The sequence below is a fragment of the Carcharodon carcharias genome, chromosome 16 (assembly GCF_017639515.1).
Source record: "Carcharodon carcharias isolate sCarCar2 chromosome 16, sCarCar2.pri, whole genome shotgun sequence".
Classification (NCBI taxonomy): Eukaryota; Metazoa; Chordata; class Chondrichthyes; order Lamniformes; family Lamnidae; genus Carcharodon; species Carcharodon carcharias.
The window spans coordinates 43,053,913-43,197,220 of record NC_054482.1 but is presented as its reverse complement, the minus strand read 5'-3'; the positions used below and the strand labels follow the sequence as shown (position 1 = coordinate 43,197,220).

At 47.2% G+C, this 143,308-nt stretch overlaps 1 protein-coding gene across 3 annotated transcripts; it reads left to right on the top strand.

The window, feature by feature from the left end:
- The first annotated feature begins 64,712 nt into the window (after nucleotides 1-64,712).
- On the top strand, nucleotides 64,713-137,176 carry LOC121288893 (P-selectin-like). 3 transcript variants are annotated; one of them, XM_041207723.1, is made up of 20 exons: nucleotides 64,713-64,888; nucleotides 80,690-80,774; nucleotides 87,129-87,515; nucleotides 90,561-90,668; nucleotides 93,163-93,348; nucleotides 94,456-94,641; nucleotides 94,759-94,944; nucleotides 99,329-99,514; nucleotides 100,564-100,749; nucleotides 103,148-103,333; nucleotides 111,328-111,513; nucleotides 111,844-112,029; nucleotides 112,184-112,369; nucleotides 115,961-116,146; nucleotides 118,875-119,060; nucleotides 125,249-125,371; nucleotides 127,602-127,632; nucleotides 129,929-129,978; nucleotides 133,253-133,277; nucleotides 136,509-137,176. In XM_041207723.1, the coding sequence occupies exons 1-19, from the start codon at nucleotides 64,886-64,888 to the stop codon at nucleotides 133,261-133,263; spliced, it is 2,844 nt and encodes a 947-aa protein (XP_041063657.1). In that variant the 5' UTR covers nucleotides 64,713-64,885; the 3' UTR covers nucleotides 133,264-133,277; nucleotides 136,509-137,176. The 3 variants fall into 3 exon arrangements, with proteins under 3 accessions (XP_041063657.1, XP_041063658.1, XP_041063659.1); XM_041207724.1 differs by lacking the exon at nucleotides 133,253-133,277 and having other exon boundaries at nucleotides 129,929-129,945; nucleotides 136,505-137,176; XM_041207725.1 differs by lacking the exons at nucleotides 111,328-111,513; nucleotides 136,509-137,176 and having other exon boundaries at nucleotides 64,714-64,888; nucleotides 133,253-133,850.
- Nucleotides 137,177-143,308: the final 6,132 nt, after the last annotated feature.

Here is a 143,308-nt window from a genome sequence, read left to right as displayed (position 1 = left end):
GAGCACTGTCGAGGTGTGTGAGTGAGGTGAGCACTGTCGAGGTGTGTGAGCGAGGTGAGCACTGTCGAGGTATGTGAGGGAGGTGAGCACTGTCGAGGTGTGTGAGGGGGTTGAGCCTGGTCGAGGTGTGTGAGGTGGTGAGCACTGTCGAGGTGTGTGAGCGGGTGAGCATTGTCGAGGTGTGTGGTGGGTGAGCACTATCGAGGTGTGTTAGGGGGTTGAGCATTGTCGAGGCGTGTGAGGGGGTGAGCATTGTCAAGGTCTGTGAGGGAGTGAGCATTGTCGAGGTGTGTGAGTGGGTGAGCATTGTCGAAGTGTGTGAGGGGGGTGAGCACTGTCGAGGTGTGTGAGGGGGTTGTGCACTGTCGAGGTGTATGAGGGTGTGAGCACTGTCGAGGTTTGTGAGGGGGGTGAGCACCGTCGAGCTATGCGAGGTGTTGAGCAGTGTCGAGGTATTTGAGAGGGTGAGCACTGTCGAGGTGTGTGAGGGTGGTGAGCACGGTCGAGGTGTGTGAGGGTGGTGAGCACGGTCGAGGTCTGTGAGGGCGTGAGCATTGCCGAGGTGTGTGAGGGGGTGACCACTGTCGAATTGTCTGAGGGGGTGAGAATTGTCGAGTTGTGTGGGGTGGTGATCATTCTTGATGTGTGTGAGGGTGTGAGCATTGTTGAAGGGTGTGAGAGGGTGAGCACTGTCGAGTTGTCTGAGGGGGTGAGTTTTGTCGAGGTGCGTGTTGTGGGTGAGGGGGGTGAGCACTGTCAAGGTGTATTGGGTGAGCATTGTCGAGGTGTGTGAGGGGGGTGAGAATTGTCGAGGTGTGTGAGGGGGTGAGCACTGTCGAGATGTGTGATGGGGGTCAGCAGCGTCGAGGTGTGTGAGGGGATGAGCTTTGTCGAGGTGTGTGAGGGGGGTGAGAATTGTCGAGGTGTGTGTGGGTGTGAGCATTGTCGAGGTGTGTGAGGGGCTGAGAATTGTCGAGGTGTGCGAGTGGGTGAGCACTGTCGAGGTGTGTGAGCGAGGTGAGCACTGTCGAGGTGTGTGAGGGGGTGAGCACTGTCGAGGTGTGTGAGGGGTTGAGCATTGTCGAGGTGTGTGAGGGAGGTGAGCACTGTCGAGGTGTGTGAGGGGGGTGAGCACTATCGAGGTGTGTGGGGGGGTGAGCACTGTCGAGGTGGGTGAGGGGGTGAGCACTGTCGAGGTGTGTGAGGGGGGTGAGCACTGTCAAGGTGTGTGCAGGGAGTGAGCACTGTCGAGGTTTGTGAGGGGGGTGAGCACTGTCGAGGTGTGTGAGTGGGGTGAGCACTGTCAAGGTGTGTGCAGGGAGTGAGCACTGTCGAGGTTTGTGAGGGGGGTGAGCACTGTCGAGGTGTGTGAGGGTGTGAGCACAGTCGAGGTCTATGAGGGTGTGTGCACTGTCGAGGTGTGTGAGGAGGCTGAGCATTGTCGAGGTGTGTGAGTGCGGTGAGCACTGTCGAGGTGTGTGAGGAGGGTGAGCATTGTCGAGGTGTGTGAGTGGGGTGAGCACTGTCAAGGTGTGTGCAGGGAGTGAGCACTGTCGAGGTTTGTGAGGGGGGTGAGCACTGTCGAGGTGTATGAGCGGGGTGAGCACTGTTGAGATGTGTAAGGGGATGAGCATTGTCGCTGTGTGTGAGGGAGGTGAGCACTGTTGAGGTGTGTGATGGGGGTGAGCACTATCGAGGTGTGTGAGGCGTTGAGCATTGTCGAGGTGTGTGAGGGAGGTGAGCACTGTTGAGGTGTGTGATGGGGGTGAGCACTGTTGAGGTGTGTGATGGGGGTGAGCATTGTTGAGGTGTGTGATGGGGGGAGCATTATCGAGGTGTGTGAGCGGGGTGAGCATGGTCGAGGTGTGTGAGGGGGTGAGCAATGTCGAGGTCTGTGAGGGTGTGAGCACTGTCGAGTTTTGTGAGGGCTTGAGCACTGTCGAGGTGTGTGAGGGAGGTGAGCATTGTTAAGGTCCGTGAGGGTGTGTGCACTGTCGAGGTGTGTGAAGGGGGTGAGCACTGTCGAGGTGTGTGAGGGGGGTGAGCTCTGTCGAGGGATGTGAGGGGATGAGCATTGTCGAGGTGTGTGAGGGGGATGAGCATTGTCGAGGTGTGTGAGGGAATGAGCATTGTCGAGGGATGTGAGTGGGTGAGCACTGTCGAGGTGTGTGAGCGAGGTGAGCACTGTCGAGGTGTGTGAGCGAGGTGAGCACTGTCGAGGTATGTGAGGGAGGTGAGAACTGTCGAGGTTTGTGAGGGGGGTGAGCCTGGTCGAGGTGTGTGAGGGGGTGAGCACTGTTGAGGTGTGTGAGGTGGGTGAGCACTGTCGAGGCGTGTGAGGTGGGTGAGCACTGTCGATGTGTGTGAGGGGGTGAGAATTGTCGAGGTGTGTGAGCGGGATGAGAATTGACGAGGTGTGTGAGGGGGGTGAGCACTGTCGAGGTGGGTGAGGGGGTGAGCATTGTCGAGGTGTGTGAGGGTGGTGAGCACGGTCGAGGTGTGTGAGGGTGGTGAGCACGGTCGAGGTCTGTGAGGGCGTGAGCATTGCGGAGGTGTGTGAGGGGGTGACCACTGTCGAGTTGTCTGAGGGGGTGAGAATTGTCGAGTTGTGTGGGGTGGTGATCATTGTTGATGTGTGTGAGGGTGTGAGCATTGTTGAGGGGTGTGAGGGGGTGAGCACTGTCGATGTGTGTGAGGGGATGAGAACTGTCGAGGTGTGTGAGGGGGGTGAGCACTGTCGAGGTGGGTGAGGGGGTGAGCACTGTCGAGGTGGGTGAGGGGGTTAGCATTGTCGAGCTGTTTGAGCGGGGTGAGCACTGTCGAGGTGTGTGATGGGGTGAGCATTCTCGAGGTGTGTGAGGGGGATGAGCACTGTCGTGGTGTGTAAGGGGGGTGAGCATTATCGAGGTGTGTGAGGCGTTGAGCATTGTCGAGGTGTGTGAGGGAGGTGAGCACTGTTGAGGTGTGTGATGGGGGTGAGCACTGTTGAGGTGTGTGATGGGGGTGAGCACTGTTGAGGTTTGTGATGGGGGTGAGCATTATCGAGGTGTGTGAGCGGGGTGAGCACCGTCGAGGTGTGTGAGGGTGTGAGCACAGTCGAGGTCTATGAGGGTGTGTGCACTGTCGAGGTGTGTGAGGAGGGTGAGCATTGTCGAGGTGTGTGAGTGCGGTGAGCACTGTCGAGGTGTGTGAGGGAATGAGCATTGTCGAGGGATGTGAGTGGGTGAGCACTGTCGAGGCGTGTGAGGGGGGTGAGCACTGTTGAGGTGTGTGAGGGGGGTGAGCACTGTTGAGGTGTGTGAGGGAATGAGCATTGTCGAGGTGTGTGAGGTGGGTGAGCACTGTCGATGTGTGTGAGGGGGTGAGAATTGTCGAGGTGTGTGAGCGGGGTGAGAATTGACGAGGTGTGTGAGGGGGGTGAGCACTGTCGAGGTGGGTGAGGGGGTGAGCATTCTCGAGGTGTGTGAGGATGGTGAGTACGGTCGAGGTGTGTGAGGCTGGTGAGCACGGTCGAGGTCTGTGAGGGCGTGAGCATTGCGGAGGTGTGTGAGGGGGTGACCACTGTCGAGTTGTCTGAGGGGGTGAGAATTGTGGAGTTCTGTGTGGGGTGGTGATCATTGTTGATGTGTGTGAGGGTGTGAGCATTGTTGAGGGGTGTGAGGGGGTGAGCACTGTCGATGTGTGTGAGGGGATGAGAATTGTCGAGGTGTGTGAGCGGGGTGAGAATTGACGAGGTGTGTGAGGGGGGTGAGCACTGTCGAGGTGGGTGAGGGGGTGAGCGTTGTCGAGGTGTGTGAGGGGGGTGAGCACTGTTGAGGTGTGTGAGGGAATGAGCATAGTCGAGGTGTGTGAGGTGGGTGAGCACTGTCGATGTGTGTGAGGGGGTGAGAATTGTCGAGGTGTGTGAGCGGGGTGAGAATTGACGAGGTGTGTGAGGGGGGTGAGCACTGTCGAGGTGGGTGAGGGGGTTAGCATGGTCGAGCTGTGTGAGGGGGGTGAGCATTCTCGAGGTGTGTGAGGGGGATGAGCACTGTCGAGGTGTGTAAGGGGGGTGAGCACTATCGAGGTGTGTGAGGCGTTGAGCATTGTCGAGGTGTGTAAGGGAGGTGAGCACTGTTGAGGTGTGTGATGGGGGTGAGCGCTGTTGAGGTGTGTGAGGGGGTGAGCACTGTCGAGGTGTGTGAGTGGTTGAGCACTGCTGTTGTGTGTAAGGAGGTGAGCATTGTCGAGGGGTGTGAGGGGGTGAGCACTGTCGAGGTGTGTGAGGGGTTGAGCACTGCTGTTGTGTGTGAGGGGGTGAGCATTGTCGAGGTGTGTGAGGGGGTGAGCAATGTCATGGTCTGTGAGTGTGTGAGCACTGTCGAGGTTTGTGAGGTGGGTGAGCACTGTCGAGGTGTGTGAGGGGGGTGAGCACTGCTGAGGGGTGTCAGAGGGGTGAACACTGTCGAGTTCTGTGAGGGTGTGAGCACTGTCGAGTTTTGTGAGGGCTTGAGCACTGTCGAGGTGTGTGAGGGAGGTGAGCATTGTTAAGGTCTGTGAGGGTGTGTGCACTGTCGAGGTGTGTGAAGCGGGTGAGCAGTGTCGAGGTGTGTGAGGGTGGTGAGCTCTGTCGAGGTATGTGAGGGGATGAGCACTGTCGAGGTGTGTGAGGGAGGTGAGCATTGTCGAGGGGTGTGAATGGTTGAGCACTGTCGAGGTGTGTGAGCGAGGTGAGCACTGTCGAGGTGTGTGAGCGAGGTGAGCACTGTCGAGGTATGTGAGGGGATGAGCATTGTCGAGGTGTGTGAGGGGGATGAGCATTGTCGAGGTGAGTGAGGGAATGAGCATTGTCGAGGTGTGTGAGGGTGGTGAGCACGGTCGAGTTCTGTGAGGGCGTGAGTATTGCTGAGGTGTGTGAGGGGGTGACCACTGTCCAGTTGTCTGAGGGGGTGAGAATTGTCGAGTTGTGTGGGGTGGTGATCATTTTTGATGTGTGTGAGGGTGTGAGCATTGTTGAGGGGTGTGAGGGGGTGAGCACTGTCCAGTTGTCTGAGGGGGTGAGTTTTGTCGAGGTGCGTGTTGTGGGTGAGCACTGTCGAATGTGTGAGGGGGGTGAGCACTGTCAAGGTGTATTGGGTGAGCATTGTCGAGGTGTGTGAGGGGGGTGAGAATTGTCGAGGTGTGTGAGGGGGTGAGCACTGTCGAGGTGTGTGATGGGGGTCAGCACCGTCGAGGTGTGTGAGGGGATGAGCTTTGTCGAGGTGTGTGAGGGGGGTGAGAATTGTCGAGGTGTGTGTGGGTGTGAGCACTGTCGAGGTGTGTGAGGGGGTGAGCACTGTCGAGGTGTGTGAGGGGTTGAGCATTGTCGAGGTGTGTGAGGGAGGTGAGCACTGTCGAGGTGTGTGAGGGGGGTGAGCACTATCGAGGTGTGTGAGGGGGTGAGCATTGTCGAGGTTTGTGAGGGTGTGAACATTGTCGAGGTGTGTGAGGGGGGTGAGCGCTGTTGAGGTGTGTGAGGGAATGAGCATTGTTGAGGTGGGTGAGCACTGTCGAGGTGTGTGAGTGGGGTGAGAATTGTCGAGGTGTGTGAGTGGGGTGAGAATTGTCGATGTGTGTGAGGGGGTGAGAATTGTCGAGGTGTGTGAGCGGGGTGAGATCTGACGAGGTGTGTGAGGGGGGTGAGCATTGTCGAGGTGTGTGTGGGGAGTGAGCACCGTCGAGGTGTGTGAGGGGCTGAGCACGGTCGAGGTCTTTGAGGGTGTGTGCACTGTCGAGGTGTGTGAGGAGGGTGAGCATTGTCGAGGTGTGTGAGTGGGGTGAGCACTGTCGAGGTGTGTGCGGGGAGTGAGCACTGTCGAGGTGTGTGAGGGCGGTGAGAATTGTTGAGGTGTGTGAGGGGGGTGAGCACTGTTGAGGTGTGTGAGGTTGGTTTGCACTGTCGAGGTGTGTGAGGGGTTGACCATTGTCGAGGTGTGTGAGTGGGGTGAGAATTGTCGAGGTGTGTGAGCGGGGTGAGATTTGACGAGGTGTGTGAGGGGGGTGAGCACTGTCGAGGTGGGTGAGGGGGTGAGCATTGTCGAGGTGTGTGAGCGGGGTGAGCACTGTTGAGGTGTGTGAGGGAATGAGCATTGTCGAGGTGTGTGAGGTGGGTGAGCACTGTCGATGTGTGTGAGGGGGTGAGAATTGTCAAGGTGTGTGAGCGGGGTGAGAATTGACGAGGTGTGTGAGGGGGGTGAGTACTGTCGAGGTGGCTGAGGGGGTGAGCATTGTCGAGGTGTGTGAGGGGGGTGAGCATTGTTGAGGTGTGTGAGTGGGGTGAGCACTGTCGAGGTGTGTGAGGGGGTGAGCATTCTCGAGGTGTGTGAGGGGGGTGAGCACTGTCGAGGTGTGTAAGGGGGCTGAGCACTATCGAGGTGTGTGAGGGGTTGAGCATTGTCGAGGTGTGTGAGGGAGGTGAGCACTGTTGAGGTGTGTGATGGGGGTGAGCAGTGTTGAGGTGTGTGATGGGGGTGAGCACTGTCGAGGTGTGTGATGGGGGTGAGCATTATCGAGGTTTGTGTGCGGGGTGAGCATGGTCGAGGTGTGTGAGGGGCTGAGCACTGTCGAGGTGTGTGAGGGGTTGAGCACTGCTGTTGTGTGTGAGGGGGTGAGCATTGTCGAGGTGTGTGAGGGGTTGAGCACTGCTGTTGTGTGTGAGGGGGTGAGCACTGTCGAGGTTTGTGAGGGTTTGAGCACTGCTGTTGCGTGTGAGGGGGTGAGCATTGTCGAGGTGTGTGAGGGAAGTGAGCATTGTTGAGGTGTGTGAGTGGGGTGATTACTGTCAAGGTGTGTGAGGGTGTGAGCACTGTCGAGGTGTGTGAGGGGGGTGAGCACCGTCGAGCTATGCGAGGTGTTGAGCAGTGTCGAGGTATTTGAGAGGGTGAGCACTGTCGAGGTGTGTGAGTGTGGTGAGCATGGTCGAGGTGTGTGAGGGTGGTGACCACTGTCGAGTTGTCTGAGGGGGTGAGAATTGTCGAGTTGTGTGGGGTGGTGATCATTGTTGATGTGTGTGAGGGTGTGAGCATTGTTGAGGGGTGTGAGGGGGTGAGCACTGTCGAGTTGTCTGAGGGGGTGAGTTTTGTCGAGGTGCGTGTTGTGGGTGAGTATTGTCGAGATGTGTGAGGGGGGTGAGCACTGTCAAGGTGTATTGGGTGAGCAATGTCGGGGTGTGTGAGGGGGGTGAGAATTGTCGAGGTGTGTGGGGGGGTGAGCACTGTCGAGGTGTGTGATGGGGGTCAGCACCGTCGAGGTGTGTGAGGGGATGAGCTTTGTCGAGGTGTGTGAGGCGGGTGAGAATTGTCGAGGTGTGTGTGGGTGTGAGCATTGTCGAGGTGTGTGAGGGGCTGAGAATTGTCGAGGTGTGCGAGTGGGTGAGCACTGTCGAGGTGTGTGAGCGAGGTGAGCACTGTAGAGGTGTGTGAGGGGTTGAGCACTGTCGAGGTGTGTCAGGGGTTGAGCATTGTCGAGGTGTGTGAGGGAGGTGAGCACTGTCGAGGTGTGTGAGTGGGGTGAGCACTGTCGAGGTGTGTGCGGGGAGTGAGCACTGTCGAGGTGTGTGAGGGGGGTGAGCACTGTCGAGGTGTGTGAGCGAGGTGAGCACTGTAGAGGTGTGTGAGGGGTTGAGCACTGTCGAGGTGTGTCAGGGGTTGAGCATTGTTGAGGTGTGTGAGGGAGGTGAGCACTGTCGAGGTGTGTGAGTGGGGTGAGCACTGTCGAGGTGTGTGCGGGGAGTGAGCACTGTCGAGGTGTGTGAGGGGGGTGAGCACTGTCGAGGTGTGTGAGCGGGGTGAGCACTGTTGAGGTGTGTGAGGGGATGAGCATTGTCGAGGTGTGTGAGGGAGGTGAGCACTGTCGAGGTGTGTGAGGGAGGTGAGCACTGTCGAGGTGTGTGAGGGGGGTGAGCATTGTCGAGGTGTGTGAGGGGGGTGACCATTGTCGAGGTGTTTGAGGCGTTGAGCACTGTCGAGGTGTGTGAGCAAGGTGAGCACTGTCGAGGTGTGTGAGGGGGGTGAGCATTGTCGAGTTGTGTGCGGGGACTGAGCACTGTCGAGGTGTGTGTGGGAGGTGAGCATTGTCGAGGTGTGTGAGGGGGGTGAGCGCTGTTGAGGTGTGTGAGGGAATGAGCATTGTCGAGGTGTGTGAGGTGGGTGAGCACTGTCGAGGTGTGTGAGTGGGGTGAGAATTGTCGAGGTGCGTGAGTGGGGTGAGAATTGTCGATGTGTGTGAGGGGGTGAGCACTGTCGAGGTGGGTGAGGGGGTGAGCATTGTCGAGGTGTGTGACGGGGGTGTGCATTGTCGAGTTGTGTGTGGGGAGTGAGCACTGTCGAGGTGTGTGAGGGGGTGAGCACAGTCGAGGTCTTTGAGGGTGTGTGCACTGTCGAGGTGTGTGAGGAGGGTGAGCATTGTCGAGGTGTGTGAGTGGGGTGAGCACTGTCGAGGTGTGTGCGGGGAGTGAGCACTGTCGAGGTGTGTGAGGGGGGTGAGCACTGTCGAGGTGTGTGAGCGGGGTGAGCACTGTTGAGGTGTGTGAGGGGATGAGCACTGTCGAGGTCTGTGAGGGAGGTGAGCACTGTCGAGGTGTGTGAGGGGGGTGAGCATTGTCGAGGTGTGTGAGGGGGGTGACCATTGTCTAGGTGTTTGAGGCGTTGAGCACTGTCGAGGTGTGTGAGCGAGGTGAGCACTGTCGAGGTGTGTGAGGGGGCTGAGCATTGTCGAGTTGTGTGCGGGGACTGAGCACTGTCGAGGTGTGTGTGGGAGGTGAGCATTGTCGAGTTATGTGAGGGGGGTGAACACTGTCGAGGTGTGTGAGGGGGGTGAGCACTGTTGAGGTGTGTGATGGGGGTGAGCACTGTTGAGGTGTGTGATGGGGGTGAGCACTGCTGTTGCGTTTGAGGGGGTGAGCATTGTCGAGGTGTGTGAGGGGGTGAGCAATGTCGAGGTCTGTGAGGGTGTGAGCACTGTCGAGGTTTGTGAGGTGGGTGAGCACTGTCGAGGTTTGTGTGGGGGGTGAGCACAGCTGAGGAGTGTCAGAGGGGTGAACACTGTCGAGGTCTGTGAGGGTGTGAGCACTGTCGAGTTTTGTGAGGGCTTGAGCACGGTCGAGGTGTGTGAGGGAGGTGAGCATTGTTAAGGTCTGTGAGGGAATGAGTATTGTCGAGGGGTGTGAGTGGGTGAGCACTGTCGAGGCGCTTGAGGGGGGTGAGCACAGTCGAGGTGTGTGAGCGGGTGAGCATTGTCGAGGTGTGTGGGGGGTGAGCACTATTGAGGTGTGTGAGGGGTTTGAGCATTGTCGAGGCGTGTGAGGGGGTGAGCATTGTCAAGGTCTGTGAGAGAGTGAGCATTGTCGAGGTGTGTGAGCGGGTGAGCATTGTCGAGGTGTGTGAGGGGGGTGTGCACTGTCGAGGTGTATGAGGGTGTGAGCACAGTCGAGGTGTGTGAGGGGGGTGTGCACCGTCGAGGTATGCGAGGTGTTGAGCAGTGTCGAGGTGTGTGAGTGTGGTGAGCACGGTCGAGGTGTGTGAGGGAGGTGAGCACGGTCGAGGTGTGTGAGGGCGTGAGCATTGCCGAGGTATGTGAGGGGATGACCACTGTCGAGTTGTCTGAGGGGGTGATTTTTGTCGAGGTGTGTGTTGTGGGTGAGCACTGTCGAGATGTGTGAGGGGGGTGAGCACTGTCAAGGTGTATTGGGTGAGCATTGTCGAGGTGTGTGAGGGGGTGAGAATTGTCGAGGTGTGTGGGGGGGTGAGCACTGTCGAGGTGTGTGATGGGGGTCAGCACCGTCGAGGTGTGTGAGGGGATGAGCTTTGTCGAGGTGTGTGTGGGTGTGAGCATTGTCGAGGTGTGTGAGGGGCTGAGAATTGTCGAGGTGTGCGAGTGGGTGAGCACTGTCGAGGTGTGTGAGCGAGGTGAGCACTGTCGAGGTGTCTGAGGGGGTGAGCACTGTCGAGGTGTGTGAGGGGTTGAGCATTGTCGAGGTGTGTGAGGGAGGTGAGCACTGTCGAGGTGTGTGAGGGGGTGAGCATTGTCGAGGTGTGTGAGGGGGGTGAGCATTTTCGAGGTGTGTGAGGGTGTGAGCACTGTCGAGGTGTGTGAGGGGGGTGAGCACTGTTGAGGTGTGTGAGGGAATGAGCACTGTCGAGGTGTGTGAGTGGGTGAGAATTGTCGAGGTGTGTGAGTGGGGTGAGAATTGTCGATGTGTGTGAGGGGGTGAGAATTGTCGAGGTGTGTGAGCGGGGTGCGAATTGACGAGGTGTGTGAGGGGGTGAGCATTGTCGAGGCGTTTGAGGGGGGTGAGAATTGTCGAGGTGTGTGTGGGGAGTGAGCACTGTCGAAGTGTGTGAGGGGGTGAGCACAGTCGAGGTCTATGAGGGTGTGTGCACTGTCGAGGTGTGTGAGGAGGGTGAGCATTGTCGAGGTGTGTGAGTGGGGTGAGCACTGTCAAGGTGTGTGCGGGGAGTGAGCACTGTCGAGGTGTGTGAGGGGGGTGAGCACTGTTGAGGTGTGTGAGCGGGTTGAGCACTGTGGAGGTGTGTAAGGGGATGAGCATTGTCGAGATGTGTGAGGGAGGTGAGCACTGTTGAGGTGTGTGAGCGAATTGAGCACTGTCGAGGTGTGTGAGGGGGGTGAGCATTGTCGCGGTTTGTGAGCGGGGTGAGCACTGTCGAGGTGTGTGAGGGGGGTGAGCATTGTCGAGTTGTGTGCGGGGATTGAGCACTTTCGAGGTGTGCGGGGGGGTGAGCATTGTCGAGGTATGTGAGGGGGGCGAACACTGTCGAGGTGTGTGAGGGGGGTGAACACTGTCGAGGTGTGTGAGGGGGGTGAGCACTGTTGAGGTGTGTGATGGGGGTGAGCACTGTTGAGGTGTGTGATGGGGGTGAGCATTATCGAGGTGTGTGAGCGGGGTGAGCATGGTCGACGTGTGTGAGGGGGTGAGCACTGTCGAGGTGTGTGAGGGGGTGAGCACTGTCGAGGTGTGTGAGGGGTTGAGCACTGCTGTTGCGTTTGAGGGGGTGAGCATTGTCGAGGTGTGTGAGGGGGTGAGCAATGTCGAGGTCTGTGAGGGTGTGAGCACTGTCGAGGTTTGTGAGGTGGGTGAGAACTGTCGAGGTTTGTGAGGGGGGTGAGCACAGCTGAGGGGTGTCAGAGGGGTGAACATTGTCGAGGTCTGTGAGGGTGTGAGCACTGTCGAGTTTTGTGAGGGCTTGAGCACTGTCGAGGTGTGTGAGGGAGGTGAGCATTGTTAAGGTCTGTGAGGGTGTGTGCACTGTCGAGGTGTGTGAAGGGGGTGAGCTCTGTCGAGGTGTGTGAAGAGGGTGAGCACTGTCGAGGTGTGTGAGGGGGGTGAGCTCTGTCGAGGTATGTGAGGGGATGAGCATTGTCGAGGTGTGTGAGGGGGATGAGCATTGTCGAGGTGTGTGAGGGAATGAGTATTGTCGAGGGGTGTGAGTGGGTGAGCACTGTCGAGGTGTGTGAACGAGGTGAGCACTGTCGTGGTGTGTGAGCGAGGTGAGCACTGTCGATGTATGTGATGGAGGTGAGCATTGTCGAGGTGTGTGAGTGGGGTGAGCACTGTCGAGGTGTGTGAGAGGGGTGAGCCTGGTCGAGGTATGTGAGGGGGTGAGCACTGTTGAGGTGTGTGAGGGGGGTGAGCACTGTCGAGGCGTTTGAGGGGGGTGAGCACTGTCGAGGTGTGTGAGCGGGTGAGCATTGTCGTGGTGTGTGGGGGGTGAGCACTATTGAGGTGTGTGAGGGGTTTGAGCATTGTCGAGGCGTGTGAGGGGGTGAGCATTGTCAAGGTCTGTGAGGGAGTGAGCATTGTCGAGGTGTGTGAGCGGGTGAGCATTGTCGAGGTGTGTGAGGGGGGTGTGCACTGTCGAGGTGTATGAGGGTGTGAGCACAGTCGAGGTGTGTGAGGGGGGTGTGCACCGTCGAGGTATGCGAGGTGTTGAGCAGTGTCGAGGTGTGTGAGTGTGGTGAGCACGGTCGAGGTGTGTGAGGGAGGTGAGCACGGTCGAGGTGTGTGAGGGCGTGAGCATTGCCGAGGTGTGTGAGGGGATGACCACTGTCGAGTTGTCTGAGGGGGTGAGAATTGTCAAGTTGTGTGGGGTGGTGATCATTGTTGATGTGTGTGAGGGTGCGAGCATTGTTGAGGGGTGTGAGGGGGTGAGCACTGTCGAGTTGTCTGAGGGGGTGATTTTTGTCGAGGTGTGTGTTGTGGGTGAGCACTGTCGAGATGTGTGAGGGGGGTAAGCACTGTCAAGGTGTATTGGGTGAGCATTGTCGAGGTGTGTGAGGGGGTGAGAATTGTCGAGGTGTGTGGGGGGGTGAGCACTGTCGAGGTGTGTGATGGGGGTCAGCACTGTCGAGGTGTGTGAGGGGATGAGCTTTGTCGAGGTGTGTGTGGGTGTGAGCATTGTCGAGGTGTGTGAGGGGCTGAGAATTGTCGAGGTGTGCGAGTGGGTGAGCACTGTCGAGGTGTGTGTGCGAGGTGAGCACTGTCGAGGTGTTTGAGGGGGTGAGCACTGTCGAGGTGTGTGAGGGGTTGAGCATTGTCGAGGTGTGTGAGGGAGGTGAGCACTGTCGAGGTGTGTGAGGGGGTGAGCATTGTCGAGGTGTGTGAGGTGGGTGAGCATTTTCGAGGTGTGTGAGGGTGTGAGCACTGTCGAGGTGTGTGAGGGGGGTGAGCACTGTTGAGGTGTGTGAGGGAATGAGCACTGTCGAGGTGTGTGAGTGGGTGAGAATTGTCGAGGTGTGTGAGTGGGGTGAGAATTGTCGATGTGTGTGAGGGGGTGAGAATTGTCGAGGTGTGTGAGCGGGGTGCGAATTGACGAGGTGTGTGAGGGGGTGAGCATTGTCGAGGCGTGTGAGGGGATGAGAATTGTCGAGTTGTGTGTGGGGAGTGAGCACTGTCGAAGTGTGTGAGGGGGTGAGCACAGTCGAGGTCTATGAGGGTGTGTGCACTGTCGAGGTGTGTAAGTGGGGTGAGAATTGTCGATGTGTGTGAGGGGGTGAGAATTGTCGAGGTGTGTGAGTGGGGTGCGAATTGACGAGGTGTGTGAGGGGGTGAGCATTGTCGAGGCGTTTGAGGGGGGTGAGAATTGTCGAGCTGTGTGTGGGGAGTGAGCACTGTCGAAGTGTGTGAGGGGGTGAGCACAGTCGAGGTCTATGAGGGTGTGTGCACTGTCGAGGTGTGTGAGGAGGGTGAGCATTGTCGAGGTGTGTGAGTGGGGTGAGCACTGTCAAGGTGTGTGCGGGGAGTGAGCACTGTCGAGGTGTGTGAGGGGGGTGAGCATTGTCGCGGTGTGTGAGGGAGGTGAGCACTGTTGAGGTGTGTGAGCGAATTGAGCACTGTCGAGGTGTGTGAGGGGGGTGAGCATTGTCGCGGTGTGTGAGCGGGGTGAGCACTGTCGGGGTGTGTGAGGGGGGTGAGCATTGTCGCGGTGTGTGAGCGGGGTGAGCACTTTCGAGGTGTGCGGGGGCTGAGCATTGTCGAGGTATGTGAGGGGGGTGAACACTGTCGAGGTGTGTGAGGGGGGTGAACACTGTCGAGGTGTGTGAGGGGGGTGAGCACTGTTGAGGTGTGTGATGGGGGTGAGCACTGTTGAGGTGTGTGATGTGGGTGAGCATTATCGAGGTGTGTGAGCGGGGTGAGCATGGTCGAGGTGTGTGAGGGGGTGAGCACTGTCGAGGTGTGTGAGGGGTTGAGCACTGCTGTTGTGTGTGAGGGGGTGAGCATGGTCGAGGTGTGTGAGGGGGTGAGCAGTGCCGAGGTGTATGAGGGGGGTGAGCACTGCTGTTGTGTGTGAGGGGGTGAGCATTGTCGAGGTGTGTGAGGGGGTGAGCAATGACGAGGTCTGTGGGGGTTTGAGCACTGTCGATGTTTGTGAGGTGGGTGAGCACTGTCGAGGTGTGTGAGGGGTGTGAGCACTGCTGAGTGGTGTCAGAGGGGTGATCACTGTCGAGGTCTGTGAGGATGTGAGCACTGTCGAGTTTTGTGAGGGCTTGAGCACTGTCGAGGTGTGTGAGGGAGGTGAGCATTGTTAAGGTCTGTGAGGGTATGTGCACTGTCGAGGTGTGTGAAGGGGGTGAGCACTGTCGAGGTGTGTGAGGGGGGTGAGCTCTGTCGAGGTATGTGAGGGGATGAGCATTGTCGAGGTGTGTGAGGGGGATGAGCATTGTCGAGGTGTGTGAGGGAATGAGCATTGTCGAGGGGTGTGAGTGGGTGAGCACTTTCGAGGTGTGTGAGCGAGGTGAGCATTGTCGAGGTGTGTGAGCGAGTTGAGCACTGTCTAGGTATGTGAGGGACGTGAGCACTGTCGAGGTGTGTAAGGGGGGTGAGCCTGGTCGATGTATGTGAGGGGGTGAGCACTGTTGAGGTGTGTGAGGGGGGTGAGCACTGTCGAGGCGTGTGAGGGGGGTGAGCACTGTCGAGGTGTGTGAGCGGGTGAGCATTGTCGAGGTGTGTGGGGGGTGAGCACTATCGAGGTGTGTGAGGGGGTTGAGCATTGTCGAGGCGTGTGAGGGGGTGGGCACGGTCGAGGACTGTGAGGGCGTGAGCATTGCCGAGGTGTCTGAGGCGGTGACCACTGTCGAGTTGTCTGAGGCGGTGAGAATTGTCGAGTTTTGTGGGGTGGTGATCATTGTTGAGGTGTGTGAGGGGGTGAGCACTGTCGAGTTGTCTGAGGGGGTGAGTTTTGTCTAGGTGCGTGTTGTGGGTGAGCACTGTCGAGATGTGTGAGGGTGTAAGCACTGTGGAGGTTAGTGAGGGGTGTGAGCATTGTTGAGGTGTGTGACGGAGCTGATCATTGTCGAGGTGTGTGAGGGGGTGAGCATTATCGAGGTGTGTGAGTGGGGTGAGAATTGTCGAGGTGTGTGAGCGGGGTGAGAATTGACGAGGTGTGTGAGGGGGGTGAGCACTGTCGAGGGGGGTGAGGGGGTGAGCATTGTCGCGGTGTGTGAGGGGGGTGAGCATTGTCGAGGTGTGTGTGGGGAGTGAGCACTGTCGAGGTGTGTGAGGGTGTGAGCACAGTCGAGGTCTTTGAGGGTGTGTGCACTGTCGAGGTGTGTGAGGAGGGTGAGCACTGTTGAGGTGTGTGAGCGGGGTGAGCACTGTTGAGGTGTGTGAGGGGATGAGCATTGTCGAGGTGTGTGAGGGAGGTGAGCACTGTCGAGGTGTGTGAGGGTGTGAACACTGTCGAGGTGTGTGAGGGGGGTGAGCACTGTTGAGGTGTGTGATGGGGGTGAGCACTGTTGAGGTGTGTGATGGGGGTGAGCATTATCGAGGTGTGTGAGCGGGGTGAGCATGGTCGAGGTGTGTGAGGGGGTGAGCACTGTCGAGGGGTGTGAGGGGTTGAGCACTGCTGTTGTGTGTGAGGGGGTGAGCATTGTCGAGGTGTGTGAGGGGGTGAGCAATGACGAGGTCTGTGGGGGTTTGAGCACTGTCGATGTTTGTGAGGTGGGTGAGCACTGTCGAGGTGTGTGAGGGGGGTGAGCACTGCTGAGTGGTGTCAGAGGGGTGATCACTGTCGAGGTCTGTGAGGGTGTGAGCACTGTCGAGTTTTGTGAGGGCTTGAGCACTGTCGAGGTGTGTGAGGGAGGTGAGCATTGTTAAGGTCTGTGAGGGTGCGTGCACTGTTGAGGTGTGTGAAGGGGGTGAGCACTGTCGAGGTTTGTGAGGGGGGTGAGCTCTGTCGAGTATGTGAGGGGATGAGCATTGTCAAGGTGTGTGAGGGGGATGAGCATTGTCGAGTTGTGTGAGGGAATGAGCATTGTCGAGGGGTGTGAGTGGGTGAGCACTGTCGAGGTGTGTGAGCGAGGTGAGCATTGTCGAGGTGTGTGAGCGAGGTGAGCACTGTCTAGGTATGTGAGGGAGGTGAGCTCTGTCGAGGTGTGTAAGGGGGGTGAGCCTGGTCGATGTATGTGAGGGGGTGAGCACTGTTGAGGTGTGTGAGGGGGGTGAGCACTGTCGTGGTGTGTGAGCGGGTGAGCATTGTTGAGGTGTGTGGGGGGTGAGCACTATCGAGTTGTGTGAGGGGGTTGAGCATTGTCGAGGCGTGTGAGGGGGTGGGCACGGTCGAGGACTGTGATGGCGTGAGCATTGCCGAGGTGTGTGAGGCGGTGACCACTGTCGAGTTGTCTGAGGGGGTGAGAATTGTCGAGTTGTGTGGGGTGGTGATCATTGTTGAGGTGTGTGAGGGGGTGAGCACTGTCGAGTTGTCTGAGGGGGTGAGTTTTGTCGAGGTGCGTGTTGTGGGTGAGCACTGTCGAGATGTGTGAGGGTGTAAGCACTGTGGAGGTTAGTGAGCATTATTGAGGTGTGTGACGGAGTTGATCATTGTCGAGGTGTGTGAGGGGGTGAGCATTATCGAGGTGTGTGAGTGGGGTGAGAATTGTCGAAGTGTGTGAGGGGGGTGAGCACTGTCGAGGTGTGTGAGGGGGTTGTGCACTGTCGAGGTGAATGAGGGTGTGAGCACTGTCGAGGTTTGTGAGGGGGGTGAGCACCGTCGAGCTATGCGAGGTGTGCAGTGTCGAGGTATTTGAGAGGGTGAGCACTGTCGAGGTGTGTGAGGGTGGTGAGCACGGTCGAGGTGTGTGAGGGTGGTGAGCACGGTCGAGGTCTGTGAGGGCGTGAGCATTGCCGAGGTGTGTGAGGGGGTGACCACTGTCGAATTGTCTGAGGGGGTGAGAATTGTCGAGTTGTGTGGGGTGGTGATCATTCTTGATGTGTGTGAGGGTGTGAGCATTGTTGAAGGGTGTGAGAGGGTGAGCACTGTCGAGTTGTCTGAGGGGGTGAGTTTTGTCGAGGTGCGTGTTGTGGGTGAGCACTGTCGAGATGTGTGAGGGGGGTGAGCACTGTCAAGGTGTATTGGGTGAGCATTGTCGAGGTGTGTGAGGGGGGTGAGAATTGTCGAGGTGTGTGGGGGGGTGAGCACTGTCGAGGTGTGTGATGGGGGTCAGCAGCGTCGACCTGTGTGAGGGGATGAGCTTTGTCGAGGTGTGTGAGGGGGGTGAGAATTGTCGAGGTGTGTGTGGGTGTGAGCATTGTCGAGGTGTGTGAGGGTCTGAGAATTGTCGAGGTGTGCGAGTGGGTGAGCACTGTCGAGGTGTGTGAGCGAGGTGAGCACTGTCGAGGTGTGTGAGGGGGTGAGCACTGTCGAGGTGTGTGAGGGGTTGAGCATTGTCGAGGTGTGTGAGGGAGGTGAGCACTGTCGAGGTGTGTGAGGGGGGTGAGCATTGTCGAGGTGTGTGAGGGGGTGAGCATTGTCGAGGCGTGTGAGGGTGTGAGCATTGTCGAGGTGTGTGAGGGGGGTGAGCGCTGTTGAGGTGTGTGAGGGAATGAGCATTGTCGAGGTGTGTGAGGGGGTGAGAATCGTTGAGGTGTGTGAGCGGGGTGAGAATTGACGAGGTGTGTGAGGGGGGTGAGCACTGTCGAGGTGGGTGAGGGGGTGAGCATTGTCGAGGTGTGTGAGTGGGGTGAGCATTGTCGAGGTGTGTGTGGGGAGTGAGCACTGTCGAGGTGTGTGAGGGGGTGAGCACAGTCGAGGTCTTTGAGGGTGTGTGCACTGTCGAGGTGTGTGAGGAGGGTGAGCATTGTCGAGGTGTGTGAGTGGGGTGAGCACTGTCGAGGTGTGTGCGGGGAGTGTGCACTGTCGAGGTGTGTGAGGGGGGTGAGCACTGTCGAGGTGTGTGAGCGGGGTGAGCACTGTTGAGGTGTGTGAGGGGATGAGCACTGTCGCGGTGTGTGAGGGAGGTGAGCACTGTCGAGGTGTGTGAGGGAGGTGAGCACTGTCGAGGTGTGTGAGGGGGGTGAGCATTGTCGAGGTGTGTGAGGGGGGTGACCATTGTCGAGGTGTTTGAGGCGTTGAGCACTGTCAAGGTGTGTGAGCGAGGTGAGCACTGTCGAGGTGTGTCAGGGGGGTGAGCATTGTCGAGTTGTGTGAGGGGACTGAGCACTGCCGAGGTGTGTGTGGGAGGTGAGCATTGTCGAGGTATGTGAGGGGGGTGAACACTGTCGAGGTGTGTGAGGGGGCTGAGCACTGTTGAGGTGTGTGATGGGGGTGAGCACCGTTGAGGTGTGTGATGGGTGTGAGCACTGTTGAGGTGTGTGATGGGGGTGAGCATTATCGAGGTGTGTGAGCGGGGTGAGCATGGTCGACGTGTGTGAGGGGGTGAGCACTGTCGAGGTGTGTGAGGGGGTGAGCAATGTCGAGGTGTGTGAGGGGGTGAGCACTGTCGAGGTGTGTGAGGGTTTCAGCACTGCTGTTGCGTGTGAGGGGGTGAGCATTGTCGAGGTGTGTGAGGGAAGTGAGCATTGTTGAGGTGTGTGAGTGGGGTGATCACTGTCGAGGTGTGTGAGGAAGTGAGCACTGTCGAGGTGTGTGAGGGTGGTGAGCACCGTCGAGCTATGCGAGGTGTTGAGCAGTGTCGAGGTATTTGAGAGGGTGAGCACTGTCGAGGTGTGTGAGGGTGGTGACCACTGTCGAGTTGTCTGAGGGGGTGAGAATTGTCGAGTTGTGTGGGGTGGTGATCATTGTTGATGTGTGTGAGGGTGTGAGCATTGTTGAGGGGTGTGAGGGGGCGAGCACTGTCGAGTTGTCTGAGGGGGTGAGTTTTGTCGAGGTGCGTGTTGTGGGTGAGCACTGTCGAGATGTGTGAGGGGGGTGAGCACTGTCAAGGTGTATTGGGTGAGCATTGTTGAGGTGTGTGAGGGGGGTGAGAATTGTGTGTGAGGGGAGTGAGCACTGTCGAGGTGTGTGAGGGGGGTGAGCACTGTCGTGGTGTATGAGCGGGGTGAGCACTGTTGAGGTGTGTGAGGGGATGAGCATTGTCGAGGTGTGTGAGGGAGGTGAGCACTGTCGAGGTGTGTGAGGGAGGTGAGCACTGTCGAGGTGTGTGAGAGGGGTGAGCATTGTCGAGGTGTGTGAGGGGGGTGACTATTGTCGAGGTGTTTGAGGCGTTGAGCACTGTCGAGGTGTGTGAGCGAGGTGAGCACTGTCGAGGTGTGTGAGGGGGGTGAGCGCTGTTGAGGTGTGTGAGGGAATGAGCATTGTCGAGGTGTGTGAGGTGGGTGAGCACTGTCGAGGTGTGTGAGCAAGGTGAGCACTGTCGAGGTGTGTGAGGGGGTGAGCACTGTTGAGGTGTGTGAGGGGTTGTGCATTGTCGAAGTGTGTGAGGGAGGTGAGCACTGTCGAGGTGTGTGAGTGGGGTGAGCACTATCTAGGTGTGTGAGGGGGTGAGCATTGTCGAGGTGTGTGAGGGTGTGAGCATTGTCGAGGTGTGTGAGGGGGGTGTGCGCTGTTGAGGTGTGTGAGGGAATGAGCATTGTCGAGGTGTGTGAGTGGGGTGAGAATTGTCGATGTGTGTGAGGGGGTGAGAATTATCGAGGTGTGTGAGCGGGGTGAGAATTGACGAGGTGTGTGAGGGGGGTGAGCACTGTCGAGGTGGGTGAGGGGGTGAGCATTGTCGAGGTGTGTGAGGGGGGTGAGCATTGTCGAGGTGTGTGTGGGGAGTGAGCACTGTCGATGTGTGTGAGGGGGTGAGCACAGTCGAGGTCTTTGAGGGTGCGTGCACTGTCGAGGTATGTGAGGAGGGTGAGCATTGTCGAGGTTTGTGAGTGGGGTGAGCACTGTCGAGGTGTGTGCGGGGAGTGAGCACTGTCGAGGTGTGTGAGGGGGGTGAGCACTGTCGAGCTGTGTGAGCAGGGTGAGCACTGTTGAGGTGTGTGAGGGGATGAGCAATGTCGAGGTGTGTGAGGGAGGTGAGCACTGTCGAGGTGTGTGAGGGAGGTGAGCACTGTCGAGGTGTGTGAGGGGGGTGAGCATTGTCGAGGTGTGTGAGGGGGGTGACCATTGTCGAGGTGTTTGAGGCGTTGAGCACTGTCGAGGTGTGTGAGCGAGGTGAGCACTGTCGAGGTGTGTGAGGGGGGTGAGCATTGTCGAGTTGTGTGCGGGGACTGAGCACTGCCAAGGTGTGTGAGCGAGGTGAGCACTGTCGAGGTGTGTGAGCAGGGTGAGCACTGTTGAGGTGTGTGAGGGGATGAGCAATGTCGAGGTGTGTGAGGGAGGTGAGCACTGTCGAGGTGTGTGAGGGAGGTGAGCACTGTCGAGGTGTGTGAGGGGGGTGAGCATTGTCGAGGTGTGTGAGGGGGGTGACCATTGTCGAGGTGTTTGAGGCGTTGAGCACTGTCGAGGTGTGTGAGCGAGGTGAGCACTGTCGAGGTGTGTGAGGGGGGTGAGCATTGTCGAGTTGTGTGCGGGGACTGAGCACTGCCAAGGTGTGTGAGCGAGGTGAGCACTGTCGAGGTGTGTGCGGGGAGTGATCACTGTCGAGGTGTGTGAGGGGGGTGAGCATTGTCGAGGTATGTGAGGGGGGTGAACACTGTCGAGGTGTGTGAGGGGGCTGAGCACTGTTGAGGTGTGTGATGGGGGTGAGCACTGTTGAGGTGTGTGATGGGGGTGAGCACTGTTGAGGTGTGTGATGGGGGTGAGCATTATCGAGGTGTGTGAGCGGGGTGAGCATGGTCGACGTGTGTGAGGGGGTGAGCACTGTCGAGGTGTGTGAGGGGGTGAGCAATGTCGAGGTGTGTGAGGGGGTGAGCACTGTCGAGGTGTGTGAGGGTTTGAGCACTGCTGTTGCGTGTGAGGGGGTGAGCATTGTCGAGGTGCGTGAGGGAAGTGAGCATCATTGAAGTGTGTGAGTGGGGTGATCACTGTCGAGGTGTGTGAGGGTGTGAGCACTGTCGAGGTGTGTGAGGGGGGTGAGCACCGTCGAGCTATGCGAGGTGTTGAGCTGTGTCGAGGTATTTGAGAGGGTGAGCACTGTCGAGGTGTGTGAGGGTGGTGAGCACGGTCGAGGTGTGTGAGGGTGGTGACCACTGTCGAGTTGTCTGAGGGGGTGAGAATTGTCGAGTTGTGTGGGGTGGTGATCATTGTTGATGTGTGTGAGGGTGTGAGCATTGTTGAGGGGTGTGAGGGGGTGAGCACTGTCGAGTTGTCTGAGGGGGTGAGTTTTGTCGAGGTGCGTGTTGTGGGTGAGCACTGTCGAGATGTGTGAGGGGGGTGAGCACTGTCAAGGTGTATTGGGTGAGCATTGTCGGGGTGTGTGAGGGGTTTGAGAATTGTCGAGGTGTGTGGGGGGGTGAGCACTGTCGAGGTGTGTGATGGGGGTCAGCACCGTCGAGGTGTGTGAGGGGATGAGCTTTGTCGAGGTGTGTGAGGGGGGTGAGAATTGTCGAGGTGTGTGTGGGTGTGAGCATTGTCGAGGTGTGTGAGGGGCTGAGAATTGTCGAGGTGTGCGAGTGGGTGAGCACTGTCAAGGTGTGTGAGCGAGGTGAGCACTGTCGAGGTGTGTGAGGGGTTGAGCACTGTCGAGGTGTGTCAGGGGTTGAGCATTGTCAAGGTGAGTGAGGGAGGTGAGCACTGTCGAGGTGTGTGAGTGGGGTGAGCACTGTCGAGGTGTGTGCGGGGAGTGAGCACTGTCGAGGTGTGTGAGGGGGGTGAGCACTGTCGAGGTGTGTGAGCGGGGTGAACACTGTTGAGGTGTGTGAGGGGATGAGCATTGTCGAGGTGTGTGAGGGAGGTGAGCACTGTCGAGGTGTGTGAGGGAGGTGTGCACTGTCGAGGTGTGTGAGGGGGGTGAGCATTATCGAGGTGTGTGAGCGGGGTGAGCATGGTCGACGTGTGTGAGGGGGTGAGCACTGTCGAGGTGTGTGAGGGGGTGAGCACTGTCGAGGTGTGTGAGGGGTTGAGCACTGCTGTTGCTTGTGAGGGGGTGAGCATTGTCGAGGTGTGTGAGGGGGTGAGCAATGTCGAGGTCTGTGAGGGTGTGAGCACTGTCGAGGTTTGTGAGGTGGGTGAGCAATGTCGAGGTGTGTGAGGGGGGTGAGCACAGCTGAGGGGTGTCAGAGGGGTGAACACTGTCGAGGTCTGTGAGGGTGTAGCACTGTCGAGTTTTGTGAGGGCTTGAGCACTGTCGAGGTGTGTGAGGGAGGTGAGCATTGTTAAGGTCTGTGAGGGTGTGTGCACTGTCGAGGTGTGTGAAGGGGGTGAGCTCTGTCGAGGTGTGTGAAGGGGGTGAGCACTGTCGAGGTGTGTGAGGGGGGTGAGCTCTGTCGAGGTATGTGAGGGGATGAGCATTGTCGAGGTGTGTGAGGTGGATGAGCATTGTCGAGGTGTGTGAGGGAATGAGCATTGTCGAGGGGTGTGAGTGGGTGAGCACTGTCGAGGTGTGTGAACGAGGTGAGCACTGTCGTGGTGTGTGAGCGAGGTGAGCACTGTCGATGTATGTGATGGAGGTGAGCACTGTCGAGGTGTGTGAGGGGCGTGAGCCTGGTCGAGGTATGTGAGGGGGTGAGCACTGTTGAGGTGTGTGAGGGGGCTGAGCACTGTCGAGGCGTTTGAGGGGGGTGAGCACTGTCGAGGTGTGTGAGCGGGTGAGCATTGTCGAGGTGTGTGGGGGGTGAGCACTATTGAGGTGTGTGAGGGGTTTGAGCATTGTCGAGGCGTGTGAGGCGGTGAGCATTGTCAAGGTCTGTGAGGGAGTGAGCATTGTCGAGGTGTGTGAGGGGGGTGTGCACTGTCGATGTGTATGAGGGTGTGAGCACAGTCGAGGTGTGTGACGGGGGTGAGCACCGTCGAGGTATGCGAGGTGTTGAGCAGTGTCGAGGTGTGTGAGTGTGGTGAGCACGGTCGAGGTGTGTGAGGGAGGTGAGCACGGTCGAGGTGTGTGAGGGCGTGAGCATTGCCGAGGTGTGTGAGGGGATGACCACTGTCGAGTTGTCTGAGGGGGTGAGAATTGTCAAGTTGTGTGGGGTGGTGATCATTGTTGATGTGTGTGAGGGTGTGAGCATTGTTGAGGGGTGTGAGGGGGTGAGCACTGTCGAGTTGTCTGAGGGGGTGATTTTTGTCGAGGTGTGTGTTGTGGGTGAGCACTGTCGAGATGTGTGAGGGGGGTGAGCACTGTCAAGGTGTATTGGGTGAGCATTGTCGAGGTGTGTGAGGGGGTGAGAATTGTCGAGGTGTGTGGGGGGGTGAGCACTGTCGAGGTGTGTGATGGGGGTCAGCACCGTCGAGGTGTGTGAGGGATGAGCTTTGTCGAGGTGTGTGTGGGTGTGAGCACTGTCGAGGTGTGTGAGGGGCTGAGAATTGTCGAGGTGTGCGAGTGGGTGAGCACTGTCGAGGTGTGTGAGCGAGGTGAGCACTGTCGAGGTGTTTGAGGGGGTGAGCACTGTCGAGGTGTGTGAGGGGTTGAGCATTGTCGAGGTGTGTGAGGGAGGTGAGCACTGTCGAGGTGTGTGAGGGGGTGAGCATTGTCGAGGTGTGTGAGGTGGGTGAGAATTTTCGAGGTGTCTGAGGGTGTGAGCACTGTCGAGGTGTGTGAGGGGTGTGAGCGCAGTTGAGGTGTGTGAGGGAATGAGCACTGTCGAGGTGTGTGAGTGGGGTGAGAATTGTCGAGGTGTGTGAGTGGGGTGAGAATTCTCGATGTGTGTGAGGGGGTGAGAATTGTCGAGGTGTGTGAGCGGGGTGAGAATTGACGAGGTGTGTGAGGGGGGTGAGCACTATCGAGGTGGGTGAGGGGGTGAGCATTGTCGAGGCGTGTGAGGGGGGTGAGCATTGTCAAGGTGTGTGTGGGGAGTGAGCACTGTCGAGGTGTGTGAGGGGGTGAGCACTGTCGAGGTGTATGAGGGTGTGTGCACTGTCGAGGTGTGTGAGGAGGGTGAGCATTGTCGAGGTGTGTGAGTGGGGTGAGCACTGTCGAGGTGTGTGCGGGGAGTGAGCACTGTCGAGGTGTGTGAGGGGGGTGAGCACTGTTGAGGTGTGTGAGCGGGGTGAGCACTGTTGAGGTGTGTGAGCGGGGTGAGCACTGTGGAGGTATGTAAGGGGATGAGCATTGTCGATGTGTGTGAGGGAGGTGAGCACTGTTGAGGTGTGTGAGCGAGTTGAGCACTGTCGAGGTGTGTGAGGGGGGTGAGCATTGTCGCGGTGTGTGAGCGGGGTGAGCACTGTCGAAGTTTGTGAGGGGGGTGAGCATTGTCGAGTTGTGTGCGGGGAGTGAGCACTTTCGAGGTGTGCGGGGGGGTGAACACTGTCGAGGTGTGTGAGGGGGGTGAGCACTGTTGTGGTGTGTGATGGGGGTGAGCACTGTTGAGGTGTGTGATGGGGGTGAGCATTATCGAGGTGTGTGAGCGGGGTGAGCATGGTTGAGGTGTGTGAGGGGGTGAGCACTGTCGAGGTGTGTGAGGGGTTGAGCACTGCTGTTGTGTGTGAGGGGGTGAGCATTGTCGAGGTGTGTGAGGGGGTGAGCAATGACGAGGTCTGTTGGGGTTTGAGCACTGTCGATTTTTGTGAGGTGGTGAGCACTGTCGAGGTGTGTGAGGGGTGTGAGCACTGCTGAGTGGTGTCAGAGGGGTGATCACTGTCGAGGTCTGTGAGGGTGTGAGCACTGTCGAGTTTTGTGAGGGATTGAGCACTGTCGAGGTGTGTGAGGGAGGTGAGCATTGTTAAGGTCTGTGAGGGTGTGTGCACTGTCGAGGTGTGTGAAGGGGGTGAGCACTGTCGAGGTGTGTGAGGGAATGAGCATTGTCGAGGGGTGTGAGTGGGTGAGCACTGTCGAGGTGTGTGAGCGAGGTGAGCATTGTCGAGGTGTGTGGGCGAGGTGAGCACTGTCTAGGTATGTGAGGGAGGTGAGCACTGTCGAGGTGTGTAAGGGGGGTGAGCCTGGTCGATGTATGTGAGGGGGTGAGCACTGTTGAGGTGTGTGAGGGGGGTGAGCTCTGTCGAGGCGTGTGAGGAGGGTGAGCACTGTCGAGGTGTGTGAGCGGGTGAGCATTGTCGAGGTGTGTGGGGGGTGAGCACTATCGAGGTGTGTGAGGGGGTTGAGCATTGTCGAGGCGTGTGAGGGGGTGGGCACGGTCGAGGACTGTGAGGGCGTGAGCATTGTCGAGGTGTGTGAGGCGGTGACCACTGTCGAGTTGTCTGAGGGGGTGAGAATTGTCGAGTTGTGTGGGGTGGTGATCATTGTCGAGGTGTGTGAGGGGGGTGTGCACTGTCGATGTGTATGAGGGTGTGAGCACAGTCGAGGTGTGTGAGGGGGGTGAGCACCGTCGAGGTATGCGAGGTGTTGAGCAGTGTCGAGGTGTGTGAGTGTGGTGAGCACGGTCGAGGTGTGTGAGGGAGGTGAGCACGGTCGAGGTGTGTGAGGGCGTGAGCATTGCCGAGGTGTGTGAGGGGATGACCACTGTCGAGTTGTCTGAGGGGGTGAGAATTGTCAAGTTGTGTGGGGTGGTGATCATTGTTGATGTGTGTGAGGGTGTGAGCATTGTTGAGGGGTGTGAGGGGGTGAGCACTGTCGAGTTGTCTGAGGGGGTGATTTTTGTCGAGGTGTGTGTTGTGGGTGAGCACTGTCGAGATGTGTGAGGGGGGTGAGCACTGTCAAGGTGTATTGGGTGAGCATTGTCGAGGTGTGTGAGGGGGTGAGAATTGTCGAGGTGTGTGGGGGGGTGAGCACTGTCGAGGTGTGTGATGGGGGTCAGCACCGTCGAGGTGTGTGAGGGATGAGCTTTGTCGAGGTGTGTGTGGGTGTGAGCACTGTCGAGGTGTGTGAGGGGCTGAGAATTGTCGAGGTGTGCGAGTGGGTGAGCACTGTCGAGGTGTGTGAGCGAGGTGAGCACTGTCGAGGTGTTTGAGGGGGTGAGCACTGTCGAGGTGTGTGAGGGGGTCAGCATTGTCGAGGTGTGTGAGGTGGGTGAGAATTTTCGAGGTGTCTGAGGGTGTGAGCACTGTCGAGGTGTGTGAGGGGTGTGAGCGCAGTTGAGGTGTGTGAGGGAATGAGCACTGTCGAGGTGTGTGAGTGGGGTGAGAATTGTCGAGGTGTGTGAGTGGGGTGAGAATTCTCGATGTGTGTGAGGGGGTGAGAATTGTCGAGGTGTGTGAGCGGGGTGAGAATTGACGAGGTGTGTGAGGGGGGTGAGCACTATCGAGGTGGGTGAGGGGGTGAGCATTGTCGAGGCGTGTGAGGGGGGTGAGCATTGTCAAGGTGTGTGTGGGGAGTGAGCACTGTCGAGGTGTGTGAGGGGGTGAGCACTGTCGAGGTCTATGAGGGTGTGTGCACTGTCGAGGTGTGTGAGGAGGGTGAGCATTGTCGAGGTGTGTGAGTGGGGTGAGCACTGTCGAGGTGTGTGCGGGGAGTGAGCACTGTCGAGGTGTGTGAGGGGGGTGAGCACTGTTGAGGTGTGTGAGCGGGGTGAGCACTGTTGAGGTGTGTGAGCGGGGTGAGCACTGTGGAGGTATGTAAGGGGATGAGCATTGTCGATGTGTGTGAGGGAGGTGAGCACTGTTGAGGTGTGTGAGCGAGTTGAGCACTGTCGAGGTGTGTGAGGGGGGTGAGCATTGTCGCGGTGTGTGAGCGGGGTGAGCACTGTCGAAGTTTGTGAGGGGGGTGAGCATTGTCGAGTTGTGTGCGGGGAGTGAGCACTTTCGAGGTGTGCGGGGGGGTGAACACTGTCGAGGTGTGTGAGGGGGGTGAGCACTGTTGTGGTGTGTGATGGGGGTGAGCACTGTTGAGGTGTGTGATGGGGGTGAGCATTATCGAGGTGTGTGAGGGGTTGAGCACTGCTGTTGTGTGTGAGGGGGTGAGCATTGTCGAGGTGTGTGAGGGGGTGAGCAATGACGAGGTCTGTTGGGGTTTGAGCACTGTCGATTTTTGTGAGGTGGTGAGCACTGTCGAGGTGTGTGAGGGGTGTGAGCACTGCTGAGTGGTGTCAGAGGGGTGATCACTGTCGAGGTCTGTGAGGGTGTGAGCACTGTCGTGTTTTGTGAGGGATTGAGCACTGTCGAGGTGTGTGAGGGAGGTGAGCATTGTTAAGGTCTGTGAGGGTGTGTGCACTGTCGAGGTGTGTGAAGGGGGTGAGCACTGTCGAGGTGTGTGAGGGAATGAGCATTGTCGAGGGGTGTGAGTGGGTGAGCACTGTCGAGGTGTGTGAGCGAGGTGAGCATTGTCGAGGTGTGTGGGCGAGGTGAGCACTGTCTAGGTATGTGAGGGAGGTGAGCACTGTCGAGGTGTGTAAGGGGGGTGAGCCTGGTCGATGTATGTGAGGGGGTGAGCACTGTTGAGGTGTGTGAGGGGGGTGAGCTCTGTCGAGGCGTGTGAGGAGGGTGAGCACTGTCGAGGTGTGTGAGCGGGTGAGCATTGTCGAGGTGTGTGGGGGGTGAGCACTATCGAGGTGTGTGAGGGGGTTGAGCATTGTCGAGGCGTGTGAGGGGGTGGGCACGGTCGAGGACTGTGAGGGCGTGAGCATTGTCGAGGTGTGTGAGGCGGTGACCACTGTCGAGTTGTCTGAGGGGGTGAGAATTGTCGAGTTGTGTGGGGTGGTGATCATTGTTGAGGTGTGTGAGGGGGTGAGCACTGTCGAGTTGTCTGAGGGGGTGAGTTTTGTCGAGGTGCGTGTTGTGGGTGAGCACTGTCGAGATGTGTGAGGGTGTAAGCACTGTGGAGGTTAGTGAGGGGTGTGAGCATTGTTGAGGTGTGTGACGGAGCTGATCATTGTCGAGGTGTGTGAGAGGGTGAGCATTATCGAGGTGTGTGAGTGGGGTGAGAATTGTCGAGGTGTCTGAGTGGGGTGAGAATTGTCGAGGTGTGTGAGGTAGGTGAGCATTGTTGAGGAGTGTGAGGGGTCTGAGCACTGTCGAGGTGTGTGTGGGGCTGAGAATTGTCGAGGTGTGTGAGGGAGGTGAGCATTGTTGAGGTGTGTGAGGGGGGTTAGCACTGTCGAGGTGTGTGAGGGGGGTGAGCACTGTCGAGGTGTGTGATGGTGGTGAGCACCGTCGAGGTGTGTGAGGGGGTGAGAATTGTCGAGGTGTGTGAGGGTGTGAGCGCAGTCGAGGTGTGTGAGGGGGGTGAGCTTTATTGAGGTATGCGAGGTGTTGAGCACTGTCGAGCTGTTTGAGAGGCTGAGCACTGTCGAGGTGTGGGAGGGGGTGAGCACTGTCGCATTGTCTGAGGGGTTGAGTTTTGTCGAGTTGTGTGTTGTGGGTGAGCACTGTCGAGATGTGTGAGGGTGTGAGCACTGTGGAGGTTAGTGACGGGGGTGTGCACTACCGAGGTGTGTGAGGGTGTGAGCATTGTCGAGGTGTGTGAGGGGGTGAGCATTGTCAAGGTGTGTGAGCGTCCTGAGCACTGTCGAGGTGTTTGAGGTGGGTGAGCACTGTCGAGGTGTCTGAGGGGGTGAGTTTTGTCGAGGTGTGTGTTGTGGGTGAGCACTGTCGAGGTGTGTGATGGTGTGAGCACTGTGGAGGTGTGTGAGGCGGATGAGAATTGTCGAGGTGTGTGAGGGAGGTGAGCATTGTTGAGGTGTGTGAGTGGGGTGAGCACTGTCGAGGTGTGTGCGGGGGGTGAGCACTGTCGAGGCGGGTGAGGGGGTGAGCATTCTCGAGGTGTGTGAGGGGGGTGAGCATTGTCGAGGTGTGTGAGTGGTTGAGCACTGTCGAGGTGTGTGAGGGTGTGTGCACTGTCGAGGTGTGTGAGGGAGGTGAGCATTGTTGAGGTGTGTGATGGTGTGAGCACTGTGGAGGTGTGTGAGAGGGGTGAGCACTGTCGAGGTGTGTGCGGGAAGTGAGGACTGTCGAGCTGTGTGAGGGAGGTGAGCACTGTCAATGTTTGTGGGGAGGTGGGCACTGTCGAGGTGTGAGAGAGGGGTGGGCACTGTCGAGGTGTGTGAGTGGGGTCAGAATTGTCGAGGTGTGTGAGTGGGGTGAGAATTGTCGAGGTGTGTAAGGGAGGTGAGCATTGATGAGGTGTGTGAGGGGGGTGAGCACTGTCGAGGTGTGTGAGTGGGGTGAGCACTGTCGAGGTGTGTGAGTGGGGTGAGAATTGTCGAGGTGTGTGAGTGGGGTGAGAATTGTAGAGGTGTGTGAGGGAGGTGAGCATTGTTGAGGTGTGTGAAGGGGGTGAGCACTGTCGAGGTGTGTGAGGGGGGTTTGCACTGTCGAGGTGTGTGAGGGGTTGACCATTGTCGAGGTGTGTGAGTGGGGTGAGAATTGTCGAGGTGTGTGAGGGGGTGAGCACTGTCGAGGTGTGTGAGTGGGGTGAGAATTGTTGAGGTGTGTGAGGGAGGTGAGCATTGTTGAGGTGTGTGAGTGGGGTGAGCACTGTCGAGGTGTGTGAGGGGGGTGAGCACTGTCGAGGTGTGTGAGGGGGTGAGCATTCTCGAGGTGTGTGAGGGGGGTGAGCACTGTCGAGGTGTGTAAGGGGGGTGAGCACTATCGAGGTGTGTGAGGGGTTGAGCATTGTCGAGGTGTGTGAGGGAGGTGAGCATTGTCGAGGTGTGTGAGGGGGTGAGCATTGTCGAGGTGTGTGAGTGGGGTGAGCATTGTCGAGGTGTGTGAGGGGATGAGAATTGTCGAGGTGTGTGAGCGAGGTGAGAATTGACGAGGTGTGTGAGGGGGGTGAGCACTGTCGAGGTGGGTGAGGGGGTGAGCATTGTCGAGGTGTGTGAGGGGGGTGAGCACTGTTGAGGTGTGTGAGGGAATGAGCATTGTCGAGGTGTGTGAGGTGGGTGAGCACTGTCGATGTTTGTGAGGGGGTGAGAATTGTCGAGGTGTGTGAGCGGGGTGAGAATTGACGAGGTGTGTGAGGGGGGTGAGCACTGTTGAGGTGGGTGAGGGGGTTAGCATTGTCGAGGTGTGTGAGGGGGGTGAGCATTGTTGAGGTGTGTGAGTGGGGTGAGCACTGTTGAGGTGTGTGAGGGGGGTGAGCACTGTCGTGGTGTGTGAGTGGGGTGAGCACTGTCGAGGTGTGTGAGGGGGTGAGCATTTTCGAGGTGTGTGAGGGGGATGAGCACTGTCGAGGTGTGTAAGGGGGGTGAGCACTATCGAGGTGTGTGAGGCGTTGAGCATTGTCGAGGTGTGTGAGGGAGGTGAGCACTGTTGAGGTGTGTGATGGGGGTGAGCACTGTTGAGGTGTGTGATGGGGGTGAGCACTGTTGAGGTGTGTGAGCGGGGTGAGCATGGTCGAGGTGTGTGAGGGGGTGAGCACTGTCGAGGTGTGCGAGGGGTTGAGCACTGCTGTTGTGTGTGAGGGGGTGAGCATTGTCGAGGTGTGTGAGGGGGTGAGCCATGTCATGGTCTGTGAGTGTGTGAGCACTGTCGAGTTTTGTGAGGGCTTGAGCACTGTCGAGGTGTGTGAGGGGGGTGAGCTCTGTCGAGGTATGTGAGGGGATGAGCATTGTCGAGGTGTGTGAGGGGGATGAGCATTGTCGAGGTGTGTGAGGGAATGAGCATTGTCGAGGGGTGTGAGTGGGTGAGCACTGTCGAGGTGTGTGAGTGGGGTGAGAATTGTTGAGGTGTGTGAGGGAGGTGAGCATTGTTGAGGTGTGTGAGTGGGGTGAGCACTGTCGAGGTGTGTGAGGGGGTGAGCACTGTCGAGGTGTGTGGGGTGGTGATCATTATTGAGGTGTGTGAGGGTGTTAGCATTGTTGAGGGGTGTGAGTGGAGTGAGCACTGTCGAGGTGTGTGGGGGGGTGTGCATTGTCGAGGTGTGTGAGCGGGGTGGTCACTGTCGAGCTGTGTGAGGGAGGTGAGCACTGTCCTTGTGTGTGGGGGTTGGGCACTGTCGAGATGTGTGCAGGGAGTGATCACTGTCGAGCTGTGTGAGGGAGGTGAGCACTGTCAATGTTGTTGGGGGGTGGGCACTGTCGAGGTGTGTGAGAGGGGTGAGCACTGTTGAGGTGTGTGAGGGGTATGAGCAGTGTCGAGGTGTGTGATGGATGTGAGCATTGTCGATGTGTGTGAGGGGGGAGCATTGTCGAGGTGTGTCAGGGGATGAGCACTGTCAAAGTATGTGGGGTGGTGATCATTTTTGAGGTGTGTGAGGGGGTGAGCACTGTCGAGGTGTGTGAGTGGTGTGAGCACTGTCGAGGTGTGTGAGGGGGGTGAGAATTGTCGAGTTGTGTGAGGGGGGTGAGCACTGTCGAGGTGTGTGAGGCCGCTTAGTAGTATCGAGGTGTGTGAGGGGGGTGAGCACTGTCAAGGTGTGTGAGGCCGCTTAGTAGTATCGAGGTGTGTGAGGGGGGGTGAGAACTGTCGAGATTTGGGAGGGTGTGAGCACTGTCGAGGTTTGTGAGGGGGGTGAGCACTGCTGAAGTGTGTGATGGAGGTGAGCACTGTCGAGGTCTGTGAGGGTGTGAGCACCGTCAAGGTGTGTGAGGGTTGTGAGCACTGTCGAGGTGTGTGAGTGGGGTGAGCATTGTCGAGGTATGTGAGGGGGTGAGCATTGTCGAGGTGTGTGATGGGAGTGAGAATTATCGAGGTCTGTGAGGGGGTGAGAATTGTCGAGGTGTGTGATGGGAGTGAGAATTGTCGAGGTGCTTGAGGTGGGTGAGGATTGTCGAAGTGTGTGAGGGGGTGAGCATTGTCGAGGTGTGTGAGGGTGTGAGCACTGTCAATATGTGTGGGGGGTGGGCACTGTCGAGGTGTGTGAGAGGGGTGAGCACTGTTGAGGTGTGTGAGGGGTATGAGCACTGTCGAGGTGTGTAATGGATGTGAGCATTGTCGATGTGTGTGAGGGGGGAGCATTGTCGAGGTGTGTCAGGGGATGAGCACTGTCAAAGTGTGTGGGGTGGTGATCATTACTGAGGTGTGTGAGGGGGGTGAGCAATGTTGAGATGTGTGAGGGGGTGAGCATTGTCGAGGTGTGTGATGGGAGTGAGAATTATCAAGGTCTGTGAGGGGGTGAGAATTGTCGAGGTGTGTGATGGGAGTGAGCATTGTCGAGGTGTTTGAGGGTGTGAGCACTGTCGCGGTGTGTGTGTCGGGAGTGAGCACTGTCGAGGTGTCTGAGGTGGGTGAGCATTGTCGAGGTGTGTGAGGGGGGTGAGCATTGTCGAAGTGTGTGAGGGGGGTGAGCACTGTCGAGGTGTGTGAGGCGGGTGAGAACTGTCGAGGTCTGGGAGGGTGTGAGCACTGTCGAGGTTTGTGAGGGGGTTGAGCACTGCTGAGGTGTGTGAGGGGGTGAGCACTGTCGAGGTCTGTGAGGGTGTGAGCACCGTCGAGGTGTGTGAGGGAGGTGAGCACTGTCGAGGTGTGTGAGGGGGGTGAGCATTGTCGAGGTGTGTGAGTGAGGTGAGCATTGTCGAGGTATGTGAGGGGGTGAGCATTGTTGAGGTGTGTAAGGGGATGAGCACCGTCAAAGTGTGTGGGGTGGTGATCATTATTGAGGTGTGTGAGGGTGTGAGCATTATCGAGGTGTGAGTGGGGTGAGAATTGTCGAGGTGTGTGAGGGAGGTGAGCATTGCTGAGGTGTGTGAGGTGGGTGAGCACTGTCGATATGTGTGAGTGGGATGAGAATTGTCGAGGTGTGTGAGGGAAGTGAGCATTGTTGAGGTGTGTGAGTGGGGTGATCACTGTCGAGGTGTGTGAGGGTGTGAGCACAGTCGAGGTGTGTGAGGGGGGTGAGCATCGTCGAGATATGAGAGGTGTTGAGCACTGTCGAGGTGTTTGAGAGGGTGAGCACTGTCGAGGTGTGTGAGGGGGGTGAGCACGGTCGAGGTCTGTGAGGGCGTGAGCATTGCCGATGTGTGTGAGGGGGTGAGCACTGTTGAGTTATCTGAGGGGGTGAGAATTGTCGAGTTGTGTGGGGTGGTGATCATTGTTGAGGTCTGTGAGGGTGTGAGCATTGTAGAGGGGTGTGAGGGGGTGAGCACTGTCGAATTTTCTGAGGGGGTGAGTTTTGTCGAGGTGTGTGTTGTGGGTGAGCACTGTCGAGATGTGTGAGGGGGTGAGCATTGTCGAGGTGTGTGAGGGGGTGAGTTTTGTCGAGGTGTGTGTTGTGGGTGAGCATTGTCGAGGTGTGTGAGGGGGATGAGCATTGTCGAGGTGTGTGAGGGGGTGAGTTTTGTCGAGGTGTGTGGGGGGGAGCATTGTCGAGGTGTGTGAGGGGATGAGCACTGTCGAGGTGTGTGGGGTGGTGATCATTATTGAGGTGTGTGAGGGTGTGAGCATTGTTGAGGGGTGTGAGTGGGGTGAGCACTGTCGAGATGTTTGAGGGGGGTGAGCACTGTCGAGCTGTGTGAGGGGGGTGAGCACTGTCAATGTGTGTGGGGGGTTGGGCACTGTCGAGGTGTGTGAGAGGGGTGGGCACTGTCGAGGTGTGTGCAGGGAGTGAGCACTGTCGAGCTGTGTGAGGGGGGTGAGCACTGTCAATGTGTGTGGGGGATGGGCACTGTCGAGGTGTGTGAGAGGGGTGGGCACTGTCAAGGTGTGTGCGGGGAGTGAGCACTGTCGAGCTGTGTGAGGGGGGTGAGCACTGTCAATGTTGTGGGCGGGTGGGCAATGTCGAGGTGTGTGAGAGGGGTGAGCACTGTTGAGGTGTGTGAGGGGTATGAGCACTGTCGAGGTGTGTGATGGAGGTGAGCATTGTCGAGGTGTGTGAGGGGGGAGCATTGTCGGGGTGTGTCAGGGGATGAGCACTGTCAAAGTGTGTGGGGTGGTGATCATTATTGAGGTGTGTGAGGGGGGTGAGCACTGTTGAGATGTGTGAGGGGGTGAGCATTGTCGAGGTGTGTGAGGGGGGTGAGAATTGTCAAGTTGTGTGAGGGGGTGAGCACTGTCGAGGTGTGTGAGGCGGGTTAGTGGTATCGAGATGTGTGAGGGGGGTGAGAACTGTCGAGGTCTGGGAGGGTGTGAGCACTGTCGAGGTTTGTGAGGGGGGTGAGCACTGCTGAAGTGTGTGAGGGGGTGAGCACTGTCGAGGTCTGTGAGGGTGTGAGGGAGGTGAGCACTGTCGAGGTGTGTGAGGGAGGTGAGCATTGTCGAGGTATGTGAGGGGGTGAGCATTGTCGAGGTGTGTGATGGGAGTGAGAATTGTCGAGGTGTGTGAGGGGGGTGAGCATTGTCGAGGTATGTGAGGGGGTGAGCATTGTCGAGGTGTGTGATGGGAGTGAGAATTGTCGAGGTGTGTGATGGGAGTGAGAATTGTCGAGGTGCTTGAGGTGGGTGATAATTGTCGAGGTGTGTGAGGGGAGTGAGCATTGTCGAGATGTGTGAGGGTGTGAGCATTGTCGCGGTGTGTGTGTCGGGAGTGAGCACTGTCGAGGTGTCTGAGTTGGGTGAGCATTGTCGAGGTGTGTGAGGGGAGTAAGCAATGTCGAGGTGTGTGAGAGGGTGAGCACTGTCGAGGAGTGTGAGGTGGTGAGCACTATCGAGGTGTGTGAGGGGGTGAGCATTGTCGAGTTGTGTGAGGTGGTGAGCATTGTCGAGGTGTGTGAGGGGAGTGAGCACTGTCGAAGTTTGTGAGGGGGTGAGCATTGTTGAGGTGTGTGAGGGGGTGAGCATTATCGAGGTGTGTGAGTGAGGTGAGCATTGTCGAGGTATGTGAGGGGCTGAGCATTGTCGAGGTGTGTGAGGGGGGAGCATTGTCGAGGTGTGTAAGGGGATGAGCACTGTCAAAGTGTGTGGGGTGGTGATCATTATTGAGGTGTGTGAGGGTGTGAGCATTATCGAGGTGTGTGAGTGGGGTGAGAATTGTCGAGGTGTGTGAGGGAGGTGTGCATTGTTGAGGTGTGTGAGGGGGGTTAGCACTGTCGAGGTGTGTGAGGGGGGTGAGCACTGTCGATGTGTGTGAGTGGGGTGTGAATTGTCGAGGTGTGTGAGGGAAGTGAGCATTGTTGAGGTGTGTGAGGGGGGTTAGCACTGTCGAGGTGTGTGAGTGGGGTGATCACTGTCGAGGTGTGTGAGGGTGTGAGCACAGTCGAGATGTGTGAGGGGGGTGAGCATCGTCGAGGTATGCGAGGTGTTGAGCACTGTCGAGGTGTTTGACAGGGTGAGCTCTGTCGAGGTCTGTGAGGGCGTGAGCATTGCCGATGTGTGTGAGGGGGTGAGCACTGTCGAGTTGTCTGAGGGGGTGAGAATTGTCGAGTTGTGTGGGGTGGTGATCATTGTTGAGGTCTGTGAGGGTGTGTGCATTGTAGAGGGGTGTGAGGGGGTGAGCACTGTCAAATTTTCTGAGGGGGTGAGTTTTGTCGAGGTGTGTGTTGTGGGTGAGCACTGTCGAGGTGTGTGTGGGTGTGAGCAAAGTCGAGGTGTGTGAGGGGGTGAGCACTGTCAAGGTGTGTGCGGGGAGTGAGCAAAGTCGAGGTGTGTGAGAGGGGTGAGCACTGTCGAGGTTTGTGAGGGGGGTGAGCACTGTCAATGTGTGTGGGGGGGTGGGCACTGTCGAGGTGTGTGAGGGGGGTGAGCACTGTCAATGTGTGTGGGGGGGTGGGCACTGTCGAGGTGTGTGAGAGGGGTGGGCACTGTCGAGGTGTGTGCGGGGAGTGAGCACTGTCGAGCTGTGTGAGGGGGGTGAGCACTGTTGAGGTGTGTGATGGGGGTGAGCACTGTCGAGGTGTGTGAGAGGGGTGGGCACTGTCGAGGTGTGTGAGTGGGGTGAGCACTGTCGAGGTGTGTGAGGGGTATGAGCCCTGTCGAAGTGTGTGAGGGATGTGAGCATTGTCGACGTGTGTGAGGGGGGAGCATTGTCGAGGTGTGTAAGGGGATGAGCACTGTCAAAGTGTGTGGGGTGGTGATCATTATTGAGGTGTGTGAGGGTGTGAGCATTGTTGAGCTGTGTGAGTGGGGTGAGCACTGTTGAGGTGTGTGAGGGGGGGTGAGCACTGTCGAGCTGTGTGAGGGGTGTGAGCACTGTCAATGTGTGCGGGGGGGTGGGCACTGTCGAGGTGTGTGAGAGGGGTGGGCACTGTCGAGGTGTGTGCGGGGAGTGAGCACTGTCGAGCTGTGTGAGGGGGGTGAGCACTGTCAATATGTGTGGGGGGGTGGGCACTGTCGAGGTGTGTGAGAGGGGTGGGCACTGTCGAGGTGTGTGCAGGGAGTGAGCACTGTCGAGGTGTGTGAGGGGGGTGAGCATTGTCAATGTTGTGGGGGGTGGGCACTGTCGAGATGTGTTAGAGGGGTGAGCACTGTCGAGGTGTGTGAGGGGTATGAGCACTGTCAAGGTGTGTGAGGGAGGTGAGCATTGTCGAGGTGTGTGAGGGGGGAGCATTGTCGAGGTGTGTAAGGGGATGTGCACTGTCAAAGTGTGTGGAGTGGTGTTCGTTATTGAGGTGTGTGATGATGTGAGCATTGTTGAGGGGTGTGAGTGGGGTGAGCACTGTCGAGGTGTGTGAGGGGGGTGAGCATTGTCGAGATGTGTGAGAGGGGTGTGAATTGTCGAGGTGTGTGAGGGGGTGAGAGTTGTCGAGGTGTGTGAGAGGGGTGAGCACTGTCGAGCTGTGTGAGGGGGTGAGCATTGTCGAGTTGTGTGAGGGGGTGAGAGTTGTCGAGGTGTGTGAGGGGGGTGAGAATTGTCGAGGTGTGTGAGGGGGGTGAGCACTGCCAATGTATGTGAGGGGGTGAGCATTGTCGAGGTGTGTGAGGGGTTGAGAATTGTCGAGTTGTTTGAGTGGGGTGAGCACTGTCGAGGTGTGTGGGGCGGGTTAGTAGTATCGAGGTGTGTGAGAGGGGTGAGCACTGTCGAGGTCTGGGAGGGTGTGAGCACTGTCGAGGTTTGTGAGGGGGGTGAGCACTGCTGAGGTGTGTGAGGGGGTGAGCACTGTCGAGGTCTGTGAGGGTGTGAGCACCGTCGAGGTGTGTGAGGGATGTGAGCACTGTCGAGGTGTGTGAGGGGGGTGAGCATTGTCGAGGTGTGTGAGGGAGGTGAGCATTGTCGAGGTATGTGAGGGTGTGAGCATTGTCGAGGTGTGTGATGGGAGTGAGAATTGTCGAGGTATGTGAGGGGGTGAGAATTGTCGAGGTGTGTGATGGGACTGAGAATTGTCGAGGTGCCTGAGGTGGGTGAGAATTGTCGAGGTGTGTGAGGGGGTGAGCATTGTCGAGGTGTGTGAGGGGAGTGAGCACTGTCGAATTTTGTGAGGGGGTGAGCATTGTCGAGGTGTGTGACGGGGTGAGCATTATCGAGGTGTGCGAGGGGGTGAGCACTGTCGAGGTGTGTGAGGGGAGTGAGCACTACTGAGGTGTTTGACGGGGGTGAGCACTTTCGAGGTGTGTGAGGGGGGTGAGCACTACTGAGGTGTGTGAGGCGGGTGAGCACTGTCGAGGTGTGTGAGGGGGTGAGCACTGTCGAGGTATGTGAGGGAGTTGAGCACTGTCGAGATGTGAAATGGGGGTGAGCATTGTTGAGGAGTGTCGGGTGAACATTGTTGAGATGTATGAGGGGGTGAGCACTGACGAGGAGTGTGAGGGGGTGAGCATTGTTGAGGTGTGTGAGGGGCTGAGCATTATCGAGGTGTCTGAGGGGGTGAGCACAGTCGAGGTGTGTGAGGGGGTGAGCACTGTCGAGGTGTGTGAGGGTGGTGAGCACTGTCGATGTGTTTGAGGGGGGTGAGCACTGTCGATGTGTTTGAGGGGGGTGAGCACTGTCGAGGTGTGTGAGGGGGTGAGCATCGTTGAGGTGTGTGAGGGGGTGAGCACTGTCGAGGTGTGTGAGGGGGTGAGCATTATCGAGGTGTGTGAGGCGTTGAGCATTGTCGTGGTGTGTGAGGGGGGTGAGCACTGTCGAGGTGTGTGAGGGGGTGAGCATTATCGAGGTGTCTGAGGGGGTGAGCACAGTCGAGGTGTGTGAGGGGGTGAGCACTGTCGAGGTGTGTGAGGGTGGTGAGCACTGTCGATGTGTTTGAGGGGGGTGAGCACTGTCGAGGTGTGTGAGGGGGTGAGCATCGTTGAGGTGTGTGAGGGGGTGAGCACTGTCGAGGTGTGTGAGGGGGTGAGCATTATCGAGGTGTGTGAGGCGTTGAGCATTGTCGTGGTGTGTGAGGGGGGTGAGCACTGTCGAGGTGTGTGAGGGGGGTGAGCACTACTGAGGTGTGTGAGAGGGGTGAGCACTGTCGAGGTATGTGAGGGGGGTGAGCATTATCGAGGTGTGCGAGGGGGTGAGCACTGTCGAGGTGTGTGAGGGGGGTGAGCACTATTGAGGTGTGTGAGGGGGGTGAGCACTGTCGAGGTGTGTGAGGGGGGTGAGCACTACTGAGGTGTGTGAGGGGGGTGAGCACTGTCGAGGTGTGTGACGGGGTGAGCGCTGTCGAGGTGTGAGATGGGGGTGAGCATTGTTGAGGAGTGTCAGGGGGTGAGCATTGTTGAGATGTGTGAGGGTGCGAGCACAGTCGAGGTGTGTGAGCGTGGTGAGCCCTGTCGAGGAGTGTGAGGTTGTGAGCATTGTTGAGGTGTGTGAGGGGCTGAGCATTATCGAGGTGTCTGAGGGGGTGAGCCCAATCGAGGTGTGTGAGAGTGTGAGCACTGTCGAGGTGTGTGAGGGGGGTGAGCACTGTCGATGTGTTTGAGGGGGGTGAGCACTGTCGAGGTGTGTGAGGGGGTGAGCATCGTCGAGGTGTGTGAGGGGGTGAGCACTGTCGAGGTGTGTGAGGGGGTGAGCATTGTCGAGGTGTGTGAGGGGTGTGAGCAGTGTCGAGGTGTGTGAGGGAGGTGAGCATTGTCGAGTTGTGTGAGGGGTGTGAGCAGTGTCGAGGTGTGTGAGGGGTGTGAGCAGTGTCGAGGTGTGTGAGGGAGGTGAGCATTGTCGAGTTGTGTTAGGGGGGTGAGCATTGTCGAGGTCTGTGAGGGGGGGAGCACTGTCGAGGTGTGTGAGAGGGTGAGCACTGTCGAGGTGTGTGAGGGGGGCGAGCACTGTCGAGTTGTGTGAGGGGGGTGAGCACTGTCGAGGTCTGTGAGTGAGGTGAGCACTGTCGAGGTGTGTGAGGGGGGTGAGCACTGTCGAGGTGGGTGAGGGGGTGAGCATTGTCGAGCTGTGTGAGGGGGTGAGCATTGTTGAATTGTGTGAGCAGGGTGAGCGTTGTCGAGGTGTGTGAGGGAGGTGAGCACTGTCGAGGTGTGTGAGGGGGTGAGCATTTTCGAGGTGTGTGAGGGGGTGAGCACAGTCGAGGTGTGCGAGGGGGGTGAGCATTGTCGAGGTCTGTGAGCAGTGTCGAGATGTGTGAGGGGGGTGAGCATTGTTGAGATGTGTGAGGGGAGTGAGCACTGTCGAGGTGTGTGAGAGGGGTGAGCACTGTCAAAGTGTATGCGGTGAGCATTGTCGAGGTGTGTGAGGGTCTTGAGAATTGTCGAGGTGTGTGAGGGGGTGAGCACTGTCGAGGTGTGTGCGGGTAGTGAGAACCGTCGAGGTGTGTGAGGGGGTTGAGAATTGTCGAGGTGTGTGTGGGTGTGAGCATTGTCGAGGTGTGTGAGGGAGGTGAGCATTGTCGAGGTGTGTGAGGGGGTGAGCACTGTCAAGCTGTGTAGGGGCTGAGCATTGTCAAGGTGTGTGAGGGAGGTGAACATTGTCGAGGTGTGTGAGGGGCGTGAGAACTGCTGAGATGTGTGAGGAAGGTGAGCATTGTCGAGGTGTGTGAGGGGGGTGACCATTGTCGAGGATGTGAGGGGAGTGAGCTCTGTCGACCTGTGTGCGGGCGGTGAGAATTGTCGAGGTGTGTGTGGGGGGTGAGCACTGTTTAGGTGTGTGAGGGGGTGAGCATTGTCGAGGTGTGTGAGGGGGTGAGCATTGTCGAGGTGTGTGAGTGAATGAGCATCGTCGAGGTATGCGAGGGGGTGAGCACTGTCGAGTTGTCTGAGGAGGTGAGAATTGTCGAGGTGTGTGAGGTGGGTGAGCACTGTCGAGGTTTGTGAGCGGGGTGAGCTCTGACGAGCTGTGTGAGGGAAGTGAGCATTGTCGAGGTGTGTGAGGGGATGAGCATTGTCGAGGTGTGTGATGGAGGTGAGCATTGTTGAGGTGTGTGAGCAGGGTGAGAATTGTCGAAGTGTATGAGGGAGGTGAGCACTGTCGAGGTGTATGAGGGGAATGAGCACTGCTGAGGGGTGTGAGGTGGGTGAGCATTATCGAGGTGTGTGAGGGAAGTGAGCACTGTCGAGGTGTGTGAGGGGGTGAGCATTGTCGAGGTGTGTGAGTGGTTGAGCATTTTCGAGGTGTGTGAGCGGGTTGAGCACTGTCGAGGTGTGTGAGCGCTGTTGGGGGTGAAGTGTTGAATTGATGGATGGAGAACATTTGTTGAGAGTGACTATAAGGGAGAGGCATGACGTTACATAAGGAAGAGGCTGAGAGTCAGATGTGGATGGACACATGAGAATGCAATGAAGTGCACAGATAGTGAATGATGGGTGCACCTGCAAGGTAGGTTGATGTGAGGAGTGATGTGCTGGAGCAGGCTTGAGAAGGCAGAGTGAAGGGATTGGGGTGGTACACACATCAGGATGTAGATGAATTCACCACTGTACTCATCCTCTCTGCCCTGCTTAGATCATTAAACCATTTTCAGTATTGAATCCAATGAACTTGGCACCACACTCCTACTGCTGACCTCAAGGGCAAGCACCAGCCACATCTTCTTTGTTTCACAGACAGATTTCCTCTTTCTGTTAGAAGGGAACAGTATCTCCTTGTGGACCCTTACTGCCTCGAGTATCACATCCAGGGAGACATTACTAAAACAAGGTGCAACTTTTGAACATCTGGGTTGTATGCTGCCAATTCCTTCTATTCTGTAATGGCGTAGTGGTATTGTCACTGGACTAATATTCCAGAGACCCAGGGTGATGCTCTGGGGACCTGGGTATGAATCCCACCATGGTAGATGATAGAATTTGAATTCAATGAAAATCTGGAATTAAAAGTGTAATAATGTGTGGGAAATTGGAGTTGAGGCCGAAATGAGATCAGCCATGATCATAATAAATGGCGGAGCAGGCACGAGGAGCTGAATTACCTATTCCTGCTCCTAGTTCTTATGTTCTTATGATGACAATGAAACCATTGTCAATTGTTGTAAAAACTCATCTGGTTCACTTAAGACTTTTAGGGAAGGAAATCTGCCATCCTTACTTTGGCCTACATGTGACTCCAGACCCACAGCAATGTGGCTGACTCTTAAATGCCCTCTGAATAGGGCAATTAGGGATGGACAATAAATGCTGGCCTAGCCAGCGACGCCCAGAACCCATGAATGAATAAAGAAAAACTGCAGAAGCCATCAAATTTCATATTCAGAGTTCTCTTGGAGTTGAAATCGACGCATTGCTCGTCAACATACCTGCTGATTCTAGTAGGTTGGAAAACCCAGAAATAATATGGCGATGCAGTTTTTGGGTTAAAATAACCACTGGCAGATACCCTGCACTTACTTCTAGGTTTTCCATGCATTACCATACTTTCCCATCATCCCTGCTCCCGACTCATCAGAACTTAAACCTAGCCCCTTATCTCTGTATTAAGCTGTGTTGGTGCCAAGTGATCCTGGCAGTGCCCAAACTGACCACCAGTGAACAGGTTATTGGTGAGTAAATGTCACTTGACAGTACCGTTGAGGATACTGTCTGTCACTTTGCTATTGATTGAGAGTCACTGATGTGGAAGTATTTGGCTGGGTTGGATTTGTCTTACTTTTTTGGACAAATCCAACCCAGGGCGTAGCTGGGGAATTTTCCTCATTGTCAGGTTGATGCCATTGGTATCGCTGTACTGGAACAGCTAAGCTAGTTCTGGGGCACAGGTCTTGAGCATCAAAGCTTCACAGCTCAATATCACTATTGTTAGGACCTGGAACCTTTTCTGTAAACATAACACTCGGCCACTTCTTGAAGTCATTGACATATTTGATTATGAAAACCTCAGGAGGAGGCCATGAAGGGTCATTCACTTGGTATGTTTTCCCGAAAGGAAGGTTGCACTGGTACGTGACCTAGGAAACCTGTGTGGCTACCCTTATTGTTATCCTCTCCAAATTGTTATCCTCTCCAAGATAGTAAACAATACTTGGCTTCAAATATTGAGAATTTGCAAAAAACGTTCTGTAGGAAATCGTATGCATCACAAGGATATAATTTTAAAATGACTTCTGACAGTAAATTTTCCAGTTTCTTTTTAGTGTGATCATGGGAGGGGAAATCATTCATAAGGCTACTGTACCATAATGGCTTCTAATTTGTATTTCAGTCAATATATGAAAATTTGAATGCACATTAATATCTTTGCATTAAATAAAATGACAGTAGTGTGGTGCTGATAACTATTCTTTACATTGAAGCCTTGGCCCTAGGAAATAAGTTATTTACCAGCTGTATAGCACAATTAGCAGCCAATATCTCCCTGTGCTTCTGAGATTGGGAAGGAAAATACTGCCTGCGGGTTATTAGGTGTATTCTGAAGTTTTGCTTGATTATATTTGTGGACCAGGGCCAATTGATTGCCGAGTTTACATTGATTGATTGAATAGATGGGATAGCATGCAGTGTAGGATAACTTTATCCATGCTATGTTGAAGAAGTGTGCTTGATGCCACATGCACGCTGATGACACCCAGCTCTTCCTTTCTACCACCTTGCTTAACTGTTCCAATAACCCTGTTATCAGATTGTTTGTCCAACATAAATGAGCCAGGAATTTCTCCAGTTACACATTGTGAAGCCTGAAGCCATTGTCTTTCCCCCTTGTCTGCAATCTCCCCAGACTCCAATTCATAGATTCCATTTTCCTCCCTAGCTACTGTCAGGTTAAAGCAGACTTTTGCAATTGCAATGTCCTATTAACTCCCAAATTGAGCTTCCACCTCCGCATCTGCTGCTGAAACTCTTATTGATGCTTAGGATGTCCAAATGTACTTCAAAGCCACCATGGTACTTTTGGAATGCTGTCACTAAGCAGGTGATTCCTGGAATGTGGGTGAACATACACTCTGGTAGAAATGCTGTAAAACTGTGCAATGGAAATGTTGAAATTTGTTTGCTTTTAGTGAATTAACAGCTAAAGAAAGGACACTAAGCACTGGTAGTAATTAATATTGCAAAGACAGAAACATCTGCAGAAACAGCCAAAATTCAAAGAAAACATAACTTTAGATAACAAATTGACTGGTCAATAGACCAGTCGAATATACTTAAGAAATAAAATTCCTTAGGCTAAGCCCAGCAGTTTCTGTTTTGTATGGGTGATGAGTAAATCATGAAAATAATGGATGGCCAGCATGGGACTAACCTGCATGAGATTGAATGAAATTGAAGCGGGGTTTGGGGGTGAGGGTGAGGGGCGGGTAATGAAATATTTGTATGTTACTTGTTATACCCCTAAAATAGTGAAAATACCTGATGGCACTGGCTTTGTTGTCTTGCCGTCTTGGCACCTGGTCCTACTTTTCCAGTTCAATGAGTTACCCGCTGCAGTGCAAGATACCTTTGCTGAATGAATAGCAGTAAGGCTAACATACTCATTTTTCAATTAAATGTTACCATTTTAAACAATAACCTTGCTTGTTCTTCTTGACTGATCTGCAGTGAATTTCTATTATTTTCAAAACAAAAACAGAATTACCTGGAAAAACTCAGCAGGTCTGGCAGCATCGGCGGAGAATAAAAGAGTTGACGTTTCGAGTCCTCATGACCCTTTGACAGAACTTGAGTTCGAGTCCAAGAAAGAGTTGAAATATAAGCTGGTTTAAGGTGTGTGGGGGGGGGGGGGTTGGTGTGGAGAGAGAGAGAGAGAGAGAGAAGTGGAGGGGGTTGGTGTGGTTGTAGGGACAAACAAGCAGTGATAGAAGCAGATCATCAAAAGATGTCACCAACAGTTTTCAATTTTCAATTTTATTCCAGACTTCTAGCATTCTGGTGAGGTGAGAATGACTGCCCTTGACATCAAGGCAGCATTTGGCCAGGTGGGACTTCAGCAAAGCTGGAGTCAATGGGAATCAGGGGGAAAACTCTCTGCTGGTTGGAATCATACCTAGCACAAAAGAAGATGATTGTGGTTGTTGGAGGTCAATTACCTCAGTTCCAGGACATCACCGCAGGAGTTCCTCAGGGTAGTGCCCTCAGCCCAACCATCTTCAGCTGTTTCATCAATGACCTTCCCTCCATCATAAGGTCAGAAGTGGGGATGTTCACTCATGATTGCACAATGTTCAGCACCATTCGCAATGCCTCAGATACTGAAGCAGTCCATGTCCAAATGCAGCAAGACCTGGACAATATCCAGGCTTGAGCTGACAAGCGGCAAGTGACATTTGTGCCACACAAGTGTCAGGTAATGACCATCACCCCAACAAGAGAGAATCTAACCATCGTTCCTTGATGTTCAATGGCTTTACCATCACTGAAAGTCCATTATCAACAGCCTGGGGACTACCATTGACCTGAAACTGAACTGGACCAGTCATATAAATACTGTGGCTACAAGACCAGGTCAAAGGCTAAGAATCCTGTGGTGAGTAACACACTTCCTGACTCCCCAAAGCCTGTCCACCACTTACAAGGCACAAGTCAGGAGTGTGACTTGTCTACTTGTCTGGATGAGTGCAGCTCCAACAACACTCAAGAAGCTTGATACCATCCTGGACAAAGCAGTTCACTTGACAGGCACCCCATACACAAACATTCACTCCCTCCACCACCGAAGCACCATGGCAGCAATGTGTACCATCTGCAAGATGGTACTGTGGGAACTCACCAAGACAGCATCTTTCAAACCTACAACTGTTACCATCTAGAAGGACAAGGGCAGCAGACACGGGGAATCTGGAACCACCACCTGGAAGTTCCCCTTCAAACCACTCACCATCCTGACTTGGAAATATATTGCCGTTCTTTCACTGTCACTGGGTCAAAATCCTGGAACTCCCTCCCTAATAGCACTGTGGTTGTACCTACACCACATGGACTGCAGTGGTTCAAGATGGCAGCTCACCACCACCTTCTCAAGGGGATTAGGGATGGGCAATAAATGCTGGCCTAGCTAGAGATGCCCACATCCCACGAATGGATAAAAAAACTTCACAATGCCCCAACAATTCAATGCTATTACTTTTAGTTTACATGGAAATTGTGAAATAGGATACACAGAGTGGCAAATTGCCAATTAGTAGATGTGGATCATCTGTTTTAAAATTTTTAGTTTTGCCACACAGGATGTGTCACAAAAGTGAGAGTTTTGCACAATTTCAAAGTATCAGAAAGTGCCTTGGGGAAGAGGGAAAAAGAGGGAAATGTGCCACCCATTTGGAAGATGAGTATCTAGAATATACAAAATAAAGCACATGAATAATGAATAATAAATTTAAATTTCGACCATGACCTTATGTGATAAATATGAGGAACTGAGGTACTCATTGCTTTTGATCTGTTTCTCAGTCATATGTTTTCTTGCTTTTTGGTCTCTTCATTTTTTTAATCCTTTATCTAGTTGTGGGGAATACTGGTAAGTAAAGCTTTTATAGCCAATTTCGTCAGTCAGATAGTTGATTAGCTACTGATAAGTACTTATTTCAATTAAACACCAAATTATGTCCCGCTCGCAGAGCATGATCTCTTGCGATGTAATAGCTTGAAAGGTAATGTCTGCGCTGCAAGATACTTTTGAGACTACACTTTCAAATGCAAAACCTTTAGTAATACAGTAATATTCTCAATGAGTATATGGGCATAAAATAGCGAGTTGAAATTGTGTTCGAGCAGATGTGTAGCTGCAGAATTGTCATGATGAATGAAGAATTTAAGGCTGGACAGTTAGGAATTTGAAAGTGCTATTGCTAGTGTTGGGAAGAGGTTTTTCCAGTGGCATGTGCAAATGGGAGTAGAGTTGGGAGGGGGATATGGCTGGAAAGGGAAACTTCTCTCAGAAAGTTGTTAGACCTCAGAATTCTCCTCCCCAGAAAGCAGTTGAGGCTGCTGGGCCATTGAATATATTCAAGGCTGAGCTAGATAGATTTTTGATTGACAAGGGAATCAAGAATTATGGGGTGGTGAGGCAGGAAAGTAGAGCCCACAATCAGATCAGCCATGATCTTATTGAATGGTGGAGCAGACATGAGGGGCTGAATGGCCTACTTCTGCTTCTATTTCTTATGATCTTGTTATATTGGCAATGTTTTGAAGTTCTTGTCTATAGGATGTGTCACCTGCACTTGTGTCCATAGAATAAAATACCTGCTATGTTTTCTGATTGGCTCAAAATTCACAGGAATCAATCAAAAGAACACTTACAACCATCTGCTTATACCACTGCCTCATACCACAAATTTTCTAAACACTGGGAGATTGATTAATGGATTAAAACTATGTGCTGAAGGCCTGACTGTAGGTGTCATATCAGTCACATGTAACTAGACGTTTTCACTGTTTAATCTTCAGAAGGCTCAAAGTGTTGCCACCTAGCTCTAAGCAGCTTTCTCCCATCTGTCCTTGTTAAGTATTGTTTTCATTCTGCTTGCAGTCCTAAGACTGCCTTAACAAAATCACAAATTATATTTCTTGTAACTGAAATTGTGGTGCACAAACCTTTCTTGTCATCCATGACTTCTTTATGGTGTTCAACAAGGTTTCCTTTCAATCATCCAGTGTTTCGCCTTTTCCACAGCTCACTGTGCTGTCTGACTACTTACTCATGGGATGAGCAGGAAGTTCCTTCAAATTAATATAAGTAAAACTGAATCTTCTCAGCAAAAACTCAACACCCTAACTCTGATTCCATTTTGCTTATTAGTTGCTAGTTCAGATTGAACCCAATGGTGCACGTGGTGTGTTTGACTCTGAGCTAAGCACCATCAAGCATGCACTTTCTATCTCCCCAACACTGGCTGCTTCTGCCTCTAACACATACAACACAGGAACACAAGAAATAGGAGCAGGAGTATACCATACATCTTGTCAAGCCTGTTCTGTCATTCAGTACTACCATGGCTGATCTTGGGCTTCAACTCCACTTCCCTGCACTTTCCTTGAGAGACCAAAGACCTGACTATCCCAACCTTAAATGTCTTAAATGATGGAACAATCACAACCCTCTGACATAGAGAATTTCAAAAATTCACAACCCTTTCAGTCCCAGGACAACTCTCTTCTCTCAGCTAACAACTTAGTGAACCTTTATTGTGCTACATCCAATGCCTGCATATCCTTCCTTAAGTTTGGAGACCCAAACTGCAGTTTTCCAGGTGTTGTCCACAAAAGCCTGGTACAGTTGTATCAAGACTCCTTCAGTCCTGTACTCCAAACTCCTTGCAATAAAAGCCAACTTGGCATTTGCTTTCCTAATTGCTTGCTGTACTTACAAGCTAACTTTCTGAATTCCTTGTATGAGCATACTCAAATCTCTCTCAACATCAACATTTAGAAATTTCACACCTTTTAAAATTATTTTGCTTTTCTATTCTTACAAACAAAGTGGCTAAACTCACACTTGTCCATGTTATACTGTATCTGCCATCTTGTTCCCCAATCACTTCACCTGTTTATATATCTTTGCAGTCTCTCTGTGTCCTCCTCACAACTTACATTTCCACCTTGATTTGTATCATCATCAACCTACATTGCTTTCTGTCACTTTATCTAAGTCATTAACGTTGATTGTAAATAGCTGAAGCCCCAGCGCTGCTCCTGTGGCACTCCACTGTTTACAACTTGCCAACTTGAAAATTATGCATTTATGCCTACTCTTTGCTTCCTGTTCATTAACCAACTCTCCATTCATGCTAATATAATACTCCCAAATCCATGTGCCCTTATCTTGCCTACTAACCTTTTGTTTGGCACCTCATCGAATGCCTTTTGGAAATCCAGGTACACTACATCTGCTGGTTCCCATTTACCTACCCTATCATTTACATCCTCAGAAAATCTCTAATACATTTTTTAAGTATGATTTCCCTTTTGTAATACCATGTTGACTTTGTTTGATCATACGATGATTTTCTAAGTGCATTTTAAGACTTCCACAGTCAAAGATCCACGCACTTCCCAATGTCAGATGTCAGGCTAACTGGCCTGTAGTTGCCTGTTTTCTCTCTCTCTCTCTCCCTCTTTTCTTGAATAGCAGTGTTTCATTTGCCAACTTCCAATTTGCTGGGGCTGTTCCAGAATCTAGGGAATTTTTGGAAAATCATATAACACATCCATTATCTCTGCAGCTGTCTCCTTTAGAACCTTAGGTATAAGGCATCAGGTTCTGGGGATTTGTTGGATTTCAGTCCCTTACGTTTCTCCAGTGCTGTTCTCTCTGCTGATATTAATGTCCTCAGCACTGCTGGTACCATTATTTGAATGTCTCTTGTCTCTCCAAGCTCAAACACTCTCTTTGCTAACTTTCTAGGTTTTACTTTACATTATCTTCAACTCTATCACCAAATTTTATCCTGCATTTAGTCCTATTCTAACACTTCCTCTTTATCCTCACCAATTTTGATTTGTTCTCCATCCCCTGATAAGTTGAACTCAAAATCTTGTTCTCATCTACAAGTCCATCCATGCTGTTCCCATCTCTGTAACTTCCTCTATCTCTCTGTCAACATGTGCTGTCCTTGCCAATAACCTCGGTCCTTTTCAACTCCATCCCCTTTACTTCACTCCAGTTATTAGTACATCCTGATCATTAGCTCTGGAAGTCTCTCCCTAAGCCTTCCATCTTGCTAAATCACACTCCTCTTTCAAATGGCTCACTGTTATTTTCATCTCATTAAAAATACTGCATTAAATATGGATTGTTGTCATTAATGCTCATTTATGCTGTAGTAAGGCTCCATTGTTAATAAGTCCCATATAAGAAATCATCCTGTCAACCCTACACAATGTGCATCACCAGATAAACACTGACGTATTTCCTTCTTCGATTATTATTCTTTTAACAAATTACAGCAGCACCCTGGGTATCTTTCAAATATCAGCCTGCTGTAGAAAATGTCATAATCATGTTTGTGTTTATTTCTTAGATTATTTCGGTATAATTTATTTGTACCAGACGCTGGTTGTTGCTTCACAAAAGGGCCCAAAGGCCCTTTGTCTTTTCCTCGCAGGCCTGGAGGAGGAGCTTTTCTTGGTTCCACAAAAGTCCTGTAGCTTGCTGCTGGCCCGTGGCCCTCCCTAATCCTGGACATGAACAAGAGCAGGCAGCAAGCAGTTGAAGACTGAAGCCAAGCAAGTTTATTTTTCTTTACAGTTAACAGCAGATTGTAATCAGGGCTGGAAACAATTGCCTGGTATCTTTGATCAGCAACCATGTGACTCACAACCAGCCACTATTACTGCTGTTGCGTGACTCAGCCTGATGCAACGGTTAACTTTCCTCCCCCATTTTTGGGCACAGGGCATTACTAAAGGGACTGCATGTAGCTGGATAACATCTGCCCTTTTACAATGGCCTTAAAAGAGGAATTTAGGTGGAATTTTAATGCTTGCCCTTCTAAGTTTCTGTTTTCAGTCACCCAAGAACTGCTGCCTGCTGAGCCACAGCAGTCCCAAGAGAAAGGGAGAGAGCAGTGATGAAGAAGCCCATCACTTGATTTGACACTCACAGCAACCAGCTCAGACGTTAGCACTGCACTTGAAGGCAAGTGGGATCAGCACATGGTGAGTCAGTGGGCACAATTGCACTTCAAGCAGATGAGGAGTGAAGGGTGGTTCATTTGCCAGCTCACCAGAGGAGCATGCAGGAAAGTGTAGATGGACATGCACACCAAGCTGCTGGGTGCATTGGCTGGCCTGGCAGTTTCCTGTCATGGTCCTGGGGCATGGAGGATTCTGCCTCTAACTCAGCAGAAGGCATGGCTCAGTGCTTGCTCTCTCTGCAGCCTCTCCTCTGTCTCCCTATTGTGCTGAAGACCCAGACGTGTTGGCACTGCTGCCCCAATAACTGTTGCAGCCTTTGCGAGGATAGGCCACCTGCTCCTTATGAGGCTGCTGTAACACTTTCTGGTAAGTTCATCAAAACATCTCCAAAAACACTCCAGAGTACTTTCAGATACTTTCCGATAGAAAAGGTTCCAATAATTTAACATCTACAATTTGGATGCCTATTCATTTAAATAACGTGACTGTAGGGCCCAATTTGCTGTTTCACACTTCCTTTCTCAAGAGTGGATGATACAGGCATTGCCAGGACATGTGTTGACCAAGTATGGAACCCTGGCATCATAGCAGCAGGTTGTGCTGAGTCCCAAGAGAAATAGCACCAATTCAGCGTGTTTGGGCACACAAGGGACGCAGCTGCATGCACCCATAACAATGGAGCCACATGGGCTGTACAGTAGCACTGCTTGCCCCAGGAAAGCAATGTAGGCCTGTGTAGTACTGATGTAAATTAATATTGCTGCCTATAGATTCAGCAAATTCACGATTATATCTAAAGGCATAGAGCTAAAGTTTTCTTTAATCCACGTGATATTTGATTTTATGTCGATGTTTAAAAAAGGGGGTGTAGTCAGTCCTTAAGCAAATTTCAATGGACTTTACCTTGAACCTAGACTAAAAGAAAGATAGCCTTGCATTTAAATAGTACTTGTTGTCACCTCAGCACATCCCAAAGCACATTACAGTCAACGATATATTTGGAGTAAGACAGTGGCTGCAGCATGATGGATGGTGTCTGCTATCAGTGGAGAGACTGCAGATGGCTTTGCAGGATGATCTCGTTGTGGGCCTGGTTTCAGACTACACTGCCTCAGCATGGGTGGTAGCACTCTGCACAGCCAGCGCTGAGAGGCAACGGCAAAGTCGCTGGCAGAGTGACAGTGGTGGGAGCAAGAATGCTGTCGCTCTGCAAGAGGACAGCAGGTTTATGCAGAACCACTGTGATTCTGCGGGGCACACCACAGCAATTTTAGGATTCCTTCTTCAGTGGTGTGCCTTTCCTTTGGGATTTCACCACTAGGCACCACTGGCTGGGCAGGTGGCAGTTATTGGATATCTCCAAACATTAAATGCACAAGGGAGGGTTGGGATAAGGGAAGTAGGTCTGTGAGCGAAAAGCAAAAGGTAGATGGCTAGATAAGCTGCAGTTTGAAAATCATCCTAGATTATGGGATGAGGTTGAAATGGGATTTGAGAAGTAAAGAGGGCAGTAACATACACCTATCTTGGATAGCATTACAACATCACTGGCTATGGACTCAAAGATGGCCATGCCAATAATGCTGAACACCATCCCCTTCTAGGGGGTGAGGACATGCCGCTGTGCCTGGATTCCACCACTTGTTTGCTGCTGCCTCCTGTTAGGTATCAACTTCTCCTGCTAAGGAGAGGGCAGAGTGTCAGTCAGTGCATTGTAATGTGGATGATGTGCCTGATAGAGTTGAATAGCTGGAAGTAGGTGGGAACTGTAAGCTATGGGTGTGAGGCTTGCAAGTATGGTTAAGTCTGTGAGGGTAAGTGGAGCAAATGAATGTTAGGTATGAGTCCTGATTGCTTGAGATTATTGATAGATGTGTAGGGGTGGAGTGCATTGGAGTGCATGTGAGGTTGGTGGTGTAATTGCTTGGAGATGGTATTTGAAGATGTATTCACAAACCTTGATTAATCATCTGAGGCCATTGAACTCCTGGACTGTATCTAGGCCCTTGGGGCCAGACTCCTAGCATTAACCTCTGTTTCTGTTGTGAGTGGTGGCTGAGTTGGTACTATTGATAGACTTGATCAGCAGACACTTCTTAGATGGAAACATTAAGTTTATTTACAAAGGTACTCAGCAGCAACTACATGTATGCTTTCAACTCAAACACTATCTCTACACTACTAACTACTGACTACTCCGTGCTATTCTCCTATTGGATACTAAAGATCATGTAATCTTCCTTAACAAGCATCATTCTTAAAGGTATGTTATGCACTATAATTACCACATCCCCCCGCCTTTATTCAGATATACATCTTATATTTACAAGTACAAATTTCTCAAGACAACAAAATATTTACGCTGGGTAGGAAATTTACAAATTCAGTCTTTCTGGTTGTTTCCTTATGGGTGTAGAATGTCTCAGCTCTACTACTTCAGATGCTTTGTCAGGAATCTCCTGTTCTGTAGGTGCCTAAACATCAGGTGCTTTGGTGGGCACTTGCAGTTCTGTTATCTCAACTCTTACAGGAACAACAGACATGTCTGTACTGGGTTGAGTACTCTCAATAGGAAACAGGCTGACCCGGGCATGAACACTGGTGAAATCAATTCTTGGTGATCTGATTCTCTCTTCCTTAAATGATCCACATGTCTCCATATGACTCGGCCTTCCACTTCCACATGGTAAGATAGAGGTCCAGTCACTACACTTATTTCACCCAATAACCACCTTGGTCCTTCTCCAAAGTTCTTCATGTGTATCATCTCTCCCATTGTAAATTTCCTCTCATGACTGTGCCAGTCATGTCTGGTTTTCTGGCTTCCCTGACTCCTTTCCACCTTCCCGTCTAAATTCGGCATTATAAAACTCAATCTCGTCCTGAGACGGCGTTTCAACAATAATTCCACAGGTGTGTCACCTGTTGTTGTGTGAGGGGTGGCTCTATAATGGAAAAGAAAGTGTGCTAGCCTGGTTGCTAAGGAATCACCAGTTAGCTTCTTAGCTTCTTAGCTTCCTGTAAAGGCAAATGACCAAGTGTATCAGTGTTTATGATTTGATCGCCAGGCCTACGTACGGAATTGTACTCGTATGCTGCCAGAATTAAAATCCCGTTAGTTTTTCTGTGTCTTCTTTCTACGTGTCTTCTTTTTTCTAGCGGTGGACGTTGGTGATTTCACCTCATATATATCCATCCATTTTGAGGGCGCATCAACAATGAGCAGAAACATTGTTTCCATGACAGGTGTCACATAGTCAATGTGTAACCGCACCCATGGTCTTCCTGGCCACTCCCAAGGGTGTGATGGAACTGTCAATGGTAACTTTTGCAGTTGCTGAAATTGCACCCAATTCTTCACTAAACTCTCTATTTCACCATTCATCCCAGGCCACCATAAGTAGCTGTGTGCTATGGTCTTCATTCGGGATATTCCAGGATGGGCACTGTCTAGTTCAATTAACAGTGGCTCCCTTCCCTTTGGACGTACTATCGCTCGTGCTCCCCACAATAAGATGCCATTCTGGCTGATTATTTCATTTCTTCTGTGTAAAGTAGTTTCATTTTGTCAGATATGGGCTCTTATGACCAACCATGAAGCACTTGTTCTCATATTTGAGATAGGACTGGGTCCCGACACGTGCAGTCTCTGATCTGTCGAGCGCATACCGGCGATGAATCTAAGAATTTTAACAGTAAAACAAGTTCCTGTGGAACTGGGACGTGCTCATCATTTTCTTGTAAAGGCAAATGACCAAGTGCATCAGCGTTTATGATTTGATCGCCAGGCCTACGTACGGAAACACTTGTATGCTGCCAGAATTAAAATCCCATTAGTTTTTCTGTGTCTTCTTTCTATGTGTCTTCTTCTTTCTAGCGTAGACTTTAATCTTGGTCTTCTTTTGGACTTCACCATTGGCCAGACTTCTCTCAGATGCAAGCTCAATTTATCTGAGCTCAGTGGTTGAGTCTCCCAAAATTTCTTCATATGCCTGCTTCATAGAAAACTGCGGCTTTTGCCTCTAAAGCCTCTTTTGCCTCATGTAGCTGATTCTTCAGCGTTTCTATGTCTTTTTTGTATTTGTTTGCTGCCTCCTGGAAAATTGAGCATTGTTGTGTCTTCTCTGCCAACTCATTCTTCAGTTTGTTCAGAGAGGTGCTGAATTTTTTCTGTTTCTCTTCACACTTTTCCAGAGATACAAACCTGGACCTGAGGGAATCATGTAATGTGTGAAGGTCTTTCAGCAGGTTTCTTTTTCCTTTCGGAGGTTGCTCGCCTTGTTTTGAACTCTGTCATCAAGCATAGTCTCTTTGAGTTCCTTCTGCTGTCTTACCATGTTTTGATTTAAAACAACCTACATTTCTTCAGGTTGTTGAGTCCTTACACACTCCTTTTCCAAAACAGGAACATTTCTAGCTTCCTTTTTGAACCTGAGTGGCCAATCAATGTTAATTTCCCTTAGCCAGTTTTGCCGTAGAAGTCTTGGTGCTCTGCCTCTCAATACCAACACTGGTAGCTTTGCCGATTGGCTTCCATAATGGACAGTTACTCTACTTATGTCTTTGGCTTGAATGTCTTCACCCATGTAATTTATTAGTTTGGCATCCGTTTCTTCTAAATTTAATTGATATACCCCATTATTCAGGTATCTGAAAGCATGTTCCCCAATTACTATAATGGAAGGTCCTGTCACCACTTCCATTCTAACAGATCTGCTATTTACTTTCACTGTTACAAATATTGGTTCTGTCTTTCCAACTTTCAGATTAAGCAATGAGTAAATTTCTGAATTTGTTGTTTCAGGCTTTTCTACATTGTAGATCTCACTGTGTTTTTTCTTTTGTTTATAAGCCTGCTTGAATCTTTCCATTCACTGTTATTAAAAGACTGCTTGTTGAACCCCTATTGAAATTATTCTTTGATTTCACTGCTAAGTCATTTTTCCTTACTTTTTGTCCAGCTGTTTCCCGCTTCTCGGCAAAGTCTTGCATTTCGCGCCCTTTTGACTGGGGTTTCCTGCCTGATGTGGAAGGCGGCACCATTTCGTGCAGCCTGTATGGCTTCTGAATCTCCTACTGTGCTCTCCATGGCCAGTGCTATCTTTAGCACCTTTGTGAAATCCAAATTCACTTCAGAAAATAACCTCTTCTGAATCGTGTCTTCAAACATACCACACACTAAACGATCCCTGAGCATATCGTTTAGAGATGTACCAAACTCATTAACTGCTTCAAATTTGCCACATAACATGCAATTGTCTCACCCGAGGCTCTATTTCTCAAATTAAACTTAAGCTTTTGCATTGTTATTGAGGGCTTTTGCTGATAATGCCCCTTCATGAGGACCCTTCATGGGTGTCATTAAACTTTGAATCAAGCTGTAGATTTTATTCCAACATTTACTTAAGAGGATCCCTCTCCTCTTCTCTTCCCCCGTAATCTCATTCACTTGGAAAGAGAATGTGAGGCGTTTAATGTAATGAGATCAATTATCCGTGGCTAGATTGAAAGGAACAATTCTTCTAAATTGCGGCATTTTGAGAGGGGATTACTTCATTGATTCAAATGGAATTTCTACTTACAATTACTGGGCAAGGTATGGTACTGATTTCTTTTCACTTGATTTCTTCTGCTAAACTTGTTTTATCCTCATCGCCAGTTTATTGTGAGTGGTGGCCAAGTTGGTAATATTGATAGACTGGATCAGCAGACACTCCTTAGGTGGAAATGTTAAGTTTATTTACAAAGATACTCAGCAGCAACATGTGTGTTTTCAATTCAAACACTATCTCTACACTACTAACTACTGACTACTGGGCCAGGATTTTTCCCTTGCCAGGCAGGCTCAGCAGGGGCGGGCGGGAGTGTTCTGGAAGCCGATCCCCTCCAGCGATCAGGGTCAGACCACAATTTCACGCTGGCGGGCCAATTAAGTCCCACCCAGCGTGAAACAATCGCGGCAGCACTCAACGCTGCCTGTGTGTGGGGGAGGAGGGTGAGTGCGCAAGTTTGTGCATCCGCGTGGGTGCACGCTGGAAAAGCTCCCTGAGGCACAGAGTCAGTCATCGGTAGTTAGTAGTGCAGAGATAGAGTTTGAGTTGAAAGCACACGTGAAGTTGCTGCTGAGTACCTTTGTAAACAAACGTAAAGTTTCCACCTTAGAAGTGTCAGCTCCACTGTCCAACTGTCTGCTGATCAACACATCTCCCTCAGGGAGATGAACAGTTTTGAAAATAAAAAATAAACAATTTTAAATGGTTAAAAAACATGCCCCACCATGTGACTCTGTCACATGAGCAGGGACATGTTCTCAATTAAATGTTAAAATTTATTTTTTTATTTTTAATTGGTGTTAGAAACTTCATCCCGCCCATGGATGAGGTTTCCTAAAAATTGCAAAGGCAAGTTGGCTTATCGCCCTGCCCGCCAACCGTAAGGTTGGACGGGCAACGAAAAATAACATTTAATTAAATCTTTAATGGCCTTAATAGGCCTTTTAATTGTTGGCAGGCACACCTCCAACTCCCACGTGCGTCTGCCGAGTGGAATGTCACGCGTCATTTTATGCTTGAGTGGGTCGGATGCAGGCTCGCTCAGCAAAAAATCCTGCCCCTGATGTAGCCTGCACTACTCTCCTATTGGGTACTAAAGAACATGTGATCTTCCTTAGCATGTATTATTCTTAAAGGTATATTACACACTAAATAAAACCATAATTACCACAGTTTCCACTCCTTCATAGTGTTTGTCTGGATGGCTTCTTGTCTCCCTGCAGAAACATGAGCTCTCTCTTCCTTTCCACCTCATGCACTGAGGCCTCCATCCCTGCATCTGAGAACCTGGGAGCACTCTATTTTTTTGCAAAAATATATTTCTTGCAGAAAATATCTGAAAGAACATCACAAAACATTTCAAAATGGCCATCACAAAAAGTACAATAATATTCAAGTTTCTATATAGATCATGTCGCACCCTGAGATGCTTCAGTAAAATCAAAGGAACATTACAGACATTTCATAATGACCATAACAGACGATCAGACAATGCAATGGTATTTACGTTGTCTACCTCAATTATGTTGCACTCTGAGATGCTTCAATACAACTGTGATACATGTAATATTCACTGCATACTTTCAATGTGAGTCATACAGCCTGAGGGGGTCTATGCAACCCCTTGGTGCACTATGGTTGAAAGGTCTTGGACAGAGAGCTTTCCCCATTGTGCCTTCTCAGTGGCTGCCCCAAGCTTTAGTGCATCCCTCAGCATGTAGTCCTGGACCTTGGAATGTGCTGGTCTGCAACACTCAGTCAGGGACAACTCTTTGCGCTGGAAGACCAACAAATTTCGGGCAGAGCAAAGAGCACCTTTCATCCAGTTGATGATCCTCCAGCTGCGGTTGATGTTTGTCTCGGTTTGTATCCCTGGGAACAGCCTGTAGAACACAAGAGTCCTGTGTCACAGAATTGCCTCGGTATGAACCTTGGCAAAAACCACAGCATCTCTCTCTGGACCTTCTTTGCAAAGGCACATTCCACAAGTAGGTGAACAACGGTCTCTTCCCCACCACAGCCACCTCGAGGGCAGTGGGGGGGGGGGGGGGTGAGACTCCTGGCATGTTGGAAGGATCTGATGAGGGGGTCCTTTCTCACCACCAGCCAAGCTACATCTTGGTTCTTGTTGGAAAGTTCTGGCGATGAGGCATCCTGCCAAATTACTTTGACAGTCTGCTCGGGGAATCATCCGACAGGATCCACCATCTTCTTTTCCCTCAGGGCCTCTAGGACATTACGTGCAGACCACTGCCTGATGGACTTGTGGTCAAAGTTGTTTCTCTGCATAAATTTTTCCACGAGGGACAGGTGGTATGGCATGGTCCAACTACTTGAAGCTTGGGATCACTCTCTCTTATCTGCTGCTCCATTGCTTAAGTTCAGAGACTCTCCCCAGCCACTTCCAGCACCTGCTGAAGCTAGCCTCACCTTTAAGAGGTGCGGGCTAATTTTAAGAAGGGCTGGCTAGCTTTAATTGGTGCTAGCTTTGCATGAAGTTGGAACCCTGCTGAGCCTGCAGCCACATAGCAGTGTGTTTAGCAGTGTGGACTTCGAGCCAGAATCATGGAGAGCAGCTTGGCAGCACAATATTTGCATGCTGCTTGCACCTCTTCAATCAAGCGCAGGGTAATCCTAAACCTTGATCCCTGTACCCAATAACTGGCTTATTTTAATTTTTAGCCCAATGTCTCCAATGCATACACTGAAATATAGAATTTGTCAGTGTAGTGTTATTCCACTGATTGTGCAATCAGCAGAGTACTGTGTACAACCCAATTCTTTCTGGTGTAATTTGAGATAAGGGTCATTATGACTGCTGTTGCTTTCTAACCCATTCAATTCACTCACAAGTTTTATAAGATTTGTATCATTAGCAGTCAGGGGTCTGCCCATGGACATTGCCTAAACTGAGGGGATTGCATCTATCTCTTAATTTACATTCCACCCAATTTTCTTTTACATTGAGGTCAACTGAAGATCGAATCCCAAGAGTTTCCTGCTGGTGGGATAGATTAAAATAATGTTCCATTCTTGGTATCTTGATCTAACAGTTTCACTTTAAAAGAAAATACCTGATAGGACAAAATGAACACTACATTTCTTTTGAAAAATACCACACAGCTGATGTTAATAATTATTAGGACTGGGGCCTAATTTTAAACAAAGTAGTGCAGTGTGCTAATGGAACAGGTCAACAGTCAATAGCTGTTTCCCATAAAGTATGTGTTCAGTTCATGTTTACAGAGTAAATTCAGAGAGGAAGTATGATTGCAGTAACAGTAATTTCATCAACATTGATGTAATATTAATCAATATGGAACATAGTCATAAAATCTTGCCACATGGGCTTGTACAATGCAATTTCACTACTGCAAATGATATACAGAATTTAACAGATGTATCCTGTGTGCTAAGGGGCTGTGTCATAATAGAAATAAATTAAACCTAGCAGATGCAACACAAATCTGGACAAATGGAGGATAGCATGTTCCTGTATTAAACACTGCACGGTGATGAGGGAGAATGGGCAAAGTACTATGATAAAAACAAAAAACTGCGGATGCTGGAAATCCAAAACAAAAACAGAATTACCTGGAAAAACTCAGCAGGTCTGGCAGCATCGGCGGAGAAGAAAAGAGTTGACGGTTCGAGTCCTCATGACCTACTATGATCAGTCACAGAGGATGATTTTTGTGATACAACAGGTTTAATAGGGCATGTACCTTTACGTGAGACTTCATACATTGACAATAATGGAGCCCACATTTAGTACCCTGAAAATGAGCTTTCAATCCTTAGATTTACTGCGTGGCACATCACAATGCACCTAAGAAATTATGTGAATACTTAGTTCTTGTTGTGTCCTCTAGAATGTGAACTTTTTGCAGAATACTGGGAGAGATGTCTGATGAGGATTGACTTCCATACATTATTGTTACCACTTTCTGTGAAACTGGGAGCAGTTTGCTTTGCGTTAAGTGAGTTCAGCTTCTCCCTCTCAAATTATTTTCATGTTGGATTATTGCAGTCAAGAGAAATAAGTGATCTTAATCACGTATGTCCAGAATGAATCGAGAAGAAAGGACATGGATTAACCCATTGCAGGGCTCATGTAATCGCTCTCCCTAAGCTGTTGCAAAATGCTTACATATATCATAATATTGACGAAGGAGAGTTTCTGAGAACCTTAATAGGGTAAAGGATATCCGTGACCACTTCCCTCTCCCCTGCCCATCCACTCCCAGCTTTCAAAAAATATTGGTAAAACATTGATCTTATCTGTACATGACCTGTTTATCAGCTGAATAAAAACATGACTGCACAATGCTAACATTGTATAAAACATTCTGAGGCAAAGCACGTCTGCACTGCATTTTAATCATTAATTTGAAAAATGATATTCACTATTAGTGAAAGAAAATGTCTCTACGAGTTATTGAATTTAAGATTAAAGAGAAAATAGTTTTTATTCTGTGCTGTAAATGACTGTAATGCTATATAAGAAAAAGAATATGAAATTTTGAACAAAAATAATGGTGATTAGGAGCAATTTGGGGGTGGAACTAGGGATAAGTTTTTAATGCAAGAGATGGGGATGCATGTGCAAGCTGTTAGATTGGAATCTGTCATTCCAGTGTAATTTGGTGAACATCTGACCTCCAACAGACTGTCCTGCCTGAAAATTTTAGCATCTTAGATGGGTTGGAGATATATGATAGGGAGTGTTGGTATCTGATGGCACTTCTGGATGTGCCCCAAAATGACAAGTTTTGAAAAACCTGTGGATGGATTTTTTTTATTCCAGGTCAATTATGAAGCAGGAAGTAGTACCTCCTCAGATTTTACCAGATAGTGATAGACTCCTCTGCTCTTCCTAGACAGCAACAAATCTCTTCTTTCCACACATGCATAATCTGTGAATGAGGGTGGACATGGCCTGCAAAATTGGGCTCCATAATACTAGCAGTGATGGTGCCATGGGAGCCACTTAAAAATGAAGGGTCAATTCCTTGGCATTGTTCACTCCAAAATCAATGTTTTGAAGGACAAAGGTGTGGGCACCCGCTGGTTCTTTGCTGTTCGCTCCTGTTATGTGCCACCTAGTCTTGCAAGAGTAGAGGGAAAAGTGTCAGTGAGTGTGTTGCATTACATTTGGGTAATGTGTCTGGCAGAGCTGAATAGCTGGAAGTATGTGAGGCTAACAGCAGTTGTAAGTGTATGTGCATGAGATGAAGCGAATGAATGTTAGGCACAAGTCCTGCTTTCTGGAGATTACTGATGGGTGAGCGATGTGGGTATGATTCACTGAGTCATCTGTGAGGCATTTGAAGATACATTCACTGATCTTGACAACTCCGGTCAGATCATTAAACTTTTTACGGTCCTGTATCCAGGCTCCTGACAACCTCTGTGGCTATCTGCTCCCACTGCCTTTGCTGTGTGTGTTTGGAGGGCTTTCTGCAGAAAGATGATGTCTCTTCTTTCCACCTCCTGCACAAAGGCCTCCAGATCTGCAATAGGAGCCCTTTCTCTGGTCTGTTGTTCCAATGCTCCAGTTTCTTTCTAGTCAGCAATTCTTTCCAGCTTCTGGCAGTACTTGCTGCAGCTGGAATGTACCTCCCCTCTAAGAGGTGCAGACTAGCTTGAAGACATACACGCTAGCTTTAATTGATGCTAGCCTTGCACAGAGTTGGGCACCCTGCTGAGCCTGCAGCGATTGGGTTGCATGCCAATAAGCAGGCAGCATGAAGTTTGCATGTTACCCACATCACTTTCATTGGACGTGGAGTAATCATGCATCATCTTCCCCAACCTGCTAATGGGCTTTACCAAACTTTTCTCACACGATGACTACAATGTGTATATTGTCCCATGCTGATTAGTTTCTGGTTTACGTTGTTGCCTTTTTATAAAAGTATGGGCAAAATCATCCCAGATTTACACTAAGTGTAGTAGTGGGCATAAAAAAATGACATTTTTGCCAGCCACAATGATGGGTTTTCATGCCATATAATCTGCTACCCACCTCATTAATTATGCAGCCACAGGAAACACACCGACTCGCTGGCAGGCAGCCTCTGAATCACCCGCTGTGCTGATACCTCACCATTTCCTCATGCTGGGTGGCCTATATTCTGTCCTATAAGTGAGTCAAACTTGAATCATTCAGTAGCTCAACAAGTAAATTCCTGAAAAATACAAATATGCAGTAAAGGTTAGAATTGAAACTTTGCAACCACGGGATGTATATGATTGGGTCCTGAGCAGATAGCACCATCCCACAGTTATTTGCAAGTGGCCAGGAGAGAATTGTAGGGGGTGGTGGTGTGTGTCAGCTTCACCTCTGACTTCTGAGCAGTCCGAATTGCTACCACTCCCTGAGTTCTAGACTTTGGACTTATTTGGGGGTTGTGACAAAGTGCAGCAGACAACTGGTTTTGGTGCAAGAAACAAAAACTGGGTTTACTGAAGTCACAAATGAATTTATAACATTAGGATTACACTGAGATTATACAGACCTACAAAGTACACTTATTTAAGAACGGGGAACACAGGGCATAATGAGGGAAAATCACACTACACCTAATCCCCTTACCCTTGTCCCACCCCCAAAACCTAACTAAATTGAACTAGGAGAGGTCAGGGATCATGCTCACCAACCAGGGTTCCTTGACAGTTCGAAATCCAGCCAGGTAAGCTGGTTGCAGTTTTGGGGTAAGCTCTCTATGTCCTCTGGGACCTGCCATCCCCATGTGGTCCTGGTCTGTGGAATCTGTGAAGGTTCTTCAGTTGGGTGGACGGCGCGGTTGTGGATGGTCGATCTTTGTGAAGGTCTGTGGTTACGGCCTTGTTGTCTTCGGTTGAGCCTGCCACCCCGTGCCCCTTGCCGTGATGTTGCCTGCGGGCCTGCAAACCTCCAGATCTCCTCCCTCCGCTTGGCTCAGCTACCCCTTGCTTAAACTCTGCTTCAACCTTTCCAAAACTGCTCACCCTCCTGCTTAAACTCTGATTCATAACTGGTGGCCCAGTTTTGCTGTTTTTTTCAAATTTCTTATCTCAGTCCAAATCAAGGTTAGTTCTTTGTCTGATTTTGGTGGGCTTCCCCAGGTGATTGTTGTCTCATTGTTTTTAATGGGCTCGCATGATATTTATCATTGTCTTCCTGTCTCCGTAACTAGTCTTGAACTGAAAGCCATTGTATATGTGGAGTATTGATAGGTTCGCTTAATTGCATGGATTGCTGTCGTCTTGCATTAGTAGTTAGTAGCGATTATTTATGCAAGATTTTGATGGGCTTTAGTTTCATGTAAGATGAAGTCTTTCTCTGGGTTGATTGCTTTAAAGGGAAGAATGCGTATTCCATCTCCTCTCGTTATCTGGTTACAGGCAACAATCCACACAGCACTCAACAAGCCCGGGCATGTCCAGCCCCAGGCCTTCATGGGCTGCCTCCTGTCTGCAGGGTTCTACACTTACCTCAGCAGTTGGGTCCTCTGCCATAAAAGTCCAAAAGTCATATCCTTGTTGATGATATGAAAAATGTGGGAATTTTGAGAACCCTTCAGAATGCAGTGGCAAGGGAGTACACCATATCAGGAGTGGAAGACTGTCTCCCAGGCAGAAGTTTAGGGTAAGAATCTGGCTCCATGAAAAATTAAGGACATTCTATGCTGATGTTAAGAACTGGGACTGCCTGAATGATGGGCCCTCTCTCTACCAGGATCTAATGCTGGCAGTCAAGCACTAAGGCATTACACAGCTGCAGATAAGCTGGTTGGATATCATCTCACTGTTTTCTCAGGGTCCCAATTACTCTTTCCTACCTCCCAGGGGCTGCAGAATAGATATTGAGGTCTATTTGTGACAGGGTCACTTCACAAGAAAGAATAAACCTGGAGTAATCTGCAGTTAAATTTATTAATTGCCTCAGGGTCATCACTTCAATCCTGTCCTCCCTTGCCATTCACACACATGCATTTCCAGTGGGAATTATTGGCTATTAGTCAGATGTGGGAACTCTGGCTGCTTTTTATTTGTCTCCCTCTCAAGCCTAGCAAAGATATTTGTAGCAATCTAACAACTGAAGAGCCTGAAACTAATTAAGTCAGCAAAAGCCAGGGATTGAACATGGAATGTTCTTGGTCTAAATGTCTTTATATAGTATAGTTTATCCATTAATCCACCTATATTCAAATTTATTAAGTTTGCAAATTATTTTGCAAAGCATTGGTCAATAGATATTTTTGCTCACACACAACACAATCTGCATTTGAGAAGACATTGTTGCTGACAGCAAAACCCTGGTGAATTGGGGCAATATGATGTTGTCTGCTCTCTCTTCCCCTGCCTTTTTTTGGCCAGGATCATGAAAAAAAACAACTTAGTTAAGACATGGGGTGGAATTTTCCATTCCTGTTGGCAGCAGTTGTGTTTGGCAGCATGAGCGAACAATATGGCAAGAAGGCCAAAAATCAGTTTTACATTGTCATGAAACTAGTTTGCGATTGTCTGCTCCACCAGCCAATGGTAGGCCATGTTTTCACTGCCACATGTTGGAAACCTAATTTCAATACTTTAGCCTCTCATTGTAAGCCCCACTCGTCGGAATCGTCCCTCCGCATTGGATCATCCAAGCATGATTGCATGCCAACAGGTTTCACTACTGTACATAAGTGATGTGCACCTGGTGAGCTGCATTTTACTCAGGACTTCAAGGTATGTATGCCTACCTTGCTTCAGGCAGCACTCGTAGTCATCAGCGCCAGGCTTCTCAGGCAGCACCACATCACTCTCAGGGGAACTCATAGGCAGATCTCCACCTACCAGACCAGCTGTAAGGCGGGGGTGGCTTTTCAATGGCTGCAGAGCTAGGGCTTGCTTGGGGAAGTGGGAGAAGTGGCCTCAGGCAAAGGGAGAATCTGCAGGGTGAAGGTTGTACTGGGGAAGGGGGGTATCCTAAGTTGTATGAGGGGGCACAAGTTGATCTGTGTAAGTGGCCTCAAGATGGTGAGGGCTGAGGAGGCAGTCTCCAGAGGAGTTGAGGCCACATGGAGATATGAGAGATTGAGTGGTGGTGTCCCTTGAGCTGGGAGTGAGTGTGATGCCAATAAATGTGTGATGGCCTTGTGAGTGTTTGAGTTTAGAGTGATGAAATGGTTTCTTACCCTGGAGGATAGGATGTGATCATTCATCCTCTTTCTTCAGTGTATGTCCAACCTCTTCTGTGGAGCGTTGGCACTGACCACCACTGTCTCCCAAGCTGAATTGGTAAGATTGCTGGACTTCCTGCAGCCAAGATGGGGGTGGAGGTACATCACAGCGGGCCTCCAAAAGGCATTTCAGTGAAAGGTCACTAAACTCTTCTTGGCTTTTAGGGCCATGTTTTCACTGGAGTACTCCTGGGCTGCAAGCATTGAGAACAGTGTGTGTGGCTGCAGTTTAAATATGTCATCCGGAGTGAGGACATCGTGAGGACATGGTGAGGTAAAGGCGTGGTGGGCGATTCAGAGGCCGCCCACCAGTGAGATAGTATGTTTCTTGATGATGATGTTTCTTGTGGCTGCACAGATAATGACGCGAGCAGTGGATGATATGGCGTGAAAATCTGCCATTGCGGCTGATGAAAAAATGTCATTTCTCACGCCCATTACCACACTTAGTACAAATCTGGCTTGATTCTGTCTGTTATCTTTGGTGCGTAATAAAGGCAGTCAACAATTCGTAGAAATGGAAACAGCTCTTTGAATATTCCACACTCTAGTTGTATGCAGTCAACTCCAGTAAGCCTTGGGAACTCGTCACACAAGAAGCAGAAGTAAGTGAGTTCCTAATCAACAGCTCTTCAGGAAATCCGTACAACAGTTTCTATTTAATGCTCTTGCTGGCATGCATGAAAGTTTGCTAACACCAACACTGAGAGCAGTTCCAAAGCATTAAGTTGAAGGATTCTCTCACACTGGAAAGATGGTGAGTGAAGTTTTCTGGCTCTTCTTACACGAGAGAGAAACTCATGCAACAATTGCCTAGTGCAGTATTAGGGTAGCGCAGTTCAGCTGGGTTTAAGAGAGAGAGACTGAAGTGAAGAAAATAGTAAAAACACTGGTAGCTCGTGAATTTGTCAAAGGAAATGAACTGTACCTGCTTAAACATTGATAAAACGTCAAAAGCCAAAAACCTTAGCATCGGATGGTCTCAGTGCTACATTAATATTACATATGATATGGATGAACTATTTACCATATTATTAACTTTTTCCTTTTGAAAAGTTGTTGTATATTTGACAATGTAGCTGCATTATTTTGTCAATTGCAAAGGCATTTGGTTATCAATACCACTGATCGAAGTATTTACGTTGTATTTGGATAATAGTTTTAGTGTAAGTCTGTGATCTGTATAAACAGCAATTAATGAGTAAGGTCCTTTAAAAAAAATCATATAAATATTTTTGAAAGTAGTTTATAGGCTGATTACCAGACAGTATAGCAGTGAAACATGTTGGACCGACAATAATTTGTGTTTGCATAGATCATCACATTCCCATAGGGATGAAAGATGGAAACTAGAGTTTCCAGGACGGCAAATATGTTAAAATAAAGCAAACAAAGGAATTTTTATGACAAATTTCAGGTACAGATTGCAGTAAGCCAGGCAGAATACAGAGAGTGCAGTGATAAGGGAGGTGGGATTGAAAGAGTTTATAAAAAGGGCAGAGAGAGAGAGAGAGAGTTTGAGGAAAGATTAACTGGTAACAAAAAGAAAATCGCAAAATCTTTTTTTAACATATATAAAGTAAGAGGATAGTTAAAGGAAATGTAGGGTTAATTAAGGGGATAAAAAGGAAATCATATTGTGGAGATAGACAGCATGATTGGCATACTGAGTGAATACTTCACTGAAGAAAAGATAGTTAATGCTGCCGTCAAGGAGGGGGGAGTAGAAATATTGGATAGCACAAAATAGATAGAAAGTGCTAACTAGGTTTGCATCACTCAAGGTCATCATCCGGTCCCGACGGGACGTGTCCTAAGTTGCAGAAGTGAGAAAGCAGAAGTTCTGACTACAATATTTCAAAACTCTTTGGATACGGAGATGGTGCCAGAGGACTGGAGAAATACAAACGTTACAGCCCTGTTCACAAAAGGAAAGAGGGATAAACCTGGGGCAGAATTTTTCACTCAGCAGGCAGGCGTGTGCCCAACCCGCTCAAGCATGAAATAACGTGAATTAATGTCCACAGAGCGTGCCGACACCAATGTGCACTCTTGCGGTATTTCGCTCAGCGGGCACACGAGGGAGTTGGAGATGTGCCCGCCATTAAATAAGAGGCCAGTTAAGGCCCTCCACACACCAATTGTCCCTGAATTTGCATAGCCTGTGCAAATTTTGGCCATTGCATGGGCAAAACATGCAGGGGGCAGGCCACAATTTGCAAAAGCTCATCCACAGGTGGGATAAGAAGGGTCAGCAGCATTTTCAATGTGAGTAGTGAGGAGTTTTGGACATCGTGTGCTGCTGGTTGATTATGTGAACTGGACAGCTTCATCTCAGTTCAGAGCTGCATTCTGAGCATTTCTAGGCTTTATTCCAGGACGTTATGTTGTCTTCCAGGCGCCTGGAGGATTCTGACTGTGTGGGCCCTTCCACGTATCAGACAGCCTTCCATGACCCTGGTAAAGGGGATTGTGGTCTCCCCTGGTGGCACCTCCTCTGAGGAGGAAGAGAGAGGCAGCAGGGAGAGGAGGCCAGGTGTCCCAATGCAGCTTCCAGGGGAGTGATCTGTGGGAGGACAGGCGCAGGCACTAGGGGCGCAGGGCCAGCTGGCAGTGGAAGGGGCCACAGAAGACGGCACCATCCCGCTGCCAGGGTTTAGAGGTGGCGATGCAACTACCTCAATATATCTGAGGTGCAATGCCGAAGGAAGCTCCATCTCTCAAGGGAGACAGTGATCTCCATTTGTCAAAGGATTGGGTCTGAGATCAGCTCCGACTGTGTGGGTGGACATTCCATGCCAGTGGCCCTGAAGGTCACAGTGGCCCTCAACTTCTATACCTCCGGCTCTTTCCAGAGCTCAGTGGGGGATCGGTGTGGAGTCTCCAAATCAGCTGTCCACCGTTGCGTCAAGCTGGTGACAGAAGCTCTGTTCAGGTGTGCATTGACTTTCATTCATTACCGTATGAATGAGGCCAGTCAGGCTGAGCAAGCCAGAGGCTTTGCAGTGATTGCTGGCTTCTCCCCGTGTCCAGGGTGCAATAGGCTGCACACATGTGGCCATCAAGGCGCCAGTAGGTGAGCCCGGTACCTTTGTCAACAGGAAGGGATTCCACTCCATGAACATGCAGATAGTGTGTGATCACAGGATGCTGATTCTACAAATCTGTGCAAGGTACCTAGGCAGCTCCCACGATGCCTACATCCTCAGACACTCCCATGTGCCGAGGCTTTTCAGTGCTCCAGCCCGACTGGATGGATGGCTGCTGGGTGACAAGGGCTACCCCATGAAACGGTGGCTCATGACGCCTCTCACCACCCAAGAACAGAGGCCGAGCAGCAGTACAACAGGAGCCAAGCCTCCACAAGGGTGGTGATAGAGAGAACCATAGGTCTTCTCAAGATGCGTTTTTGATGCCTGGACCGTTCAGGGGTGCACTACAATATCCCCCCAGAGCGGATGTCACTGATAGTGGTTGTATGCTGTGCTCTCCATAATCTGGCACTGGCAAGGGGGGAGCCACTGGAGGAAGAGGATGTTGATGTAGCTGTGCAGGCAACAGATGATGGGTCTAGTAGTGAGTTCGAGGATGAGCATAGTTGGGAGAATGCTGAGGGCATAGATGCTGACCTGGGCAACCTCCAGGGAGGCAGACACCCAGGATGCTTTGATCCAACGCTCCTTCAGCTAGCCTACCAAATAAGAACCATCACCACATGCCAGGGCTGCAGGCTCCATACTTGATCTCAGAGAGGACAATTTCCTCGACCAGCAACATACACTCTGTGCCTTTGCAATAAAGTTTCATGAGACACATGACCATCATGAAGCATTTAGAGGCCAATAGCACAAAATAAAATCTCACTTAATTGTGCATGTGAAACATAGCTGAAATAAGCATTAACCGGTGTTGTTTATCACACCATTAAAAAAGTTAAAGCAAAATGGGGAAACAAAATATCACCCATGATAAGGCCGTCTTGTGCTTAAGGTTCTTTACGTTTCCGTTTCCGGGTGCTACGTCTAGGTGCTCTCCCCTCGCTGGCACAGGCATTGGAGACGACCTGCTGACTCTGTTGTCTTGTTGGCCTTGATGAACTTGGCGGTTGTCCTCTGGCCCGTGGAGCCTGGGAGGGAACGGCCAGTTCTACGGCTGGCATCATCAGGTGCCACGGTCACTGGCAGAGGGGCAGAGGAGCTGCTGGTGTCATCCGGAGCGTCCTGAGAAGAGCCCAGAGACGACAAGCAGCTCCTGTGCCAACGTCAGGTCGCTTTGGACTTCCTTGCTCACCATTTATGGACGGGCATCTAGCTGGGATACTGGGTGCCCAATGCTCAGATTGGGAAACTGACCAGCTGAGGTCATTGCCGGTGTGAGGGCTTGCAAGTCCGAGCGCATCCCTGGGGATGCCTGATAATGTCCCTGGAGCAGCCTCTCCATGAGAGTCGCCACTCTCTCTATGGAGGAGGCATTGCGCTTAGCCATGAGGGTCAACGCAGTGCTTATGTTCTGCAGGGACTCCTCCCAAATGGACATCATGGCACGCATTCCCTCATGTATCTCTGCCAGATCCTTCCACCCATCTCACTGGACTTCCAGCATCTACTGCCTCATGGATGAGTCCAGAGACCCATCATCAGCCATTGACTGAGCATTGTCCTGGTCTCCAGCAGTCCTCCGACTGCCAGGACCATGGGCAGTTTCTGCCCCTGCCTGCACCTCAAGCGTGTTTGAAGTGCCCTCACCAATGTGCACCAAGGTACTAGATGGTGATCTTATTCCCACCGAGGTGCTGGTATCTGCGCTGGTGCCTGCTTGACAGAGAGGGTGTGATGCAGGTGCATGCGGGGTCAGGGGTGGGCCTTCAGGCTCCTCAAAGTGACCACCTGCTGGTGACCCTAAAAGGGACAAGAAGGACATGTCATTAGTTTAAGTCATGAAACTGTCACTGTGCATGCCAGGCACCCTGGTGAGACAATGGAGATCTGCATCATGGTGCCCTCATCTTTCGATTATTAATCGGGACTCCAGTTTCAAGGCTCACATCAACATAGAGGCTACACTAGAATGGTTGCAATAACTGACATTCTCATGTCAGTGCACTGCCCTCTTACCTTCCTCTGGAACCTCAACCTCACCGCGGCCGGCTGACCGAGGTGCGTGCTGCCTCTCGAGCTCCAGGGTTTCCTGCTCATGGCACATGAGGATGAGGAGGTGTGCGGGTCCCCCACCTGTCCACAACCACTCAATGTTGTTATGGGATGTCATCTCCTGAAAGGATAGAGGAGCATTGATTAGTCCACTCTCTACCTGCATCCCCATTGCAGCCTGGCCAATCCCAGCTGAGGAACACCTCGCAGGGCTCAGCCGATTCATGGCCCTGGAGCGGCAAGGCACTCAGTCCAAGCAGAGAGTGTTCACCCTCTTGGCCACTTCCTACCTCATTGACATTTGGCACTCACACTCGAACACCCCTGAGGTCTATGGGGGGGATTGCCAGCTCATAACTGTTCTGCACACTGACCCATGCTAACACGGTACTCACCCTTCCCAATTGCAGCAGATTGTTGAAGTGCTTCCGGCACTGAATCCATGTGTGCCTCACCATGTCGTGGCTGCTAACCCTGGATGCCACCTCCTCCCAGGTCTTTTTGGTGAGGTGTGGGGGCCTCCTCCTCCCACCTCTGGGGGCAAGGCTTTCCCTCCTGGCTGCCACCTCCTTCAGCAGGGCAGCGAGGCACTCATCGGAGAAATGCAGGGCTGATGGCCCCGCCGACCTGCCCTCCCGCCTGCCATGTCCAACCGCACTGGAATCCACCGAGAGTTCAGGGTCCTTCCATGGCAGCCTTCCAGGGGCAGCCTGGGCCGCTTTTGAATCGGCCGCCGGATCGCCATTGGACCCGGCAGACATCATGCCCCCTCCCCCATCCGCACTTTCTCAGAGCATCCCCAGTCACCTTTCACGCTGGCAGGCCTAAATTGTGGTCTGTTCCCGATTGCGGGTGATGATGGCCTTCCCCACAGCCCCACCCACTCCCACTGAGCCCGCCTGCCAAGGACAAAATTCTGCCCCTGATAACTGCAGCCAATCAGTCTAACATCAGTAATGGGTAAAATACCAGGGACATTGACAAAATTAATTCTCACTTGGAAAAGTTTGGGTTAATGAGAACAGCAAGTGTGGTTTTTGTTAAAAGTAAATCATGTTGGTTCTTTGATGAAGTAACAGAGAGTGTTAATGAAGCTAATGTCGTAAATGTAAACTTTCAAAAACATTTGATAAAGTACCTCATAATAGACTTGTTTACATAGTAGAAGCACATGGTATTAAAGAGACAGTGGTAACTTGGCTAAGAGATAGGAAGCAAGGTTAGTAATGAATGATTTTCTGAACGGGGAGGCATATACAGTGGGGACCCCAGCAGTTGGTATTAGGACCATTCCTCTTGTTGTCATATATGAATAACTTGGACTTGAATATAGGGAGTATAATTTTGAAGTTTATCAATATAACAAAGCTTGGCAGCATAGTAAATAGTGAGCCTGATTGTAGTGGATTTCAGAAGGACATGTGCAAACTGGTGCATTTTGGCAGCCATTGGCAACATAGAGGGACCCTATAATCTAAAAGATACTATTTTGAAGAGTTGCAAGAACAGAGTGACTAGGGTGCATGTTGATAAAATCTTGAAGTTTTCAAGGCTAGCTGATTAGAGGGTTAAGACATCATTTAGGACAATTGGCTTTGTAAATGGTGACATTGAATGCAAAAACAAGGAAGTCATGCTAAATCTTTACAAATCACTGGTTATGTCTGAGCCAGAGTATTGTCTACGGTTCTGGGATCATATCCTGAAACCTAATATTCCAATATTTTCCATCAGGAATGGCACTGTCATTAGATGCAAATTACAGGAAAGACATTGGAACTTTTCTGAGTATAGCTAATTATAAAAGTCTCTAAGCCTGTTTTCCATTCCCTGCAAAATATGTGCTGGGAATGGGTTAACAATGCACTACAAGTTGACAACATGCAATTTTACAAAGTCAGGTTACTTTGAATAATTCTCACAAGCTCTCAGCATATCTTTATCTTTAAGCTGATAGTGAATTTAATGGTACATGCAGAAAATCTCCAACAGTGCATGTTTAAAGAGATGTTCCCACTTAATGGTAAATGATTATAAATAAGGGAAAATCATGTTCCAACTTTTATATTGGCTCAAAATATATTTGAAATATTTGGCAATCTCTGTCCAGGCTGTGGGGCAGGAAGAGGTGTTCAACAAAAATAAATTAAGGTGGGGACCCAATATGGGGACCAGAAGAAGCACAGTCTGTATGCGATTGATGGAGCAGTGTACCAGCTGACCACATGGTTGATAAGATAAAACCATTAGAGCATAAGAAACAGAAGCAGAAAGTGAGTAGTTTAAAGTAGTCACTGGGGCAGAAGATAGAATAATGGAGATGGAAATTAAGCAATGGACTAGTTCTGGTTGGAGTCATTGGAGGATTGCAGTGGAGTGTTACACGATAGAAAAATATTGCTGAAACTGAAAGGAAGAATCTGCAAGAGAGTTGTGAGACTGGCCTTGTTACATAGTGCAGAAACTTGGGCAACTCAAGGGAGGAACAGCAACTGGATACTAATGAGATGCAGATACTGAGATGGATGTGTTACGAAAAGGACAAAATCAGGATCCAGCACATCAGGGCATAAGTGAAGATTGTAGGACCATTGCAGAAAGGAGCTGAGAAGAGATTGAAACAGCATTTTGGTCATCTTTTGGTCATCCAGGAGAAGGAGAAGAGGAAGACCTGTGATCAGATGGAAAGATCCAGTGGTGAGAGACTTAAACACTGTGGAGTTGGAAGAAGGATGGGTGACTAACAGAAGGAAATTAAGAAGGGTGGTCAACTAGCATTGTGGTGACTGCAAACAAAATGCAAGAAGGAAGGAAAAGGAGGAGAAGAAAAAAATAGGAGCAGAATTTTATATATTTCAATGAGATAAGCTCTCATTCTTTTCACAAAAACCCAAGACTTCCTTACTCTTATACTCCAACCCCCTTGCAATAGAGTCCCACTTACCATTTACTTTGCTAATTGCTAACTGTACCTACATGTTAACTTCCTGCAATTCATGTACAAGGATACCCAAATCCCTCCAAGTCTCAACAATTACTAAACTATTACATTTTTCAAAAATATTGTTTTTTTAATTCTTCCTACCAAAGTGGATAATTTCACATTTCTCCATTATTCCATCTGTTACCTTCTTGCCAGTCACTTGACATATTTTCTTGGGGACCTCGAGTGAGAGTTCTCTATTCTGCCAAATGATAGTTCCTTTCAATGGGCAAAATAATAAATGGCCCAAATTTTCTGTGGAGTTGCAATCAGAGTCGGATTACCACTCAGCTCCTAGTTACTTACCTGGAAATGAAGCCGCTCCTTTCTTGCCCAACTTTCCGACTTGAGCAGTTGAGAAAGGTGCAGTGCAGTGGGTTCCCAAGACCTTCTGTTGAGTGTCGAAAGTAAGGAAGACATGCCCTCCTTTTTTATGGCACAAGCTAGGTTTAAAGGTCCAGGCACTTTGAGAAGCCAGGGAGAAGGGAAATGTGTAAGGTAATTGGGCAGGATTGAAGGGTGGGGAAATCGGGTGGGTTGGGTGATCAGGGGGGTTGGGTGGTCAATGGGTGGTGGGGGGGTCAGGTGGCCAGGGGGGTGGTCATTGGAAGGAGTGGTCAGTGGCAGAGGTCAGGTAGCTTGTGAGGGGTCAGGTAGTCCGTGAGGGGCCAGGTAGTCAGTGGGGGGGTGGGGGGGTGGGGGGGGTGGTCAGGTGGTCAGATAGGGGTTTGCTGGGAGGGGAAGGGTGGTCAGGGGGTTGTGTAGTCGAAGGGTGGGGAGGGTAGTCGAGGGGTGGGGTGTATTTGGGGGTGGAGAGGGTAGTCAGGGAGTGAGGGTAGTCAGGGAGTGGGGGGGCAGTTGAGGGGTGGGTGGGGTAATCAGGGGGTGTAGTTGAGAGTGGAGGGTAGTCAGGGGAGTGTAGTTGGAGGGTGGGTAGGGTAGTTGGGGGATGTAGTCAGGGGTTGTAGTTGGGGGCTGTGGAGTAGTCAGGGGGCTGAGTTGGTTGTCAGGGGCGGAGTGGGCAGTCGGGCGTAGTCAGCAGGGTGTAGTCGGTGGTTGGTGGGTAGTTGGGAGATGTAGTTGGGTGGATAGTCAGGAGTGGGGGTGTAGTCAGTGGGGTTGTTGGGGGATGGGGAGGGCAGTCGGGGTGTCCTGTGAGGGGTCAGAGGAGTAGATGGGGGCATCTGGGGGTGGGTAGTTGGGGATGTGGGGGATTAGTCGGGAGGGTGGGAGGTCCCATGGGATGTCAGTGGGGTGGGGGGAATGCCATTGCAGGTCTGAGGGGGTCAGCACTATAGTTACCCAGGAGTTAGAAGTGGTTTTAATTCTTCTAACTTCTTCTGGGTAACTATTGCTGTAAGACTGTCGGAACCATCTGAAGTTTGCGATTTATGTCTTAGTTTTAGATGGTTCCCATTTCAGGGTTAAAGCCCAACGGAAGTTTGAACTTCCCAGGCAATTGCTATGCAATCCTCGCGTTGGGACTTCCAGAAATGTGGGGGGGTGCTGGGGGTGGGGAGAGGGTTGGGGGGAGCGTTCCCCATCACATCTTTGGAATACCCCCCAATTACGAACCCCCAGAGCTCGGAAGTTATGGGCCAATTTTCCTTTGCTAATGTTACAAATAGGAGAGAGACAGGCAAACTGTACTTCTTTCCTCTTACCAACTGTCCATACACAGAAGGTGTTTTGAATTATTTTAAAAGTATGCCGTGGCCTGTTTTCCCAAACTCCCGGTTTGGGTGATCTGATTTACTAATAACTCACAGCAAACTCAGGAGTAAGATTATGATTAACTCAAGCTTAGTTTATTTCACATTGAAAACCCAGGGAAGGAATGTTCACAACTTCCCGCTCCACCACACAGGGAGACGCACAGAAAAAGACATAGACACAAACACAGACTCACTCAGGGGGGAATAGGAAAAAGAGTTTTAGAATTATGATAGTAACAGTACAAGAAGCATAGAAATGAATATTAGTTCATGTAATTCCCAGAGTCCAGAGTCAGAGTCCAATGTGGAGTTCTTTCACATAGGAACTGAGTTCAGCTGGCTGAAGACCGGTGCTGTAGAGTTCTTTTTACCGCTGGTGCTGACACTGTGAGATGAAGTTGGTACACAGAGACTGGGTCAGTTTTGCAGGTGATTGAAGGGAATCTTCCAGCAGAGACAGACTTCGAGGAGCAGGCTTTTGTTCATTCTGGACTTCTGCTTCTTTGTGTTCACCGGTTGGATGTTAAACAGCAGATTGCCTTTGAGGCTTGGGTTTTGTGATATGGCCCATTAATGGGTTAATTACAGCTTAACAATCAGTTTCTGTGCTTCTGGATAGAATCTATTGTTTCCGCTTAGGAGATAGACGAGGTGGTAATGAGCATCTCTTCTGGTATAATGAGTTTCAATCTCTTTCTTACGTGAAAGTACAGGTTGGGGAGTCAGTACTTCCTCGATTTTCATTGATTGGTTGGGGACTGTACAACGAGGTGTGAGATTCCAAAGGCTGAAAGATCTTGTAACTCCTGTTGGTAGCTTCCAGAATGAAGGGCCAATCCTGTAGTCATGTGACTCATAGCAGCCATCTTTTTTGGTTCAGCCCAAAGTCAATTTTTTTTAAATGACAAAAAGATAAAGTTTTGGATTTATTTTCATGCCATAGGGACCCAACACTAATAAGAGCTGCTACATGATGCACCTGTGAGCAGCTGACATAACTGGTGGCTTAGAAGGATCTGGCGACATAAAAGTTTAATAGAACATATTAATAGAACAAGGAGTGTGCCTGAAATGCTTACTATATTTCTCAGTTAAAGGATTAACACCCTGGGGAGAATTTTCCCCAGTTGGGTGGGCCGGTCGGAAGAGGGCGTGGGTGGGTGCGGACACGATCGCTGCCTGCAATCGGATCCCTGTCACCATTTTCCGCAGGCAGGCCAATTAAGGCCCTTCTAGTGTAGTTCACGACTCCCGTGCATAGTGGGAGTGGGCGGGCAGTAGTAGGCGTGCTCAGACTGCTGGGTCCAATGGTGACCCAGCGGCCTGTATAAATGAAGGCCTGGCAGCCTTGGAAAGGCTGCTTGCAATGGCTGGGAGAAGGGCTCTACGGAGGGGCAGTGTTGGTGACACAAGTCTGGAGGGTAGGTCATTGGGGAAGGCCAGGCTGAAGGGTAGGCCAGCAGGGCAGTATGCCCCTTGTTTTTCAGACAAGTGCCTAGCTGCCCTCCTGGAGGAGGTGGCAGCACGATGGGAGGTCCTATTTCCATGGGATGGGAGGCGGAGGCTCCCCCACCTGACCAACGTACCAGAGGTGGCCGAGAGTGTGAGCTCCCATGATGTGGTGCGGCGCACGTGGCTCCAGTACTGCAAAAGGTTCAATGATCTCCTGCGCTCAGGAAGGGTGAGTACCATGTTGCCTCAAGTCATTTAATGCAGCCGTCACCCTTTCCCTCAACACCCCCCCCACCAACCCCCATCAACTCTGAGTATAGTAACGTCATTGAATCTCTCATGGCATGGATCCCTCGCTGGGTGTGACATCAGAGTTTGCCCATGCCCAGTTCACCCTGAGAGGGTTGAGCTAGGATGTGTTCTGCATCCACAGCATGTGTGACACTGACTCCTAGAGTATAGAATGGGGGTAGAAACTCAAGGATCTGCACCTAGGCAGAGTGCTGGAACCGGGAAGCATGTCGAAGTCAGGGTGCTAACAAGCTGGGAGGGGAGCTTCCAATTGGCTGGGCACCAATCCATCTTCTGGTGTTTGTGCTCCATATGATTGTGTCTCCTTGCTTAGCAAAGTGGCACCTTGTGGTGCCACATGTGAAGGAGACAGCATTTGGGCAATGGTGGGGGGGTCAGCCCTGGCTTGTTTGGGTGAGTCTGAGGCAACTGCGGGGTGACGAAGAACTGGAGTCTTGCAATGTCCCACTCTGAAACAAAAACAGAATTACCTGGAAAAACTCAGCAGGTCTGGCAGCATTGGCGGAGAAGAAAAGAATGACGTTTCGAGTCCTCGTGACCCTTCATGAGGACTCAAAACGTCAAGTCTTTTCTTCTCTGCCAACGCTGCCAGACCTGCTGAGTTTTTCCAGGTAATTCTGTTTTTGTTTTGTATTTCCAGCATCCGCAGTTTTTTGTTTTTATATTAATGTCCCACTCTGGCTGGGTTGGCTGCGATGCGATGGGAATTCAGGTGCAGGCTGAACTAATCAATGCTCCTATCTCCTTTTCAGGAAAAGACTGCACACAATGCGTCGGAACGAATGTGGACTGGCGGAGGGCAGGCCCAGCTGGCCATCCTAACTGCTTTCAAGCAGCAGGCCATGGATCCTGAGAGGCGCCATGTCCCCACATCCACCAGTGGTGGAGAGGCTGGGGTATCACGGGGAAGTATGTTTGGTGAGCACTCAGGTCACCATGTGTGTCACAGAAGCAATGGCACTGCTGAATGCTCAGTCATTGAAGTTTGCAACATGGGATATTTTGGAAGGATGAGAGCATAATGATCTGGGGGATTGGCATGCAAGTTGACATTGTCTACGTTGTAACTAATCAAATGTTCTTTCTCTTCCTTTCAGCATCACTGGAGCAGGGCTGGGAGGAGGAGACAGGGCCCACCTCTCACCCCGAAGCCCATGAGCAAATGCACTCATCAGCATCATGCCATCTCAGCCAGGCAGGCACCAGCGCAGATACTAGCACCTCGGTGAGAATTAGATCTTCGGCTAGTGTCCCGGGGCACGGCGGTGAGGGCACTTCACACTCGGAGGACTGCTGGGGACCAGGTACTTGCTCGGTCAGTGGCTGATGATGTACCTCTGGAGTCGTCCGTGAGGCAGCGAATGCTGGAAGTGCAGCAGGGTGTGCGGGACAATCTGACGGAAATACATGAAGCTATGGTGTCCATGCTGGAGGGGTCCATGCAGAGCATCACTGATGCAATGAGCCTTATGGCTGAGCACCATGCTTCCTCCATGGAGAGAGTGGCAAATCTCCTTCAGGAGAACAATCAGGTCCTCCTGGGATTGCGCTTTGACCTGCAAGCCCTCACAGTGGGATTGACCACCGACCGTGAGTGCTAGTGTGGGAGATGGTCTGGGTCCCAAGTATCCCTGCTCGGTGTCCATCCATCAATGGTGAGTAAGGAGGTCCGAAGCGACCTCACGTCAGCACAGGAGCTGCCTGTCATCTCTGCGGGCTCCTCTCAGGGCACTCTGGATGAGGGCAGCAGCTCCTCCGCTCCTCTGCTAGTGACCTTGGCATCCATTGAGGCTGTTGCAACTGGGGAGATGCCAGCTGTGGAACTGGTTGCTTCCTCCCAGGCAAGGCCAGCAAATGCTTTACAGGCCAGAGGACATCTGCCAAGGTCATCGAGGCCAACAGGACAACACAGTGAGCAGGCTGTCTCAGATGCCAGCGAGGGGACAGCACCTAGATGTGGCACCAGTAAGCATAAATTTAAGGCACCTTAGGCACACCACCGGTTTCTCACTGTTGCTTTTATGTTGGCTCATAGTACTTAATCGAAGACTTGGTGTGATGTGTAACACTGTTTTTGTTTTGTTTTATGAATTTACTTTTGTTTACTCAATAAATTTTGACATGTTGCCATGCCTCAGGGTGATTCCTTACTTCTGCATGTGCACGGGAAGCTATTATGTTATGAATGAGTTGCTTGACATTGAGCTTTAATGACAAGGGCCTTAGTTAATTTTAATATCCAGGCTGATTTAGCTCTCAGGTATCGACCGTGGGGCCTGTAGTCCTGGCGTATGTTGAAGGTCCATCTGTGGTGTACTAGCTGAAGGTTCTTTGGATTAAAGCCTCCCAGGTGTCCCTGCCTCCCTGGAGTATGGCTGGGTCAGCGTCTACCCCCTCAGTGTTCTCCTGTGTGTGCTCATCCTCTGACTCACTGCTAGACTCATCTTATACATCTGGAGCAACTACGTCCACATCTTCCTCATTCACTGCGTCCCCACCTTTCCAGCGCCAGATTGTGGAGAGTGCAACATGCAACCATTATCAGCAACACACGATCTGGGGGGTATTATAGTGCGCCCCCTGAGCATTCCAGGCGTCAGAAGCTCATCTTGAGAAGACCGATGGTTCTCTCCACCTCAGCCCCTATGGAGGCATGCTTCCTATTGTACCGCTCATCAACCTCTGTTCTTGGATGTTGGAGTTAATTAATTTAGGTAAGTAGCATATTGTTACAAGATGCCATCCTCATTAGAACATGGAAATTGTCTTTGGGAATAGGTGATAAACACTGTAGAGTCACCTTCTGAAGGGATAGCCCTTGTCACCCAGCAGCCATCCATCCAGTCAGGTTGGAGCATTGAAGACCCTCGGCACCTGGGAGTGTCTGAGAATGTAAGCGTCATGGGAACTGCCAGGGTACCTTGCACAGACTTGTAGAATCTGCACCCTGCGGTCACACACTGTCTAAACGTTCATGGAGTGGAAGCCTTTCCTGTTGACGAAGGCACCGGCCTCCCATGCTGGCGCCATGATGGTCATGTGTGCAATCTATTGCACCCTGGACACGAGGGAACCCAGCAATCACTGTGAAGCCTCTGGCTCACTGTGTCTGATTGGCATCGTCTCAGCGGAAGTGGATGAAAGTCAATGCATGGCTGAACAGAGCGTCTGTCACCTGCTTGGCACAAGTGTGGACAGCTGATTGGGAGACTCTTCAGAGATCACCCACTGACCCCTGGAAAGAGCTGGAGGCATAGGATTTGAGGGCAGCTGTGACCTTTTAGAACTACTGGCATGGGGTGCCCACCATACAATTGTTCGAGATCTCAGAGCCTATCATCTGACAAATGGAGGTGACTGTCTCCCTTGAGAGATGGAGCCTCCTTCGGCGCTGCACCTCAGATATATTGAGGTAGCTGCTTAGCTGCCTGTATATCCTGGCAGCATGATATTGACATCTTCTGTGTCCCCTTCCGTCGTGCACATCCTGTTGGCCCTGCGCCCCCTGTGCCTGCACCCCTCCTCCCAAAGGCTTCCTTGGAGTCTGAATGTGGACTCCTGGCCTCTTCCCCCTTCTGGCCCTCACTTCCCCTTCAGAGGAGGTGCCTCCAGTGGAGAGCACAATTCCCATTCCCAAGCTAAGGGAAGGCTTCCTGAAAGCAGCAGGCCCCAGAAATGATTTCTACAATAGAGTCCTGACCAAGGCTTTTACTCCTGTCTTAGCAGCTGGTATGAGTTTTGAAGTACTCCTGCTCACTCAGGCAAATATAAATTACTTTCACACTTAAATCCCTCAAACATCACATTCGCGACCCCACACACTGTTCTTATCCTGCCCGTGGATGAGTTTTATACAAATGTCTCCTACCTGACTGCCTGTTGCGCCCATACAATGTCCTGAAGATCATACGAGCGGTGAAGAATCGAGATCAGTTGCTGCCTCAAGGGTCTTAACTGGCCTGTTCATTGATGGCGGGCACGCATCTGAACTTATAGCGCCTTCCCAAATATCGCGATGGTGCGTGGTGACGTCAGGACGTTTGCGTGACATTACCATGTGTCATTTTACACGCAGGCATGTGGGGCCCGCCCCCACATGCCAACGGGAAAATTTTGGCCCCTATTGCATTTGTTTAAGGTTTAAATTATAGGGGTAATTCCATAATCCAGAGTTCACAACAATGACCAGAGCTCACAGGAAGTGCATCTTGGGTAATTGTGCCCAAATAACATTCATATTGGGTGGTAAACTGAAAGATGTGATTTCCTGAGATGCACTGTTTGCCAGTGAAGGCTCTCACTGGAACTGTTGGATGACAGAATCTCTCCTTAAAATAAGGCAAAAATACCTCTAATTAGGAAATGCAAAGGAAACAAATTAAGTACATAATAGACTGAAGATTCCCAATCTGATATTTGAATTGTAGAAACTATAATAAAGTATATTAAGCATTAAATTAATCAGAGGCACGTTAAGTAATAGTACAAAAATGTAAATATTAGGCAATTTGAATATTCATGAAGCAAGATGCTGTTCTGATTTTCACATTTGCCAGTTGAAGTATGGATGCTGGATGAGAACAGAGTCAAATAATGCTCTGAGAATCTCTACTTCCTTTCTCTCGTCCTCAGATAGTTTGCTAGGACTCATCTAAGAGGAATGATGACTTGGGAATAGTGGTGACAGGCTGTTGAAACATCAATACTGTGCTCTGGTATGAGCCTTTGATCATGGAGAGGAGAAAATAAGTGAAAAATGTGATAGAATATTAAATCACCAGCTAAACAATATCATGTTCACAATAATGAAGTATTCGTAAGGACAACTGCTGGTCTATCTTACCTGTATAATTTTATTTAGCAACCTGGACACGACTATCATTAGCACTTTTGCAATAAAAGATCTTTTTCAATTGGTGCTATTTGATCTTTCCCGTCACATACAGGTATCTCATGGTGACATGATCTGCCCATGGCCACAAGTACAAGGCAACATATTCAGGTTTTTGGTGTTAGTCGGAGTGACCTATGGTGAGATTTCATTTCTATATCTTTTATTTGACTGTTTAGCTACTCTGTGATGCTGTGAGGAATATTTTCTACTCTAACAACATGATTTAAAGAGAAAGCATTTCATTTTGATAGAGTTCTGATTTTGTAAAGCTATCAGTTAGAGCTCCAGCACAAAGTTTTCTTTTCTTCTGTTTAATTTTGATCCGCCACCATTGTTTCTCAATTCCCACCCCTTAACAGGATCTTTTTCACTACTTCGACAGTTGCTCTTCTCCTGTCCCCCACATTAACAAGATCTCAACATCTCCTTCACTTAACAAGGTCTCCTTCTCTTTCCTAAATAGTGTTGCTTTCTCTCTCTCTCTATCTCCTCACCCCAAATTTCCAAAGCAAATGTATTTCACGTGTTGGAAATGTAAATCTATGCAATTCACCATTAGATTTTGAATTTGAAGGCAAAAGTTGATAATGAAACTGAATCCTACATTTTCACAAAATTTTATAAAGAAGCAAATTATATGATGTAAGCAGACCTATGTAACTTGAGCTCCCCTATGTCCATTTGCATGCATATTTTGGCTGCTGCTTCGGACCCGAGCTCATCAATCTATTTCCACTTTTGTTCTTTTTAATTTCCTTTCTCTTTACCCATCCTAGACTCTCTTCTACACTTCTTAAAACCTTCCTCTTTGACCAAACATTTGGTCATCTGACCTAATATCTCCTTGTATGCTCAGTGTCATATGCTTTATAATGCTCCTGCGAAGCCTTGGGATGTTTCATCAAATTAAAGGTGCTACATAAATATAACCTGTTGTTGTTGAATATAATCCTGCAATTTAAATGAATTGGTACATTATAAATCACAGATTTTTTTTAACCATGAACATGAAACTATTTATTTTGATTGTTTTAGAACCTTGGATGAGGTCAATTAATTGGAACCAACTAAGACTACGGTTATTTTAGGTTTAGTATTGTGTAATGAAGCAGGGTTAATTCATAATTTCAAAATAAAAGACCTGATGAGAAACAGTGATCATAACACAACTGAATTCACATTAAGGGTAAAAGTGACATATTTGAGTCCCAAACAACAATCTTAAACTTAAACAAAGCCAATTATATAGGTATGGGAGGCAACTGGATAAGGTTGATTGGGCAAATAGATTAAAAAGTAATGGCGGCAAATACACAATGGGAAACATTTAAATAAACAGATGTTCAACAAAAATACATTCCATGGCAAACAAAAATTCAATGGAAATGTTCATTGTGGCTTACTTTCAATTTAAGGATAGTATTACATTAAAAGAAGAGTCTTATAATCTGGCAAAGGATAATAATAAGTCTGAGGAATGGAAGTGTTTTAGAAACCGGCAGAAGGCTATCAAAAATTTAATAAAAAGGGGAAAAAATATAATAGATTACTAGCCAGGAATATAAAAACAGATTGTAAGAGCTGTTGCAAGCTTATAAAAAGGAAGAGAGTAGCTAAAATAAATATCCACCCCTTAAATCCAGATTTAACATGGGGAATAAGGAAAAGGCAGGAATATTGAACAAATATTTTGTTTATGCCTTCACAGTAGAATACACCATAGTATAATACACCAGCATTGGAGGATAATCTAGGGGCTAAACAGAGCCAGGAAATTAAGGTAATTAAGATCAGCAGAGAAAATCTTGAGAAGCTTGAGTGACTAAAATCTGATAAATCCTCGAGACATGATAGCCTACATGCTAGGGATAAAAGAGATAGCTGCAGAGACAGTGTTTACGCTGGTTATGATTTTCCGAAATTCTCTAGATTCTCGAACAATCCCAATATATTGAAAATTAACAAATGTTACACTGCTATTTGAGAAAGGAGAGGGAGAGAGAGAGAGAAAACAGGAAACCACAGGCCAATTAACTTGACATCAGTCATTGGGAAAGTGCTGGAATATCTTATTAAGCGAGTCTCAGCAATGCACTTAGAAAATCATAGTATAATAAGTTAAAGGGAAATTAGGTTTGACAAATTTATTAGAGGATTTTAAGGATGTAACTGGTAGGCTAGTTAAAGGGGAACCTGGATTTCTAAAAGACATTTGATAAGGTGCTACACAAAAGGTTAACATTCTCACGGAGTTGGGGGTAATACTGTAGAGGATTGGTTAACAGACAAAGACTAGGGATAAATGGAGCATTTTCAAATAGGCAGGCTGAGACAAGTGGAGTGTTGCAAGGGTCATTGCTGGAGCCTTTGCAATCTTTATCAATGACTTAGAAAATGGACAAAGGGTAATGTTTTTGAGTTTGCTGATGATGCAAAGCTAGGTGGAAAATGTAAGCTGTGAGGAGAGCTCAAAGGGACTGCAAAGAGATATAAGTCGGTTGAATATATGGACAACAAGGTGGCAGATGGAGTAATATAGGGAACGGTGAGGTCATTCACTTTGACTGTAAGAATGGAAAAGCAGAATTTTTTTTAAAGCTGTGAAACTTGTAAATGTTGAGGTTCAGAGGGACTTAGGTGTACTTGTACAAGGAATTCATAAAGTTAGCATGCAGGTACAGCAAGCAATTAGGAAGGCAAATGACATGTCAGCCTTTATTGCAAGGGGTTTGGAATACAAAAATAAAGATACAATTGCACAGGACTTTGGTGAGACCCAACCTGAAATATTGTGTGCAGCTTTGGTCTCTAAGAAAGGATATACTTGCATTGGAGGAGGTAGAGTGAAGTTCACTAGATTGATCCCTGGGATGAGAGGGTTGTCCTACGATGAAAGGTTGAGTAATTTGGGCTTATACCCTCTAGAGTTTAGAAGAATGAGAGGTGGTCTCATTGGAATATACAAGATTCTGAAGTGGTAGACACAGAGAGAATGTTTCGCCTAGCTGGGGAATCTAGGACACAGGGCACAGTCTCAGGATAATGCTGATCATTTAGGACTGTGATGAACAGAAATTCCTTCATTCAAGAGCTGTGAATCTTTGAAATTTTATACCCCGGAGAGCTGTAGATACTCCATCGTTGAATATATTTATGACTGAGATAGACAGACTTTTGATGTCTCAGGGAATCAAGGGATATGATGAGCTGGTGAAAAGTGGAGTTGAAGCCAAAGAGCCGCCATAATCACATCAAATGGCTCAACAGGCCATATGGGTCTATTCCTGCCCCTATTTCTTATATTCATATATTCTATATTGCTTTGCAAAAAAGAGTGCAAGGCACAGATTAGACTTATGACCATAGTTAGGGGACCCTGAGGGAGGCAATGTCAGGGACAGCAGGAATACCAAGTGACCTGGTATCTTCACACATGGCCAGGTTCAGAATTGAAAACATACTAGTTGAGTTGAGTGGAGCAAAGGAGTTGAGTGCAAGAAGGGCAGGACCTTAAGGGTGGAGGTGATATGTATTGGGGCAAAGCATGGGAATTGAGGTGAACAGGTTTTACCATATATTTTGTTGGTGAATTTAATTGTGAAGAATTTGTTGAGGAGCCTCTATTGAGATGGAGTCAAATTCAGCAGATTTACGGCTGACTGATTAATATTTTAAACATGAGCACAAACCCAGTAACAAAGAGTCTTTCCTTTCATATCATCTTTTCGGCTGAGATATCTTACTGTGTGCAGGAACAAAGGAGACTGAATGGTAAGGCATGTATTTATCAGAATTCTGCACCCCTTATTGTAATTGTTTGGCTGGGGTAGTTTCTGTAGGGTTAGGTACTGTTATATTTGTGTAATGTGAATAAAGATTAAAACATGGTGTGCTGAGTCTCAAAGAACAAAGGTTATGACCCAGTTTGGGTGGTATGCAGTTGCAGGCCAAAACTTTGTTAGCACCGGCCTTAAGGGATATGCCCGAGGCCCATCTGACATTGGATCTTGCACCTCATTATCACTGAATTGATGAGCTGATTCCATCATCTAATGGGTTTCCCCATATAGATTGCCAAAGAAGAGGCCTTGGACATTGGGCTACAAATCAGTCGAGTATTTTCAACAAATTTCTCTTTTTTAGTGCTGATTTACAGCAGGCCTTTCAAGGACCTCTAGTTACGAAACATGTAGACCTGGTATTCTTGACAGCAAACCAAAATTGCACAATGGCCCTGATACCTCCATTAATTCCTTTATTTGAATATGCTAATATCTGTGCTGGTGCTTTTTTGTCTGTACAATTATGGCAAGTGATGTCCTCCAGCTAAGATTGGAGGTGCAGGCATCCAATTAATGCTCGAAAATTGGATGAAGCACCATCCGGTTTCTAGGCCAAAGAGTTATAGTGGCCTAAAGTTATGTTTCAAAGATCTCTTGCATTGGAGTCAATTCAAGATCTGTTGTTGGATTTACTTAATGCTGGTCAGTCCCTGTTGTCCTCTGCAATGTGATTGAACCTTTAAGTAACACAAGCCATTCAAATTGCTTATAACAGCAATGTTGGGGGATGGAGGTCCATTTTTACATTGTAGATTGATTAAAGAGGTATTCTCATTCCAGCAGAGAGAATCTCAAATGGCAAGAAAATCAGTAGAAGTCTGCCTCGTTCTTATTCGGTGGTTGTTTCCAGGATCCCAATTCATAACTGCTGGTGCCTTGGGCTCAGTAGGGGAGGACACTAAGCTGCTGATCAAATTATACCTTTATAAAATTTCTGATGGGGTGATTCATTTGTCCAATGCCTAATGTTGCCCAATGCCAATGGTAACCAACCCTTAAGGTTGGAGGGCAGGTGACGAGCCCAAGCAGCCTTCACGTTTTTCAGGAAACTTCATCCACGGGCGGGGTGAGGTTTCCTGAAGGTTTTATAAAATTAATAAATAAATTTTCCTAAATTCACAAACATGTCCCAGCTCATATGACACTGTCACATGAGGGGACATGTTTAAATAATTTTTTACTTATAAAAAAGTTTTATTATCAACTTAATCTCCTTGAGGCAGCCCTGTGCCTCAGGGAGATTGCTGCACTCTTGCATGTGCATATGCGAAAAAGTGCAGGCCCCGACTCTCCTTCCTCACCCCGCCCACACAGCTAGTGCTGAGCGCTACCGGCTGCGCATTACACTGGGCGGGCCTTAATTGGCCCGCCCACATAAAATGGCGGCATGCAGCCGATCACAGGTGGCGATTGGCTCTGTGCCCGCTCCCGCCCACCATGGGAAAAATTCACCCCTGTGTTGTAATAGTGATTGCATTGTCTTGGCAACCCAGCATGCTGATGAAATCCAACTCTGACACCAAGGGCTGAATATTTGTTTTCGGGGGCAAGCAACTAGAGCCCCTGGGGGAAACAGTCACTCATTGGAATTTTGATGTGTAAAGCAGACTCCTTGTTCTATATCCCAGGTTCTCAAGACAAAAATGTCTGTGTTTTTCAAATTACCTAATATTGGTAATCTTACCAACATTTGTTCCGTGCTGAGTTGTGAATAAGTAGGCAGATGAGAGATGGCAAGTTCTTTCAGAGACTTTGACAATGGACAATTTTTGGCCATGTTTGGTTATTCAGAAAGAGATTTCACACCTTGGTTTTGGAAACATTTTTAATAACCGTGAGGGGCTGAGAAAGAGGTTTTTAAATATTAAAACTGAACACCAAGAGCCAAAGGAGCACTAAAAGCTGAGAAGAAAGCAAAGCCTTTTCCTGGGTGGTAGAGCAGTGTACAGAGAACTTGTGCTTTCAAGTTATGTCAGCTGACCAAACAAAGTGGGCTAGCACTCACACTTTCTTTATTACTGTAACCTGGATGTCCTGCCATTTTTTTCATCCACTGGGTTTTAGTTTGCCTTTGGCTTAACAGTAAGGGGGCTTTCCCTTCACCCCAGACCACTTCATGAAATACATAAGATAATAAATAGCCAGAAATCTGTGAATATTTATTGATATATAGGGCCAAATTTTTGCTACCGAGATGGAAATTTCCCAACTTGGTAGACCTACCTCGGTAGAAAGTGCCCCATCAGACCCAAGTTTTGCTCCGGGGGGTTTTGGGGGGGCATGGTGGATAGAGTCGGGCATGCCACCCCTGGAAGCAGATAAGAGGTGGCCATAGGACAGCTGGGTGGCCAGGTAAGCTGTTTAAAAGGCCCAATTTGGTTCTCTAGAACTTTGTCCCAATTGGAGTCCAAAGAAAATTGACAGAGCGAGGAGATACTTACTCACGCAATGGAGCCAGGTAGATCTGAAGTACAAGGTGTGGGATTACTACCCACACCATTATCCTGCACCATTGAAAATTGGGGGGTGCCAGGAATGGGGGTGGGAATCCCGGAATTGTGTCCTGCCTGCTATTTTTAAATGGTTCCGGAGTCCTTATGACTCCGTGAATATCTGGCCCATAAAATTACAGCCTTTCTTCTTTTACAGAATTTCTGATGTTAGAAGGAGTGCATGGCTGGATATACCATTATTCCAATGTAACCATGAAATGGGATGTGGCGAGGAAATACTGTAAAAAGCATTACACTGACATGGTGGCGATACAGAATATGGAGGAAAACAAGTATCTTAATGAATACTTGCCAAAAGCAAGCACCCATGTATGGATTGGTTTGAGGAAGATACGAAATACCTGGACCTGGATTGGAACAAATCGGGCATTGGAAGATTTTGCTAAAAACTGGGCTCCTGGTGAACCCAACAATGGAAAGAACACTGAAGACTGTGTGGAGATGTATATAAAGAGAATTTCACATGCAGGACAGTGGAATGATGAACCCTGCCGTAAAAAAAAAAGACCACTGTGTTATCAAGGTAACTTTAAAAATTACTAGGAGATAAGAAAGAACTTGCTTTTATAGGTTTACCAGTAGGTCCACACCACTTCCTTAGGACATTCTAAAGGCATTTATTATTGATGGATTATTTTTTGAATTGTGGATATTATTGCAGTATTTTTATACATATAAATTATATTACTAAGGAGCAAAAGGGCACGGTTGAAAAATGGGTATCTTACTGGACTAGTAATCCAGAAGCCTAGACTAATGGTCTGGAGCATTGGAGTTCAAATCCCACCATGGCAGCGGGGGCATTTAAATTTGGTTAATTAAATAAACCTGGAATTAAAAGCCAGTATCAGTAAGGGTGACCATGAAGCTACTAGATTGTTGTTAAAAACCCACCTGGTTCACTCATACCAATGAGGGAAATCTGCTGTCCTTCCCCAGCCAATAAGTGACAGCAGACCCACAGCAATGTAGTTGACCTTTAACTTTGCTCTTCAGTTGTGTCTAAAGGGCAGTTAGGGATGAGAAATAAATGCTGACCCACATCCCACAAATGAATAAAAAAGTTGTTATGTAGGAAAATAATTTGCACACAGCAAAGTCCCAAAACCAGCAAGTACATGAAGATTCAAGATGCCACCTTGGATCAACTCATCTATGAGATTTGAAGGGAATGTTGGTTGTGAGAGGAATGATTCCTAGAATGCCAGCCCACATCCCTGCTCTTCTTAATTAATGCCATGGGGTCTTTTGCATGCACCCAATTAGGTAGACAGGAGCTACTTCTGAAAAAGAGCCATTCTGGCACTGCAGCAGTCTTTCAGAACTGCACAAATGTTTTTGGCCTTGATTGCATGCTCAGGCCTGCAGTATGAGTTAAGCTCATAACTTCAGACTCAGGGGCAACAGTGCTACAAATCGAGCCAAACTTGATGAGGTGGAAGGAAAAAGGATAAACTGAAAGTCTGAAATTAAAACAGAAACACTGCACAACATGTCAGTTAATTTCTGAAAAAAGATAGGTGAAAGTGTAAGTGCAATGGTTCCTCAAAAATTGTAAAATAATATTTACAACCAGCATTTGTAAGCTGAGTCATGTGAAAATCCAGCAGACATTGTCAGTTGACAGAAGCACTGGATATTCATGGTACTCTAACATACATAGGCCCTGTAAGACAGAGCCATTATTCACCTGATTAATTGGCTCTGTGACAACACTCATTGTTTGAATTTAAAACAAAAATATCCCTTCCTAATTAAATGTTCTGCTGAGGGACCCACCACACTCAAAATGTTTCATGTCTTTCTTTAACTTGATGTGCATCTCCAGAATTTTTTCTAATTCCTGCACCATTTTCCTTTATTTTTATCTCTTAGTCATTAGCAATACTTCTTGTAGCAAAGATTTTATTATAAAGGAGTTATTTAAACATTGGAGGCAATGCAGAGAAAGCAAGAAGGCTGATCCCTGGTGTTACTGATCCAAATGTAGGGGAAGAATGGTGGGCCACGTTTCCCGCCAACAGATGTTGGGAATCTCATTGTAATACATCTGCATATCATTATAAGGCTAGCCCACCAGAATCACCAGCCCCTCCCCCCACTCCTGCACTAAATCATCCACCCACACCGGCGGGAAGACACGCTGATGTGTTTCACAACAGTATACATAAGGCATGTACTTGGCAGGCTGCACTTTGTTCGGGATTTCAAAGTTTGTTTGCCTACCTTGCTTCAGTTAGCACTCGCAGTCATCAGCGCCAGGCTTTGCAACAGCACCACATCACTTTTAGGGGGGCTCACGGATAGGTCTCTACCTACCAGATCAGCCATGTGTAGGTGGCTTGTCAATGGCTGTAGGACAAGATCTTGCTTGGGGAAGGGGGAGAAGTGGCCTTAGGTAAGGGAAGAGGCTGCAGGATGAGAGCTGTACTGGGGAAGGAGGGTATCCCAGGGTGTGTGTGTGGGGGCACATGTTGATCTGTGCAAATGGCCTCAAGATAGTGAGGGCCAAGGAGACGATCTCCAGAGGAGATGAGGCCAAGTGGACATGTGAGGGTATGTGTGTGAGAATGGGTGCTGATGTCCCTTCAGCTGACAGTGAGTGAGATGCCAGTGAATGTGTGATGGGCTTGAGTGTGCGAGTTTAGAGCAATGAGATGGTTGCCATACCCTAGCTACATGGATGAGATTATTCATCCTTTATCTGCATTAGATGGCCAACCTCTTCTGTGCAGCATTGGCACTGACCACCACTGCCATTGCCTACCAAGCCGGAGTGGTAATCTTACTGCTGCTCTGTGGCTAGAGCGGGGGTAGAGAACATCACAGCGAGCCTCCATGGTGTCCAAAAGGTGCTCGAGGGCTGCAGTCTTCTTGCCTTTTGGGGCCATTTCTTTGCTGCAGTCCTGGGCTGGAAGCACTGAATGCGGCTATATTTTAATGCGGCATGACGAAGCGGCGAGGTGTCGGCATGGCAGGTGAATTGGAGCTCGTCCAGCATCGAAACAACATGTATCCTGGGAATGCATAATTAATACGGTGGGTTTGGGGCAATACGATGTGAAATGCCACCATTGCAGCTGGCAGGGAAAACAGCGATTTTTCCACCCGCTACCACACTTAGTACAAATTCCACTCCTGGTCTTTTCATTCTAGAAAGGAGGCAGCTGAGATGATCTTATGGAGATATATAAGATGATGAATGGTATGGATGAGGTAAATTCAAAAATAAACTTAAAATTAATTTGCAAGAATATTACAAAGCAGGGACAAACATTAAAAGGCAAATTTAGAACTAATATCAGGATGTTCTTTCTCAGATAAAGAATGATCAACACGTGGAATGGAATTTCGGATAGAGCAATGGGAACATAACCCCTGGAATCATTTAAGATTCAATTTAATGGTACAATGGGGGGAATTTAGGGTTATTTGGATGGATGAGCCCAGTTGGACAAATAGTCCTCCTTGACTGTGATTTTGTGATAAACTGAGCACAAGTCTTAACATTTAATAATGTTTATTGAATAAGGTAAATGTAAAAAATGTTTGTGTAATCTTTTGACAGCTTCATGCCATCCTGATTCTTGCAGTGGCCATGGAGAATGTGTGGAAACTATTGGTGATTATAAGTGTAGGTGCAATGAAGGATTCTATGGAGACAATTGTGAAAATGGTGAGCCCCTTGTGCAATGTTTAAGCATGTAAGGAGACATAAACTAGTTTTAAAAAATGTACATAAATCAGGCTAAGGGCAGCATGTGCAAATGTAGAATTGCAATAACCTGAGATAATAGCACAGCTGATAGAAATTGAAAAATTAAACTGTTGAACATTAGTTGGGTTTGCATGTGATGCACAATGAAATGATCTGGATTTTTATGAAGCTGGAAGCCCTCGCCAGATTGAGGTCATGTAAATAAGCACATAATTACATTATAAAGTTATTGGTATGTTTTAGCATCATTCCACCACTTTAATGTTGGTTTTTTACATGCCCTTATAAATTGAGGATTTGGGAGTACCAATTTTGAACGGCGTCAACTGAAAGAGATCAGTAATAGGGTTGTCAACTTGTTTAGTCCTGGCTGAAGCTTTCCTCTTACTTCTTTGTTTTGTCCCAATGGCTAGGACAGCTTTTGAAAAAAAAAGACTTGCATTTACACGGTGGAATTCACAACCTCAGGATGCCCCAAAGCACTTTACATGAAATACAATGAAGAGCGCCTGTGCTACATAATGCTACAATGGCCTTTCCAATGGAGATTCTCTATATCCCAACTATTTAGCAGAAAAAGGGGGCTATCAAAGAAGCAATACCAGGCAGGTTAGGAAGCACAAGACATGATCTGTTTCTGTACAGTGCATGACATATGGGGCAGAATTTTACGAGTTTGCGAGCGGGGCGGAGCTAGCTCACGAACGCATAAAATGACGTGCGGTGACGTCGGGGGGAACTCTCGACGTTACTGTACCCGATTTAAATTTTCAGGAAGGTGGGAGCGCAGCAAAATCAGCTGCCCGCCCGCCGACCTGTCAATGGCCATTTGAGGCCATTGACTGGGTCAGTTAAATAATTAAAGGACCTGCCTGTCCAACCTTAAGGTTGGCGGGTGGGCCAGAAGCCCCGGCGGGAACTAGAAAAAACATGAAACCACATCCACGGGCGGGATGAGGTTTCATGTAGGCTATAAACAATTTTAATAAAGATTTTGTAAAAATTATGGACATGTCCCAATCATGTGAGGGGACACGTAAGGGAAATTTTATTTTTCTATTTTTAATAATTTTTACAGTAGAGGTGATCTCCCTGAGGCTGCACTTAGCCTCAGGGAGATGAGTGCACTCTAATTGGCCCGCCCACGTAAAATGGCACTGCACCTCCAATCGGGGCGTCGATTGGAAGTGTGCCTGCCCATTTACTTCCCCCCTGACGGGGGGAATATTCAGCCCATGAAGTGGGATTTTACAGCCCCCTGCTGGACATATTTTTGGCAGAGGCGCTTTTAAAATATAATGGTTCAGTAGTCCATTACTTCCTTGCCCACCCCAACTCAGTCCCCATAATATAGGGAATTGTAAGGCACCCACTAGTCCACCTACCCTTAGGCCAATTGAGTCCCTTAAGCGGCCAATTAATGCCCACTTAAGGACCTGAATCCATCTCCACTGCCATAATATGCCGGGCAATGGAAGGCGGATAAGAGTGGGAAGGCCGCTTAAAAAGCTGGAAGGGGGGTATACATCCTTTCGGGCTGTGCCCTGTGCACTTCAGGGGCAGCCCTCCCCCCTGAACCCCACTAAGATCATACCTCACTTTATAACTCCCTACCTGGCCTCCAAAATCCCAACCTCCACTCCTTCCCATGAAGACCGATCTCTCCCCATCCAAGAAGCCCAGGATTACCTGCAGTCAGTCGCCAAGATCTTCTTTATGGGAGTTTTGACACTGCTGGGACAGCAAGAGCTGCCGGTCAATCAGATTGCCCGCAACTTTCAAGGGCGGGAGTGGCTTCCACTGAGCAGCAGAAGTCCCACTCTCCTTGTTAAGGCCACCCCCAGTGTGTTATCGCTGTGGGCAGCTTTATTTAAAAGAGGTTGGTTTGCATGTGACTTTTCTAATGGACAAGAAATATGGCCCCTCATAAAATTCAGCTCATGGTGCAAGTTTTGGATTACATACAGCTATAGGGAACATAGAGTTCTTTCCTTTTTTGCAGCTCCACCTTTTCTTTCTCTTTTGATTGATATATTTTGGGGATTGAAGTTATTTTTCCCATGAGTTATTTTTAATTCTGCAAACAATTTCCTGTACAAAAAAAAAATTTAAAAATGTAGATGCTGGAAATCTGAAATAATAGCAAAACATATTGGAACTGTGCAGCAGGTCAGCCAGTATCTGTTAAGAGAAAAGGTATTAATATTTCAGGTTTAAGAACACCCAAAATATTAAGCTGTCTTTTATCTTTTCAGATGTTGACTGACCTGCTATGTATTTTCAACATTTTCTGTTTTACTTTAATGCTAATTTAAGAGATGGCTGTATGAAATAGCTAGTCCATCTTTTAGAAGACAAATACATCTTTGGTGTACATTCAATATACATATTGCACTTCATAACTTTTTCTAATCCCTTCTTTCTCAAATAATGTTGATATTATTATTTTTAGTTATTAAGTGCCGTGCACTGGTACCACCTGATCGAAGCCTTATGAACTGTTCCCATCCTTATGGAAATTTCAATTACGACTCAGTGTGCGACTTTAGCTGTGTGGAAGGATATGAAATACATAAAACAAAGAGGCTTCAATGTACAGCTTCAGCAGATTGGACTGCACTTCTTCCAGAGTGCAAAGGTACAATACACAGGTTCATGTTCCAAATATGGTTTACTCTGGGACAGTCTGTACTAAGCTGTAACATCATTAGACACTGCTGCCTTGAAATAGCAGATGGGCGTGAAATATGGCAACACTGTAGCCCAATCATTTTCTTCTTGGATTAATGTGGATTATTTTCTGTGTTAAAGCACTCATGAAGCGGGGAGAAATTTGCCTCACAACAAAGCTGCACTCACCTGGCCTGGGCATTCCTAATGCTGATTTGAAAACTTGGAAGTGTCCCATTCCCCACTATTGATATTTCTCGTAGAAGCCTAAAGGGATGTCAATTCCTTCTTTAATAAGAACTCTTAGGCCTAAATTTTACCCTTGGTAGGCGCACGTGATCGGCAGGCCCAGGAATGGCCGGGAAACGGACTGCCAACTGTGATCGACCCCCAACTACAATTTCACACTGGCTGGCCAATTAACGGCCAGCCAGCGTGAAACATGTACTGAAAACTCAGCGCTGCTGGGGTGGGGGCGGAAAGAGGGTGGGCGATTATGTCACCAATGGCGCGGGTGAGCACTGCGAGATTGCTCCCTGAAGATAGACAGCTGCCTCAGGCAGCTGCAGACCTTCAAATGATTAAATAAAGGTTTAGAAAACAGCCAAAAAATGTCCATGCATCACAATCAAGCACCTGAAAATATACTTCATAAAAATGATGTTTTCACATATTTCTTTTTTATTTTATTTCATAACAGAGATTTCATCCTGTCCTTGGATGAGGTTTGATGAAAAATGTAAAGGCCGCGCCAATATGCCTGTTCGCCAACCATAAGGTTGAATGGACCAGGAAAAATCAGAGACAGTTGCACTGTTGATGGGCTTAATTGCCCGATTTATTGTCGGCGGGCATGCTTACGACTTTTGTGCCCTCCCACTGAGCAAAATATCGCACGAGTGTGCAATGACGTTGGGATGCTCACCTGATGTAATTTTACACAATTTTACATCAGGTTGGGCACATGCCTGCCCGCGCGACATAAAATTCTGCCCTTAGAATAATAGCAAGTGCCTACATTTAATTGCTGAATTTTGTGTACCAACACCACTTGATATTTGCATATAATTTTCAGTCAAGAAATGCATATGGTTGGAGGTTCCGCGTAAGGATGTTATGACCTGCTCCCATCCACTTGGACATTTCAGTTATAACTCAACCTGCATGTTTGGCTGTAGAGAAGGGTATGCACTGCATGGACCAGACAAAGTCCAGTGTCTTGCTTCTGGTCAATGGACAGAGAGGACTCCCACCTGCAAAGGTATCCCTTTATTTTTTAATAGAGCCACTTTACTCTTCCTAAAATGGGAATTAATTGTTACTTTGCTCTTTTTCAAGGAAAGATCTTCCTTAACATCTTTCACTTTTTGTTTTGCAGTCCAGGTATGTGAAACCTTGACAGTGCCTGACCATGGCAACATGAGTTGCTTGCACCCTATAGCGGACTTCCATTACAACTCAACGTGTGACATTAGCTGTAACAAAGGATTTGCATTAAGTGGACTGAATAGGATCCAGTGTAAAGTTTCTGGTCAATGGACACCAGAAAAACCAACATGTGAAGGTACTGTGTAAGTGGAACTGTCTTATCAATGTTCTGTCTGTAGTTTTGTACAGACAATGATAGATACCTATGAATGGTTACAAGACAGCAATCTAACTGAAGGACAATAAGAAACCATGTTTCTTTGGCAATCTGAAATAAAAAAAGGTAAAGTAGAAGCGATGGAAATGCACAACATGTCTCCATTTTTGGTCTTTAATTTTCCCACCAGCAACATTCAGTTATCTTGCCCAAGTGATTGTTCTTCATGTTTTAACTCAGGTATTGAGCATTGGCAAGGTGCTTCACTCCATGGGATTCAAAGCCCATTTCTGGTACTTATATCTGCCCGAGCCCTGAAATCACATCTTTTCCTAGTTCTCCAAGCTCATCTCGTCTGTGAGATCTACTTCCTGCTTCCTTGAACCTATGCCCACTAATCTACTGACCACCCACCTTTCTTTCCTGCCTGCCATGATAACAGTTCTCTCTCTTCAGGTATTGTCCTCTCTCCTTCAAATCTATTGTCATCAGCTCTCTCTCATGACTGTCTTTCCAAACGACCACTCCATCTCCAAATTCTTTTTCCTCTCCAAAGTCCTTAAGTGTGTTGTCACCTCATATATCCATGCTCACCTTTCCCAGTGCTTCATGTTTAAATCCCTCCAATCAGATTTCTCTTCCTGCCACAACATCGAAACTTCTCTTACCAAAGTCACAAAGGACATCCTTTGTGACTGTGATGAAGATAAATTATCCCTTCTTGTCATTCATGACCTGTCTGCAGTCTTTGACATGGTTGACCACATCATCATCCTCTAACATTGACCAGCTGGGTAAACTGCAAACACTTGCTTTTTCATATTCGTTCATGGGATATGAGTGTTGCTGGCAAGGCCAACATTGGTTGCTTATCCCAAATTGACCTTGAGAAAGTGGTGACGATTCATTTGCATGAGCTGCTGCAGTTCATGTGGTGTAAGTACACAAACAGTGCTGTTAATATGAAATTACGTACATATGAAATAGGAGCAGAATTAGGCCATTCGGCCACTCGAGCGTGCTCCACCATTCAATGAGATCATGGTTAATCTGTTTGTGTTTCGAGTTCTACATTCCCAACTACCCCCAAAAACCTTTGATTCCCTTGCCTAACAAGAATCTATCTACTTCTGCCTTAAAAATATTCAGTGACACTGCTTCCACTGCCTTCTGATGCAGAGATTTCCAAAGTCACACAACCCTCTGAGAGAAAAAAAATTCTCCCCATCTCTGTCCTATAAGGGTGATCCCTAATTTTAAAACAGTGCCTCTGGACTCACCCACAAGAGGAAACATCTTTTCCATTTCCACTTTGTTAAAGTCATTCAGGATCTTACATACTTCAATCAAGTCACCACTCACTCTTCTAACCCCCAGTAGAAAGAGCTCAGTCTGTTCAACCAATCCTCAGAAGCCAACCCACTCATTTTAGGTATCAATCTAGTAAAATTCCTCTGAACTGCCTCCAATGCATTTACATCCTTCCTTAAATAAGGAGACCAAAACTGCACTCAGTATTAGAGATGTGGTTTCACCAATGCCCTGTATAACTGAAGCATAACATCCATACTTTTACGTTCAATTCCTTTCATAATAAAGGATAACATTCCATTAGCCTCCTTGATTACATGCTGTACCTGCATACTAACTTTTTGTGACTCATGCATGAGAACACCTAGATCCCTCTGCAGTTGTTCTCCATTTGAATAATACTGTTTTTTTATTCTTCCTGCCAAAGTGAACAACTTCACATTTTTCTGCATTATATTCCATCTGCCAGACTTTAGCCCACTCACGTAACTTATCTCTATATGTCTGTAAACTCCTTATATCTTCTTCACAACATACTTTCCTACCTATCTTTATGTCATCTGCAAATTTAGCTACCATGTCTTCACTCCCCTCATCTAAGTCATTGATGTAAATTGTAAAAAGTTGAGGCCCCAACACAGATCCCTTGCAGGACCCCACTAGTCATATCCAGCCATTGAGGCAAAGACCCATTTATGCATACTCTCTGTTTTCTGTAGCCAGCCAATCTTCTAACTAGGCTAATATGCTACCCCATAGACCATGAGCTTTTATTTTCTGAGAATTCCAGGTTTTTGACCCAGTGACAGTGAAGGAATGGCAATATAGTTCCAAGTCAGGATGGTGTGTGGCTTGGAGAGGAACTTGAAGGTGATAGTGTTCCCATGCGCTTGCTGCCCTTCTCCTTCTGGTGGTAGAGGTTCATTGATTTGGAAGGTGCTGCCAAAGAAGGCAGATGGGGTGTTGATCAAGTTGAATGATATAAAACTTTTTGAATATAGTTAGAACTGGACTCAACCAGGCAAGTGGAGAGTATTCCATCACACTCCAAACTCGCGCCTTGTAGATGGTGTGCAGGCTTTGGGGATTCAGGAGGTGAGATACTCGCTGCAGAATACCTAGTCTCTGACATGTTTCTATAGCAAAAATATTAATATAGCTAGTCCACTTAAATCCCTGGTTAGTGGTAACCACCAGAATGTTGATGGTGGATACTTGGTAATGGTATTGCTGTTGAATGTCGATGGGAAGATGGTTAGACTTCTCTTCGCTCCTTTCATAATCTATCCTGTCTTAGCCAGAGCATCACTTGCAATGATTTCTCTTCCTGTTTCCTTGCCGTTAACACTTGTGTTTACCAAAGATCTGGTTCTTCTGTTTCTTATCTACACGCTGCCCCTTTATGACATCATCTGAAAACACAGCATCAGTTTTCACATGTACACTGAGGATATCCATCTGGACCTCACCACCATCTCTCTTGGCCCATTCCACTGTCTCTTAACTTATCAGACTTCTTGCTGACATCCAGAATTGGATAAGCAGAAATTTCCACCAACTAAATATTGGGAAAGCAGAAGCCATTGTTTTCAGTCTCTGAGATGAAATCCATTGCCAAGCCACTGATCCCACCCCACCCCCAGCAATTGTCTGAGGCTAAACCAAACAATTGCAACCTTATTGTCATATTTGAAGCTGAGATGAGCTTCTGACCAATTATCAGCACAGTCACTAAGACAGTCTATTTTCACCTCCATAATATTCCCTGACTTCACCCCTGCCTCAGCTAATCTGTTGCTGAAACCCTCATGATGTCTTGTTACCTCTAGACTTATTACAACACATACTCGGTCAGCCTCCCACCTTTTACCCTGTGTAAATGTGAGGTCATCTAAAACTCTGCTGCCTGTGTCTTACCTTGTACTAAGTCACATTTGCCCTTCACCCTGGCTACATTGACCTACATTGGCTCCCAGTTAAACAACACCTTGATTTTAAAATTCTCATCCTTGTTTTCAAATCCCTTCATGGCCTTAGCCCTCCCTACCTTTGTAATCTCCTCCAGCCTTACAACCACCTAAGATATCTATGCTTCTTCAATTCTTGAGCATCCCCAAATTTGAACTTTCCACCATTGATGGCTGTGCCTTCAGCTGCCAAGGCCCTAACCTCTAATGTTCCATTCCTAAATCCCTCTTCCTCTCTACTTCTTTTGCATCCTTTAAGATGCCCCTACCACCATGACCAAGCTTTTGGGTATCTGTCCTAATACCTCATTATGTGGATTAGTGGTAAATCATTTTTTATAATGCTCACTTGAAGCACCCTGGGATACTTTACTACATTAAGCGTGCTATATAAATACAAATTGTTATTGTTGTTGATAATGACACCGAATGTTACCTCTCCACCATTTCTCTCAACCCTATGATCACTCTGTGCTATCTGGCTGCATTACATTAAGCTAAGAATGAGCTAGAATGTTTTTCAACCAAAAATTAGAAAGACTAAAGCCATCATTTTTGGACTCCACCATAAACTATGCTGTCTTGACATTGATTCTACCCCACACCCCTGATTACTTTGTCATGTTAAAACAGAAAGTGGGAAACTTCAATATCCTGTTAAACCCAGATCAGCTTCAAACTCCATGTACTATCCATTATCAAAACCATTTACTATCATCTCTATAACATTAACCAGATCTGGCCTTTATCAATCCTACCACAAGGGAAAGCCTTATGTCAGCTCTAGAGTCAATTTTCAAATGTCTACCTTCCTGAGCCCCCACTCCATCTCCAAAATTCAATCATTTGTATCCCATCCCTCACCAAGCTCTGCTCAGCCACACCCCCAGTTAATGACTAACCCATACAGTTTACCAGCACATTGAATTTAAATGGACTGAATGGCCTCCTTCTGTGGTGTAACCATTTTATGATTTTATGATCTTTGATTTCCAGTCTGTTCGAAAATTCTCTGCAATAACTTTTGAGAAATGTTTGACTTACTTACATGGCACATAATAATTCCTGAAAACTTCTCATTGCAGCTGTGAAATGCGGTGAACTGAAGATTCCTTACAGCCTCCTCATGAACTGTTCTGACCCCTTTAGGCCTTTTAGTTACAGCTCAAGATGTAATTTTGTCTGCAGGGCTGGGTTTGTCTTACAGGGATCAGACAGCCTCCAGTGTGAAGCTTCTGGGCACTGGACGTCAAAGATACCCATTTGCAAAGGTACAGTGAATAACTGAATGGTTGTGTTTATTAGTTTGTCTTAAAAACAAAATAAGGCTCTTCTCCTAACCTGGATGTGGTGTTGCCAGAAATTGGAGAAAAAAATACCAAAAATATCTCGTTGATCAATAATTTTTTTAAAAATTCTATTCCTCAAATTATTGCTAATTAGTTCTCTACATTTATTATTGGGGACTACTCATGAAACTGAGAGCAGAATCACCATTGAACAGTCATTTCTTAACTTCATCACTTAAGCTAATTGTACATTTTCATGTAACAATATCACAAAGTGCAAATGCACTATATTGTAGTTCAAGCTTTGGGGCCTGAATAGCGACAACTGGCAGGTACAGCTGCTGTGGAAGGACTACATGTTCTCTCCATAGACAAGGTTTAAAATAATAAGCTGATAAGTTATTGTAATGGAGCAATGATTCAGTCAAATATTCAAACATTCATTTTGACCTTTGGTTACAGCAGTTATGTGATAGGTCAGACCTGTTGTTAACTAGCATGGATTTGTATCTCTTAATGACGCTTCCCCCCACGTTTCTGCCCATCTCTTGCTGGGGTACAGTTCTATGGTGATGACAGCCTTCCGATATCACATTCGAATCTCTATATATCAGGCTACATAGCCAATGACAGACAAATCTGACCCTGCCCTCTCCTGATATCCTCACAGATGTTCTTCACAGCAGATGTCACTGGTTAGGGAACAAGAGTGGGAATCCTAACTGATTCTATTCTCCTTCCTAGTCCAGGGATGCTGACACCAATTGTAATGGTTCATATGGTGCTGCAGCTGAAATCAGCTAACTCAGCACACAATAGGAATTCAAACTGAAATCCTTCTGGTCTGTGCAGTTCTGAACCACACGACAGGCTGCATTTATCCGCTAAAGTCACAAGTGGAGCTAGCTTCTGATGTCTTTTGCTAAATGAGCTGAAGTACAAACAATTGTAATTACAGTAACTCCCAAAAATGTTTGATGTGCAATGGATTTTATTTATCAGTTTTACACATGTATGAATTCATATTTTAGCTGTTCAATGTAATTTACTGAAGATTCCGAAACGAGGTATCATGAACTGCAGAAGCCCCTTTGGAGACTTCAGTTACAACTCAAATTGTGTCTTCAGCTGCATTGAGGGGTTTGTACTTCAGGGATTAGGCAGCCTTCAGTGTCAAGCCTCAGGACAATGGACAGCACAGGTCCCCAGCTGTGAAGGTATCACAAAATCTAGAATCATTCTTTACTATTAACAGTAGTTGTCATATTGAAACATGAAAGCAGCCTTTCTCCCACTACTTTTTTCTTTTTCTTGTAAGGGCACTAATTTATTCTGGGATACTGTTCCAAGGCTATTGCTAGCCTTCTGGTATTAATTGTACATCAGTTGGTGGTTAATTGTATTCAGGTGCTAGGCATTAACTGGGGACTAACCTGTGCTCAGAAGTATAGGTGCAGATTGAAAGCGTGTGGTTGTTTGGAGGTGCAGAACATACTGTGTTTATCTCTGACAACATCAAGTTGTGGTGCTGAAGACTTGTACTCCAGAATTAGTTGTGCCCCTAACCAAGCTGCTCATACAGCTACAACACTGGCATTTACCTGACAATGTGGAAAATTGTCCAGGTATGGCCTGTTCACAAAAAGCAGGACAAATCCAATACAACACCCCATCAGCCTACTCTCAATCATTAGCAAAGTGATGGAAAGTATTGTTGATAGCACAGTCAAGTGGCACTTCCTCAACAACAATCTGCTTACTAATGCTCAGGGATACTCAGCTCCAGACCTTGTTGTAGCCTTGGTCAAATATGGAACAAAGAGCTGAAGTGAAGTGACTGCCCTTGAAATCATGGCAGCATTTGACCATGTGTGGCAAGAAGGAGCCCTAGCAAAACTGAAGTCAATGGAATCAGGGAGAAAATTTGTTACTGATTGGAGTCAAAGCTGTCACAAAGGAAGATGGTTGTGCTTGCCAGAGGCCAATCATCTCAGCCCCAGGACATCTCTGCAGGAGTTCCTCAGGATAATGTTTTAGGCCCAGCTATCTGCCGCTGCTTCATTACCAACCTTCCCTCCAACATAAGGTTAGCAATGGGGATTTTCATTGATGATTGCACAATGTTCAGTATCATTCACAACTACTGAAATAGCCCCACAGCAAGCCTTGGACACCATTCAGGATTGGGCTGATAAGTGGCTAGTGACATTCACCCCACACAAATGCCGGACAATGACTATCTTCAACAAGGGAGAACCTAACCATCTCCTCTTGCCCTTCAATAACATTACCATCACTGAGTCCCATAACATCAACATCCTTGGTGTTACCATTGGCCAGAAACTCAACAGACAGGTCATATTAATACTATGGCTACAAAAACAGCTCAGAGGCTGGGAATTCTGCAGCAAGTAGCTCACCTCCTGACTCCCAACCAAGCCTGTTCACTATCTACAAGGCATAAGTCAGGAGTGTGATAGAATACCTGGATGAGTGCAGCTCCAATAACACTCAAGAAGTTGGACATCATCTGAGACCAAGCAATCGGCTTGACCGGAATCCCAACCACTATCTTAATCCCTCCAATATCAATGCATAGTGCCATCAATGTGTATCATATACAAGATGTACTGCAGCAACTTGCCAAGCCACTTTCAATAGCATCGTCCAATCCTGCAACCTCTACCACCTAGTACAACAAGGCCAACAGATGCATGGTAATACCATCTGAAAGGACACCTCCAAGTCACACACCATCCTGACTTGGAACTATATCACTATTCCTTCTGGGTCGCTGGATCAAAATTCTGGAACTCATTCCCTAACAGCCCTGTAGGTATACCCACCCAGCATGGACAGCAATGGTTCAAGAAGGCAGCTGACTACTACCTTCTCAAGGGCAATTAGGTACGGGCAATAAATGCTGACCTTGTTAGTGACATTCATATCCCAAGAATGAATAAAAAAATGTCAGTCCCAAACTTTGACCAAGGGCTAGCCACAATCTCCTGCTGTAGTAATAGTTTCTTTATTTTGAGAACTATGATGAGCCAAGCAGATATCACACTTTGCAATGTATTATTTAAGCCAACAGATGCTGTCCTGCACTCTAAGATACAACTTTCTATAATCAATGTGTGTTTAATGAGTTAATGACATTAATCCTTTATGCAATATAACTTGTACCATAAGTTATTGTCTCTTGAATATTAATTCTTCTTGGACAGTTAGTTCTTCTTGAAAGTAAAATTTGGTGTAGGTCCTGTGGAATAAAGAGTTAACATCAGAAACATACATGATGCTGATGTAATAATGATGTCAGATCCCATGACTGAGAAGTAAGAGAGATCTGGAAGGAGGAGAAGCTCCTACCTCATGTAGAGATGTAAATGTGTAAATACTTGCTGTAAATAAAGAGTAATGATTTTGAGAAACTACAGAATTGAGCTGCATACTTTGGGAGAATAGACAATCCCCAAACCCCCATCTAGACCTTGAACACAAAACGAAACATGCCATCCTTACCAATGATAACCTGTTCTTAGATTTTGATCAATTCTTCCACTACAGCAAAAGTAAATTATTGCTAGCATGAGTCTTAAATTATTGTTTCAGCTGCAAAATGCACAAGGCTGGAGAATCCTGTGAAAGGGATTATGAACTGCTCCCATCCCTTTGGACCTTTCAGTTACAATGCAACATGTGACTTCAGCTGTGAAGAGGGCTTTATATTAAATGGATCAGACAGTGTTCAATGTGGAGCATCTGGACAATGGACAAAACAGATACCCTCCTGTGAAGGTACCATGCAGTTTTAAGGCCTATTTATGTTTCAGAACTGCTTTGAGATTGCAGAATTGCCAAGGGTATTGTTACTGTACAGTAACTCCTATTTGCATTGCAACATGCACTACAACATCAACAGCACTGCAACATGTGTTGTTGTTCATAAGTCATCATTTCTGATTTAATTATCTGGTCAAGTATACCTGCATTATCGAGCTGTCTTACCAGGCTGTATCACTCAGCCAGAAAAAATACCGACATTGGAGGTGGCGTTGGTAATGTAGTGACTGGTTTGCAACTCTTTAGATGGGTCTCATTAGTTTGCTGTCCTGCCTTGGAAATTCAGGCTGCCATCAGTGGCAACAGCGTAAAATAAATCGAGTACAGACAGTTACTATTGTTCAACTATAATGGATTTAATGGAGTGCAGAAACGGCACTCAAATTTACAAGAAATGGAAGGAAATGTAATAAATTTTACTAACACATACAAATATGAAAAATTATCTCTTATGTACCTATATATCTAGAAGCAGGGATTTTTTGTTTTATTTTTGCCAGCGGAGGCTAGAGATTACTGCCTTAAGTGATGAATATAAGCTGCTGTAATTGTTATATTCATGAAACACAGCAGTGGCTTTTGGACTGGAATATAGTTAAAAACATACGATCTCTAGATAAAAAAAATCAAGATCCCCCTAGCTTGCCTTCTACTATCCTGCAGTTGTGTAATACAGCAATAATGTTGTTGCTGATTAATTATGGCAATCTATCTTTATCAATTTGTCTACAACAGGCCAGGCGTAAGGTGAGGAAGAAATTCATGGTGTAAAGCATTGGGACCCATAGGTCCAAAGTCACCTGTTTCTCTCAAGCATACTCTGCTTACCATGGACTGGATTTTGCTGTACTAATAATGGTGAGGCTGTTGTCACTGCTTGCTACTATTACAGGGTAAAACACCTTCTGGTATCAGCGTATGTGGAAACCCAGAGGTCACTATCAGTGGTACCCCGCTCCTTTGCATGATATGATATTGCTGCCTTCACCAATGGAATCTACACAGACATCACTATGATGGTGTGAACTTAGGTTCCACTATTCTGACTCTAAAAGCAAATGGAAAGGTTAGGTCTTGTACCATCAGGAGTAATTGAGTTTTTAACAGCACAGTAATTGATAATTATTACTGAGCAACATCTTTGACCTAAAATTTTATTTTATAGGTGTGGAGTCTCATTCCCTCAGAAGAAAATGAGTGTTGCAATTTTTAAGAGAAGTTATATTTATTTAAAATAGTTTTTCCTGCTTTTCTCTTTTAATTTTCTCCCTTAATCCCATGTGTATTTTCCATTCTTTATTTAGCTTCCTGTCCAATGATTTAAATGCAATTTATATTTTCTACTTTTTATTTTCTGCTTCGTGATCCACTTGGCTCAGTCAGGATTCTTCAATCTGATGCATTCGAGAGCCTCCCTGCTGCTTGCGGATGCCATAGATCCCCTGCAGAGGGTGCCAAATTCAAGTTTGGTTGGAAACAAATCACTGACTAGCCATTAAAAGTCAGTAGGCAGGTGCACACAAGATAATGATGAAAGCTGTCTCTTTGATGTTCACAACGAAATCTGGGCCAATGTTATATCATATCTCAAATTACTCATATACTATAATCCCAAAATATTATTTTCTGAAAGAAATCTAACTAATTTGCTTTGAATTAATCAACACTATCTGCTCCTACTGTCCACAAGGGGCAGCTATTTCATCGATTTACCACATCCTCATTGAAATAATGGACCCAATTTTACTCTGTGCAGTTTTGAATGAATTAAAATTTCACTCAGTGTTTCCGCAGATTCATTTAAATTTAGCCACCTTAAAGTGCATGCTGTGTTCTTTGATTCCACTATTCTGGACAAGGTGAAACGTGAAACAGCTAACTTATTGAGATGCTTTAGACTCTTAAAATCAGAAATCATATCACCTCTCAGCCTTTTTTCTCGTGAAAATATGTTCAATTTACTTATTAGCCCCTTATAATCCAAATCCTTCATCCCCTCAATCATCAAGGATCACAACAAGTTATTATTTGAAGAAGATGATGAAGTATATACAAATAATACTTACACTTATATATACCTTTTCATGCTAAAACATCTGAGTGTCTTCATTTAATGCATTGTCTTTTTGACTGTTGTTACATATGCAAGCCCAGAAGATTCTGCACAAGCAATATCTATAGCCACTAATTAATCTGTTGTTAGATAGTATGAATTGAGAGACAACACTTGTGTCCCCTTGACAAGGAACAGGAAAATTAGAAATGGAGCTCCAAAGAAAGCAGATTGAGGAGAAATTAATGCTTTTGTGGATTTTTCCCAGAATGAAAAAACAGTAAAAATTGGGAAATAAGAATACTGGTCCGAACTGGTCTTGTATACCTTAAAATAGAACACCCGTAAAAACTGGGAAATAAGAGCACTGGTTTGAACTGTTTTTTTCCCCACTGGGTTGCTTTGGATTGAAAATTAAAGCAAACTACCTTATTTCCCATCCCAGTATCTGTCCTATTTTCCACCTGCTCCCCATGCAACTGACCAGCAACATGATGAGAATCTAAATCTGAGATTTTTTTTAACCCCAGTATAATCCAAATTAGCATCACGTTTTCCATGGAGCCATACTGTATTTGGGTAGAAAAAAATAGAGATTCTAAGTGAATGTACAACAATACTTAATGCACAAAACTATTTTGAGAGAAGTTTAGAAACGTACGAACATACAAAATATATGAATCAGGAGCAGGAGTAGGACATTTGTCCCTCAAATCTGCTCCGCCATTTGTTAAAATGCAGATGCTGCCACAGATGTTGTTGGACCTGCTGAGTTTTTCCGGCATTTTCTGTTTTTATTTTAGATCTCCAGCATCCGCAATATTTTGCTTTTATGATAAGATCATGGCTGATCTGAATGTGGCCATTTTCCTGTCTGCCTCCACATATCTGGACCCCCTTGCCTCCCCAAAATTAATCTTACTCAGCATTGAATATATTCAAAGATCCTGCCTCCACTGCTCTCTAAGGAAGCAAATTCTACAGATTAACGACCCTCTCAGGGAAAAAAAAATTCTCCTCATCTCCATCTTAAGTGGGTGACCCCTTATTTTTACACTGTGTACACTAGTAGTCTTGCCCATAAGTGGATCCTCCCAGCACTGATGCTGTCAAGTTCCTTAAGGATCTTATGTATTTTACTAAGATCACCTCATCCTTCTAAACTCCAGTAGGTTTAGGTCCAATCTGCTCAACCTTTCTTCATAAGACAACCCCTTCTTCCCAGGAATCACAAGGGAACAGTTGAGTACCCATGCAAAAGACTGATTTTAAATAACAAGCTGCAAACTTCTATTTCAGTGATAAAATGCGAGACACTGACACAGCCTGAACATGGGGCAATGAACTGTTCCCATCCCATTGGGAACTTTAGCTACACCTCAACATGTGATTTTTGGTGCCCTGATAGATTTGTGTTATCTGGAACAAACTGGCTGGAATGTAATGTGTCTGGACAATGGACAACAAAGACCCCGACTTGCAAAGATAATATATAGGCACCCTAACAATCACTGACACTGGAGTTTTATCCCTATTTCCTGTGAGAAACTGTGAGTAGGTGTGTCTTTTCAGATGTAAAATGTGTGGAAAGAGCTCTATTTCTGTGCCCCAGGCCACTAAGCCTATTGGGTGGCTGGGTGGAATTTCCAGAGTAGCCCAGGAACTTCCCACACAAGACTCAAAATCTGACTGTGGACATGGGTAAGGGCAGTTGGACAAAAGGCTTGTCTGACCTTCGCGGTGACCTTTACCCTGCACCCCACCAGAAGATCAGGATTTCAAATCGCAATTACCTCTCTTAGAAACTCAGAAAATCTGGGATCCAACATCTCTCCCCTTCCAGCTGGCAATCTTTCTGTTTTGTGCCCTTTCCCTCAACAGGAAATTTGGGCCCCAAGTATTTATGTTGCTTCTCCAGTACAATTGTGAGGGAGCATTGCATTGTTTGAGATCATCTTTTAGATGATATGTTCAGCAGAGGCCCTGACTACCTGACCTCAGACGAATCCCAGACATTCAGCAGAGAACTGTAAGTTCTCCTGATGGCATGGATCCTCCTGTGTACAAATATGGTCACCAGTTTGCCTATATAACAGAATCACCACACTTTAAATTTGAGATGTTTCTGAGAGATGTGATATGGTTCTATAAACAGGAAAATCATTTTTTTTAATGTTCTAAATTTCTCTCTTCCTCTTCTAAATTCACCAGCACTTGCTGAAGCATGTATGCTGTCAGCACTCTAATGTAAATGGCCATTCTTACTGTGTGAACCTAGATTGAGATTCCAGCTGTTTGACATTAGACAACATCACATGACCCCCAATGTGCCTTCACCTATCATGAGCACACACATTCTCCTGCAGTGCCTGATCTTTAACTCTACCTAGCCCAGACCAGAAGTAACAAACCTCTGCCACCGCAGATTAGATTAGCTAACACAGTACAGACGGATCAGGTCTGGGACATCCTAATCTTATACTCAGTACAATGGGGCTACCTCTTTTCCAACTAAAGTTCTTCATAGAATTCACTAATATTTCTGAGGAATAGACCAATTACTAATGGGATGTCTTCACCAAACTTCTGAATTTTATACAATTTTTTTATTTGTTCATGGGATGTGAGCATTGCTTGCAAGGCCAGCATTTATTGCCCATTTGGAATTGCCCTTGAGAAGGTGGTGGTGAGCCACTGCCTTAAACTGCTGCATTCCATGTGCCGTAGATAAAACCACAGTGCTATTTGAGAGGGAGCTCCGGACTTTTGCCCAGCGACAAGACAATGAAGGAATGGTAATATATTTCCAAGTCAGGATGATGTGTGACTTGGAGGGGAACTCACTGGTGATAGTGTTCCTATGCATTTGCTGCTCTTGCTCTACTAGGTAGGAGAGGTCGCGGGTTTGGAAGGTGCTATGAAGGTCACTTTGTGATTCGCTGCAATGCATCTTATAGATAGTCCACACTTCTGCCATGATGTGCCTGTGGTGGGGAGAGTGAATGTTTAAGATAATGAGATGGGTCAACACTTCTTAAGTATTGTTGGAGTTGCACTCATCCTGGCAAGTGGAGAGTATTCCATCACATATGGGGAGGGCTAACAAGGCAAGGGATTACACTATGAAGGGTAGGACCCTTGTAAGTACTGAAGATCAGAGGAGCCTTGGTGTGCATATCCACAGACCCCTGAAGGTAGCAGAGCAGGTAGATAAAGTGGTTAAGAAGACACAGGGGACACTTCCCTTTATGCCGAGGCATAGAGTACAAGAGCAGGGAGGTTCTGCTGGAACTGTATAAAACACTAGTTAGGCCATAACTGGAGTACTGCGTGCAATTCTGGTCACCACATTATAGGAAGGATGTGATTGCACTGGAGAGGGTGCAGAGGAGATTTACCAGGATGCTGCCTGGGCTTGAGGGTCTGAGCTATGAGGAAAGATTGGATAGGCGGGGGTTGTTTTCTTTGGATCAGTGAAGGTTGAGAGGGGACCTAATAGAGGTGTATAATATTATGAGGGGCATAAACAGGGTAGATAGGAAGGCATTTTTTCCATTAGTAGAGGGATTAATAACCAGGGGGCATAGATTTAAGGTAAGAAGTAGAAGGCTAAGAGGGGAGTTGAGGAGAAATCTTTTCACCTAGAGGGTGGTGGGAGTCTGGAACTTACTGTCAGAATGGGTGATTGAGTCAGAAACTTTTGTAACATTTAAGAAGTATTTAGATATTCACTTCCATTGCCATAGCCTCCAGGGCTATGAGCCAAGCACTGGAAAATGGGATTAGTGTAGTCAAACCGTTGACCAGCATGGACACAAGGGGCTGAATGGCCTCCTTCTGTACTGTAAACGTCTATGAGCCTGTGAGTTCCGTTCCTGACTTGTGTCTTGTAGGTGCTGGACAGTCTTTGTGGATTCAAGAGGTGAGTTGTTCACTTCAGAATTCTCAGGCCTCTGATTCATTCTTGTAGCCAGTTATTTAAGTGGTTGGTCCAATTAAATTTCTAGTCAATACTGACCCCCAGAATGCTGATGGTGGGAAATTTGGCGATGGGTAATATGAACATACGAATTAGGAGTAGGCCACTCGGCCCCTTGAGCTTGCTCTGCCATTCAATAAGATCATGGCTGATCTGATTTTAACCTCACATTCCAGCCCACCCCAATAACCGTACACTCCCAATGCTGTTGAACATCAAAAGGAGGTGGTTGGATTCTTGCGATGATCATTGACTGGCACTTAAGTGGTGCAAATGTTACTTGCCACTTATTAGCCCAATTCTTAAACTTGTTCAGGACTTGCTGCATGCAGGCATGTACTGCTTCATTGCCTGAAAAGTTGTGAATGGTACTGAACACTGTGCAATCATCAGCAAACATTCCCACTTCTGACTTTATGATGGAGGAAAGGCCATTGATTATGCAGCTGAAGCTGTTTGGGCTTAGGACACTACCCTGAGGAACTCCTGCAGCAATGTTCTGGGGCTGACAACCACCTTCCAATCTACTAGGTATGACTCCAACCAGTGGAGAGTTTTCCCCCTGATACCCATTGACTTCAGTTTTGCAAGGCCCCTTGACACATTTGGTCAAAGGCTGCCTTGATGACGAGGGCGGTCACTCTCACCTCATCTCTGGAATTCAGCCCTTTTGTCCATGTTTGGACCAAGGCTGTAATGAGCCCTGGAGCTGAGTAGTCCTGGAAGAACCCAAACTGAGCTTCAGTGAACAGAATATTGGTGAGTAAGTGCCAATTGATAGCACTGCCAATGGCACCTTCTATTATATTGCTGATGATTGAGACTAGACTGATGGGGCAGTAATGGGCTCAGTTGGTTTTGTCCTTTTGAGGACAGGATGTATTCTGGCAATTTTACACTTTGTTGGGTAGATGCCAGTGTTGGCTGGGGATGCGGACAGTCCTGGAGCACAAGTCTTCTGCACAATGTTGGAGTATTCTTTGCACTTTTGCCTTTGCTGTATCCAGTGTGCTCAGCTGTGTCTTGATATGACATGAAGTTAATTGAACTGGTTGTAGACTGGCACATATGATGCTGGGAAATATCAGGAGGAGGCTGAGATGGATCATCTATTTGGCTCTTCTGGCTGAAAATGGTTGCAAGTAGTTCAGTCTTGTTTTTTTGCATGTGCTAGGCATGGGGATATTTATGGAGACTCATCCTCCCGAGGTGTTAGTTGTTTAATTGTCCACCTACAGTGACGACTGGATGTGGCTTTGATCTGATCCATTGATTATGGGATCACTTAGCTTTGTCTATAGCTCACTGTTTCTGTTGATTAGCATTCCTGTGCTGTAGCTTCAGCAGATTGCCACTTCATTTTTAGATATTGGTGCTGCTCCTAGCATGTTCCCCTACACTCCTTGTTAATAGGTGTCAGTCACATGGCTGTGAATCGGCCACTTTCACCATATAACTTTATTTTGTAACTTGGGGCAAATCAGAAAAGTCAGGCGACATCCTAATTTCCAACTGACTATTTGCCTTTGCCAATTGTGCAAAATAGTGTGAATAGTGTCACTAAAATTTCAGCCATGAAGTGTGACGTGCTGAGGAGTCCAGCCAGAGGATCCTATAACTGCTCCCATCCCATTGGAGACTTCAGTTACACCTCAGCCTGTGATTTTAACTGTGCTGAAGGGTTTGTACTGAACGGGTCAGGCAGACTTCAATGTCAAACCAATGGACAATGGATAGCGCACACTCCCAGCTGTAAAGGTACTGAACATAATATATTTGCATAATATTCACTTCTAAATGATATGCAAAACCTTTAAGGAAAGCTGGTTTTACATCCACAATGTTTAACATTGAGAAAGTATTTAGTACATGCCTTATTTCAATACTCTCATTTTATGTGCTGATCTTGTATTTCAGCTGTAAACTGTCAGGCACTGACACAGCTTGAACAAGGGGCAATAAACTGCTCCCACCCCATTGAAGAGTTCAGTTACAACTCAATTTGTGATTTTAGCTGCGAGGAAGGATTTGTACTGCATGGGTCAGAAAGGATTCAGTGTCAAGCCAATAAACAGTGGACAGCACTGACCCCTAACTGTAAAGGTACTGCAGAGCTTTCCGTGGATAGTCATTTTTAAATCATGTGGAAAGCCATTCTGTATTTGAAATTATTTAGGATTTAAAGAATATATGTTGTATATCTAAAATTACTCACCCTAAATTTGAGGGTCTTGTAACTCAGTCAAGCGTGGATATTGAGGCCATCCACCCAGCTGTAAAGGTACTAAGGAAATTTAAATTAATCATTTTTAATTGATATTCAAAACTTTCCATAAAGCTGATTTTACATCTGTATTATTTTAATGTTGAGAAAATATATAGTTTATCCCATCTTTCAACATTCTAATTTTAAGTTCTAATCCTGTATTTCAGCTGTAACCTGTCAGACATTGTCACAGCCTGAACGAGGGGCAATGAGCTGCTCCGATCCTATTGGAGACTTCAGTTACACCTCAACCTGTGATTTTAACTGTGATGCAGGGTTTGTATTGAATGGGTCAGGCAGACTTCAGTGTCAAACCAATGGAGAGTGGACAGCACATACTCCCAGCTGTAAAGGTACTGGACAACTTTGCATACTATTCATTTCTAACTGATATGCAAAATCTTTAAGGAAAGCTGGTTTTAAATCCACAATGTTTAACATTGAGAAAGTATTTAGTACATGCCTTATTTCAATACTCTCATTTTACGTGCTGATCTTGTATTTCAGTTGTAAACTGTCAGGCACTGACACAGCTTGAACAAGGGGCAATAAACTGCTCCCACCCCATTGAAGAGTTCAGTTACAACTCAGTTTGTGACTTTAGCTGCGAGGAAGGATTTGTACTGCATGGGTCAGAAAGGACTCAGTGTCAAGCCAATAAACAGTGGACAGCACTGACCCCTAACTGTAAAGGTACTGCAGAGCTATTCGTGGATAGTCATTTTTAAATCATGTGGAAAGCCATTCTGTATTTGAAATTATTCAGGATTTTGTATATCTAAAAATATTCACCCTAAATTTGAGGGTCTTGTATCTCAGCCAAGCATGGATAACGAGGTCATCCTGTTCTGCTGAAAGAGTGCTTACACCTGTCCTGATTCTGCATTGCTTGGCTAAGAGCCCAGACAGGGGTATTGTTTTGACAGCCTGATTGAAATGTTGACTTTACTTGATTGATATCTTTAAGTGGTTATAATATATTGTTCTTTCTGTGACCTCTTTTGTCAATGTACCAATGTTTATTTACAAAAGATGAAGAGGTGTGAAGCCTCTGAAGCCTTTATTGATACTTAACTGGTCTGGTTGATTGACACTTCTATAGGGTTGTAGGAGCAGTGTTTTTTTCGAAGAAGGTTTGAGATTGGGTCATTTTTTTTCAGAGCAGTTCCATACATGCCCATGTTACTACAGGGTTCTGTATATTGTGTATATTGGCTGAATTGGCATAGGGGCCATGGGCTTGGGTGGGGGGAGGACAATGAGTTGGTATGGAGAGTATGATGGGCCACAGTGATGGGTGGGGGGCATGAGTTGGCGTGAGTGGAGCATAGGGGGGCTTTTGTAAGACATTTTGAAGTTAACTTTCGAAAGGTTTCTGAATTCAGACTATGGTTCATGACTCCTCTGAGCGCCATGAACCATGAGCCATCTAGAAACTATCCTGACTCCATGAAAATTGTGGGGCCTAGGAGATGCCTAACCCCACAATGGAGCTGGCCAGGTCAGGAGCGCAGGGTGCAGGCTTGCTACCTGCACCCTTATCCTATGCCAGCAAAAATTAGGGGCACCAGGAATGGGGGCAGGAATCCATGAATCAGGTCCCATCCGCCATTTTTAAATGGCTCCAGACTTAGAAACATAGAAACTAGGAGCAGGAGTAGGCCATTCGGCCCTTCGAGCCTGCTCCGCCATTCATTATGATCATGGCTGATCATCCAACTCAATAGCCTGCTCCTGCTTTCTCCCCGTACCCTTTGATCCCTTTTGCCCCAAGAGCTATATCTAATTCCTTCTTGAAAATATACAATGTTTTGTTTTCAATTACTTTCTGTGGTAACGAATTCCACAGGCTCACCACTCTCTGGGTGAAGAAATTTCTCCTCATCTCAGTCCTAAATGGTCTACCCCATATCCTCAGACTGTGACCCCTGGTTCTGGGCTCCCCCACCATCAGGAACATCCTTCCTGCATCTACCCTGTCTAGTCCTGTTAGAATTTATAGGTTTCTGTGAGATCCCCCCTCATTCTTCTGAACTCCAGCGAATATAATCCTAATCGACTCAGTCTCTCCTCGTATGTCAGTCTCACCATCCCAGGAATCAGTCGGGTTAACCTTTGCTGCATTCCCTCGATAGCAAGTACATCATTCCTCAGATAAGGAGACCAAAACTGCACACAATATTCCAGGTGTGGTCTCACCAAGGCCCTGTACAAGTGCAGCAAGACATCCCTGTTCCTGTACTTGAATCCTCTGGCTATGAAGGCCAACATACCATTTGCCTCATTTACCGCCTGCTGCACCTGCATGCTTACCTTCAGCGACTAGTGTACAAGGACACACAGGTCTCGTTGCATATTCCCCTCTCAATTTATAGCCACTCAGATAATAATCTGCCTTCCTGTTTTTGCTACCAAAGTGGATAGCCTCACATTTATCCACATTATATGGCATTTGCCGTGCATTTGCCCACTCACTCAGCTTGTCCAAATCACACTGAAGCATCTCTGCATCCTCCTCACAACTCACCCTCCCACCCAGCTTTGTGTCATCTGCAAATTTGGAGATATTACATTTAATTCCCTCATCTAAATCATTAATATATATTGTGAATAACTGGGGTCCCAGCACTGATCGCTGCGGTACCCCACTAGTCACTGCCTGCCATTTGAAAAAAGACCCGTTTATTCCTACTCTGTTTCCTGTCTGTTTTCTATCCATCTCAATACACTACCCTCAATCCCATGCGCTTTAATTTTACACGCCAATCTTTTATGTGGAACTTTGTCAAAAGCCTTCTTGTTCCAGCTCCTTGAAAATCCAGACCTCAATCTCTATTGTTTGTATTCAGTTAGCTTTTTTCCGTTAATTGAGAGTAGGCTGATGGGTGTGTTGCACTGTGTATCTGTGAAAGCTCTAATGCTGGATGAAAGAAGTAAAGGAAACAGGGAAAATGTTAATGGGAAAGTGCATGAAAATTATTATGTGATGATAGCTGAACCATTAGGTTAACTGGGGTCTGTCTGATTGTAGTTACTGCTATAATGTACTTAGCACTAAAGAAACTAGTAAATTGCTGCCACTTTGTCCAAGAGGGTGCACCATGCCTTGGTACACTTCCAACATCATTGAAACAGGTTAACTGGCCATTTATCTCACCAATGTTTGTGCAATCCATTTGTGCAATTGACTGTGCAGTGTTTTCTTAACAACAGTGACTCAACCTCTAAAGTAAATTATCAGATATGAAGAGTTCATGACATTCTGAGAGTGTGAAAGATACTATATAAATGCAAAATCTTTCCATCTTTCTCTTTGATCAGTCATAAGGTGGCATAAAGGATATTGATGGTGCTAGGGAAGTTTGTGGTGAAGATCAATCCATCATCTCAACCGGCAGAATAGTTGCGGAGGTGGCTGTTGGGATCTCATTAAGTGGGAAAATTGCCAATAATATAACAGTGTTTACTTTTAACTCTGTTATCCCATATTTTAAAAATAGTTTTATTAAAGCACTTATCTTCAGTTAGGATACTATTGCCTTTGAGAAGGTACTGTGGTGAGAGGCAAGATGATTAGGGGATCAAGAATTTAAGTTAAAAGGGAAAAGAAAAAGAAATACAGCATGTTTTCTTTGGAAAGTAAAGATTCAAAATGATCGAATAGAAATGTTTTAAATTATAGAGAGAACTCACAAAGGTGACCAGGAAAATTGTTCACCATAGAGATAAGTTCAAATACCAGGAAGCAGTAATTCAAAATGAGAAAATTCAGGAGGAACATTTTCATTCAAAGGGTGGGAGTTGTGGAGTAAACTAAATCGCTTAAGTGAACAATCTAAGTGGGTTCAAGTGAACATTAGCTCTATTTCTGAAGAAAGAAATAACTGAATGATATGGTGAGATTGTAGGTAGTTTAGAGGAATGTTTAAGAATAGACAAGCTTCTTGGGTTTAATCTTGTGATGAAAATTGCTCTACAGAGAGCTGACATGTACTCCTCAGGCCGAATGGCCCTGTTCTGTGCTGGGATGATGCTAAGAATCAAAGACAGCATTACTTTGCCAATAATTTTCATTTTAATGGTTCAGACTTATTATCTTTCTCCATAATGAAATGGATTAGATAGTCAGTATGAACTGCTTTGGTTGGGTTTGGTATGTTAGCTCTGCAGGATCCTGTCATGGCAACATTATGGCACAGAGCTTCTCTAATAATGGCTAACATTTTCAACTGATGTAATTGAAGGGATGCAATGCACTCATAAGAGAAATCTCCATTGTTCCAGCTGTAAGATGCAACATACTGAAAAGTTTGAACCATGGCATCATGAACTGCTCACAACCTGGTGGAGAATTTAGTTACGGCACAGCGTGTGACCTTAGCTGTGTGAAGGGCTTCATTTTGAATGGAACAGACAAGCTTGAATGTACAGCTTCAGGGAAGTGGACACGTGAGTTGCCAGGTTGTGAAGGTACATGATTACTTCAAAAAAATTATAATTTATTTGTTTATTTAGTTCTTTCATTTTTTTTAATCTTTAAAATCTTCTCCATGTCCCTCTGTGTGCCAATGCCCAGTTGAGAGAATAGGTAACCAACTTGCTCCCAAGGTTTTGGTGTTAGAGCTACATATGAATTCAAATGTGGCATTTCCCCAAAGAAGAGGGGTGAAATTTGAGAGCGTCTGCCCTTGCCTATTTGCCTTTATTAACTGCTGTCTGTCCCAAGAGTAGTATTGATAAAGGCTGAGGAGTGGCTTATTTGGCAGTCTTTCATTGGGGAATTGCACAGGATAATTTCTCCCCTGAGAAAATGAGAAAGTAAATTAATTTTGACAAAAATTAACTTGGGGAAGCATTTTTCAGATGGTAGGGTTTCCTGCCCCACCTCCGAAGAATCCACAGGCAAGGCATCCACCAATCACAGTAGCCCTGCAGCCATTTAATGCTCCGAGGAGCATTGGCTGGAGACAGGACTTCCTCTGCTCACTCGGTCCATCTGATTGGCTGCCAGATCTGTAGACCCAGCAGTGCTAATGGCAGCAGTGGCTAGTATTGGGACTACAAGCAGTTCTCAGATTCTAAGTCCTGGAGTCCAGAAGTAGTTAAGTGCAGGGGGTCTCACGGCAGGAAGGGGAGCTAAGGTCTGCAGGCATGATGAGGAAAGGAGGCTGGGGGGGAGGGAGCTGCTGTGGAGGGAAGACCTTGGGGGGTGGGGGGGGGAATGCCTCTGTGTAAAAAGGGGGCTCTTGAGGGAAACACACCTCCCCTCCAGTTAATGAATGCTAAATACCCAGTATTTGAAGGTAATAAGGTGAACAGGTGCTGGGTGTCAATTTATTAATGATACAATTGTATATAAGGAAGGGTCAGCCCACCCAGTGGGGAGGAAGGAATTCCCTGCTCCGCCATTAACAGGTCCAGGCAGTGGACAACCGAAGGGTCCCTCTATCCCTCCCTCCATTGCAGCTATGCCTGGAGAGGGAGCACGCAGCGTCCGCTGGCACGATAGAGGCCCTCCTTGCTTGGTGGGCACAGCGGGGACTGGGGTGTTTTATAGACCCCTTTGATCATATTTTTGTTTGATGTTTATAAGGTTCCTTTAACATTTTGTTTGCAGTATACCTTTAAGGGGCTGTATCTTGTTTTGTCCCTCATGGGTAATAAGCAGTCTCTACCTAAACATCCTAATCCCTTGTATCCTTCACATACAGGGAGTTAGGCAACAGCAGGGTGACTAGCCAAGCTTACACCCTGCCCCTGAACTCCTCCTGCCAGCGTCAACAACTGTGGTCAACAACTGGCCACTTAAGGGCCTCAATTAGAGTCAGGGTGGGCGGGACCCTAGGCATCTCCCACCCCACATACAATTGCGGATGGGTCGGGGAGGGAGGATGTGGGAAGGCTGCTCGGGGAGGCTTAAGGGCCTCGTCATCTGCAAACCTGCCAGCGGGGAACTGGAGTTTTTTCTTGCTGGTGGATTATTACTGATGTTTAACACTGTTACTAAATGGTCTGACTTCTACTACTGACAGAAGTGACCAGAATGGAATATTTGAGTGAATCCTGAGCAAGTTAATGGTAGTACTCGGGTCATAAATGTAGCCGTTGAGATGGGAAGTATAGTTAAGACAATAAGTGAAGCTGAGTTTCAACAAATGTATTTATTGAGTAACTCATTTTTTGAAAACTATTTTGACATATGACCTAAGTCTTGCTTTCCTGTGCCAAGTCCAAATACATGCAAGGGAAAGCTCTACATTTTTTCTGGTTTAAATATCACTAGTGTGCAGTAAAGGCTGACCTGAGTTGTCCTCATCTCAGTAGACATTTCAAAACTATTAAACTGGATACTAGGTAGATTGATGATGCTTCATATATGAACCTAAATAGTGAATATCAGGAACTTAGTTGACATGAGGGCCGTAACAGCTCCTTTCAATCCAGTCATCACCATTAGCTGCACATGTGTGGTTTCTAGCTGGAACCACTGAATCGCAGTTATGACTCCTTTCCTTCTCCCTGTCAAACCACTGAGGCCAACTGTAGTTTCCACATGCTACTCTGACTGAAATCAACCAACTCGGTGCAAACAGCAATTCAAATCAGCTACCCTACTCTATGCTTTCTGTAGTAACTGAATAACACCAGCATCACAGGTAGTATTAGGTATTAGTTATTTCAAGCCAACTGATAAAACTTTCTCAAAAATCAATTAGTGAATTTGTGTCGCTGAAATCTAACCCAAAGACCATTTAATAAAAAAAAATCTGAGTAAGTACCTTGTGAATATTGGGAAACACTGAAGTTAATATATTTTCCATTTATGAGGTAATTGAGTAAAATTGCCATTTTAGCAGGAAGCCGTGTTTGAAACAATTGCACTTTGGCAAATTGGCATTGGTTTTGTAGTCCTACTATCAGCCATTTCTCCGTTCAATGCATCTGTGCTGTGAGCATTGAATTTACCCTGATGGCTGCCTTAATTTTTTAAAAAAAGATGTGTGATACAAATACTGTATGTAAAGAAGTGATTTTTTTATTTTGATGTTATTTATATTGACATAATTTCAGGTTATACAATTATGTCAAAATCATTTTGTGAAATTTTAAATGTTCAAAAAACTTTAATTCGATCAATAATTATTGGCCAGTGATATAATGTAGTCATAATAATGTTGTTCTTTGAAATCCAATACAGTGGTGAAATGTGAGGAACTGAAAATTTATCACCCAGAGGTCATGAACTGCTCACATCATTTTGGGAACTTCAGCTACGGCTCAATATGTGACTTTGACTGTGTCGAGGGCTTTAAGTTGGAAGGATCTGTGAGACTACAGTGCAATGAATCTGGACAATGGACAGATAAGATTCCATCTTGTAACGGTACAATATAGAAAATCCAGTTGTACATAATGGCCTACTGCCACAGTTCCTTTGAGAATTATCACAAGAATGCAAAATGTCATTAATGTAATGGTTGAAAATAAGTTTTATATGTTGAACTTGAAGAAAGTGGCTCTGTTAGTAAATGCACAGCACCATGTTTTCCTGAACCCAATATACCAGAAAAGTCCCAGGTTAGATCGCTGGTCTGTGCTCCGCTAATTCCAGATAGGGTTGGGGAAAGGTACTACAATTAGCCTAAGTCCCATTGGACTAAGGTTTCTGCCTGTTTTCCAAAGTCCCCATTGAGAAAGTACAGGTCATGTGAGCATAGGGTTGGGTTTTATTGTGAGGTATTCCACAATTAAATAGTCTAACCACACTCACTGTGAAAGCTTTTTTATGGCCCTCATTTTGTATTCCCAATAAATTAAGATAAACTGACACCAGCTTAATGCTTCACCCAAATACCCTATCATGAGGATTAGATAATACAGTAACAAAAGGAAAGATTACACCAGTCGAAGGATGCTTGCTCTCCCCTTCCACAACTTTGTCAGTCACACAGGGCCAGTATCATCAGGCTGGCTGTCCTTTAGAATCATAGAATGTTACAACACAGAAGGAAGCCATGCAATTCATTGTCAATGTGCCAGCTCTTTGAATGAAAGTGCTGTCCAATTTAGTCCCACTCTTCAGCAATTTTCCCACAACCCTGCAGTTTAGTCCTCTTTAAATATATGTCCAATTGCCTTTTGAAAGTTCCTAAGATCTACTTCTACTACTCTTTCAGGTAATATGTCTCACGTCTTAACTCTATGGCTGTTTCCTGTGGAGTTCCGCAGGGCCAGTACTATGTTCATTGCTTTTTGTGGTATATATCAATGACTTGGACTTGAAATTAGGGGGAAGTTTTGCAGATGATACAAAAATTGGCTGTGTGGTTGATAATGAAGAAGAAAGACATCAGTGGACTAGTCAAGTGAGTGGAACAGTGGCAAATGGAGCTCATTCTAGAGAAGTGCGAGTGAATGCACCTGGGGATGGCTAACAAGGCAAAGAAATACACAATAAATGGTAGGAAGTGGAGAGGAACAGAGGGACTTGGCAGTGCATGTCCACATTTCCCTGAAGGTTGCTGGACAGAAAGATAAGATCGTCAAGAAGGCTTATGCGATGCATATCTTTATTAGCAGAGGGATAAAATATAAGACACTCCCGCTCGCCGACTCATTAAATTCTGCCCACTGTCTAAAAGGGTGGTAGAAGCAGAAAACCTTCTAACATTTAAAATGTATTTGGATATGCACTTGAAGCACCTTAACACACAAGGCTATTGGCTAAGAGCCAGAAACCAGGTTAGGCTAGATAGTTCCTTGTCAGCTGGCACGGCATGATAGGCTGAATGGCCTCTTTCTGTTCTGTAAATTTCTATGATTCTGATTTCTGCTTTTGTTCTTCTGCCAATTATTTTAAATGTATAACCTCTTGTTACCAACCCATTTGCCAGATAATAGTTTCTCCATATTTTCTCTATCAATACCATCCAATTCTGAATACCTCTATTAGGTTTCCCTTTCATCTCCTCTGCTGTAATAGCAGTTCTTACTTCTCCATATAACTTAAGTTACTCATCTCTGGCATCATTCTGGTAAAACCTCCTCTCCGCTTTTCAAGGCCCTGACATCCTTCCTAAAGTATGGTGCCGAGAATTGTACACAATACTCCAGCTGTGTCCTGAAGCAGTGATTTGCAGAGGTTTAGCGTGTCTTCCGTTCATGGCAAAGTTTCCCATGCACTTTCTTAACTGCCTTTTCAACTTGCCTATCACCCTCAAAAATTTGTGAATTTGCAACCCCAGGTCCCTCTGCTCTTGCACCCATCCTTAACCCTATCATATGGCCCAAACATCTCCCAATAATTTGCATACTGCTCATTTGCTTGTTTTCTTTTCTGGTCATCCTGTGAAGAACTCTTGTATGGAAGTCATGTGTCTTAATTTCAATGTACCGGATCGGCTTCATTGAATTGTAACATCAATGGGAGAAGATATTGTAGAACCTTCTATAGTTGGTCTTTCAGAAAGTGCAACAAATTCAGTTACACTGGGACCACAGCTTGAGAATGCAGATATGCCTCACTGAGTACATTCACCTTGACATGTTCTGATGGTACACGACCATTGTTCCCAGATACAGGTACCAACATTGACTTGTTGGCTAACTCACCACAGGGACCTTAATCCTCTGCTTTTGGCTTTTGCGAGGTAGCTAGCAGGGTGGGCAGTTGTAACTCTCTGCATTGATGAGACTGATGAAAGAAATCAACGTTTGTAAACCTCCCTCAGAGCTGAATAATGACATCTTTTCTAGCACCATTTTGTCAATGATGTGTTGTAATTTCAAACTACTGATATTTATATCATGTGCTTGTGTGTTAATTTAATCCTTCATTTTACACTTCCAAGTTGCAGATGGTAGCCAAGATCTATGCACCATCAATTTTAGCTTTAGGGAGTACTGCGGTTTCTCTTCCCCCTCCAGGTTCTGTTCCCCTCTCTTTCAAATCCACATTATTAACCCTCTCCTCAAAAAACCAAGCTTTAACCACTTTGTCCTTGCAAACTACTGCCCAGCTCTGATCTTCCATTCTTTCCAAAGTCTTTGCCTCCCAAATTTCTGCCCATCGTTCCAGGTACTCCATGTTTGAATCCTTCCAATCAGGTTTCTACCCTGACCAAAGTACTAAAACAACTCTTATCAAAGTCACACTTGACATCCTACATGACTGTACCAAAAGTAAACTATCTATTCTTTTCCTTCTCAATCTTTCTACAGCCCTTGACACAATGATCACACCATTCTCCTCCAATGCCTCTCAGCCATGGTCCAGCTGGTTCTTTTTTAAAATTCATTCATGAGGCGTGGGCTTCGCTGGCAGGGCCAGCATTTATTGCCTTTGAGAAGATGGTGGTGAGCTGCCTTCTTGAACCGCTGCAGTCCATATGGCATAGGTACACCCACAGTGCTGATAGGGAAGGAGTTCCAGGATTTTGATCCAGCAACAGTGAAGGAATGGCGATATATTTCTAAGTCAGGATGGTGAGTGGCTTGGAGGGAAGTTTCCAGGCAGTGGTGTTCCCATCTATCTGCTGCCCTTGTCTTTCTAGTTGGTAGTGGTCGTGGGTTTGGAAGGTACTGTCTAAGGAGCCCTGCTGATTTCCTGCAGTGCATCTTGTAGATGGTACATACTGCTGCTACTGTGTGTTGGTGGTGGAGGGAGTGAATGTTTGTGGATGTGGTGCCAATCAAGTGAGCTGCTTTGTCCTGGATGGTGTCAAGCTTCTTGTGTGGTGGGAGTTGCACACATCAGGCAAGTGGGGATTATTCCATGACACTCCTGACTTGTACCTTGTAGATGGTGGACAGGCTTTGAGGAGTCAGGAGGTGAGTTACTTGTTGCACAATTCCTAGCCTCTGACCTGCGCTTGTAGCCACAGTATTTATATGGATAGTCCAGTTCAGTTTCTGGTCGATGGTAATCCCCAGGATGTTGATAGTGGGGGATTCAGTGATGGTAATGCCATTGAACATCAAGGGCTGTTGGTTGGATTCTCTCTTGTTGGAGATCGTCATTACCTGACACTTGTGTGGCACGAATATTACTTGCTACTTGGCAGCCCAAGCCTGGATATTGTCCAGGTCTTGCTGCATTTGGACATGGACTGCCTCAGTATCTGTTGAGTCGCAAATGGTGCTGAACGTTGTGCAATCATCAGCAAACATCCCCACTTCTGACCTTATGATGGAAGGAAGGTCATTGATGAAACAGTTGAAGATGGTTGGGCCTAGGGCACAACCCTGAGGAACTCCTGCAGTGATGTCCTGAGCTGAGATGACTGACCTCCAACAACCACAATCATCTTCCTTGGAATGACTCCAACCAGCAGAGAGTTTTCACAGAATCACAGAGTGCAGAAGAAGCCCTTTGGCCCATTGAGTCTGCACTGACACGTGAGAAACACCTGACCTCCCTACTTAATCCCATTTACCAGCACTTGGCCCATAGCTTTGAATGTTATGACATGCCAAGTGCTCATCCAGGTACTTTTTAAAGGATGTGAGGCAACGAGCCTCCACCACCCTCCCAGGTGGCGCATTCCAGACCATCACCACCCTCTGGGTAAAAAAGTTTTCCTCACATCCCCCCCCCCCCCAAACCTCTTGCCCCTCACCTTGAACTTATGCCCCCTTGTGACTGACCCCTCAACTAAGGGGAGCAGCTGCTCCCTATCCACCCTGTCCATGCCCCTTATAATCTTGTACACCTCGATCAGGTCGCCCCTCAATTTTCTCTGCTCCCACGAAAACAACCCAAGTCTATCCAACCACTCTTCATAACTTAAATGTTTCATCCCAAGCAAAGTTCGGGTGAATCTCCTCTGCAACCCCTCCAGTGCAATCACATCCTTCCTATAATGTGGTAACCAGAACTGCACACAGTACTCCATTGTGGCCTCACCAAGGTTCTATAAAACACCAACATGACCTTCCTACTTTTGTAATCTATGTCTTGATTGATAAAGGCAAGTGTTCCATATGCCCTTTTCACACCCCATTAACATGCCCCTTTGCCTTTAGAGATCTATGGACACACACACCAAAGTTCCTTTGTTCCTCAGAATTTCCTAGTGTCATGCTGTTCATTGAATACTTCCTTGTCAAATTACTCCTTCCAAAGTGTATCACCTCACACTTTTCAGGGTTAAATTCCATCTGCCACTTATCTGCCCATTTGACCATCGTGTCTATATCTTCCTGTAGCCCAAGACACTCAACCTCACTGTTAACCACCCGGTCAATCTTTGTGTCATCCGCAAACTTACTAATCCTACTTACTAATCTCCCTGATTCCCATTGAGTCCAGTTTTGCTAGGGCTCTTTGATGTCACACTCGGTCAAATGCAACCTTGTTGTCAAGTGCAGTCACTCTAGCCTTACCTCAGGAGTTCTGCTCTTTTGTCCATGTTTGAACCAAGGCTGTAATGAATGGCTAGGAGCTGAGTGGCCCTCAGTGACCCATAATGTCAGTTTCTACATGTATGCTTATGAAACCCAGCTATACCTCACCAATACCTCTCGGCCCCTCCAGAGTCTGTAAGTTCTCATTCTGCTTGCCCTAGATAAACTACTGGATGAACAGAAATTTCCTCCAGTTAAATATTGAGATTACCAAAACCATTGTCTTGGGTCCCTGCTCCAAACTCTGTTCTCTAGCTACCATCTCTCCCTGGAAACACTCTAAGGCTGAACCAGACTGTTCACAAATTTGGGGTCATATTTTACCCATATTTCAGCTGCATTTCCTCAATCACTAAGACTGCCTATTTCTTTATCCGTAATATTGTCTAACTCTGTCCTTGCCTCAGCTCGTCCACTGCTGAAACCCTCATTCGATGCTTTTTCTGCCTCTAAGTTTGATTATTCCAATGCACTCCTGGCAGGCTTTCTCATACTACCCTCCGTAAACATGAGGTCATCCAAAACTCTGCTGCCTTAACTCACACCAAATCCCATTCACCTATCATCCCTGTGCTGGCTGCCCTGCACTGGCTCCCATTTATGCAACATCTCAATTATAAAATTTTCATCCTTGTTTTCAAATCCCTTCAAACCTCACTCTTCCCTATCTTTGTAACCTCCTGCAGCCCTACAATGCTCCAAGTTACTTGTGCTTTGCTAATTCTAGCCTCTTGAGCACATTCAGTTTTAATTACTGCCCCATTGGTGGCCATGCCTTCAGCTGCTTTGGTCCTAAACTCTGGAATACCCTTCCTAAAGCCCTCCAACTTACTTTCCTCTTTTAAAAATGCTCCATAAAACCGACATCTTTGATCAAGTTTTTGGTCAACTGCCTTAATGTTTCCTTATGTGGCTCAGTGCCACATTTTGTTTTATGATCTTCCTGTGAAGTGCTTCAGGACATTTTATTATGTTAAAGATGCTATATAAATGCAGGCTGTCATTGTGGATGTAAAATTAATCAGTGTAGTATGGACAGGGAGCAAAAGCTCACAAATATTGCTGGTGTGCAGGCTATGATAACTACAGTAATGTGTAAATAATCAATCTGAGTACGTATTTACTAGTTACAATGTGTTGACAACCTTGTGGTATTTTTATTTTTAGTGCTTGGCCAGCCCCCTGTGGTGAGTCCTCTGATTTACATGGGTGGAATTGCAGCGGCTGCAGCACTTGCTCTTTTCATTGGTATGACTGTGACCTTGCTTAGAAGGAAACTGAAAACAAAAGGTAAGTCACATTATCAGGAGTACAAGAGTTAAAAATTACTTTTCCATGAATTGACTTTGTGCACCCCTAGTTGGTGTTTAATCTTTTATCCTTGTCAATTATCTGCCAAAATTTGATGTACTTTTATTTACCTACTGGAGTGCCAGACAGAAAGATCACACCACAGAAAGATTGATGCAGATCTTCCAATCTCAACAGCAACGAATGCTGAGCATTTTAGCACTATTGTCGGACGCAACTTGTGTTGGAACCCCAAGCTTCTGGTTTGCCAGAAATGGCTCATTAGGAGCCCCTGCTGATGGTCCTGCTGGGACCTGTCAGCACGTAAATGTAAACTGTTTTCCCAGGTCTTGCCTACATTTTTATCTGATTTATTAGTGCTGTACTAGTAGGTGTCCAGCAGGACTTTCCAAATTGGGTTGTGACTTTCAGTAGGGTCGTGAAGCGAGATTTTAGGGCCTCAAGCTCAGAGGCAGCAATGGCTACTCTGAGAGCTCAGACTGAGAGCTAACAGTGATGAGGCTCTTTAAAAACGTTTTTTTTTCTAATGGCCAGAGTGACCTAATGGACAGATCTGTGAGGCCTGATTGCTGCTGCTGCAAAAAAGAAGCCAGTGAAAAGGTGTGTGTAGTTTTTAAAAAAACACCTGCAGTTTAAACACTTCAACCTCACTGCCTCTCAATCCCAGGCTCAGCAGCTGAGGGCCACCTTCTCCCAATCCTTTCCTTGCTCAGCAAATGAAGGCCACCACCATTTTCCCCCCCCACACCTCCCAACCACTCACACCCCATCTCCACCACTCCACCCACCACTATCACCTCATCCCCACCACTCACCCCAAACCCCCACTACTCAGACCCCATCCCCACCACCCCCGCCTTTCCCCGTCCACCGCTCCCTGGTCTCCCCGCCGCCGTTCCCCCACCCCACCCCCTGCCGCTCGCCCATCTCCCCCACCCCATCCCTGCCACTCCACAATTCTCGTATACCCAGAATTTTCACTTCATTGTTGCACGAAGTTGTAGCATTTAAATAGGGTAACACAGGAAAAGATTTGGGAAGCACTGGCATAGACCCTGCTAGGAAAGCAACCCTCTAAATACCATGGAGTGCCTTCGCAATGGTCACCCCTGACTCCCCACCATCACTCACTCCTGCGTCAGACTCCTGTCTAACCACCCACCCCAAACCCCTCCGGCCTGTGTAACCCCACTCCCGCATCCATGGCTCACTCTTCCCCCTCCGGCTGTCCCCTCCCAGCTGCCCTCTCGTGCCCTCATGGCTACCCCAAACCCCCACCAACCCAACCTGCTACCCTGCTCCTGCACCGCTCACTCAGCCAAACCCATTCCGCCCCCCTTTCCGCTCATGTGCATCCCACAGCCCACCCCTCACCCACACTCCTGTCACTCCCCTTCCCTCCACCCCGTCACTCCCTGCCCCCCCATCATTCTCCTCTCCCCGCCCCATCTCTCCCCCGACCACCCCCACCACTCCCATCCCCCTCCACTGCCCCATCATTCCCAACCGCCCCCATCACTCCCCCCCCGCCAACTTGCCCCCCCCTTCTCCCCACCACCCCCCCAACTCCCCTCTCCCACTACCGACCCCATCACTCGCCTCCCCTGACCCCGCCTTCAGTTCCTGACAACAAAGTGGCTTTTTTACAACTACGCTTCACTACTGGTCCTGGCGGTCACATCAACGATAGATCTGCAACCAAACCAGGACGAACTCCCTGCTGCAGCCAATTGTAAAATTGTAATTCAAAATGCAGTCAGTGGAATAATCCATACTTCGCTGCTGACAAAAAGATCAAGGCCAAAGATATTACAATTAAATAGCGCCCTGCACAACCTGAGAATGTTCTAAAATATTTCATGGCCAATAAGTACTTTTGAGTAACGTAAGGGAGCAAAGATGCCAATTTACACACAGTAATTTCAGGCATACAGCACTAAGATAAATATCCAGACAATCTGCCTAATCTTTCAATCTAGCAATTATCTTTAGTAAATTAAAATTCACATTGTATATATTATGGAATCTCTGCTGACCTTTTACTTCTCCCTAGTGCAGAGGTATGAGGCCCATTATAGTCTTCCTTCTCCTGCCTTGGCTGAAATCATTCATTGTGTTTTAATAGCTCATGTGTAAGTTTGAAAGTTTTTAAAATTAAAAGTTCCAAGGTACAAGTTTTAATGTTCCATATGCTTTCAAATGTTTTCAGAATATGATACAACACGGCTGAACTCTGACAGGTAACTTCATCTTCTTTGTATTTTCTCCTAACTTAAAAATAAATGTTTGTGCTCATCAAAGTTGGAACTTTAGCCTGAGAAATTGAATGCTTTTTTTTGTTTTGGGTTCGCAGTATCAGTGCCAAGCTCCATGGATAAGTACCGTACCGTGGCTTCAATATATAGCTCCTTTTACTGTCCTTAAAAGTGCTTTCTCCCTAGCTTTCGAAGAGCACCACATACTATACCAGTAATTCTTTGCCTATATAAACCATTCATGTAGCTTTTCTAAATAAAAATGTCATTTGGAATCATATTTGTTGATGTGATGTGATGACACAATGCCCTTTGCCAGTCAGGTTGAGGCTGCTCAAAAGCATTTCATGTATAACATGTATAGCCAGTAAAGAGGAGAATTTCATCCCATCTCTTTGTACTATGGAAGTTTTACTGCAGCTGTACAGGTCCTTGGTGACACCATATCTGGAATACTGTGTACAGTTTTGGTCGTCTTATTTGAAAAAGGACATAAATGCATTAAAAGCAATTCAGAGAAGGTTCGCTCGACTCATTCCTGGGATGAAAGGCTTATGAAGAAAGGTTGAACAGGTTGGGCCTATACCCATTGAAGTTTAGGAGAATGAGAGGTGATTTTATTGAAACATTTAAGATCCCGAGGGCACTTGACAGGGTGGATACCGGGAGGATGTTTCCTCTTGTGGGGCAGACCAGAATTAGGGGACACAGTTTAAAAATAAGAGATCTCCCTTTAAGATGAAGAAGAGAAATGATTTTTCTCTCAGAAGGATGTTAGTCTGTGAAATTTTCTCTTCCCCAGAAAGCAGTTGAGGCTGGATCATTGAATTTATTCAAGGTAGAGTTGGATAAATTTTTGGTAGACAAGGGAGTCCAGGGTTATGGGAGTGGGGGGGTGGGGGTGGCGGCAGTGGCGGTGCAGACAGGAACACGGGGCTGAGACCACAATCAGATCAGCCACAATCTTATTGAATGGTGGAGCAGGCTCCAAGGCTGAATAGCCTACTGCTGCTTCTAAATCCTATGACTGGATTCAAACACAGTCTTTGAAGTAAATAGACAGGGCACTGAGCCACCGTGCAATTCAGTCCCCAGTTTTTAACCCCTGTTTTAATTCTAGGCTGTTGTATTTATGCAGATGGCCCATTAACACCAGGCAAAGACAGAAGATGAAGTAGTAAAGTCTGCCTTTGCAGCTTCATCAGAATTTTTTTTCAATTTCAGACAGGCTGTTAATTAGGAAAGATATTAAATGGAAGACGAGCAGCTTGATGAGATGGCCTTAAATGTGGGTAGGAGAGTACGTTTGGAAGAAGTGATTTGAAGCAGGTGGCAAGGTTCTGAATTCGGAGCAGGCAGGGCAAGGGGAACGGAGTTCAGATCGAAATCACTGAGGATAATGAATTGCTCAATGCTGAGATGCTGAGGCATGGGGAAGTAGCCCTGCAAAAAACTTGGGATAAAACAGCACATCCTAGAACTGACCGTGAGCAATGCCATTAGAGATCTGCTAGCATGTATACAAACATAGACTGGAATTTATGTCTTGGGAAGTGGCGTGGCAGGCAGAAAGGATGTAAAATCAGATGGGATGGTGGGGGATCGGAGAGGGGCATCAAGCGGTATTTTACCAGCGGTAGGATAGGTGTTGGCCTCCTGATTGCCCCTCACTCCTTGCGGGGCTTGCCTGACTGATGAGGTGAGGTTGCTCCACTTACCTTCAAGTCCAGCCTCCAGTGATGCTTCTGCTCAGGGATTGATCGCAATCCGAGCAGTGTTCACTGCTCCAGGAGGTGCTGCTGGGACTGGAGAATTTCTGGCCATTTGATTGGCTGACAGCTCTTGGAAGTGGGATATCCTCATGCATTGGGTCAGAAGCCATGACCTCAGGCAATAAATTTCCTTAGCCATGCAAGTCTGTGTTGTGGCTTCCAGGGCTGGTGGAGACCGACAGGCAGGCCATCACCTCCCATGTAAAATTCAGCCCATTGTGTACATTTTGTCCATCAAATGCAAGGTATCACCAATTCTGTGTCACATCTTAGAGCATACACCTAATAATGAAAATACATGACATTTGGTCCATAAACACTTAAATTCTAAATTGAAGATGTGGAGATGGCCAAGGTCTGAGCACTTGTTCAGAAACTGAGTCCAAGTTAGTTTGGAAATGTTGCATCCTGAGGCAGACTCAATTCTAATTTTGTTTTTAAATTGTCTATGAACAACACCATGCAAGATCAATTACTATGGAATTAAACTGCTACATTTGTTCTTCCAGTACCGAAGGCACAGAAGGTACATTTGAGAACCCAGCTTATACTCCTACAGGTAAGGTTACAAATCTCACCAACATATTGTACTGTATGAGCAGAAACTATAGTTTGTAACCAATTTTAGTGGAACATTTCTGCAGGAGGATGAGTACTATTTTTGTTTTCAAAAAGATGTTGTGTGGTGTTGGAATACAGTTCCATGGGTGTTGACAGCGGTTTAGTACTTCTGTTGGGAGCCAGTGGTGCAAACAGGAGTTCTGCTGCATGCTCAAGAGGCCTTCTGGTTGGTGTCCTTCAGCAGCCATCAGGATACTCCACATGTCAAAGATCCTGCTGGATGACGATGAAAAATTATCACTCACTTATCCCAGAGTCCTTGCAGCTTTGAGGAATGTCCCAGCCTAAGTCCCACTGTCAGGTATTTTTTTTTTTTAAAGAGTGCCCTGGTGTTTGGGAATTTCGTTGTTGGACTTGGAGCATTCTGTGTTGAGAGTGCCAGGAATGTCTATCCTGCATCATTTAGAGAGGAATACTAGCTCTTGTATCTCCTCACCAGAAACAGTTGTTACTTTTTATTATTTCATAGGATGTGGGCATCAATGGCATGGCCAGCATTTGTTGCCCAACTCTAATTGCTTTTGAACTGAGTGGCTTGCTAGGCTATTTCAGAGGCCAGTTAAGAGTCAACCACATTGTTGTGGCTCTGGAGTCACAAGTATGCCAGACTGGGTAAGGATGGCAGAGTTCCACTAAGCCTCAGAAATTCAGGGGCTGTGTAGTGGGAAAGGAGACCAGGAGCGTGATTCATAGTGCAGTTGCATATGGCACTATAGAAACCACACACCCTTCTAGTGTGGTGCCGTGCATCTCCAGCCCTTCAAGTGACAGAAGCATCTGACCTGGTGCAGTTATTTTGTCAGTCAGCCCTACTGGCTGGTGTGATGCCCAACTTCAAATGTGAACCACACTAGATCAACGTACCCAGCATCTGTGCATGCCCATTAGCGCTCTCCTGTTTGCAGCACCATCGAGGTCCTCCTCTGGGTCCCCTGGAGCAAAACCCACCTGTGATCCTATCTTTCAGTGAACTGGCACACAAACCATCCTTTTCCCTAGGTGTGACTGAAGCCCACTTGTGCCTAGTGACTCATTATGTGCAGATTCCAATTCTATACTGATCTTTAAGGTATGCTCAGTGCTGGTATCTGAGCTGATGGTTGCGAATGTCAGATCAAGGGTCAGGGCTTCTTCATCAGTGATATGGCATTGCCCCTTCTCCTCCTCCTGGGGCTGCTGTGGTTAGGCAGCAGTTCCTGGGTGTCTAAAGGCAGAAAATCAAAAAAAAGGGAGGATTGGATAAGGGGAGGATGGTGGATTGGAAAGCAAGCAGTCCATGGTCACACCTCAGCAGCTTGCTCATCATGCCAGAGGGAAGGATGAGGGTGAGCTGGGAGATGAAAAGGGACATGAGGCAGGAATGTTCTCAATGAGGGCTACAAGCTCAATTGGGTAAGTGAGGTAACAATACCAAATTTAGGTGCTGCCTACCTCAGTCTCAACAGGCACAGGCAGGTCAGGAATCATGACACCCACACCAAAAAACTGCACAGACCAAATTCTAGCTCCTGATATCACTCTCTCCGCCCTTTATTCCTTGCCACACCACTTAGGAATTGAGCACCCCCAGGCAATGTGATGAAGCAGATTGGCCTGCTACTAATACATTGAAAATAATTGTCCTGCCTTGGCTCCATGGAGGTCTGGAAAAAGAAAGACTTACATTTATATAGCACTTATTTCAAAGTGCTTTAATGCCAATGAAGTACTTTTGAAGTGTAGTCACTGTAGTAATGTAGGAAACACACCAGCCAATTTGTGCAAAGCTAGTTCCCATAAACAGCAATGTAGTAATGATTAGATAATCTGTTTTTGAGATGTTGATTGAAGGGTAAATATTGGTGACATCACTGGCAGTAACTCCCTTGTTGTTCTTCAAAATAGTGCCATGGGATCCTTTCCATCCACCTAAGAGGGAAGGCAGGGCCATAGTTTAATGTCTCATCCAAATGATGGCACCTCCAACAGTGCAACATTCCCTCAGTACTGCACTGGAGTATCAGCCTTAAGTTTTGGGCTCAAGTTCTGGTGTGCAAGTTAAACCTACAATCTTCTGCTTTAGAGGTGAGAGTCCTACCAACCGAGCCACAGCTGACGCACACATTGGCTGTTCTTATTTACCATTCTGATTCCAGTAATCCAATGTCAGGATTGAGATGTATTAGTTTTGCTCTTTTAAACCCAGATAATTAAAATGAAATCAAATAATTGTTGAGAGGGGTGGAGGATATGAATGTAATTTTAAAAGGTTCTTTAGATATCTTGGATAACTTATGGAAAAATTATAGGTTTATTCATGTGTGAGCGGTCCAAGAGCTCCCTTAGGGTAGGGTAGGCCTTCAGCAAGTGTTTGATGGCTATCAGATCTGAAACTCAGTAAAATGTACATGTGTGGACAACTAATGTAGATAGCTAGTGATGATCGGCAATAGTTGAAAACCCTGCTAGCTCTCACTATCTATACTCACAGCCAGTCAACTGAAGTCACTCTTAAGCAGGGTCATTGGATAGATCAGAAACATGAATCCTTCTGATTTCTCTCCAGGGTTAAATGCATTGTCGAACTGTATGGGAAAATTGAGGACATCACTGTGTAAAGCCATCCACTCCTATTTAAGTTAATACACCATAGTCAAAACTCTTACACTTGGTAGTAGAATGGCTCCTCATTATAAGCAGGATTGACATCCTTTCTGGAAATCTCTACGATATTGGAAAGGGCTAAACAGATTAATTTCAACAAACCATCACTGGTTTCTCATATCATCCATGACAAATCAGTGATCTGATTTGCAGACAGTATCCTGGTGAAAATGAATAGGATCTGTGACCAATGTTCTGCCCTTCTGAGTCCAACAGGGTGAGAGGCCATCTTAGGAAGAGTTCAAAGCCTATCCATCAACTAATGTACAGGTGTTGGGTGGGGAGATGTCACTATTTCTTCATCCGTTACAGGGTAATGGTCAGTTCAGCAGGTGTTTGGCATATATTCTTACATTGTATATAAAACGTGCTTTTCAGATTGTTTGAGAGCAATGGAATATGAATATCCTGACTTGTAGGTATACCTTGCTGTGGGCTAGACAGGGGTGAATCTCTGAGAGTACCAGTCCCCAATGAGAGCAACAAATCAAAGGATAATTCATGAGAAATCAAGTTCTTTAGGTTTCAAACATAGAGTATAATTGTGGTAAATCTTTTTCTCTTAACAGGATCCTCATGAATAGGACAAGTGATGTCAGTACGAATGAACAAAGGAAATAGGACATTTGGCAAATGAATGGTGGTGTTCCACATCGTGCATGTACTTCACAGCTATTCTCTGCCACCTTCATTTTCTCCAAGGATATTGCCACTTTCTCCGACATCGAGGCCTGAATGAGCCAACTTCCTCCTAAATGTACTTCAGTTCTCAAAAACACCCATGGACCACCAGCCTCTTTTTCATCAATTTTCCTAATTTAACTCTGAGGCTCTGCTTTCTCCCCTGCATCTGACTGCTTTCTTTCATTTTTGTGACACCTTTTTGTGTCTCTCCATCATTCCTGCTGAAACCCTAATCTTCAACACCAATTATTCCATAACCGTCTTACTTTTATCCTCAATTAGCTACAATTCATCCATAACGATTTGCTGACATTAGCCCACATTCTTATTACTCCTATCTTTGTCACGATCTACTGGTGCTTTGTGTCCCGGGGAGCCAACTTCATTGAATTTCTCCTCTGTGATTATGGCCCTCCTTACTTGCACTTATCTCTTCCAGCAATATGTCCCTCTATCACTGAGATAAAAACAAAAAAACTGCGGATGCTGGAAATCCAAAACAAAAACCGAATTACCTGGAAAAACTTAGCAGGTCTGGCAGCATCGGCGGAGAAGAAAAGAGTTGACGTTTCGAGTCCTCATGACCCTTCGACAGAACTTGCGTTCGAGTCCAAGAAAGAGTTGAAATATAAGTTGGTTTAAGGTGTGTGTGTGGGGGGGCGGAGAGATAGAGAGAGAGGTGGAGGGGGGGGTGCGGTGTGTGGTTGTAGGGACAAACAAGCAGTGATAGAAACAGATCATCAAGAGATGTCAACGACAATAGTACAATAGAACACATAGGTGTTAAAATTAAAGTTGGTGATATTATCTAAACGAATGCGCTAATTAAGAATGGATGGTATGGCACTCAAGGTATAGCTCTAGTGGGGTTTTTTTTTTCTATCACTGCCTGTTTCTCATTGCCTGTTCCCTCTGCTTGAACAAGTGTCTAGTTCTGTCGAAGGGTCACGAGGACTCGAAACGTCAACTCTTTTCTTCTCCGCCGATGCTGCCAGACCTGCTGAGTTTTTCCAGGTAATTCGGTTTTTGTTTTGGATTTCCAGCATCTGCAGTTTTTTTGTTTTTATGTCTGCTTCTGCTTCTTCAGCCACTATCTCTCTGTCCCCTGGAACTCTATCCTTCAGCATCTAAACTGTCACCTCTCCCTACCCTCAAGAGGGAGTTACTAATGTTTATGTTTGATCATGGTTTTGCATGCCATTTTCCCTCCTGCACATTGTTCATTTCATGTCCACAACTCTGTAAAGTGGTCTGAGATGTCTTTCTCTAAGCAAAGAGCATTTAAAAATGTAATTTGTTACTGATTTCTATATGTTTGAATAGCTAACCAGGTGATTTGGGTAAGGTGCTCAAGAGTATTACTTCACTTGAGAGATTCTTCTCTTTTTAAAAAATTTTCTATTAAAGTTTGAGATGTTAAACCATTGTAACAGAAACTATGGTTTCAGGTTACCAAACAAAATGTGCACCATGATGTCTCCCATGTATATAACTACATTATTCTGTCGATCAATTAATGGTGCATTTGAGGAGCCATGTCATTCTAAATAACCAAAACAGATAACCAAACTTTTCCATTTTCATAGCTTATTCTATGAATGTTTTTCACATCACAGTAAGCAAACATTCCACTGCATAAACCTTATTTTGTTGAAGTTTTTTTTAAATGTATCATTACAACTTACCAAATCAACAGATGCATGCAAGGCAGTTACATAAATGATAAGCAGGATTCAGGCAATGCTTCAGCTATATACTCAGTTACAATCAAAACCCTTCATTATCTCAACACCTAGAGTTCAGTGATATAGTTGTACTGGTGAACAATCCATGTCCTAAGCAAAATGCAGCTTTTCCTACATTACAACAGTGAATACACTTCAAAAAAGTACTCCATTGGCTGTAAAATGCTTTGGCATGTCCTGAGCTCATAAAAAGCACTACATAATTGAAAGTCTTTCTTTTCTTCTATTGCTGAAGTATAGAACTTTAAACCATCCCAAAAAATCAGTCACAATTTGAGAGATACATCATAATGTTGAAATGGGCAATTATTTCCATTCTGATTCAGCCAAACAAAGTGTTTTGGTTATTTGCGATGTACGCTGATGTGATGTACATCTTTGGCCCAGATGTACTTCCATGTTGGGCATTGGAGTCCATTGTACATAATCAGCTCTTGTGTTATGGAAAAGCTCAGGACTGGTGGATGAGCAGAATATAAAGCATCACTGTTGTAACAGACATTGGTCATTATGCCATCGGACAATGTGACAAAGGAGAGGCCAAATGTCTGTGGAGCAAGTTTATCACGGGTGTAAAGCCAGAGAAAGAATAATAGACACCAGGGACTGATTTAAAAAAAAACAATGATTTAATGAGGGGCTTGTGATAGTTAATATGGAGTTGTCTCTACAAGGAAATTAAAAGGGAAGGATACTAAACTGATGAGCAATTGAATAAAAAAGGATTGAGATGTACTGAGATGGGAATGTGGGTAGGTAGGGCTGAGGTACTTTAAGAAATGGTGAGCTTATTAGGCATATTGGCCTTTCCTGTTTCTAAAACTCATTTTCTGATGCATCAAACTGTCCAGATGGCTTGTACACGGTAAGTGTTGGAGTGGGTTATGGGTGAGAATCTAACTGATGGTTCAGAAGTTCAGTTATCTAAGGCTCAAGGTTAGCCTCCAGCCTGAATTCCTTTCCTGCTAATTTTCTTATTTATGATATGTAGTGTCAGTTTTGTCTATGCAGTTTAGGGGGTGATGCTCAATTTTAAGTGAATTCCTAAATCAGTCATGCTATGAGTGCAAACATCGAAACTATGATCCCAGTAAGAAACATTGTGCTTTACATCTGCAAGAAAATCAATTTCTAGTTTGTATTACAGGTGACAAAATAACAAGTTAGTTATGACTTTTGTTACGTGGAGTTATTTATGGTAGCACATTTACTTATGATTGAGTTTTCAATGAAAATATAAAGTATTGTGTTTTTTGCCCAAAACTGTCACTAGAGTGTCATACCTGTGAAAGTATGAATCTAATTTTCTGCTGCTCTTTTCTCCATAGAACTGCTTTTTAAATAAATGATAAATTACTGGAGTAGATAGTCTTCTCATCTCTTGCTCCACAGGCAGAAAGCGGAAGGGGTTTTCCTGTTTAAGATCCTAACAAGTGCAGCATGTGGGAAGTGCACTGTATCTGCAGAAGGATCAAATAATTTTCCTAATCTGGGCACACTGTTGACACTTCTGATCATCGACTTTGGGGTCTTCTAGTTGCCCCAAGGTCCAGAGATCATCCCGGGGAAGGACGTTAACTTTAAAAATATTTCTTGATGGTTCCTCTTTGATCTTTGGGAAGCTCCTGGAATCCTCTACACTCTTCATCCCACAGGGATCTTGGCACAAACCCTATCACCAGCTTTCTTCAGGATTCCTTCTGCTAAGATGCCTAATATTTGCAGGATTAAATGTAGGAGGCTGTGAATGCTCCCTCCCAACTCATTTTTATGTTTACACGAGTACTGCATAAAAGCCTATGAACAATGCAATGGGGGCAGATAACCTGATGTATTGGGTTTCTGCCCATTTCCCTCCAAGTGTCTGGGAATTCAGTGTTCTCCAAGCAAAATGAGGAAGAAAATCCACCCTACTGGACCAAATATAAAGTATTGTGTTCTTTTTCCAGAAAAATCATTCTACACACTGTCACTGGAGTGTCATACCTGTGAAAGTTTGATTCTAATTTCTACTAATCTTTGCTTCATGCAATTGCTTTTTAAATAAATTATAACATTACTGGAGCAGATAGTCTTCTCATTTCTTTCTCCACAGGCAGAAAGTAGACAGGATTTTCCTCTTTAAGATCCTAACAAGTGCAGGATTAGGGAAGTGCACTGTATCTGCAGAAGGATCAAATGATTTTCCTACCCTCAGCACACTGTTGACACTTCACTATAATACTAATTGGTAAGTTGCTCACAGAGGCCCCAGGACCTAGTGTGGGAAATAGAAATGGTAAATATCTTATGCAGGAGAAGATGCTTTTCTGAGTTTGTGTTTGGGCTATTTAATGAGAAGGTTTACTCATAAGTTAACTGTGCTGTGCTTGACCTAGAAGCACTCAATGACAGTGGGTGTCTGAAATGGAATCTTTTCAGTTTTCTTGTGCTAGTATCTCTAAACTTTATTAAGCATCAGAAAAAGTCCCAATTTATATTATTTTTTCACTGGCCAGAACAATTTTAGAAGATACTTACTAACCACATTGTTTTAACAGCCATGAAGGGGTCAAGCTGTTTAGTGCATTATAAAGCAGACCCACTATTATTCTGTAACCCCATCAGTCCCTTCAGAACAATTCCTTCTGCTTGAGTCAGTTTGAATTTTGCAATTCCCTAAATTAGTTATCTCCTCAATCTGATGTGACCAGCAAATCCAAAGATATAGCTGAAATTGAAATCGATGCCTCAAGCTTCAGCAGTGAGAGGTGGTCTTCTATCTTGATCTTCATTCCTCTGACTCTATCTTGCTTGCTAACTGGTTCTCTGTTTTGGAGAGTATTGAGAGTGATTGTTCCTCGGAGGAGTGCTATCAGAGCCAAGTCTATGGCACCACAAGTGGCCCAGCTGCACAGAATGGGAGAACAAAAGTGGAAGAGCAATAGCGGTAGGGAATTTAATAGCTAGGGGAACAGACAGGTGTTTCTGCAGCTGTAGACATGACTCCAGGATGGTATGTTGCCTCCCTGGTGCCAGGGTCAAGGATGTCACTGAGCAGCTGCAGAACATTCTCATACGAGGGTGAACATCCAGAGGTCGTGGTCCACGTTAGTACCAGTGACAAGGAGGATGGGTTACACCTTGGAGGGACTGGGAACAATATAATCGCAGGGAGATTTACTAGAGCTGTTTGGGAGTGTTTTAACTAGCTTGACAAGGGGGATGGGAACATGAGAGGGAATTCAGATAGGAGAGAAACAAAGCTGGTAATGGTAGAAAGAAAAGTAGTAAACAAAGTTGGAAGGCAGTGGAAACAAAGGCCAACATCAAATAGAGACAAAGTACAGAAAATTGTTAGGCAAAATTAAAGGCACTCTGTCTGAATGTACACAGCATTCACAATAAGCTATGAATTGATGGCACAAGTAGAAGTAAACAGGTATAATCTAATTGCCATTCTGAAGGTGTGGCTGAAGGGTGACTAAGTCTAGGAACTGAATATCCAAGGGTGTTCGATATTTAGGAAGGATAGGTAAAGGAAAAGAAAATGGGGGTAGTCCTGTTAAATAAAGGATGAAATCAGTACATCAGTGAGAGAAGATCAAGATATAGAATCAGTTTGGGTGAACCTAAGAAACATCAAGGGGCAGCAAACGTTGGTGGAAGTAATTTATAGGTCACCAAACAGCAGTGATAATGTAAGGCATGGTATAAATCAGGAAATTAGAGGTGCATGTAACAAGCATGTCTCTATTTGATGTTGGCCTTTGTTTCCACTGCCTTCCAATTTCATTTACTACTTTTCTTCCTACCATTACCAGCTTTGTTTCTCTCCTATCTGAATTCCCTCTCATGTTCCCATTCCCCTTGTCAACCTAGTTAAAATACTCCCAAACAGCTCTAGTAAATCTCCCTGCAATGATATTGTTCCCAGTCCCTCCAAGGTGTAACCCACCCTCCAACGTGGACCACGACCTTTGGATGTTCACCCTCTCATATGAGAATGTTCTGCAGCTGCTCAGTGACATCCTTGACCCTGGCACCAGGGAGCCAACATACCATCCTGGAGTCATGTCTACAGTAAACATGGGACACTTAAATCGACCTGTAGACTGGGTAAACATAATTTGTATTAATGTATACATTTCAGGAATTTGTCTTCCACAACAAGATGTTTTCTAGAACAGTATGTCGATGAACCGACTAGAGAGAGGGATACATTAGATCTAGTATTGTGAAGTGAGAAATGAGCCTTTAGGGAAGTGTGATCATAATATGGAGGAATTTATCATTATGTTTGAAAGAAATGTATTCAATTCAAAACTAGTGTCTTAAATCTAAACAAAGGAAACTACGAAGGTATGAGGAATAAGTTGGCTGTTGTAAATTGTGAAACTACATTAAAAGATATGATGGTAGACAGACAATGGCTAGCATTTAAAAAATTAATACATGGTTTACAACAAATATGTATTCCTCTGAGGCACAAAAACCCAACAGGAAAAGTGATCCAACCATGGCTAACAAGAGAAGTTAAAAATTGTATTAGATCAAAGGAAGAGGTTTTATACAGTTGCCAAATAGTAAACCTGAGGATTGGGAAAGTTTTAGAATTCAACAAAGGAGGACCAAGAAATGGGTAAAGAAAGGGAAAATAGCATTTAAAAGTAAACTGGCCAGAAACATAAAAATGGACTGCAAATGCTTCTGCTTATACTTAAAGATAAGTAAAGTATCTTTACTTAGATAAGTAAAAAGGGAAAGATTAGCAAAGACAAATGCTGGCTCTTGATAGGCAGAATTTATAATGATGAATAAGGAAATAGCAGAGAAATGAAACAAATACTTTGCATCTGTCTTCATGAAGGAAAATACAAAAAAAACTCCCAGAAATACTAGAGAACCAAGGTACTAGCGAGAATGAGGAACTGAAAGAAATTACTATCATTAAAATGTAGTACTGGAGAAATTAATGGAACTGAAAATTGGTAAATCCCCTGGACCTAATGTTCCACATCCCAGAGTGTTGAAACAGGTGGCTGTAGAGATAGTGGATGGTGGTGGCCATCTTCCAAAATTCTAAAGATTCTGAATGGTTCCTGCAGATTCAAAGGTAGCAATGTAGCCCCACTATTTAAGAAAGGAGGGAGAGATAAAATGGGTAACTATTAGCCTGACATCAGTAGTAGGGAAAATACTAGAAATTATCAAGGATGTGATAACTGGACACAGAAAATAATAGGATTAGGCAGAGTCAACATGGATTTATAAAAGGGAAAGTGGGGGCTGTACCATTGGGAAGGCCCCATTCCTGAACCTGTGCAGGAACCTGTGTCCTTGTGAGCCGCTTAACTAGGGAGGTAGAGGAGGCTTTAAACTAAACAAGAGGAGGGATCAAGCTTGGGCATATGTTGCAAATCATGGGGTAGAGTCAAAGCAGAAGAGCAAAATAGTAATATGGGAAATTAAGGCCAGAGAATGGCAGGAAAGGAAAGAGAGAAAAAAACCTAAGAATGTACCAACAGTCAAAATTAGATGTTACAAAGATACCAAAAAGGCAAAACTAAAGGCTCTGTACCTGAATGCATGTAGCATTCATAATAAAGTAAATGAATTGATGGTGCACAATGAAGTAAATAAAAATGATCTGATAGCCATTATGGAGATGTGGCTGCAGGATGAGAAGGATCAGGTCCTGAATATTGAGGGGTATATGACATTCTAGAAGAATAGGAAGCTAGGTAAAGGTGGAGAGGTAGCATTGTTAATCAAGGATGGCATTTGTGCAATGGAGATGACCTTGGTTCAGGAGGTCAGGATGTAGAATTAGTTTAGGCGGAGGAAAAGTAGGGGAAAAAAGTCACTAGTGGGAGCGGTCTCAGACCCCCTAACAGTAATCACAATGTAGGACAAAGTATTCAAGAGAAAATATTGTGCACTTGTGTTAAAGAGATGGCAATAATCATGGGTGATTTTAATCTACATATAAACTGGAAAAATCAGATTGGCAGTAGTAGCTTGGATGAAGAATTCATAGAATGTTTTCCAGACAATTTCTTAGAGCAGCACGTTCTTAAACCAACCAGAGAGTGTTATATTAGACTTGGTATTGTGCAATGTGACAAGATTAATTAATAACCCCAGAGTAAAGGCACCCCCAGGTAGCAGCGACTACAATATGATCTAATTTTACATCCAGTTTGAAAGAGAAAAGTGTAAGTCTAAGATTAGTATTTTAAACTTAAATAAGGGCAACGATGTAGGCACGAGAGCTGAGTTAGCTGAAGTGACCTAGGATACTAAGCTAGAGGATAGATCCATTGAGGATCAATGGAGTACATTTAAGGGGATATTTCAGAATATTCAGAATAAATATTCAGTATAAAGAAATATTCTAAGGGGAGGAGCCACCACAGGGAGGCAATGGGGTAGTGGTATTGTCGCTGGACTGGTAATCCAGAGACAAAAACAGAAAATGCTGTAAAAACTGAGCAGGTCTAACAGTGCCTGTGGAGAGAAAAAAAAGTTAACGTTTTGAGTCCTTATGATTCTTCTTCAGGTCAACTCTGAAGAAGTCATAAGGACTTGAAACATTAACTGTTTTGTTTCTCTCCACAGATGCTGTTTGACCTGCATTTTTCCAGCATTTTCTGTTTTTGTTTCAGATCTCCAGCATCCGTACTATTTTGCTTTTATCTTAGTAATCCAGAGACCAAGGGTAATGCTCTGGGGATCTGGGTTTGAATCCTCCCACAGCAGATGGTGGAATCTGAAATCAAAAAATTTTGGAATTAAAAGTCTGATGATGACCATGAAACCATTGTCAATTGTGGTAAAAACCCATCTGGTTCACTAAGGAAGGAAGGTTCTGGTTCACTAGGGAAGGAAATCTGTTGTCCTTACCTGTTCTGACCTACACGTGACTCGACCCTCTGAATGGCCCAGCAAGCCACTCAGTTGTAATAAACCGCTACAAAGTCATGAAAAAGGAATGAAACAGGACAGACCACCCGGCATCGACCTAGGGACCGGAAATGACAATGACAATCTCAGCCCTGTCAACCCTGAAAAGTCCTCCTTGAGTAGGCAAAAATCTGGCAGATGGAATACAATGTGGGAAAATGTGAAGTTGTTCACCTTGGCAGGAAGAATAAAAAAGCAGAGTGTCACTTAAGTAGCGAATGACTGCAGAATTCCGAGGTGCAGAGGGATCTAGGTGTTCTCATGCGTGAGTCACAAAAAGTTACTATGCAGGTACAACAAGTAATTAGGAAGGCTAATGGAATGCTATGCTTCATTATGAGAGGAATTGAACTTATAAGGATGTTACACTTCAGTTATACTGGGCATTGATGAGACCACATCTTGAATACTGTGTGCAGTTTTGGTCTCCTTATTTAACAAAGGATGTTAATGCATTAGAGGCAGTTCAGAGGAGGTTTACTAGATTGAAATCTGGAATGAATGGGTTGTTTTATGAGGAAAGGTTAGACAGACTCGGCGTGTATCCACTGGACTTTAGAAGAGTGAGTAGTGACTTGATTGAAGTATATAAACTCCTGAACGGTCTTGTCATGATGGATGTATAAATGGTTGGTTCAGAATTAGGGGGCACTATTTTAAAATTAGGGGGCGCCCTTTTAGGACAGAGATGAGAATTTTTTTCTCTCAGAGGGTTGTGCGACTTTGGAGTTCTCTGTCTCAGAAGGCGGAGGAGGTGGGGTCATTGAATATCTTTAAGATGGAGGTAGATAGATTCTTGTTAGGCAAGGGAATCAAAGGTTAAGGGGGTAGATGGGAATGTGGAATTAGTAATACAAACAGATAAGCCACGATCTTATTGAATGGCGGAGCATGCTTGACAGACCCAATGGTCTACTTCTGCTCCTATTTTGTATGTTCGTATGGCAGATGGAATATTATGTGGAAAAATGTGAAGTTATCCACTTTGGTAGGAAAAACAGAAATGCAGAGTATTTAAATGGTGAGAGATTGGGAATTGATGTTCCAAGAACCCAGGTATCCTTGTTCTTAGTCACCGAACACTAACATGTAAGGGCTGCGAGCAATTAGGAAGGCAAATGATTTGTTGGCCTTTATTGTAAGAGGATTTGAGTACAGGAGTAAGGATGTCTTGCTGTAATTGTATGGAGCCTTAGTAAAACCACACCCGGAGTATTGTATACAGTTTTTGTCTCCTTAACTAAAGAAGGA

Bases quoted from the DNA above. Each gene is read 5' to 3' on its own strand.
- LOC121288893 (XM_041207723.1), top strand. The intron at 90,669-93,162 runs GTGAGCCCCTTG...TATTATTTTTAG, and splicing joins TGGAGACAATTGTGAAAATG to TTATTAAGTGCCGTGCACTG. The intron at 93,349-94,455 runs GTACAATACACA...TATAATTTTCAG, and splicing joins ACTTCTTCCAGAGTGCAAAG to TCAAGAAATGCATATGGTTG.